This window comes from Mustela nivalis (genome assembly GCF_964662115.1).
Source record: "Mustela nivalis genome assembly, chromosome: 16".
In the NCBI taxonomy this organism is placed as follows: Eukaryota; Metazoa; Chordata; class Mammalia; order Carnivora; family Mustelidae; genus Mustela; species Mustela nivalis.
The window spans coordinates 40,516,234-40,660,412 of NC_139035.1; the positions used below are offsets into that span (position 1 = coordinate 40,516,234).

Genomic DNA, 144,179 nt, shown 5'->3' on the forward strand with positions numbered 1-144,179 from the left:
CGTCTTAACCTACATCCACGGAGCAGAGACAATGGAAAGGGATAAGGAAAATTCCTTCCAGAAACATAATCAGGAAAGTCCTGGCTTTGAAGGGGCCGCCTACAGGGAGAGTTCTTCAGGGGAAAGAGCTCATGGTATGAATTTTCCTCGGGGCTGCACAATACCCCGTCATCTAGATTAGTGGCAGGGGGAAAGGTGAATCCGGAAGCAAGTCCCTGGACCAAAATTAGAGTAAACCTACCTGGAATATGACAACTAATAACGGTTGCCACCCTGGGAGCCCTGACTATGTGTCTGGCCCGTGAGACACCTTTGCTATATTCTGGCTCCTTACTGGTCCACAGGCCAGCAGCACTGCCTACCCTTGGGAGCTTGGCTTGAGACCAGCGGCTTCAGAATCTGATTTTAAGCAGACCCTCAGGGCATTCGTGTGCAGTCTGAGAAGCACCAACTTTCAGATCTCATAAAACCGCCTCCAGAACCCTTTTGCAACCTCGTCTCGGATGATCCTGACAACGAAGCTCGAGGTTTCCATAACCAGGAGGACAGACGATCCTGGCCAAGATCACACAGAAAGATACACAACTGGAACCAGAGCTGGGGGTTACTGACTTTCCTTTTTACAGCAGTCCTGGACTCGTGTTGTCCTGACCTGCCTTTCCCTTTGCCCCAGCCATAGGCAACTAGAGCACAGAGGGCTGAGAGTCACTCTGCCTCTCCCGACGGGAGCAATGTAGCAAGTACACACTCCCTCAGTAGAACTTTCCAGCTTGAACTGCTTGACAACTTATCCACAGCAACCTATCCACAGCATGGTGGCTTCCAGATCCCTTGAGGAAGGACAACAGATGTGTAGGGCTCAGAAAAGCTTCTGAAAGCTTGCTGACTGAAGGAGGGTCCTACTGCAGGAGCCCTGGAGGGTACGGCTGGGGGGGGGGGGTGCAGGCAACAGTTGCCTCTGAGAAGCAAACGTTTGGTAAGGGAAGGAGAGGGAAGGAATAGAGCAAAACTGAAAAAAGCTTGGACTCTGGCATCTGCTTATTTACCCTTTAATTCTGGACATAACCTGACGATTGGAAAGCTCTTGGAGTCTATAAAACAAAATCAAATCAAATGAAATCCCACCCCGACTGCATGAGTCTGTCTCTTCACTTTGTGCGGAACCGAATTTTTGACCTGAGAGCCTGACCAATCTGGAAATGAGGAGGGGCTGTCACTCAGAGAGGGATCTGGGGAGCAGGGAGAACTTCTCAATCCCCCGGCAGTCATAGCACAGGGGAATACATCCTCTCTCTAGAAGCCTGCACTGGGCTGCCACAGGACACATCCAGCCAAGAAGCTGGTCATCTTGAGCTTGGGAAGCTGGAGGTGAGAATTCTTGAAGAACAACTTCAGGAGCGAGGAAGTGACAGCAGGAGGGACAAGAGGACCTTTGACGGGGCAAAGGCTGGCAGAACATTCCAGACCTTCACCGGGAACAGTGCTGGTTGTCTAAAAGGTGTGCCTCATTCATGGAGCCCTGCCTTTTCTCTACACAAATCTATTCTGAAGTTAGTGTGTTAGATGAAAAGGGAAAGGGAAGCCTCTGGAGTTCTCGGGTTCCCATTGTGTGCTCCTTTAACTAAAGGGCTTTTCTATATACTGCCAAGAATCCCTGCAAACATCACTTCCCTAGACTTCTTCCCCAGATGCTTTTTAAATATGGTGTGTTTATTGCTCGAGGGACATCCAGGAGCCAAGTCTCTTTGCATAAATCACTAGCAACTTGAAAGGAGACCATTCTTGCTTTGAGGATTTAGATAATACCTAGCAAGGGAAGAATCTATTACGTCACCGTGTGTGCCCGTTCCAACAACGATTAGCAGGATTACTTTGGGGGGCTGGCAGATTGAAAAGTGTCACCGCCAATACTTCCAACTTCTCCTAAAGAATAGGGCAAGAAAACCCATCACTGAGAAGCCAGCATCCCACCTGCTGAGTCAACCACCTTCATGTTATTGTGCTTATACTAAATCCTTCTGTGATGCAATGCAGAGCAAAAAAAAAAAAAAAAAAGAAAGAAAGAAAGAAAGAAAAAAACACAGAACCACGAACTGTTACCGTTCTAGAAACCAGTGAACTTTCTGATAATTATCAGAAATGTATACTTCAGAGGCAAACAGGATAAACTAGAAAATTCTAAGCATCTGTAAAAAAAGGGTATGAACCTTTGGGAGGGGCTTACGTGTATAGGACTCTCCCCATGGACTGATCACCTGACCAAAAAGGTCCAAATTCATCTAGGTGTCACTACAAATACGGTAGCTTTGCCCACCAACCGCGTCGCTTGGAAATTTAGCTTTAATTAAACTTGACATTTTGTAGATCTCCCAGCAGCGTTTTCTGAATACTGTGCCACGGGTGTGAAGCCTGAAACTCCAGTTGTTTCTCGATGCCGACGGGGCAGTGCCTTTGCAAGAGTCAGCTAATCAGTCAGACCTGCATTAAGGGCGTTCCTAGAAATATCAGACATCTCCTTTTAATGCTCTAAAGCAAATCACTGGAAAAGTGTTGCTCTCGACAATGGGCTGCAGAAGGCTTGGTCCCATTGTAGGGCGACGATGAAGAACTAAGGCACACATTGCACACCTGCAGCAGATGCCAAGGCTGGGAACTGAAGACGTGTTTTGCAACGGAAGGAGCCATGGAAATTCCTCTGTCCACCCGAGAGCCCGAGAGGCTGGGCTGTGCTTGTTCCGACTGGCCCGCTCCCCATCAGTGGGCCACCTGCTGGCAACGGGCAGAAGTGGTGCAAGTGTGAATCAGCCTGGGGGTCTCAGGGAGGTTCCCTACCCCTGCAGCTCTGACCACCCTGCCTCTAGTCCAGTCTGGAAGCCCGGCCTGGAGAGGTCAAGGGACTGAGGTAGCACTAGAGGTTAGGAGGGCCCTCACCTTGCCCCCCACCACCCCCAGACTGCTCCCTCGCCTAATACCTTTCCTTAGACAAGATGCCAGTAGACTTGTGCCCCGTTCTGTTCCCACACTGGCTGCCATGTTTGTTTCCTGGACCAGCTGAAGACACTTGCCCCAGTTCATCAGCCTTTCCTTTGTGGGATGATTGGCTCAGGGAACAAGTGGCAGAGTTGAGAGAAGAGACCCCCAGCCTGCCAGAGCGCCGTACTGGGGGCCTCTGGAGCCTGGCTGTGGGCAGCAGTGCCATGCCACCCAGGTACCGGGCAGGACAGACTCTGTTCTGCCATGGAACACTGAGGACCATACGTACCAGGTCGAGCGCCTTCAGCAACCTAACCCTCCCTCAGCCCCATTCGTTAGAGCTCTTTTGGTTATTAGGAATAGAAACCTAATTGCCTCAAGTAACTGAAAATGCCCAGAACAGCAAATCCTATCTTCCAACACAGCTGGATCCAAGAGGCCTTCTGTCTTTCCCCCACCCCAACCCTGTCTCTCCTTGGTCAGGCCTAGGTCACATGCCCATCTTTAGGCCCAAAAAGGGAACACTACCATGGGCCACCTCACTAGAATCACTTGACTTAAAATAGGGACAAAGCAGCTCACCAAACACATCAGGGACGCTGGGTGGACAGGAAAAAAAAAATAACAGATCCCCCTACAAGACGGAGGATTTTAATCATTTAGCCACTGTGACCATCCATCACGAATCTCTGTGAGAGGATGTCCTCCACAGAGTGTCAGACTGTATGCAGACGCTGACACACCAAACGGGCCCCACCAGGGGCCAGCCATATATGACGAGGCCGCCGTCCTCAGGAGCAAGTGTTTTATTCGGCACTTTCCCCAGTTCCTGCAGAAGGCATTTCCACAATTTCTCAGGCCACTTCTTAGAGACACAACAGTTACAGCCAAATCCTGAGAGAATGCTACTGTGCCAGGTTTGGCCTCCAAATGGCTGTGTCACTGACTAAGAGTCCTTTAAGATAAAGGGGCAGAGGGCACCTGGGTGGCTCAGTCAAGCATCTGCTTTCAGTTTAGGTCATGATCCTGGGGTCCTAGGATCAAGCCCTGTGTTGGGCTACCTGCCCAGTGGGAAGCCTCCTTCTCCCTCTCTCATTCCCCCTGCTTGTGTTCCTGCTCTCTCTCTGTCAAATAAATAAAATATTAAAAAAAAAAAATGGCCCTCCAGGTAGCTGTACCAAAACTGGGTTTAGGATGCAAATCGCAGGCATCATGGCTCTTCCCATATCAGACTGAGTGCCTGGGTCCCGAGGCTGGTGGTTACCTCAGGACAGGACGGCCCTGTGCTCTGTCCTTGGCCTTGGGAACTACAGAGCACCATTCAAACCAAACAGACCAAGCCTAGAGCAGAAGACCAATGGCCTCACAGTTCCCACTCCACCTCAAGCTCAAAAGAAGAAAAGTGCAAAGCCCCTTTAAGACCAGGCAGGAAGGGTCCCCAGAAAATCAGGTTTTAAGAAACAAACTTCCTGACATAACGTGAAGCCGTGAAGCCACACAGTGACTCCCTGGGTAGCTCTCTAGTTAACACAAAACCCTGAAGAGCCAGCAGGAGGAGGGATGGACCACGGATGAAATTAGGGATGAAATTAGGGCAGCTAAGGCAAAGCAGACCAGGTTCACGGGTGTTTTTGTGTTTGTCCTAAAAGATCAGAAGAGTGAGGTGGCCTAATTTCCTGATTAATTATACAGTGGGGAGGAAGCTTTAAAGACATTAAAATTGGGGTTGCTGGAGGGGAGGGAGGTGGGGTGGTGGGGTATTATATAAGACTGATGAGTCACTGACCTCCACCTCTGAAACCAGTAACACATCATGTGTTAATTCAATTTAAATGTTAAAAACTGATAAGATTTAAAAAAGGAATTTACTGATAGGCTCCCCTTAGGAGAACAACCTTACAAAAATACACCTTTGTGGGTACCTGGGTGCCTTCAGTTCGGGTCATGATTTCAGGATCCTGGGATCGAGTCCCACATAGGGATCCCTGCTCTGTGGGGAGTCTGCTTCTCTCCCTGTCTTTCTCATGAATAAATAAATTTAAAAAAATACACTTTTGGGGGCACCTGAGTGGCTCAGTGGGTTAAAGCCTCTGCCTTCAGCTCAGGTCACGATCCCAGAGTCCTGGGATCAAGCCCCACATGGGGCTCTCTGCTCAGCAGGGAGCCTGCTTCCTCCTCTCTCTCTCTCTCTCTCTGCCTGCCTCTCTGCCTGCTTGTGATCTCTGTCAAATAAATAAATAAAATATTTTTTTAAAAAAATACACTTTTGTTTTTGTGGACAGCACGGCGGGCTCCCGCGCTCTGGGTCACTTCTCTCTCCTAGATCCGCTGACCTGAGGTCCTTGGCTATTTCAGCAGGCAATTCAGGCTTCTTGACGTGAGAGGGAGGAAAAACCAACAGGGACTGAAGGCTTACCCTATAAACCCAACCCCGTTAAGTGACTGCAAACCGTACAGAAACAAGTTAACATGTCAGTGTTGGTTTATGGGTGACGTAAGGGGTGTTCTCTAAGCTGTCAGCAAGCCGTATTTAATTTGGGTAAAGACCCTGCCACCGAGGACCTCCGCAGGCCGTCGCAGCCGCAGTGCAGCTGTGACCCACACTTGGGGCTCTCCGCTCGTTTTTTCCAGCTAGCCCGAAGCATCTGGGCCACATTCCCAGCCCATTTCCCTGCCATGTGCACTTGGCAATGGCCGGGAATAGCATCCCTGCTGCCTACAGTGCTCGGGAACCAGAAGAGGGAGCTAACTTTTCTACACCTTAGCCACAGTCACTCTCCCTTCTGCCCGGGAGAGTCCGAGCCCCCAGGGCAGGGAGGCCCCTGCAGATGTCACAGTCCGGACCCGAGCTGCACCACGCAGGGAGACCAAGAGCCCACAGACAGGACCATCAATACAGACCCCAGGCATGGGGGAGCAGAAAGACACAGAGAAGAGAGAGCTCTGCTTGCTTCTGGCCCTCAACTCCCCACCCTAAGCTCCGGTCAGCTGTGCTCAGGCCCCATTTCAGAGGAGGGCAGGGAAAGCAAAGCGATCGGGGGAGGGAGAAACAGATACAAGCAGGGAAGGGGTAAGAATGCGGCTCCTCCAAGGTGTTGCTCCCCTTGCAGAGTGTCTGTAAGATGAAAACTCACCCACATAACTCCGCAGCCCCCCACGCCGGACCCTCGGGTCTCTGGTTTCAGACCTGTCGGAGACCCCTGGGACTGAGATGGCGTCTAGAAATCCACAGATCAAACACCTCCCACAGATCTTGTGCCTAATTTGTAAATCGCACCCCTCTGCCCCGGAGTGACAAAGGGCCCATTCTGGGAGCAGATAGTCCACTACTCGGGCAAGAACCGGCTTCAAGCCTCTTAGAGGGTCTTACACACGACCTCGGGATAGTGGCTGAGCCCAGCCTCCTGCGTCAGCCAGCTCCAGCCCCTGGCGGGTGGGAAGCTTTTAGCCCCAAGGAGGGTGAGAGGGGCAGGAAGGGAGGGCCGGGGGTGATTCTCTTTGTTAGAGTTTGGTGTTTTGTTCTGTTCTGTTTTGTTTCTCTTTGATTCTCCCTCAGAAACGTCAAAAGTGAATCCTATTCGGGAATCAGCCTCAATTCTACATTCAAGGTCTCTTCCTCTGTGGACATGACTTTGACTTTGTTTTGAAAAAGATTTTATTTATTTGAGAGAGAGTGGAGAGGGGGGCAGAGAGACGGGGAGAGAATCTCAAGTAGACCCCCCCCCCGCTGATCGGGGAGCCGCCTGCTGGGCTCCGCCCGGGACCCTGAGATCATAACCAGAGCCGAAATCAAGAATGGGATGTTTAACCAACTGAGCCACCCAGGAGCCTCTGACTTTGACTCTTTTACGCTAAAAGAGTATTTATTCCCTTTTCCACCTCGTGTTTCTTACAAAGCCTGATTCTGTTGAGACGGGAGGCCTCCTGCCCAGCCCCCATTCCTAGTTCTTGAATTCGCCATCTGATGGGAAAGGGAGATCCAAAGAAGGAGGAGGAGAGAAAGGGCGTTTCCTTCACGCTGTCAACCACCGCACAAGGCATTTGCCTTTCCGGTTCTAAGCTAAATTCTCCTCCACTCTGCACCATGCTAGGGAAGCAGACCGCCCCTGAAGACCCCAGAAGGTTATGTACCCAGCCTGGGACGGGTGGCTGGATTTCTGACCAAAGGGGCTCCTGTGGGGTAGTCCTCTCCACACAATCTCATTACTTTGAAAAAATATCTAAGGTATAATCAATTCTTCAATTTTTCTTACATGCATTTATCTTACTCAAAACTTTTTTTAAGGTAGTAGTGAGACATTTGTATTGATCTGAGGCTCCAGAATCCGCTCAGGTACCCCATGTTGATTTTCATATTGACACTAACATAGATTATTGTTCTTGGCTTCACAAACCAAGATTAATGGTCCCGGACACTGTGGATCCTGAGCTGCTCCTGGCTTGGTCCTGGTACTGTTTTCTAATACAGCATGGTTGCATAACAAGCTCAGACTGGGTAGAGCTCCAAGGGAAGATTTCCTGACCCCATAACTCTCGATAAACTACTTCAAATGCTGGGATAGAATCTCGGCCAACACGTTCACTTTTACTCAGTCTGTGAGTTCCTGTCTGATTGGAATACAGTCTGATCAAGTTTGTAAAAGGACAACACATGATGCCCACCATCCTCTCTTTCCTGGATCATGTCCATGGTCTCCTCATGGTCTTTGTATGTCCAGCCTTATCCCCCTACAGTCCCCAAACAGCAGAAAGAGTGAACTTTTCAAAATTTAAATCAGATCATGTCATATCCTCTACTTAAAACCCTCCAGTGGTTCTCTACTCAGTGTGAAATCCATAGTCATTACAAATGTCTATGAGGCCCTACCTGCTCTGCCTTCTCCTCCTCCCGCATGCTCCTCTTCTTGTAGGTCTCTGCTCCCATGTCACTGTATCACCAGACATAGAATAGCAACCCTCCCTTTAGTATCCTAGCACTCTCTATCCCCTTCCTTTAATCCATTGATTTTCCTCATAGCACTTGTCATTTTCTGGTAAAACATAAATATAATGTAAAAACATAAAATATAAAATATAATATATAATATATAAATATATATTGCATACATAATATATAAAATATAATAGGATATAATTGAATAAATCTATAATATTCCATATGAAATTAAGGCTTTTAGATTTATCAATTATATATATTTTTAAAAATCCACCAGCTTTTTTTTAAAAGATTTTATTTATTTATTTGACAGAGAGACAGCGAGAGAGGGAACACAAACAGGGGGAGTTGGAGAGGGAGAAGCAAGCTTCCCAATGAGCAGGCAGCCTGATGTGGGACTCAGTCCCAGGACCCTGGGATCACGACTTGAGCCACAGGCAGACACTTAACAACTGAGCCACACAGGTACCCCTAACTAATTATATTTTTAGAAGTTTTTCAGTTTCAGTTTTCAAAATTATACATATGAATTTTGTAGTCCCATTCATCATGTAAGCGTGAATGAGGCCAAAAGCTTTAGGCTAAAATCAAGTGTTATTCAAACAATCTACGCTCTGTGCTAGCATTGACAAGGTTAATGGTAAGTTTCAGATGATTTCACATGCTTATACTACATTAGAAACATTAACATATTGTTCAAAAGATTATAAGAGACTAATTGGACTACCTAGAAGAAGTGGATAAATTTCTAGAAACAATGTTCCAAGACTGAGTCAGGAAGAGATAGAAAACCTGAACAGACCAATTACTAGAAATAAAATTGCATCAGTAATCAAAAAACTTCAGACAAATGAAAGTTCAGGACCAGATGGCTTTGCAATTGAACGTTACAAAAAATTTAAAGAAGCATTTCTAGCTATCCTTCTCAAACTATTCCAAAAAACTGAAGAGGAAGGAATGTTTCCAAATTCATTCTACAAGACCAGCATTACTCTGATGCCAAAACCAGACAAAGACAATACAAAAAAAGAAAATTACAGGCCAGTATCCTGTTGAGTATATTTGCAAAAGTCTTCAGCAAACCAAATTAAAAAATACATCAAAAGGATCATTCACCTTGAGCAAGTGGGATTTATTGCAGGGATGCAAGGATGGTTCAATACGTACAAACCAATCAACAAGATACACAACATTAACCAAATAAAAAGCAAAATCATATCATCATCTCAACAGATGCAGAAAAAGCAAAAGCATCTGACAATATTCGACATCCATTAATGATAAAAACTTTGAACAATATGAGGATAGAGGGAACACACCTCAACATAATAAAGGCCATATATGAAAAAGCCACAACTAACATACTTACTGGTGACAAGACAAGGGTGCCTATCCTTGCCACTTTATTAACATAGTATTGGAAGTCCTAGCCACAGCGACCAGACAAAAAATAAAATAAAAGGCATCCAAATTTTAAGAAATAAGTAAAATTGTCACTGTTTGTAGATGACAGGATAATATATATATATATACATATATATATAAAGACACCATTAAAAAGAACTATTGGAACTAATGAAGACAGTAAACCTTCGGATATAAAATTAATATACAAAAATCTGTTCTATCTCTCTATACACTAGTAACAAACTGGCAGAAAAGAAATTAAAGGAAAAAACCCTATTTACAATTGCATCAAAAAGAATATAATATAATAAAATAAAGAAGATGTGGTACTTACATATAATGGAATATTACTCGGCCATAAAAAAGAATGAGGCCTTCCCATTTGCAACAACATGAATGAACCTAAAAGATATTATGCTGAGTGAAATGAGTCAGACAGCGAAAGACAAATCCCATATGATTTTACTTACATGTGACATCTAAAAAACAAACCAAATGAACAAATGAAACAAAACAGAAACAGACTTAAATACAGAGAACGAAATGGTGGTTCCCCGAAGGGAGGCTGGTGGGGCAAATGGGTGAATGAGGTGAAAGAGATGAAGAGGTACAAACTTCCAGTTATAAAATATATAAACCACGGGGATGTAAAGTATGGCATAGTGAATACAGCCAATAACACTATAATAAATTGTGTAATGACGGATGGTAGCTACACTTACCATGTTAAGCATTTCATAATGTATAGAATTGTTGAATCAGTATGTCATACACCTGAGAACAATATAATATTGTATGTCAACTATCCTTCAGTTAAAAATATATTTGAATGAAGGTAAAATGTAGATACACATTATTCAAAAATTTTTGCAATATTGTGAATTTGTGTCTGTGTGCTGCCTTCATTAAATAGAAAACCCTTTTTTAGGGTTTTTAGGAAGAAAGGAAGAAAGACTGTTTCCTAATTTTCACTGCAAAGGCCAAATGGATGTGCTAATGTGCTTGTCTTGTGCCATTTTCCATTTGGCCTGCAGTGCCGATGCCAGCCCTCGGCCAGTGAGGATGAGAACAGAGACAGCATTAAGAGCCCCTGCACAGGGCCTGGCAGGCACACCAGAGGGAGGGAGCCCCCACACAAACAGCCCACGATGCTGTCTCAGCTGCGTGAAAGGACAGAACACAGGCTCTGTTTGCCGTGACCGGAATCAAGTATGAAAGGCATCTCAGTTGGAACAAAATGCTCATTGCCTTTGAGATAAGGAGCAGTTTAAAAAATCTTCCTATGCCGATTCACAGACCTATACCCCTGGGGCTAATAATACATTATATGTTAATAAAAAACTAAAAAATCTTTCTAAAAATTGATGCTGGGTGTAAAAGTCAAACTTTTCTACTTTAAAAAGGGGCTGGGCTTGTGAGTTGTAGAAGGCACTGTGTGGTAGGCGGCTCGCTGACATCTTCACAGAGACAATACGCGCCCTTCGGCAAGAAACTCTGCACTTGTCTTCTTTGCCTGAAGGTGTCGTCATTGAGCCAATGAGCAGCCCACTCCTCGGGTGGCCCCTGGAGCCCAAGACTTTCTAAAGGCTTTGCTCCTCTGCTGCTAATTGGAAAGTGACTTCTGCGGCTTTTTGGTGCAGTTGCATTAAAACATCATAATGAAAATAAGTACCATTTCTTGAAAGGGACTGAGTTAGTGATTCTCATCTTTGCCTACACAAGAGAAAATATTAAGAAAGCATTAAAATATATTTATGGACCAATTCGCCTCATACCAATTAAAACAAAATCTGGGAGCCAGGGGTCAGGTATTGATTTTTTTAAAGCCGTCGCCAGGTGATGCTTAATGTGCAGCCAGGTTTGAGGTTCTCTTCTCCTGAGGGTCAAGAGCAAAATGTCGAGACCCAGATACTTGTATTCATCCCACCTTCAGCATTTACCAGCTGTGGGACCTTGGGCAAGTCACTCGACCTTCCTGTGGTTCACTTTTCTCAACTTTAAATAGAGATAATAAGGGCGACTGGGTGGCTCAGTCGGTTAAGCATCTACCTTCCGCTCGGGTCATGATCCCAGGCCGTAGGATCGAGCCTGGCATCGGGATCCCTGCTCAGCAGGGAGTCTGCTTCTCCTTCTACCCCTACCCCTTGCTCCTGATATCTCTTCCTCTCTCAAATAAATAAATAAAATCTTAAAAAGAGAGAGAGAGACAGATAACAATAGTACCTATCTCATAAGGTTGTTGTGAGTATTAAGTGAAATAATAGATAAGTATCAAATAAGGATTGCCTATCCTTGTTTTTATATTTAATAAAGTAGTAGACAAGTCTTGAGAGTCACCAGAAAATTTTTTCCATGTCTAGTCAGAAGCTGTCAGGTATGTCCATGGGACAGAACAATGCCTTTTATTTCCTGAACAACAAAGATAGGTATGTGTTCCCTGATTTGGGTCCTAATTGATTTGAACCCCGTATTGGTATCTGGTCATCCTACCTGTTGTACCCCTACTCCTCTGCCTAATCACTATAGTTTTTCTTATCACCAAAGTCCTGCAGTTGTTGTTAACAACATATGCATTGCAACCTCTGCTTCGTTATCTAAACATCGGGTCAAGGGCAAGACCTCTGAGAATCCAGCTTCAACCAACAAAAACAGATGGCGACTGAACCTTGCAGCGGCCACACTCACCTCATATTTATTTACCTGGCAGGCAGCAGAACGAGCCTGTTTTGCTTTATGTGCAAAACTTTCCTCCCAGGCCAATTTCCTCGTGCCCCTGATGACATATCGCAAAATGAAATAATAGTATCAAGAACAGTAATTTATTCCCAAAATAGATCTTCTAAGAGCTACAGATATCTACCATGTCGACCTCTCTTAGCCTGGACCTCAGCTGTCACCCACATTAAATTACTTTCTAAATCAAAGGTAAAGTTTATATCATAAAATACCATTCATAGCCACATCAATCCAACCTGAAATCTGCATTAGTCTCCTGACCTGAACTTCCAGGTACCCACAATTCACAGATCGACCAGCTTGGCTCTATCAATATGCCTCACCCCGATGCTGGATTACACTAATAGATTCCCGGAGCTGTGGCTCACTGTGCTGATGGATACGAGCAATCCGTTAAGAAGTCCCCCGCTCACTTGGATGATGTATCGTTGAAACAGTTGTCCAGGGGAAGTGTTCTGGTGATGGATGGTCCCGACAAGGGCACCAACTGGGAAAGAACAAGTTCAAAGTGGGTTTGGTTTAGCTTGTGGAGGCATAGAGGAGCGCCGTTTGGATGCCACCGGGCCATGTTCCTGCTGGCCCTACAAGGACTCCCATTTGTAGGAAGGTAAGGGCCTGCACGCCCAGCTAAAGAGCCAGTGCTTGGCTATCTTGGTCTCAGAACTATTTGTTTGTTTGCCATTAATACTAATCTCTCTAGAGGCTTGAAGGAACACAAGGGCATATAGGTGTTACTTTTCCTTTGGGGGTAGATACTTGGTAATATAATGGTTAAAGGAAATTGCATGAGGACCTTCCTTCTGTGAATTTTTTAAAAACATTTGAGCCATCTGGGAAACAGTAGATGTGTGCCCCTAAAACACATTTTCAAGAATGCTCATGTCAATTTCACTGTAGTAACAGAAAACAGAATAAAGCAAAGGTACATCAACTAGACACGGCCTGATGTGGTAGAAGAGAGTGTCGCTTGACCATGGACACAATCTCCCCAGCAGACAGCAGCTGCATTTTCTTAGCTCATGACTCTAAGGCGGCTGATCCAGGCTGGGCTCTGAGAGACAGGAGGGGAGGCATCCTTCACGTGTCCCTAGTTCTCCTCCTAGGGCCAGCCTGCACGTGCGGGTCCTATGGCAATAGCAGAGATACAAGAGCTAACAAGCCCAGTCTTCAAAGCATTTTTTCAAGACAGTTTGCATCACTTCTGCTAAGATCTTCTTAGGCAAAGCGAGTCATGGGGCCAAAGCCACGGCGGGGACTTATGCCTGGCTCACCGACAAGTGTAAAAGTCTCTGGCAAACAACATGACTGACGTATATGGTTACAGGGAGGGTGTGCAATATGCAAATTGTCCACAGGTGGATAAACAAATTGCAATATAGTAATTACTATACAAGGAAATACTATGTAGCAATGGTGAATGACCTACACTACATCATGAATCTTGTAAAGAGAACACTGAGCAAAAGAAGTTAGACCCAAAAGAATTCCCAGGTACAATCCTACTTACACAAAAGCTCAAAAACAGGCACAGCTAATCATGCTGTTAGAAGTTCGCGTGGAGGTCACCTGTTGGGGGCCAATGACCAGGAGCAGGCGTGAGGAGGGCTTCTGAGCATTGGTCCCCTTGTTTCCTTATCTCTGTAGCAGCTATCTTGATGCATTCACTTGGTGAAAATTCTTGCACCACACAGGATTTGTGCATTTTAAGTATTTGTTTCACGTCACTTGAAAAGCTCATTTAAAGAAAACTGAGCATGCTAGGTAGTACGGCGTGCCTAGGGCAGATTAAAAAAAAAAATAAAGACATTAAGGAATAAGAAGACATTTAAAACATGAATGCCTTCTAGTTCGTAATTTCATGATGGCTCGCAGAATGATAAGACAGCTATTCAGAGAAGCAAAGCAAGAGAGGGACTTTCCATAGGGAGCTGGTGTGCTCCTGCCCATGTACAGTCTTAAAAACTGCTTGCTGACTAATTATGGACTCAGGTGAAACCAGGGAGGTTCTGAGTCTGGGAGCAGCATTTGCATTTGTACAGTAGTGCGCTAATGAGCAGAGGCTCAAAGTCTCAAACAGAGTGGGGTTCTAATATGGACTCCACCCACCCATTTCCTAACCCTAGAGCCCTAGGGTTAGCCCCAAGCTGGCAAGATTGTCAGCTCAAGCCCCCCACTGGGCACAGAACCTACCTAATTTAAAAAAATTTTTTTTAATTTTAAAAGAAAGAAAGGGGCAGATGAGACACTTTGTTGAGAAAGAGTTAATAGAAAGGTATCGAGTTGGATGATGGGAGACACGGGAAGACAGAGTGAAGACTAAGATTCAGGAACCGTGAGACAGTGATACGCAGAAGGTCAGGTGCAAAAGAAGTTTGTGGAAGAAAATAATGTGTTTGAGGAGACAGGTAGGGATGAAAAGTTGGAACGTGGGAGCCTGTTGGGTTGAGACATATGGAAAACCCACACAGGAAAGTGCTTGAGATCCAGAAGGAAAGGTGTAGAGGCAGGAGAGAGAGAGAGAGAGAGAAGCCAAGCCCTGAGCTTTGGGGACCACAAGAGAAAGAGTGACAGAGTCCACATGGGGCAGAAGCAGGAAGGGACTGGAACAATGTTCAGGGAATGGAAACCACCAGGGCCTTCTGGATGGATGGCAGGGGATACTGGAAGTATTTAATGCCGAAGGAAGATCAAGGAGCATCAGAAGGCCCAGAGCTTATTCGCTTTTCTTGAAAAGACCTTACTAAAAGCACCACCCCATGAACAACTGAAACTGCTCACAGATTTGCATGTGGGTTATTCAGAGCTTGGGTTGCTCTGCTGTAAATTTCCCTTGGTGTCTAGTACATTTCGTTTTACTTCAGGCGGAATTTCCCGAAATCTAAGCTGTGTGGATGGGACCCAAGTGCTTAAGCTCTTGACAATTTTCGTGTCCCATATTCCAGACCTAAGCAAACTTGGTGACGAGGATGCGTTCTTTCCACTTCTCCATCCCCTAGCCTGATGCTAACTGGGGATGTGATGTCCTACGTGGTTAGGGAGGATACAGAAACCGAGGGAAATGAAGAAACAGAGATCTCTACCTATGCAAAAACTTCAAACTAGCACTCAACTCTCATGTTGTTTTGGGATGCTGCAGAAGTATACCCTGCCCTGGAAAATGTAACTGGCATAGGAGTGATGGAGCAGGGGTCAGACCTGGACAGGAGCTCGAATTGTCCTCCGCAGCAGCAGCCATGTCTCTGCTCACCAAGTTTAGACGGCAAGTTTACAGAAGGTGTTAGCTCTGATTCTGTTTGTCCAGATCCGATCGATGGCCAGAAGGTCCACGTCTAACATGCTGGTCCAGGAACTTTGAAGAAGAGGAAACAGTGACCGTTGCACACTGCAGACAAAGCCAGACGATCTGTCGCTGTGAGGAGGCGAGAGCCATGAGCCCAACAGTCCATCCCCGTCCTGGCGGTGGGGATTGGGTAGATAACACATCATCTTTAAAGATTTTATTTATTTATTTATTTCAGAGAGAGAAAGAGAGACAGAGGGGAGGGCAGAGGCAGAGGGACAGAGAATCCCAAGCAGACTCCCTGCTCAGTGTGGAGCCCGATGTGACATCACGACCCTGAGATCATGATCTGAGTCGAAATCAGGAGACAGACGCTTAACCTACTGAGTCCCCCTGCTCGCTGAAACCCGCGTGCCCATCAAGGCACACAGTCTAGCAATTCAACGGAACTCACAGCGGCCCCCCCAAGGGTGTGGATTATCTGGGGGGTTGCTGAGAAAGCCCAGGCATAGGGAGGCTGTGACTGGCCCGGAGTCACACCACCAAGGGCAGGGCAGGAACTCGAGCCCAGGTCTGGCAAGCCTGAAGTTCCCTGTGCTCGCTGCTTGGAGCTCTCTCCCCAGCCCCGTTCCCGGGGGTTTTACGACTGGGGTTTTTGTTTTTACCCTTCGCCTCTTTTCTGGGTTTCCTCTCAGCTGTTTGTTTGGGCAGCTGGAGCCCTAGCACTGTGTTCTGCTCCAACTTCTTGTGGGTTTTTTTTTTTTTTTTTTAAGCTTCTCCCCAAACTTGTATATTCACCTTTTAAAGAATGAAGACAGGGACTGCTGGGGGGCCCAGTCACTTAAGCATCTGATTTCTGCTCAGGTCATGATCTCCGGGTCATGAAATCGAGCCCTGCAATAGGCTCTGCCCTCAGTGCAGGGTCTGCTTGTCCCCCTCCCTCTGCTCCTCACCCTTCTCTCTCTCAAATAAATAAAATATTTTAAAAAATAAAGAGTGAAGACAAGGAAGTACTTGAAAAAATTGTTAAATGCTTAAATCTATGAAAAGTGACTTATGTTAAGTTCAAATTTACCTAAATTTGACTCAGTCACCCAGACTCCTGTCAGAATGGCATAGCAACATCTCGTGTTGATTATAAGCTCATGCCAGAGTTTGATTTCAGAGTCGCTGCCTGGGCACCTGGGTGGCTCCGTCCTTAAGCGTCTGCTTTGGGCTCAGGTCATGATCCCAGAGCCCTGGGATCGAGTCTCACATTGGCATGGTGGGGGGTAGGGGAAGAGGTCCCTGCTCAGCAGGGAGTCTACATCTCCCTTACTCCCTGCTTGTGATCTCTCTCTCTCTCTCTCAAATAAAATCTTAAAAAGAAAAAAAAAAAAAAAACCACCTCAAAGTTGTTGCCAGGAAAGAGGCCTTTGTGTGCAAGTCAGTTCCAAGAGACCTTTTTGGTGAAGAGATTTTATAGGAAGAGAATAAAGAATCACTGGATTAAAAAAAAAAAAGAAAGTCTAGTTTAAAAGTATTTGGTTAGTTAGTCAGCTGAGTGAGTAACCCTGGCTTCCCAGAAGCTTTTATCTCATTTTGTTCTAGCAGAACATTCCTTAAGCATTTTATCAGGAATGCTAATTCCTTCCCAGAAAGAGGTTGTGAATTACATCATAGAAAAAAGCCCTGCCCTGGACAGGGTTTGAGATAGTTTTCTTCTTCCATCCTACAGTGACTTTATTGTGCATGTCCACCAACGTGTGTCCTCGATGATGTGCTGGGGAGGAGGCTTGGTTTCAGAGAAGTAGGGAAAAAATAGGAACTCAAGTCTAGGAGCTCGCAGAAGTCTTTCTTCCTTTTCTGTTCTTGAGTAGTAAATAGGTGAGGTTTCTCTAAGAGCCCTAAGGGTTTGCTGGCTGGGGAGGTGGCCTGGAAGTTCCAGAAGGTATGCTCTGGATGCTCACGGGAGCAGTGGGTTCTGGGCAGCCAGCCAGGGGGCCTAGGAGTGGCAGAGAACGAAGGGGATATGTGCAGGAAGGAGTAGAAGACATCCCAGGGCTCCTGGGGAGCCTGGATCCTGCTGACCCAGGAGGCCTAATGGAGACATTGACAGAAATGACTTAAAATCTGGAAGGGAAAAAATGCAAGAAGAGCCCCTCCCAATCCTAAAAGTAGAGCTTGAGCAAAGTCCCACACTGAAATATAAATATAGTCCCACACTGAAAAAAACATGGGATCCATGTGGGCAAATGATCACACTGGAAAGAGGTCCCGTGTCCAGCAACAGGTGAGGGGCTCAACCCTTCGGGGTGAGGACATGGAATGCTCGCTGCTCTGAGCAGTAGCAAGGGCCGCAGTGCTGACTCACATACTGGTCGCGAGGACCCGCAAAACGTTGAGTGAAAGAAACCAAACACATGCTAATACTCTGTATGATTCGGTTTATATGAAGTCTAAGGACTGGGAAAACGAATCCGTTGGGATAGAAATCAGCTTCTCCTTTCTCAAATGATAATAACGGTACCTACCTGATAGAGTCATGGCTGCGGGGGTGAATGGGCAACACAGCTACAGCCCTTAGCCTGGAAAACCTGGTGTATGAGGACTCAAGGAAAGTTAGCCATGATTACCCATCGATTTCACCCACCTGAGCAGTTTTAACCACCAGGCATGAGCGGATGCTCCCAGATTGACATTTCCTTCTCCTGAGCACGCTCTCTCTCTCTCTCTCTCTCATTTTTTTTAAAAGATTTTATTTATTTATTTGAGAGAGAGGAAGAGAGAGCATGAGCAGGGGGAGAGAAACAGAGGGAGAGGGAGAGACAGACTCCCCTGCTGAGCAGGGAGCTCAACGTGGGACTCAATTGCAGAATCCCGGCATCGCAACCCGAGCCCAAAGCAGACGCTTGACCGACTGAGCTACCCAGGCGCCCCTCTCTTGAACACTCTTATATTCAGCTTGTGTACCTGGTGGTACTGTAGCCACCTTAAATTGAAACGTATCTAAAAATTTACCTCATTCCCCACACCCCTTAAATCTAGCTCTTCCTGTGTTCATCATCATTGTTGAAGACGTCACCATCCACTAAGTCACGTACCATGAAGATCTTAAGCTTATGTGTACCTTCTACTTCTGGTAAGGAAGCTGCCCGGACAGGGGGGAGTGATTGGCAGAGCCTCTAGAACCTGCATCTTCAACAGCTACACTATTCAGCTGTCCTTAGGGAGAGCAAGGAGACTTCAGAGAGAGGGCTCACTGGGCACAGAATCAAAGGAACACTAGTATTTAAAAGAATAGGTAGAGGATGAGAAACACATGGAGTTGAAAAAAATGAAAAACCAATCAGGGAGGTAGAAGAAGCCAGGATTTTCTGTTATGGGGGACACGGGAGGAAAGAATTTATTTATTTATTTATTTATTTATTTAAGATGTTTATTTATTTGGAGGAGAGGGACAAAGGGAGAGAGAGAATCTCAAGCAGACTCCATTCTAACCATGGAGCCTGAGGCAAGAGAGGATCTCCCAACCCAGAGATCATGACCTGAGCAGAAGCCAGGGGTCCAACACTTAACTGACTGAGCCATCCAGCCCCCTACCCCCACCCCAGGGAGGAAAAAATTTCTAAAGAGAGGAAGCAATCAAAGAAGAAGACTGAAAAATTGCTTTGGATTTTGCAGCTGGAAAATTGCCAACAACCTTAGTGAGAGCAGTTTCAGGAGAGTCATAGGGCAGGGGGTGTGGGGGCGGGCACAGCCAGCGATGGAGCTCCTGGAAGAGAAGGAAAGTCAACAGAGACTTCACAGTACAGCATCCGAAACGGGATGGGGTGGAGGCCTTGAAAGCCAGAAGAGGAGAAGGGCTGTAAGAAGTGATACCCGTTTCCCAAATGTCAGAGATTCCCCATCTTTGTAGCGGATAGCTCAATCTGTTCATCTTAGAAATGAGGGCCCTTGAAGGGTAGATGCTTGATGATGTAAACAAATTCAGATGTTTACACCGAAATGAGTCAGAGAAACAAAAGCATGATGCCTTCTTAGAAAAGACTGGGAATGTCCTCTTAAACTCTTAAAAATCTATGAGCATCTGAACTCCTGGCCATTTGGCGATGGGAAATGGGAAGAGCCATGTGCTTAATCAACATGGTGTCCTCCTCAATTCTGTCTTGAGTCAATCAGTGATGCTCTGGCGGTTCTCATGGGGTTCAACTCCAAGGTGGTCAGAGGTCTTCTGCACTGAGAAGGTACAGTGTTATGAACAACTGGGGAGCCAACAAATTGGGTCTTTCACAAGTCCAGGATTTGAGGCAATCTAAGCTTTTTTTTTTTTCCCCATGTTTCTAGGTCATTGCACTAGAAGTAGGTCTGGCATTAAATAAATAATTATTGGAATAAGAAGAATGAACCTAGCTATCAGATGTTATTCAGCTAAATGCCCATATTCCACATCTAAAAAGCTCATAAGCCAATAATGGTTAAATAAGAAAGATGAAAAAATTCAGTCTTGATTATATCATGCTGTGACTGTAACTTGCTAAATCCAGAGCACAAGCTTCCCTGATGAATCATGCACAAGAAGCTGAACAGATCAACCTTCTTTTAACCCCACCAAACTGACACCTTCCCCCCTCCTCTGTGATAAATGAACTTTTACTTTCCATATTTAGATAAAACCTCAAAATCGTTACTGGCAAATAGTTAGGCACTGCAAATTTAGAAATGCTAATGAGTTAACTAAATAATATTTTGCCAAAAATCTCAGAGGGACCTCATGAAGGACACTCCTACATCACACTGAACCTTCCTTAAGACCAGTGGGATACTGTTTACTTCCTTTTATTATCATGAAACCTGAGGGTAGCAGATATATTTTCAAGTATGCCATGTTTGCAGGGTTGCAATACAACTTGTCTCTTGGCAGAATGACATTCACAGCACAGGCTTGAACCACGGGTGACCCTGTACATATGACGACAAGGATTTAGTTGCCAGTAATGGGAAAAGACAGACACTAACATTTACTAACAATGCACTACTTGGCCAGGACCTAGTCCTACATTTTCCCCATTTAATGCCCAGAAAGTCCATGAGGTGGGTATTACTTTTCTTTCTGCACATGAGGAGATGGGGAGGAAGACAGCAAGCAAGTTGTCTACGGCCACTCTTTCCACTACAGCACGTGCAGATAAAGCTATCCCAGAAAACTAGTTGCAAAGAGGCAGAGCAATGTTGAATGAAAAAAATCTAAGTAGTTGCCATAATAATAAGTAGTTGCCATAATAATATTATTATTGTTTAGTATTACCTAATGATTTGTTTGGTTTGCAATACCAATATAACTGTTATTATAGTTTTATATATCTATATATAAAACACATTATAGTTATATGTAAGTATGATGAACACATCATAGTTATGTGTAACTATGACATAACCAGTATAACTATTATCAAAGCAGAGCTATTATGGCAATTTGAGTCAGAAATAAAATAATGAAGAAAATCAATAAAACAGGGGCGCCTGGGTGGCTCAGTGAGTTAAGCCTCTGCCTTCGGCTCAGGTCATGATCTCAAGGTCCTCCGACAGAGTCCCGCATTGGGCTCTCTGCTCAGTGGGGAGCCTGCTTCCCCCTTCTCTCTCTGTCTGCCTCTCTGCCTATTTGTGATCTCTGTCAAATAAATAAATAAAAGCTTTTAATAAAAAAAAAAAAAAGAAAGAAATCAATAAAACAAAAAAACCCTGAGACCAAGAGAGAATTCTGAAGCCAGTAACATTTATTAAAGGCATTCTGTTTATAACATTTCTTATCAGTGCACATGATTCTAAGAGCAAATATATTTTCATCATTTGTTTGAATACTGTATAACAATTTACTTAAAAATATAAATATATATGTATATACAAAAATTACAAAGACATTAATAATAGGTTTTTGACCAATGTCATGAATTTCGAAAGCAGGAAGTAAAGACTAAGTACCAAACATTAACATGTTTAAACTCTTTAAACTACTTTAAACTACTGTATTGATACTTTGGAAAGTTCCTCAAAGAAGTACAATCTGCAGGCAAAGTTCTATGTACATTGACACTTCATGAAACTTGATAGCAAAAGTGCCACTTGGCAGAGCGTTGACTATTAAAAATACTTTTAGAACTTCAGAAAGAATACAAGCTCAAATGCCAGAAAGAAGAGAAAAAAAAAAAAAAGAAAATTAAAGCAAATTTGCTGCACTGCACCATTTTAAAGCACCTGGCAATACTGCACATGGTTTATTAACATTGTTCTGGCTACAGTAACCAGTAGTAGTTACAATCTCTTCCCAAAAAGGAAATTACTGAACTTATTCTTGGTACTAATATACAATTTTCACTTCTCAGGCAAAAGTGATATTTGCAAGTGAAAAGGGCACATGAAAGGATCAGTTTATTTAAAAGAATCATTCTCCAGGAACTGCTCAATATCACTCAAACAGAATCACTAAGTATCTTTCCAGATTCCACATATGCCTGTGGTCAAAATGTCAAACTATTTCCTTAATGAAAGGTCCCAAAAGGAGAATATTGTCTTTATTACCTGATTGCAAATCAACTGTGAGATATAATAAGGATCTTTAACCTTTACCAAATCACGTACAAACTCTTTCATTACACCTTAACAAAACAAGCATTATCAAGAAAAGGTCCAGCCTCTGATTTCTTAACCCCATTCAAAAGATGATTCTGGCACTATTTTATTGGTTTTAAACTATATTCATACAGCTCCCATTATGGAACATAGATAATATAGTCAACTATTATACCAGCAAGCCATTTTATTAATATATATTCAAGTAACTATTTCTATTTGGAAAGAAAAGGAAACTGCCCTTGAACACACTGTTTAAAAAGACAACCAGTTAACCTTTCAAGAAAACAGTTTTAGATCTAACAATGTAAGTTAAGCTGCCTTAGTAACACCTACAATTGGCAATTTCACCATAAACCTCATTGTAGCTATTTGCAGAGGAGAGAAGGCACAGGCATAAAGGTAACTGATTATTCGTGTGTTTCCACTCATGAGAAAATAACTTAATAGTAACTATAGTAACCATTTACAAACAAGCTGAAGAACCAACCAGAGATAGTATATCAATGTGAAAAATAAACATTTAAAATAGTATATCAATGTGAAAAATAAACATTTAAAATTAAAGTCAATGAGAAACTGGAGAAATGACCATTCACTTGTTTTCGAACTCCTAATTTCATTATCTTGCCACCATGTTCCAATACAGTGAATGCCTATTTAAAATTATCTGCCAAGAAACTCGTAAATGCACATTCTGAAATCAGAATTCCATAATGCTTATACTCTCCATTCCCAATGGAAGGCCATCAAACAGATGTGGACTTCTTTGAAACATTTATGCTGACTTCCGGCTTTTTATATTCTCCTACATAAGGAAAATTGCCTACCCAGTGTTCTCTCTCTTTCATGGATGGTCATAAAGTGCCTACATATCAGAATTCACACCCACTGAATCCTACTGGGCATGCTGTCCTCTGAGGTCACTGCTGGGGACGAGCCATGGAGTTCAAAGACACGCTTTGGTACACCTTTATTCCTAATGGAGTCGGTCCTGCTTGATTTAGATTGCTGTCCTTCTTCTCTGGTATTTTGATTACAAGTTTCCCAGGGATTCAACAAATCAGCTCTTTCCTCTGATTCAAAACATAAGAGGAGTGACTTGGCTAGAGATTCTAGTCCCCCATGGCCAACTCGAGGTAGTCTCTTCTCACAGCTATCAAGAGAAGTAGAGCACATGCTCAAATCATCATGAAAATCCTTGGCCAAGTTGCAAAGACTTTCAACACAATTCTTGAGAATATTTTTGTCCGTGTGGCATCCTATGCAAGAAGAAGGAAAAGTTAATTAACGTTTTAATTTTTCATGAGGTATTTATTACTCTTATATGACTCTACATATCTTTCAGGTCAAAGTAACCCTGTCAAGATAAATCTAAATGACTTAAGATTACTCAGCTTATCTGCTAATTAAACACCTGGGTTTTTAGGATCTAATTATTTAGGCAAAGTACTTAGATATATTAAGTAAGAATATGACCATACAAGTTTCTATAATTAGTGTCAAAGAAGTAGCATTAATTAGACTTTAGTTAATGAATTAGACTAGAAATGAAAAGATATCTGAGAGTTCTTAAACTATTAAATTTTGATTAATTAAAAATCCATCTGGAGTATATACCTCTCAGTGCAGAAATAATAATTTGAATAGTTTGCTCCAAGCAATGTTTTAACTTCAGGAATTCCTGTGCAAGATTAATCGTCTTCTTCAAATCTTGGTATACAGGACCTTCTTGTTGTAGTTCAGTTCTAAAACTTTTCTGTAAATAAAGTTAATATTTTTAAAGATACATAATAGGCTACATGACAGTAAGGCTTAGTCAATATAATTTTAATCACCAGAGTCTTATCTTCAGGAAAGAAAATGAGTTTACTTTCCTCACCAGTGCTTAGTTCTGTTTCCACAAGTAAGACCAACATACAATATTCTACAAGCAAGACAACATACAATAATACAATTAAAAACAGTAATTACTGTTTTTAAAAGAAATAAGAATTTTAAATTAATTTTATTTTTTAAATTAAAAGAATTTTTTAAAACTAAGCTTTATGCCCAATATGGGCTTGAACTCACAACCCTGAGTTCAAGAGTTGCATGCCCTTCTAACTGAGCCAGCCAGGTGCCCCAAGAATTTTAAATTAATTTTAAATCAAAGTACAATCATCATATTACATGGGAATGAAATAAAACAACAGTACCCTTTATTATCCAATATCATAAAAGATAAATTTAATTTTTTAGAGTTCAACATTATATATCTCCCATTTATTTTTATTTAAATAAAAATTTTCGAGCCATAGCTATTTCTCTCCTATTTGACACATTGATTATACACTTAATTTATATTTTGTTATTTACTTGTGATTTGAAAATAATTTGTCTAATTCACCTATATTTTAAAATCTTCAAGCATATTGATTATTAAACACAATTTTTTAGCCAGTAACTATCCCAGGAAAAGCTGATAGTTACTAAACTAGTAGCAGAAAGAAATAGATAAAACACTATTAATCAATTTCTATACATTATCTTATCTCTTTCTTAAAAAATTAGTTATGATGTCCAAGAGGAAGTAGCTAGAAAACTATGACACATGCTGCAACTAACCAGGCACAAAGGAATTATCTGGCTAAGGATGAAAACTGAAATAAACATATCATAATACTTCAGTTGAACGAAATGCTAAAATACACCAAACCAAAGTAAACATTAAAGCTTCTCTTACTGTTTTCCACTCAGCAAACATGTTTTCAAGACATCCAATCAATCCCATGGCTTTACCTTTCATCTGTTTGGTAACCTATATAGAATATGAACATATTTTACTATATAAATAATTATTTAGAGGTTTAAAAATCCTAGAACTCTATGGGACGAGACAAGCAAGAATTTTAGTCTAAGAAGTCAAAAGACTTGAGTTCTATTATTGGGACTGCAATTAAACAGCCAGCGTACCTAAATATGTAGGCAGAATTTCTTTCAAAATAAATTGCATGTTGATTCTATTTTAACTATAGATACACTCTGATGTTTGTGATAAGAACAGCATTTTGTTTTACATTTAAATATTTATAGGGATGAACTTTCTAAGCCTTCCCTTGAAGAGGGTGAGGTAACTAATTTATCAAGCAGATATTATGCTCAAAGAACTACATATACATTTTCACAGCAATATAGTTGACATATAATGCTGTATTAGTTTAAAACTGTACAACATAATGATTCGATATGCTGCAAAACCACCGCCACAAGAAGTTTAGTTAACATCCATTACCTCACAGTTACAATTTTTTTTCTTGCAATGAGAACTTTTAAGTTCTACTCTCTTAGCAACTTCCAAATATATAACATAGTAGGTATCATTAACTACTGTCAGTACTTGCCTTCCTATATCTGAGTGATTTCCCTTACATGTTTTATTATATGCTTCTCAATTATAATTCTATGCTGCATATGCAACTGTCTTCATTTTTATAAATATGAAAACAGATTCCAAGCTCCTAAGACTCAGAACCAAGGTGGGAATCCCAGTCTCGGTTTAAAGCCTTTGCTTTTGTACTGCTCAATGCTGCCCCCATGAGGTACCTTTTCACTTAATTTCTGCCGGGGATGGTGTGAGAAGAATTTAATTGGCTTCACCCACACAGCTCTTCCCAAAGTCTAACTTAAAGTTTCTCTATGTGGTTTAAAAAAAAAAAAAAAAAGGCACACACAAATTCTTTTTTCCCCTGGCTCCAGCTTTACAGTTATAAATCCAATGCCTTATGTTTGAACCCATTTTCGAGTTCTTTGGATTCTTTGTTTTCCTTCCACAGGTTCTTGAGTTTTAACTTAAGAGAATATGACGAGCTAAAATCCCACCATGACTATACAGCGGGGGCATACAGACTATGAGAGAAAGTAATTAAGAGAAAGGGAAGGAGGGGTGCCTGGTTTGTTCCGTGGGTTAAAGCCTCTGCCTTTGGTTCAGGTCATGATCTCAGGGTCCTGGGATCGAGTTGGCTTTCTGTTTAGCGGGGAGCCTGATTCCCCCTCTCTCTCTCTCTGTCTGCCTCTCTGCCTACGTTTGATCTCTGTCTGTCAAATAAATAAATAAAATCTTCAAAAAACAAAAAAAAAAGAGGAAGGGAGGGAGAAGTTTGCCTGAAAATGCCAATAATACGAATTGTATGCAAAATGGGCCTGACCGTTTTGCTATGCATTTCCTGCAAACTGCAGCCAAGCTGACGTCTGCGCCCCGTCCTACTACTCGAAGCACATTCGGGTGAGCTTACTTCTCATCTACTTTTCATTAATTGACTCCAGGCCCCTTGCACTTACGCCAGTGGATACTATACTTTGCAAACAAGGACAGAGAAAGTGTTTTGGGGACAAACGGTGCTATAGCTGAGCACAACCAAGCTGAAGATGTGGGCAGTGGGCGGTACGAGTCCACTGCCTTCATTCGAAGTTGCGTTACAGAACTGAAACCAGCCTCATGTCTCCTAGGACTAGGCCCATGTATTTTGATTTAGTGACAAAATGAGCTCCTTTTGAATGTGTTTGTATTTTAAAAGCAAAATAACACAAAATGGGAAAGGCAAACATACAGCGAGAGCAAGCGCGAGCAAAGTGAGGCAGGTAAGACCTGCGGGGTAACTGTGTTTAGCATTTCTGTCCACTGTTCTTCATGGCACAAAATCCTCAGAACAATCTTAGGGCATTCGTATGCTCATCCTCACTTTTTAAATGCAACACGTGAGGGGCCCAGGTGAGCAGCTCAAGGCTACACAGGAAACAGGAGAGCAATTTAATGTTCAATGTTTCTTCCAGTTCTGAGCCAGTTTGGGCAGAGATGATAGCCCTTTAGAACCCATGTAGCCTTTTAGTCTGAGGAGGGTTGGAGAGCTCCTCTAGCTTACATGGACAATTTCTCTCCTGATAAGGAAGCTAGACATGCATTAATGAAAAGGTTTTTCTAAAAGGAAAGAAAAAAAACTAACTTACTTGATGCCTTCCTGGAAATGGGCCACAGGGGTGGACGCTAAGGGTCCTCTACCTAATTGTCTTTCCTAGATCAAAGAGTATGTATGTAAATGAGTACCTTTCTCCTGGGGGTGAGCTCAGCAAACACAACATCCCCAGGCAGCTCCATCCCAGCTGACTGACTCCAGAAAAAGAAAGGAAATGGACAGAGATGGTTTTAACAAGAAATTGTTACAAGATTCTAGAACTGACAGAGCTCCGAGATTTCACTGCTGTAAAGATTAGAACTTATCTCCTGAGTCCCCACTTCACTAATAATAACTCCCAATAATGAAAATTAACGTGCGTGAACAACGATTTACAAACCTTAGTTTTGTAGCCTGTGGAGTTTAGGTGGCCCATAGGTAGAATATAAAACCCTGGCTCGGACGACTGGACGAGGTCCTCCAGCTCCGTAAAACCCAAGTAATTCCACCCTTGCAAAGTGGGGAGGTTCACCCCTATTCTAAGGAGAGCACCTAGTCCCATACTTGCACTGGGAAATAATTTAGTAAATAAATGACTCACAATCTAGGACATAAGTATTATTACAGTCAACAGGTGAAGGAAGAGTCAGAGCATGGACTTGATAAATGATTGCTAAAAACTGAGACTGGTTTTAAACAGTGCCACCTCTAAGACAGCTACTGGGTTCATGTTTAACGTCAGTTAGCTAAAGAAGGTGCTGGGGAAGCATATTTTTGGAAGTCACTCAAATCTTCATTGATTTTGTATCTTGATATGAAATAACAGATATGAATGCTTTTGGCAAAATATTTAGTTTAAAATATGGCATCAGTAAGTGGTAGTTTCTATTCTTAGGTGGAAAAGCAGAGACCTAAACAAGGATCAGGAAGAAAGAGACCAGCAGAAAGTGAACACTAGATGTCACTGCCAGACTCCATTCTGCTCTGGAGTTAATACACAGTGGGTTCACTGACAATAACTGACATAATGATCACATCAGCCTTTTCAATAAAAATTAAAAAAAAAGTTCAACACTAATTAAAACACATAAATTTATAAGAATCCAATTTAGTTGAATTAAACTATTTTCTAAAAATCAACTTTATAGGCCATCTGGTACTATATAGAATGTACTTTTGTTCCTCTTACCTCATTTTGGGTACACTGACTTAAGAGTTCATGCTGAAGTTCTTTTGCTTTTTCTAGTCCAGAATCTAATAGAATCTTCATTCCTAAGCCTACACCATCACGAAGAGCATCCATGAAGTCCTCCTAGAAAAAGTTTTTAAGCATTAAATAGAAAATTCGGTGTTTTGTTTTTAAATTATAAAATAATTATTATATTTTCTGCTTATTTTAGGACTACAGTAAGTTCCTAGTTTATTAAATTCAACTAAAGCTGGAATAAAAACGGTCTGTAAGAAAATCTATCATTTACTATTCCACATATAACATGTAATAAATTTAGCAAATCTATAATTTAACATTCCACATATAACAGTTAATAAGGAATATTTGTCTGAGGAGGTGGGTAGAGGATGGGTTAGATGGGTGATGGGTATTAAGTGATGAACCACTGAGTTCTACTCCAGAAACCAATATTGCACTCTATGTTAACTAAGGAAAATTTAAGTTAAAAATAAAGTCATCTTAGAACGCTGTGTTGCTATAACACAGTAACATTCTAATATAATACTGCTCTTAATGGCATGAATACTTAGAGCAAGCAAATACAAATTTTCTAGAATTATGGAGTTCTGTATGTGTTGACTGGCTGTGCAAACCCTCCAGAGTAGGTATGCATCATCAAAGCAAAGATCCAAAAAGCAAAGTGAAGATTCCAGAATTATCCAGTACATTTAACTAATTTAGATTGAGACAGTTTTAAATATTGCCAAACTATTAAAAGTATGAACTATTTTAAAAGAAAAACAACTTATCCTGTTTAGTTGATACTATTATCAGAAGACTACTGTTCCTCAGATGAAGTCTTCCAAAACTAATATTACCAAATTACCTGAACACCGGCAGCCTTATTGCTACTATTTTCCAGAAAATGCAGCTTGCTCCCTTTAAGAACTGCTAACTGTCCCACATACTTTACAGCTTGTTGTACAATTCGGATTATTTTCGTTTGAGCCTCTTTTACCATTGATGAGATATCTGAACAACATCCCTATAAAACAAAAATGGATCAGTATATCAGATACATGAGATTATAAACAGAGGTAAAGAAAAGAGAAGAAAAGCAATTTGAAGAAAATAAATTCTGCGTTCATTCATATCGTGACTATGCTTCATAAAAGTCTCACTCAGAATCAAAAAACATGCAACCCTGTAGCTACTAGCAATGATAAAATCACTTGGATACAGCCTCTATGCCCAAAGACCCTACATGCTAATAGGAGACATAAGACAAGTATGCAGTGAACTAAATAGAAGACAGAAGGAATGAGTGAATGCCCCCCACACCAGAAAAGGGAACAAAATGTGGCTCTTTTTTGCCTTTGAATTTTTCCTGTCCCATTAGCCATCTGACAGATGGTTAATAAAGATACTTTCTCTTATCACGGGAGAAGGAAGAGGAAAGGGAAGTGAAAGGGGGAAAACAACCCTTCAAACAAAAGGCTTCTACACCAGAGTACACATGCCCAAGAAGAATGAAGCGTGCCTCCCCTCTGCACCGAGATCTTCTCTTTCTTTCTTTCTTTCCTTTTTTAAAGATTCTATTTATTTTCTTCATAGAGAGAGACACAGCAAGAGAGGGCACACAAGTAGGGGGAGTGGGAGAGGGAGAAGCTGGATTCCCACTGAGCAGGGAATCGATCCCAGGATCCTGGGATCATGACCTGTGCAGTAGGCAGTTGATTAACAGCCGAGGCACCCAGGCGCCCCCAAGATTTTCTTTCTTTTACCTGCCAACTGCAGTGATTCTTCAGCATACTCCTCTTGGCTTGCTTTCTAGGCCATGCTTATAATACTGCTACAAGGTAAGAATTCTCAAACCACGCTTAGGTAGGAAGTATAGTCACTAAATTCAGTTTTGCCAATTTAACATAAGTCTTTCCTGAGCTTGGTCTAATCTCCCCTTTGAGTCACCTGTTCTCTCCATCCTTGATTCTTTACATAAAACCTTTCCCATAGGGCTATAGGTCACAACTCCTAAGTTAAGTTCAAAGTGTTCTTCCTAGAGAATGAGAAGAAGGAAAGAAACTACACACCAGTTACTCTCACAGGCACTTTCTTGTCCATCCATCTGATCCTCATAGCAACCGTGTCAGATAGGCGCTGTTATTTTTGTTTTCCCAAAGAGAAAATGGGGACCTTAAAAATTTAAGCAATTTGCCAAAGGACATAGAACTAATTTAGCATGGGTTCAAACACTGGGTTTCCAAATGCCAATAATGGGTTTGGGGTTTTTTTCTTGTTCCTGAACTGCATCTAAAATCCAAGCGCCAACCAAGTATATCTCACACTCTCTTCCCACCACAACCCTTCGACTAGCTTCCTTCTCCAGGCTCAAGCATAAGTCGGACTCTCAGGCTTTGGCTCCCCAGCTTTTTGAGAAAAAGACACGTAAGTCGCTCTAACTGCCCAAAGCTAACTGCCCATGGAAGTGTGTGGGCTTATAAAGATGTTATATTAAAAGGCAAAACAGGGGCGCCTGAGTGGCTCAGTGGGTTAAAGCCTCTGCCTTCGGCTCAGGTCATGATCCCAGGGTCCTGGGATCGAGCCCCGCATCAGGTTCTCTGCTCAGCAAGGAGCCTGCTTCTTCCTCTTTCTCTCTCTGCCTGCCTCTCTGCCTGCTTGTGATCTCTGTCTGTCAAATAAATAAATAAAATCTTTAAAAAAAAACATAAAAAAATAAAGGTTTATTGAGATTACTTAACAAACATTTCCAAATCCTATCAAGTAAATAGCCCCTCAGGAAGTATTTGATACAACTAACTTCTACCACAATAATAGAATGTAGAAAGTCTCTTGGTGGGCATAATAACGTAAGTTTTGTTCAACATTTTAGAACATTTTGTTATGAATCTAAGTCACCCATTTAAAAAACTGAAACCTATCCCTTTTGATATTTTTATATCTGTTCCCCTCATATATTCAAAGAATTCTTTTTTATTTTTTAAGATTTTATTTATTTAGAGAGAAAGAGCACATGCATATATGCACAAGCAGGGGGAGGGCAGAGGGAGAGAGAGAGAGAGAGAGAGAGAATCCTAAGCAGACTCTACAATAAACACAGAGCCTGACACAAGGCTTGATCCAATGACCCTGAGATCATAAAACAAGCTGAAATTGAGAGTTGGGTGCTTAACTGGCTCAGCCACCCAGGCACCCCTACTCAAAGAATTCTTACAGAGGAGTTCACTGAAATGGTGGGTGACTAGGTATTATCCAATATCAAATTCCCCACTTCTTTTGTAGTAATAGAATTCTTGACTTTTCCACTAGGTACATATCTGTCCAGAATAAAAAGTACATTTCCCAATAATACTTGTAGCTAGATATGGTCATGTAATGAAGTTCTGACCAAAGATACATAAAGAGAAATGTCATAGGGAAATTTCTAGAAACTTCCCTTAAAGGAAGTTTGGCCTTTCTCTTCTTTGTCACTTCTTCCATCCCACTGCACTGAACTCAGACAGAGCTCCACCACTCTGGTGGACCATGAAATAAAGGGCCATGATTTGGCTTGGTAGAAAGGTATGTTGGAAGGAGCTTGGATCTCAAGGAGTGGAGTAGAGCCACCATGCCTACCCCCAGATTTTATATGACAGAGAGTAAGCTTTTAGCTTACTACTTCTTCAGAGCCAAGTCTAATCTCACTTGATATAAGGTAAACAGAAAAAAAATTATTTTCCTTGCCTGTGCATCGCCGGGCTTGTGACTAATCTAACAAACAACCAGAGCAAGACTTTGCCTTTTTCCCCATAGCCATTACTAAGGGTTAGCACAGTAGAATATGCATAGTAAAGAGCATGAACTCTGGGCCCAAGCCTGCCCGGGTTCAGATCCTAATTCCATCACTTACCGGCTACGCCTATAACACTGGATAAGCTACATACCCTGTACCTCCATTGCTTCATTTATAAAATGGTGATTAATAACAGTGCCCACTTCTGAAGTTGTTAAGAGATTTAAATGATTTTGTAAATCACTGAGAACTCTCAGTGCCTGGCACAGAAGCCATAATTAATAGACAATCATACATAACCACAGTTTCAGAATTATAAAGCAGAAATCACTTCTGAACATTCTACAGATCTAATTTTGGGGAAGATGCAGACAGTAGGTCAATAAATACTTGCTGAATAAATGAATTCTTCAAATGATAATCAGCAAAGCAATTTACCTGTAAAAATAACTGTATGTAGCCTCCTAGTTTTTTGATCTCTTGTCTCAATTCATCTTCAAGCCTTGCTGTGCTGATACAAGGCAGAATTTCATTCAGCCAGTGTTTGATTAGCACCACGAGCTGCTCAAAAGCACAGGTGACCTGGATTGTAAGTGACTGGGTTGTTCGATCAGAAGAGAACACTTTGAAAAAAGAAGGAGAATTACTGGAAGAAATAATCTCCAGATAAAAGAACTCATATATGATCACCATTAAGGTCAGAAAATGCATGCAAAATGTGACAAAATGCATGCAAAATATTCCTTCAAAAGAATATGTAATGTGCAGAAAATAATCATTCATGTAAGTTAATAAAGTTAATAAAAGCTGTAAGTTTGCTTACAGTTTTCTTGACTTTCTTCATCTTGTTCTTCATGAGCTTTGGAAATGGCAAATAGTCCGTGATAAATTTTAAGAAAATTATCCATCAGACTGTCAGCCATGGTTTTTTCTTCATCATAACTCTGTCCAAGAAAACTTAAGGATGACCCAATCAATTCTTTGCAAATTCCAGGAAGAAAAGATTCTGCTGAACTTGAGTAAATAGGGCTCGATTTCTCCAGTAATCCTGTATCGGTAGAAAATAGCCACCTTAAGCCTACTTTTCAGGCACAATACTTTCAAATAAATGTATTAACACAAGCATATTATAGACTCATTTGTCAGTAAATTCAAAGTAGGCTGTTCTTATTTCAATGCATTTTTACTTCAATAAGCCTAATTGAAAACACAATTTTATAAAGGAGTCAATTCATCTCTCAGTGTAGTCAATCCATAGGTTATTAGTTCCTCAACCACAACACAAATAATAGACAATGCAAATCAACTAAGCAACCACTGGTTTACTCTCCTTCCTTATTGACTTTTGGGGAACACCTAAGAAACTCTGAAATTAGTGAAAACAATGGTAGTTACACAAAAAATAATATAAATAGAATAAATATAAATATCATAATATAAATTAATTAAATTAATTCGTGAGCTGAAAGTGTAGGCAATACTAAAACAAACTATTAAAAGGAATGTCTCATTAGCTCTACTTTATATCAGTTCCTTATCTAGGCATACTATAATTAAAATAGGCTAAAGCCAATTATTATGTACAGTTAATATATCACATCTCTGGGAGACAGGCTTTCAGACTAATTTTCTAAGCACTGTCCAAACCAGAAGTAAATGGAAACAGCTTAAAGAGCTAATTTGGAACCTCTGGTAATAACTTTATACTGGAATGCTAACTCATGAGTATAATGATTCTCATTTAATAAACAAGGTTATTTTCAGGTTCATAGATGATGAAACACCAAACTAAAAGGAAGGTAGAATAAGGACAAAGGGTGGGGACTATTAAGAGTCTAGGAGAGGGGAACATAGCTGGCTTAGTCATTAGGGCACGTGACTCTTGATCTTGGGGTCCTGAGTTCGAGCCCCATGTTTGGGGTATTAAAAAACAAAACAAAATAAAAAGCATTTTTAAAAAAGAGAGTAGGCCTAAGATAAGAATTTGATTTGGGAAGAGAAAAAAGAAAAGCTACAAAATGCAAAGCTCTACCACTTTTTACCATTATTACCAGGATAATAGTGATTATATTCTAGTCATCATGAATAGTTAACAATATATTCTTTGTTCAGTAAGATGATGATATTAATGCATTCTAAAATCCAACATCAACACTTTACAAAGCATTGCAAAACTCTGGTTTAAAAATACGGCACTTAAGGTGAGAAGTTAGGACACTTGCTCAACTTCCCAGAGCTGCACACTGCACTGTGCCCAGCCCCATGGCTGCCTGGGCAGGTCCATACTAAAGGCACACATGGTTTGTTTGCCTCTTTGAAAACTGCAAATGAGCAAAGAGCTCTTCATTTTCTTTAATTTTTAAATATGGCCCTTAAAAAGACAGCTTTCATTTACCTGGAAAAATTACTTTTTTTATTTTAAGATTTTATTTATTTATCTGTCAGAGAGACTGCACAAACAGGTAAAGTAATAGGCAGAGGCAGAGAGAGAAGCAGGCTCCCTGTTGAGCAAGGTGCCCGACGTGGGACTCGATCCCAGGACCCTAGGATCATGACCTGAGCTGAAGGTAGCTGCCTAATCAACTGAGCCACCCAGGCATCCTGAAAATTACTTTTGTAAAACATCTTACTCTCAAATAATACTGAATAAACAAGTTGATACACAGATATATAACATTTTATTGTGCTGGTAGACAATAATCCTTGATACTTTTCTCAGTATACAAGAAAATGTGATGAAAAAATACCTGATGAATGGGAAGAATGCAAATCCTGAATTGGGTGGGCTTGTATGTCATGTAAACAACCAGAAATTCTTCTATTCTTCATCAAGCTCCTGCTCCTAAAAAAAGATAAACCATAAGATCAGTGGTTATATACTACATGGAATAACAATATTAAGAATATTCTTGGAGCGGGGCGCCTGGGTGGCTCAGTGGGTTAAGCCGCTGCCTTCGGCTCAGGTCATGATCTCAGGGTCCTGGGATCGAGTCCCACATCGGGCTCTCTGCTCAGCAGGGGGCCTGCTTCCCTCTCTCTCTCTCTGCCTGCCTCTCTATCTACTTGTGATTTCTCTCTGTCAAATAAATAAATAAAATCTTTAAAAAAAAAAAAAAAAAAAGAATATTCTTGGAGCACCTGGCTCAATCAGTTAAGTGCCTGCCTTCAGCTCAGGTCATGATCCCAGGGTCCTAGGATGGAGCCCCAAACAGGGCTCCTTGCTCAGTGAAGAGTCTGTTTCTTCTTCTCCTTCTGCCCCTCTCCCAACTCACGTGTATGCTCTCTCCCTTTCTCTCAAATAAATAAATAAATAAATAAATCTTAAAAAAAATATTCTTGGGGCACCTGGGTGGCTCAGTCGGTTAAGCTTCTGCCTTCAGCTCAGGTCATCATCCCAGTGTCCTGGATTCGAGTCCTGCAATGCATTCCCTGCTCAGCAGGGAGCCTGCTTCTCTTTCTCCCTTTGCCCTGCCCCCTGACTTGTGCTCTCTCTCTCTCCTGCTCTCTCTTAAATTAATAAATAAAATCTCAAACAAAATATTCTTAATTCTCTAAAGAAAATGGGTATGCAGGCGTGTGTTTTCTGTGGAAACATTTTCATCAATAAATAGTTAAATTCATTTGGTTTATGAAGCAAGAACTTTACTATTTATAGGTATCATTCTAAGCATATAATTAAGTAAATGGAACACATATTTATAGAGTAACAGGTTCTAAATACTGTGTTTAAACACAGGAAACATGGTTTTTGGGCTCATGAACTTAAGGTCCATAGGAAAAGAGAGAAATTAGGCAAATAATTACAGTACAGTGATGTGCCATGAAAGCAGAGCATGCTCTGCTGGAGAAGAACTTGACCTGGCCCAAGGAGTCAGTGGGGAGTGGGGAGGGGCTCCTGGGACCATGACCTTGAAGGACACACAGGAGTTAGCCCAACAGGGAGGCAGGCTTGGGAAGGAGGGAACGTACAGTGGTTCAGACACAGGCACCAGGATGTGGGAAGCCCCGGTGATCAAAGAATGCACCTTGAATGGTGCATTCAAGGACAGAGTGAGATTCTGAAGGACTGCAGTAGGACAGTGGAGAGGAGCAAGGGAGACGCTAGGGGGTGCGAAGATGCCAGCCTGAGGCTGACCGTAATGCCAATCAAGGAAGCTTGGATTTTATGCTGAGATTAGCGAGGATTCTAAACAAAGAGATGATCTACATAAAAAAAACATTCAAGTAAGCACTTGCTACACAGTGTGAAAAGCAGAATGCCTGTGAAGTGCAGCAGTAACACAAACGGAGGGAATGACTCTATCTTCACTCTCTCTTTCCGCTGCCTCTTTCCCCTCAGCCTATAAACCCACTCTGATCTCTGCCTGGATTATGACTGGCTGTCTGGCTGTTACTCATTTTTCTTAACTGCTACTGGAAAAAGCAGCCTACTTCCACATTGCCATTCATCTGCCCATTTTTTAAACCACATTGTCAACTCCAGCCCTCATTGTATCAGTGAATCCTCGAGCTGTGACCTGGATCTAAATCTAGGGGATCCTTTGAAGTCTTTTTCCTAACAGAACTCTCTACCACTGCCGGCCAGAGAAAAATACTATTTGTTGAAAAGATCATTAAACAAAAACATATACCATCTGGAGTCATCTAAATGTTTCAAATATATTTTTCCCCATGAATTCCTACAAGAAAAACACAGAAATACAACTCATAACGGGGAAAGGAAATATCAAACCTCAATATGACTGATAATAGGAATAAGAAATACCTCAAAGGTAACAGTTTTTGGTATTTAGGGATAAAAGGGAAGGGTACATTACAGTAAGTCTAAACCAGGGAAATTTATTCTTCTAACACTATCATAGTTAAACAATGTTTAAACTCAAACAAAATGCCTGTCACATTCCTTTCAAAGAATTTTTACTTAACCTCAGTTTTACTTTTGACTGTCCACAGAACGAATCACAATTTATAGGCATCCAAACCAGTCTATTTCATCGCAGAGCGGCTATGGCGTATCGCTGCCAGGTAACAGTTCCATAATTAAGAATCTGTCAGTGTTTCCATTACCCGCAGGCATTCTCAGAGTTTGCAATTCTGTCATAAACATTCTTACAAGGCTGAAACTTCATATACAAGGTCTCTGACCAAGAGCAATTCATTTTTTAAGAAAAATATGATAGTTTTAAATATTAGAAGTTCTCAAGAAAACATCTCTACCACATGAAAACACCTAATTTCAAAATATCAAAAGAAGTTTTAATTTCCTGGTAATAATTTAAACTTTTGTTGCTTCCCTAGTTATTAACCTAGAGGTTAGCAGAAAATAAGATATAGATCACCAACTTTCAATAAGCTAAAATTTTATGTTCATTATATATTTTTAATTAATTTAAAAAATTCAAGTATAATTAACATGTAGTGTGTTATATTAGTTTCAAGTGTACAATATAGTTAAATACAGTGATTCAACAATTCTATATATTCCTCAGTGGTCATCACAATAAATGTACCCTTAATTCTCTTCACCTTTTTCACTCATCTCGTTGCTCATTAATTATACTGTGATCCATAATTCTAAGTACACCAAGTTTGTATCTGTTTATAATAAAATACAGTAAGAAACCAATATTATAAAATCTAAATTCATCTCTGATGAATTTGTAGTTCTGGTCTGAATTTGGGGGAGGCTTATGTTACTTTAGGTTAGCTCACATACCCTAAGGCCTTCTGCCCAATTTGCTCCACAGGCCATCTTTAGCTCATTTTGGATAACCCAACACTGTTCTAAAATCCTCAAGATAAATCACCTGAAGATACCACTTAAAGATATCACTGGTATTAAATCAGAAATAAGATCATCGGGGCGCCTGGGTGGCTCAGTGGGTTAAAGCCTCTGCCTTCAGCTTGGGCCATGGTCCCGGGGTCCTGGATAGAGCCCTGCATCTGGCTCTCTGCTCAGCGGGGAGCCTGCTGCTTCCTCTCTCTCTCTGCCTGCCTCTCTGCCTACTTGTGATCTCTCTCTCTGTCAAATAAATAAAATCTTAAAAAAAAAAAAAAAAGAAAGAATATCATCTCTGTATTCCAAGATTTAATCTTATTTAGCACATATAAACGTCCAATATTAAGAACTGCCATTTATTCAACACCTATCCACTGTGGTGGAAGTTCTACATACTTTATCTCGAATCCTTACAACTACTTCACGACATCATCAGTCCCACGGTGGTCATTGCAGAAGAAACAATTGTTTCTTATATATGACCTCACTTAAACTTAGCAATAGGTGCTGTAGAAATGCATTACTGTCTCCATCTTAGAGATGAGGAAACTGAAGGCTAAAGATGTAATGTCACTTGCCCCTGGGTACACTCAGCATAAATCACTCTATTACACACCTGAAACTAATATGATACTATATGCTAATGCAATATATTATATTATATTATATTATATATATAATATATTATATATATTATATATATATAGTTATGCAATATGCTAACTATATTGGAATTGAAATTAAAAACTTAATGAAAAAAGTTAGAACCCAGGACACTGACATGAGCCTGTGACTTTTTCATTATAGTACATTATAAGGGATACAGATATATATCCTGTGCTCAAGAAACTCAGAATCTGTTTAAAGGACGTGCTTTGATTTCTTTCAGCTTGAAATACACAGCTGGTATGTATGTAACACATAAGATAAGATGTATCGATTCTTGTTTCTTGGCTATTTCCAACTGTAGCTTAGCAGTTACCATATAGCAAATAGAAGAGAAGTAACAGGAGGAAGAAATCTTTCTAAAGTAGTTCCATCTCTTTGAAATTTTTTAAATGAGTTTAAAATAATCATAGTCAAAAACAAGAAAGGCCTGAAAAGGCCTGGAAACCCAAATGGATTCTGAGCTGCAGCTGAAGGTGATGAAGTGGGCGGGGTGGGGGAAAAAAGAAATTAACCAGAAAGAGTCTGCTCTTTCATATGCAACAGAGAGGCAATGTGGCACAGTGGTCAAGAAAAATCAGGATCTTCAGAGTCACTCAAACGTGGATTTGAGGGCTGGCTCTTCCTTTATCAGCTCTGTGAGTTTGGACAACTTATAACCTCTTTAAATCTTCAGCCTCTTCATCTGTAAAAGGTGGGTAATGACAGCACTGATCTCATAGTTTTGTGTAAGAACCATCTGAGATAATACTCAGCAAGCACTAAGTAAATGTTCTTGACAATGATGATGCTTCTGTTGGATGGAGAATGCCATGGACTCTAACATCCTGAAAATTCTTAAATCCTTCCTTCCGTGTTCTAGATCTGAATGTATACACTTGGATGCTCCCTGGGAATCTCAAACTCATTGTGTTCAAAAATAAGTTAATCTGGGACGCCTGGGTGGCTGAGTTGGTTAAGCGGCTGCCTTCGGCTCAGGTCATGATCCCAGCATCCTGGGATCGAGTCCCGCATCAGGCTTCCTGCTCAGCAGGGAGCCTGCTTCTCCCTCTGTCTCTGCCTGCCACTCTGTCTGCCTGTGCTCACTCACTCTGACAAATAAATAAATAAAATCTTAAAAAAAAAAATAAGTTAATCTGACCCTCCATGTCTGGGAACACCACCTTCCTTTAGCCAGTTACCCCTGTGAGACTAGGATTCATCCTTGAGCCCTTTATCACCCTCAACCCCACAGCTAGCCAAATCCTTATTCAATCTTCCTCTTGAATATGTATAAAACCATACTTTCCTCTCCAGTTCTTCTGCCTGACCTGATTCTGGGTCTTTATCAACTGTTCTTCTAGTCTCTTCAATTCCTGTTCTTTGAGGACAAGAGAGTATTTTTTTATTCATCTTTGTATCCTCAAGACATAGCAGACAGTAGTCTTGTTTAAAAACCAAATGAAGAAGTATTTGTTTAAAAAGAAGTCTTTGTTTAAAAACCAAACTAAGCAGCTAAATTGGTTCCAAGACCACGACCATTCTATTATACCATTTTGCTCCTCTGTAATCTAAGCATCTGAGGTCTAAACAGAACTAGTCTTTCCTTGAAAAACATCTATTCACTGTGGAAGTCTTTTATGGTTTTAGTTAATAAGCAGAATTTGTCACACATATAAGTTCTCTATCACCATATTTATTCTTCTGTGGTGCTCATACTAACTTGACAGCATTTAAAGTTCTATAACTTACAATAAAATATCATAGAATATGCCAAGTTCTTGAAAAAGGGTAATTTAAAAGTAATAAACACTATTCGTTTTTTATAGGAAATTAGATTTATTCTATTCTCAGTCACTCTTAAGACTTACATGGTGAGATGCTGACCATTTTTTTCCCATTCTTAGTGACCGATAAACAATTTAATGCCCCAAGTGCTGTAATTTGATCCCTAACATACTATTTTTCTTATATTACTCGGTCTCTCACAGACATATCCATTATGACAATAGATAGTTCCTTTAAAATAAGGAAATGTCTTTCTTTCTTTCTTTCTTTATTTCTTTCTTTCTTTCTTTCTATCTATCTATCTATCTATCTATCTATCTATCTATCTACAAATATATACCCAAAACAACAACAATAACAAAAAACAGTAACAAAATGTCTTTACCTCCTTCTAGAAAAGGAAGAAACCGGTGCATTTGTAATGTCAGGTTCCCATTCATCTTCAGGATCACAAAAGACATCATCACTCTTGTTATTATTATTACTCTAAGAAAAATAAAATACATGGTTTCTATTAGTTTACGTTAAAAAATATTTAGCAACTAGGACATCTGGGTGGCTCATGGGGTTAAGCATCTGCCTTCAGCTCAGGTCATGATCCCAGGATCCTGGGATCAAGCCTTACATTGGGCTCCCTGCTCAGCGGAGAGTCTGCTTTCCCTTTCCCTCTCTGTCCCTTCACCTGCTCATGTTCTCTCTCTCTAATACATAAATAAAATCTTTTAAAACATGTTCAGCAACTAAAAGAAAACAAAAATTTAAATTTGTTATATTTTTAAATTGAAAATTACAAAATTACAGGTTATCTGACAGAAGTCTAAAAATAACACATTCCTGGAGCCCCTGGGTGGCTCAGACAGTTAAGCATCCAACTCTTCATTTCAGCTCAGGTAATGATCTCAGTGGCCTGGGACTGAACGCCACACTGGGCTTTGTGTTCAGCAGGAAGTCTGCTTGAGGATTCTTTCACTCCCTCTCCCTGAGTCCCTCTCCCACTCACACTCTCTCAAATAAATAAAGTCTTAAAAATATCACATTCTTAACAAAACAAAAAATCAAGCACATGATGCTAGAAATTATATTGAAAGAGTGCTATCACAGAAAAAGCACAGAAATCATTAAATGATTCAAAAACATAAACTTGGGAGTTAGAAGACAGTAAAAACAAAAAAGATAAATCCTCAGTAGAAAAATAAAAGAATACTCTGACAACATTAAGATTCAATCACTCCCTGGTTGAATATATGAATCATGATAATAACCTGAATTTTAAGTATTTAGAGTAATACTAATTAAAGTTCAAGCAAAATACTATACATATAGAACTTGATTCAAAAATAGTATAGTTATATAGAAAAATAGTTGAAGAATATTTCAACAGTTGAAAGTAGGATCTAGAATAGTAACGGAGGTAACTCATCTACCATATTTTAATGTATATGACAAGGCAAGAATGATCAAATGACTTCAGTACAGTGCTTTTGTAAGATATTAAAAACCAATATGTGCAGGGATATTTTTAGTCCTATTAAAATAGAAAACAACTGATAATACCAAAAAGCACAGCAATAGGAAAATATAATTATGTAAAAATACACATTATAGGCATTAAAGATAATGACAAATGATGCAAAGTGCTTTATGTCTATCAAATTTTTTCTTCTCTTAAGCTTAAATGCAAAATTTTGAAAACACACAAGTGTAACTGTGGACAGATTCAGCACTAAATTTCTCTATTACAGGTATACCTATATTAAAATGAATTATATAAAACCCCATCTATTATAGGCAAAAATAAAGTAAACATACATAATTGTTACTATTGGTTGGTTTGGGTAATGTAAATTGCCTTTTCCTTTATTTGCCAAAGTTTCTTTACTAAGAACACATCACTTGTATATTTTTTTATTTCAAAAACTTTACAAAGGTTTTAATAATATTCCAAACCTCATAAAGTTCTTTCATTGCTGCAAGCTTAGATTCAAACTTTTCCAGACTCCAGAAAGTTGAGATCCCTAGTTGTAGGTTACGAACCCGAACATAAGTGTCAGAGTTACTTCCTTTATCTGATACATCATGTCTGAAAGAAAGATCAAAGAAAAATGCTTATCCTAAAACATACATACCCATTTATAAGAGTTTTCTGAATTAAAACAACTTCCATAAAAATTCAGTCCACTGATAAATCTTCCATTGTTAAGCATTTTTATTATAGTAAAAAAATCATGACTAATATATACTATATAAAAATAACTTATTACATAGGAATTTTAAAAATCATATTCTAATTAGGTATATTTCTTTCCAAACATGTAATATTAGTAAGTTTGCAACTCAAAAGAAAATCAGTAAAGTCCTAAAACACCTAAAATTATTGTTTATAAAATATACTTATATTAACAAATAAGTATTTTATAAACATACTTAGTGTATTTAGTATGGTATGCTAATCATTGAAAGTCTTTTACTCCCGAGTGAGCTCTGAAAGGGGAGTCCAAATGTGTCACTGGGAATTCTGATACTGATCTCTCCTAGAAAGATCATATGGATACTATGTCTTTGCAGAAACTAAATTTAGAAAGCAATACTATGAAGGTCAGTTAGTTTAAAACAAAGAACTACTTTATAATTAGGCTAAGAAATTGCTCACCTGCTAAAAACATAACATTTTTTAAATTTGTGGCTGATGGCATTGGCTTCCTGAATCATCATTGAGAGTTTCATGGAGCTCCAATTTGTCTGAACTAGTAGAAAACACACAGAGATGATCAAAAAACACATATGAGCCCTGATTTATATCACTAGGCAGAACTCCTGAAAAAAAAAATTGATTTTAAATAAATAGTTTTAACTATTACAGAAAGTAAGGGCAATGTTTGAGTAACTTTTCCTCAAGCCTGAACTAAAGTATTCTTCATAGCAAATAATGTCTTTCACCTCTGCAGACACAGAAAAAAACTGAAAGTGATATAGAAAGTTGATACAGAAAAGATTTCATAAGAAAGGAAATGCCAAAGACAATGCTTTGTCTTCTAATATCTTTAAAGATTTTTTTTCTGATTTATTTATTTATTTTTTTTAAAGGAGTCATCCATCATCCAACCCAATGTGTACATTAAGATACTGGTTCTCATTTTTTTTTTTTTTTTAAAGATTATTTATTTATTTATTTCACAAAGAGTGAGATCACAAGCAGGCAGAGAGAGAGATAGGGAAGCAGACTCCCTGCTGAGCAGATAGCCTAATGCGGGGGTTGATCCCAGAACCCTAAGATCATGACCTGAGCCAAAGGCAGAGGCTTAACCCACTGAGCCACACAAGCACCCCTCTGATTTTTTTTTTTTAATTTATAATTTGTTTAAAGTATTGGGTAAAGCATACTACAGCCTTACTTACATAAAACCACAATCTTTCTTTATTTTGCCTGAAAATTTAAACATATATTTCAGGATATCAGAACAAAAAAGGGAAATAGTGTAGGCCACAATTCCATTTTCCTAATTTAAAATTAAGATTTTATCATATTTTCTTTATCACCCAAACTTATCACCAATCTTCCATTAGAACACTTTTTTGAAAGGATAAAATTCATTATACGCATGGTAAAAAAGTCAGATATTCATTGCAAGTTCTTATTTTTAGGCTCTAAGAAGAATAAAAAGATGTATTAGTCAACGTATTTATTTACTTCTCCCAACAGATATAACAAGCATTAATAGTTTCAAATGTATTTCAAAATAGAAGCTAGAAAATATACAACACAACTACCAGGTAATTCTTGCTAAAAAATTGAATCTGAATCTGATAGGCCTGAAGAAATAGCCACCATTGTGTAGGGAATATAGGGGCAGAGGAACCTGTTAAGCAACACCATAGAGATACAAGAGCAAGATCCAGAATGTAGGACACTATAGGACAAATAAACTGATTTTTTCAAAAAGCAAATTACAAGGAGAAAGAGACAAGAAAAGCAAATTTATGGGTTAAGAGATTTAAAAAGGGGCACCTGGGTGGCTCAGTCCATTAAGCATCCCACTCTCGGTTTTGGCTCAGGCCATGATCTCATGGGTCATGGATCTGTCGCTTTGGGCTCTGCACTCAGCAGGGAGTCTGCTTGGGCATTCTGTCCCTCTGTCCCTCCCACTACTCACATGTGCTCTTGCTCTCTCTTTAAAATAAATAAATAAATAAATAAATAAATAAATAAATCTATCTTTTTTTAAATGGGGGTGCCTCACTGGCTCAGCAGGTAGAGCATGTGACTCTTGATCTCAGGGTTGTGAGTTTAAGCCCCACTTTGGACGTGGAGACTACTTAATAAAAATGAAAAATAAATGTAAATAAAAGAGACCTGGGGCACGAGGGTGACTTAGGCGGTTAAGCATGTCTGACTCTTGATTTTGGCTCGGGTTGTGATCTCAGAGGCCTGAGATTGAGCCATGAGTCAAGCTCTGGTTTAGCTCAGAGTCTACTTGAGATTCTCTCTCTCCCTCTGCTCCATCCCCCACACCAGCTCACGCATTCTCCCTCTCTAAAAAAAAAATAAATAAATCTTAAAAAATAAAAAAAATAGAATAAGACAAGGCATATCTACCAAACACAATGTGTGAGGATCATGTTTGTATCTTGATTCAAACCAACAAGATATTAAAAAAAAATTATGACACAATCCAGGAAATTTGAATGTAGACTAGAAATCTAATGAGTAGAAGAAATTATTATTAATATTTTTAGGTTTGCTAACAATATCATGGTTATGCTTAAAGAATGACAAAGAAAGAGAGAAGAAAGTCCTTATCTAATGCAGAGATATATAGTATTTACAAATTTATATATAGTATTTACAAATCAAATGGAATGATGTCTTGGAGTTGCTTCACAACAGTCCAGGGAGGCAGGCGGGCTAAGTACAACCAGAACAAGACCAAACATGTGTTAGAAATTGCTGAAGTTGGATGATAAATATATGAGTCTGTTGTAGCAATCTCTCTACTTTTATAAATTGTTCAAAATTTTCCATAATTTCCATAATGAGAAAAAGTCATTGAAAACATGCCATGTTCCATACAGCAATGTAGAAGTATACACAAAAAATAAGATTCAAGTGAAAAAGAAGAGGAAGTACCCAATGCCCAGTCTAGATGTAAGACCTAAAAAATTAGAATAAGAGACTGCATTTTTAGGGGCACCTGGGTGGCTCAGTCATTAAGCATCTGCCTTTGGCTCAGGTTATGATCCCTGGGTCTTGAGATCGAGCCCCACATTGGGCTCTCTGCTCAGCGCAAAGCCTGCTTCTCCCTCTCCCACTCCCTCTGCTTATGTTCCCTCTCTCACTGTCTCTCTGTCAAATAAATAAAATCTTAAAAAAAAATTTTTTTTTTTAAAAAGAGATTGCACTTTTAAAAACACGTTACACATTAAAATATCACTTGAAATTTTATTTACTATTTGCTTATGTAACTAAATATTCTAAAAACTAAAAATTCTGCAAATTTATTTAGATCCAAAAAAGCAACATCCAAAATAAATCATTTTTAATATACAAAGACAACCAACTCTAACATTTTAGCAATTACATCATATGAAATAACACACATAAAACTTTAGAAAATGCCCACTAAAATCATCATATACTCACTTAAAAAAGTTTTATCTCTATTACTTTGATTTTGCTGCAGTATTTGTACTTCTTTAGCTATTTTTTGCTTCTCAGTTTCTAAAGCTTCCAGAATTCTTGCATGGCGGATGCTATGATCTTCTAAAGCCTAATTGATAGTCATTCACATAGACCCATACATGAAAATACACAAAGAGAGAAATTATAATTGATAACATAACACAGCATAATTGAATTTCATTTTACAGTATGTTTTATTAAGTATATATGTTTTATAGGTTTTATTAAGCATAAAAGGCCTTTAAAAAGTGATTTATAAAATATCTGTATAAAATTTGACTCCATAACAAAATCATTAGAATTTTTTATGACATAAATTAATCTTATTCTTCCCATTGATAGGAAGTAAAAAAACCTTTTGGGGAAAAAAAAAAAGAAAAAACTGCTCAGAAGAGCCCACATTCAAGAACATTTGATGACCAAATAAAGTTAAATTTAAAAGATACCACAAAAACCTCATTTGCCACAAATACTTTATAGCAGCCCATTAATAATTACTGTTTTCAAGATTTAAACAGTTTTTTTTGTTGTTGTTTTTTTTTTTTTTTTTTTTTTTTCTAAAATTCTCAGGTGGTTCACTAGCTACTTTGTGTCCTAGAATTGACTAGTCACACGTTATCACTGTATTATAGTACCAGAACTTTTGGGTTACTAGAGGTGTTTTCTTCTACCAACACTCTCATTATATAACTTGGAAAAAAAGAAAAAGAAAATTGCTCCTTCAAGGACAAATTTTGAGGTTAAGATGTAAGGAATCAAAGCAGAGACGGAAAACCATGCTGCTCAAACTTTAGTATTTGTCAAAATTCCACGCAAAACTTGTTAGAATAGATCTGGGCCTCACCTCTAGAGTTTCTAATTTTAGGAGTTCTGGGGTCTACGACACATTTCTAACAGTAATGCTGATGTTGCTGGACTAAAGACCGTATTTTAACAACCACTAACATAAGGAGAAAGAATACTCCAAATGGTTGATAAAAAGGGTACTCAAGATATTAAAATACTGACAATCTGGTTTTATACCGCAATCCTCAGAACTTGATTAATATGAGTCAGCCCTGAAGATGTCTCTGCCCTCACTCAGATGATAAAAGCTTCAGGGCCTGAGCTCATATGACTGGGGTTATGAACGCCCTCCTGTGAGTTCTCTTAGGAGTCACTCAGGCGAGTAGACTGCTGGTCACACTTTCCATGGATGAATAATGCTTCATTCTGACATGAGGATACAATCCAGTGTAAGAGCTGTGCCTTTCTTCCTTCTACACATTGAACCCTAGCACTATTTCATTCATTTACATTATTTGGGCTGATGGATCACAGGACAATTGTGGAGGCATAAAAAGGGAAAGCTGTATGGAACCAGCTCAAAATAAGAGCTCTGTGTCTTTCAAAATGTTTGTGTGATGATGTGTGAGCAGAGCTGTGAGCATTACCAGGTTGTAAGCTTTCAGGCAAGAAGAGCCCTTTTCATTAAAAAAAAAAAAGAAGAAGAAGCGGGGCTCCGTAGCTCAGAGATTAGAGCACTGGTCTTGTAAAAAAAAAAAAAAAGAAAATCAAACAAAATGATCTCAACCCCCCCACCCCCCGAAAAGAGAAAAAAAAAAAAAAGAAGAAAAAGTAGAGCCCTTTTCATCAGGAGACCCAGATTCAGCCATCTCCTCTTAGGTACCGTGAGTTCATTTAAAAAAAAAAAAAAAAATTTCCAGCTGTTGCTCAGAACACAGCCAACTACTTACAAAATGAAATTACCTGTTTTGCAGCCAAAGTCTCCATTTCTAATCGCTTTTTGTTGACATAGATTTCCTGCTCAAGTTGCTGTTTTGCCTTTTCTAATTCCTCAATTTTGTCATTAGCCTTCTGGTTATTTATTTCCTGCATTTTCTTCCTTTGAGCCTCTTCCTTCTTTAAAGAACAATAAAAAAAAGTAATGGGCAAAAACACATAATTTTTTTTAAAAAACAATATAAAAAATGTACAAGAGTCCATTTCTTTAATCAATGTATAAGAAATTGACTCATCAATAGAAAAGTTGCCCTGTAGTTTTTCTATCTCATTCAGCTTTATTAATCTAACCTAAAATAAGTATCACCAGTCAAAACTTCTAGAGCACTCTCCTCTAAAATGGGCTGTGGGAATGCAAGATGACCAAGAAACCAGAGAGAGAGCCATGGGCTCAAGTAGGTAGAAGATAGAAGCTTCTCTATTTTTCTTCTTCCAACAGCTATTTGTCTACTACTAACTTGCTTCCTGAAGTAAAATTAAAGAAGGCTGAGACTCACTTGGCTTTGACTCTCTAGTCTTTGATATTCCTTCAGTTTCCTTCTAGGGATATACTCAATTTTATAGGCAATATATCAGTTAGGGTGCACAAGCAGAGAAAGAAAAAAACAGTTCTGCCATTTACCAGTTCTGCTTCCAATGCTTTTATTTTGCTTTCATATGCAGCTTTTTGAGAAGAAAGCTCTTGTTGAGCCATTTTTTTTGCAATTTGGATTCCTTGCATCATTTCTTCCTTTGCTCTCAATTGTGCCTCTTTTATTTCTGCTTCAAGTCTACAAAGTAGCAAAAGAGTCACAGGACACATAGTCAAGAATCCTTTATATACCATAGTAGTTATATAAAAATATGATGCCATAGTGAACGTTGAAGTAAACATTATAGTTGACATTAGTAAACATATAGTTGACATTGTAGTAAACAATATAGTTGACATTATAGAAAACACAAAAAAAGGTTTTTTGTTTTGTTTTGTTAGGTTTTTGAGAGAGAGCGAGAGAACACACGCACGCATGCGCAGTGTGGTAGCGGCTGAGGGAGAGAGAGAGAGAAAATGTCAAGCAGACTCCGACTGAGCCAGAGCCCAACACGGGGCTCAGTCTCATAACCCTGAGGTCATAACCTGAGCTAAAATCAAGAGTTGGATACTTAACCAATTAAGCCACCCAGATGCCCCCCAAATAAGGGTATTTTATGATTAACAATAATTAGAGCAAAAATTATATTTCATATATCAATAACTTTTAATTCACATTTAGGTCACAGGTTAGGGAAAACATTGAAATAATTCTAAAAATGTTATGAGAGCTAATAAAATAGGTTGTATATTTTCAACCATCTATAATAATTCGACATTTGGTAAGTTAAAACATTAAATTAGCTTTGTCATCTTTCAATATACAAGGGAAAAGCATCAAGGAGTATAAAAAACTGAAAGCTGCTTTCTTCTCAATAAAATCAATGCTCTAGAGGCACCTGAGTGGCTCAGTCAGTTAAGCATCACTTTGGCTCAGATCATGATCCCAGGGTCCTGGAATGGAACCCCACGCCAGGCTCCTCGCTCAGTGGGGAGCCTGCTTCTCCTTCTTGCTTGTTTTCTCTCTTGCTGTCTCTGTCTCTCTCTCTCTCAAATAAATTTTAAAAATCCTTAAAAAAAATAAAATCAATGCTTTAGCAACTACATTGTATAGAAATTTCCATTCTCAATTTCACTGAAAAAAGAATTATCAAAAGAAGGAAGGCTAACGGTAACCAGGGCCTGCCGGGTAGGATAACAAGACCAGGGATTATGGGGAGTCACAGCTGAATGGCAACCGAGTTTCAGTTTGGGAAGATAAAAAAGTTCTGGAGTTGAATAGTTTGATGGTTGTACACACTGTCAATATACTTAACATCCTTGAGATGTATATTTTAAAGTGGTTAAAATATTGAATTTTATGTTACAGATATTGTACCATAATTTAAAAAAAAAAAACACCAGAAGCAAGTTCAGAATTTTTAAAAGATAAAATAGGATTAGCCCAGTCCATACTAGTTATTCTGATTCCTCATCCCTTCATACTCTTTGGTCGTCAAGTGTGGTTGGTTCTTTCTCCGTAATACTCTCTCCGACCTAACCACGCTGTGCTTCCACTTCAACAATCTCTGACTGGCATTTGCAAGCTATACTTGCTCCACCTCTCTTCTGTTCTCCGGACTTGGGTCATGGTGAGCTCAAAAACTGTGATTTTGTCAGGTCTCTCTCTTGTCTGCCTAAAATTTTTAATGATTCTGTATCCTTTAAGATAAAGTCCTAACTCTTTACATATACTTTACCAATTAATTGGTAATGATATTGCTTAAATCAGAAATCCTACAATATTGCATGAGCTAAAAATGGGGCAAAGAAAACAAAAAGTATTCACACCCCTGTTCTGCTGGCTAACTGCTAACAGCTTCTTGGGACTCCATTCCAGGGGATGTCTTCTTGTCCCTTAGAAAACTTTGCTGATTCCTGGTCGGGCCTATGGGTCACCCCTCACTCCATAAACAGTACATACTGCAGGACTCTGTCATGGCATTCTGGTACAACCGCGTGTCAGCCCCACGAGATGATAAATTCCTCCAGTATAGTAGCTAAATTTCAGTTATTCTTTGTATTCCTAGTATAGTAACAGATACATAATATCAGCTCAATTAATGTCTGCTGAATGAATGAATGTACCAAGAGAAAAGATCACATCACTAGACACTAGCACCCAAAGAATTAACTGGCGGAGACTAGCACGATATGGTTAACTCTTTCTTGTAGACCTCTCTCATATTCTTACTATTTCATATCAACAAGAATACTTACTGTGATCTCTGTGCAATGAGCAACTCATTTTTTGCAAATTCAAAGTCTTTTGGACCCTCGCTTATAAGAGTATCTCTACCGGATGGTCTTTTTCCTTTCTGGACTTCTACTGGATGATTAAATCTAAAATAATGATCTCCACCAAGAATCACCCGATCACCCTAAAGCACACAAAAAATGTACTACTTGAGGTGAGTCTGAATCAAAAACTTTCATGGGACAAATAATTAAGCTCAGTAATTCAATACAGTCTAATATCAGTAAAAATAAACATTAAAAATCATAGAAACTAACATTTATTAAATATTTTCTATATGCCAATCACTGTGTTAAACACTATATATATATACGTGATCTCATTTATATCTCACAACAACCCAGTGAGATAAGACTATTATCTAGATTTTAGGAATGAGGAAGTTAAAGAGCACAGAGCTTGATAATAAAAATAGGCATTCACTGAGCATACAATTTGCAGACATTGTGTTAAGAACTATAGACAGATTATTTTATTTAATCCTCCCCTGCCCCGAAAGGTAGGATATGTATGAAGTGACCAACAGTCTTGGTTTGCCTATAACAGACTCATTTTTGCCTGTTCTCCCAATGTAATTTTTTTTAAGTTTTATTTATTTATGTAATCTCTACACCCAGCATGGGGCTCAAACTCAAGACCCCAAGATCAAGAGTTACATGTTTTTCCAACTGAGCCAGCCAGGTGCCCTTCTCCCAATATAATTATTACAAATGCTCTCAACAGTATCCTGACTTCAGTGATATACAATCACCCTAATTAAATAACTTTTTTCAAAAGTCACATAGCAAATAACGAGAATGCTTTTCGAGCTCTTTACTGGACACACAATGGTGCTGTCAGTGGTCAGCTCTTCAGGTACTAGTTTACAGTGATATAACTTTTGTCTTTGCATGAATGAAGGTAATTAATGAATTAATAGAAAAGAGAATTTTACAACTGTATAGTCTTTAATCTAGTTCACTACCTTATCTTACAGAGGAGAAAATTGAGACTCACATAAATTAAACAACTTGCCCAAAGTCAAACAATTTGTTAGATTTTAGCACTGGCTAACTTACATGATGTAATACTGTGGATTCCAAAATGTGTTTTCCATTTATATATGTCTTTGCATCTCCAACTGGGATGATACTCACTATTCCATCAAAATTTTTTATAGTACTGTTAAGATAAGAAGTACATTGTTATAATTACAGCATAGATGAAAAAGAAAAAGGCAATACAAGATAATCCTGCTGGGATTATTCCCTTGCTGTTAAGATTCATATCAATTTGTGACAAAAATAACTTAAAATTCTTTTATTTTCCTCCAACTACATTTTGAAGTTTTGGCAAAAAAAGCCTGAGCAATTCCATCCTATCAGTGGTGGGAAGGATTTTCATTGTATGTAATTTAACTATAACTACTTAAAAAAAAAAAAAGAAAAGCCAACCTTCTCCTCAAAAATAAAGTAAAATGAAATGAATTCAAGGAAAAAACATTAGAATATTGACAATGGTTACCTATGAATGAAACACTTTTAAGTGTTTTATTTTTTAATTTCTGGTTTTATGTATGAGTTTTAAAGATGAAGAGAAAAACAAACATTTTCCTCTCATGAAAAGTAGGGTTATACAGAAGAAGGAAAAGCATGGAGATTAAAAACACACTCCTTAGTCGTCTAATTAGCTAGATCCTGACACTATGAAAATCAGCTATAAATGCTACATATTCCTTAAAGTCTTTTTATTTCAAGAATAGGAAAGACACTCCAAAGTCCAATTCATCTTTAGATTAACTTAACAGAGAGAGAAAAAGCTACAGAAAAAGCTGAGTCCCAACCCAAAATCTCTAGCTGTTGATTAGGCTCCAAGATCTATAATTAAAGAGTAACGGTTCAGTTGTAGCACCTAGAGAAAACAATCTGGAAAGAATAGCTCACCCCTTGCCAGTATGTCCCTCCCACCAGTGTTTTAACCAGGTAAAGGTTTCAACAGGATCTACTTGTTCCGATTCCTTCTCTCTCCTAGCTCTATCAAAACTCCTTGGCCTGGCATTCTGAAACCTCCACAATCTGGCTTTACCACCAACATTCTTTATCCATGACTATTTCCTTGTGAGAACAACATCTTACTCTTAATTCAGTACCTTGAATTTGCCTTGACATCAGCTTCTCTCTTTTGAGCCTTTTCTCCAACATAGGAAGAATGTTATCTCTCTTATCCTTCAATGCCCAACTTAAATGCTGGAAGCTTATCTTTTTGGCTCAAGCTAGAGGTGAGTTTTACTTCTAAGCATTAAGAATGCAAGTCCTGTGGCTCTGGGTGGCTCAGTAGTTAAGTGTCTGCCTTTTGCTCAGGTCATGATCCCAGCGTCCTGGGATCGAGCCCCAAGTCAGGCTCCCTGCTCAGCCTGCTCTTCCCCTCTGCCTCTGCTTCCCCTACTTGTGCTCTCTCTTTCTGTCAAATAAATAAATAAAATCTTAAAAAAAAAATGAATAAAATCTTTAAAAAATAGAATGCCAAGTCCCACGTAACATTAATATACATTGATAGGTACTGAAGTTCTTTTCTTCATTAAGCCCCCATGTGCCAGATAGGTCCCGGCAACGAAGACAGACATGAAACCAAGGCTCACAAAGTTCATGGTGTAGTGAGTAAGACAATAGTGATGAGTGTACTAAAAGGGGAAATACAGAGAGCCAGGCAAGTAGGGGACTTCCTACTCCCCTACTGGACTCCTAACACTTTGGGATTATGTCACGTATCTTTGACACTGGTGTAAATAGTACTACAAATTTGTTATAGAAAACTGTTAACTAATAGAACAAAAGGACCTGAAGAAGAAAGAGATATACATACCAGACATAAAGACATTATAAATCTCAAATAATTAAGACTACAGAGTACTAGTGAGAAGAAAAAGACTCTTTTGGGAAATTTTTTGTATGAACAATTCAGATCACAAAAGAAGCTATTTAATATATGATACTAGCAGAATTACTTATTCACATGAGAAATAAATGAATTCAGACCCCTATTTCACACCAAACAAAAAATTCCAGACTACTTAAAAGCTCAAATATGAAAACAAAACTTTAAAACATCTAGAAGAAAAGTTAAAAGAACATCTCTATGACCTCAGTGCGGAAAGGATTTCTTAAAAAAGACCACAACTGTTGTAATGGAAAAGGACTCATGCTACGTACTACAATAAAACAAAGAGCTTCGATACATCATAAGGCACTAAAAGAGAGTGAAAAGAAGCCACACATTGGAAAAAAGATTCTTACAATACATAAAACAAAGAGCTGGCAATCAGAATATATAGAGATCTCTTATACATTACTAAGAAAAGCCAAGTAATCCAACTGAAACATGGATAAAATACATGAACAGTCAAGTCCTAGAAGAGCAAACTAAAATAACCAATAAATACATGAAGAGATTATTCATCAAAGAAATGCAAAATGAATCTGCAATGAGATTACCATATCATGTTCTCTAGACTGGCATAAATTAAAGTCTGCCAGTACCAAGTTTTGACAAGGATATGGAGTAATAGATACTCTCAATGCCAGTGGAAGTAAAAATTCATAATCATTTTGGAAAACAATGTGAAATTACCAAGTAAAGTTGAATAAGAACATATCCTACAATCTAATATCTCAGGTAGTTTTAGATATAATTTAAGAGTGTTTCCTAGGGGCACCTGGGTGGCTCAGTGGGTTAAGCCTCTGCCTTCGGCTCAGGTCATGATCTCAGGGTCCTGGGATTGAGCCCCACATGGGGCTCTCTGCTCAGCAGGGAGCCTGCTTCCTCCTCTCTCTCTGCCTGCCTCTCTGCCTACTTATGTTCTCTGTCAACTAAATAAACAAAATCTTTTTTTAAAAAAAGTGTTTCCCAAGCTTTAAAAAGTATTATTGTTTATATATTGTTAATAATAAATACACTGTTATAGCATAATTAGAAAATCATAATATTTATATAGCAGATTGGGATAAATAGAAAGGCTGTGTCTTTCTAGTCTGGTAGGTTAGGCCTCCTAAGTTCTTATGGCTAAAATTTAAGGACTCATATCTGAGTTTATCATCTGGGAAACTCACTCCAGACAAAGTCTTCACATTTGTACCAAGAGATATGTGTAAGAATATGCATAGCAATATTATGATACCAAAAAATTAAAAACAACCCATATATCTATCAACAAAAGAGAAAGATAGTAATAGTATAAAAGGTAGATAAATGTACACAATAAGATACTTCACAGCAGGGGTGCCTGGGTGGCTCAGTGGGTTAAGCCTCTGCCTTCAGCTCAGGTCATGATCCCAGGGGCTTAGGATCAAGCCCTGCATCAGGTCTCTGCTTAGCAGGGAGCCTGCTTCCTCCTCTCTCTCTATCTCTTTCTGCCTGCTTCTCTACCTACTTGTGATCTCTGTCAAATAAATAAGTAAAATCTTTAAAAAAAAAAATTCTAGAGTATTTGCCAAAAAAGTTGTGACATTTAAAAAATAAAATAATGATCCCTCAACCAACAGATCAGATACACCAAAACAGAAATACCATTACACTAATCCTCATATTGATAGTAATTAACCTATCTTCCTTACAAGACACTCAGAATGTCTGCTTTTCCTGGCTACAAGATGCATTTGAAAGATTACACCAAAGAATCAGTACAAATGAATGCCTCATGTGAAGGAAACCATACACATCAAGATATGGAAGCCTACTAAAAAAATGAACAGGAGCCTTTTTTTTCTAGAAGAATAACATACCAATGATCATCAGCAATCAGTACCCCAGATAATTGAATGTCATGGCTTGAGTTTGGTTTATACTTTCCCACTGTTGTCGTTCCTTCTTTTATCATATATAAAAGCATCTCTGATAATTGAGGATCTTCATTGAGATTGACGAGGTTTGGCAAATGGTTGTCCATTTGAAATGTAATTCCTGCTTTCTAGTGGAAGTCAGAAAATAAATTAACATTAACAAAAGGCAGCAAATTACTAAATCCACCTAAAATAAGTGGTCTATGTTAAACATTAATATTGCTGTACGTGAAGTCTCACTAAAGGTTTCTTAGAATCTCTCTTTCATGGTTCCCCCGTGACTGTTACCATCACACATCTTAAACTTTCAGAGTTATGTTGGCCTTTTTTTGACCTTCACCATGCTGAGCCCTCTCATGCATCAATCTGTCACCCTCAAATGTACCTTTTCTTACTGACTGATTGTCTTTAGAATGGATCAGTTCCTTTTGTTGCATCTTTGCTGTCCTCACCTTAGTTCAGATCCTTATTACCTCATACTTGAACTACTGCAGCAGCTGCCTGATTGCCCTGTCAACATTATTTCTCTTGTTTTCAGTTCATCTTACATCCTATGCTAAATCAATTCTCCTGAAAGGGTATTCTCAAAATGTCAACACCCCAGTCAAACATTCTCAATCACTTCCCACTTCCTACAAGATAAAAGTCAAATTACTTAGCCTGAAAATCAATAAACTAACCATAACATATCCTTCCCATTTTATCTCCTTATGACCACATACAAACTGCTGCTCCAATAAAACTGATCCACACACCTTCTTCTGAGCATACCTTCAACTTTTGTACCTTTACTCTCATACAATTTTCCTTTCCTAGAATGCACTCTTCCTTTTTTCTACCTAACAAAATCTTACCCAAGCTTCAAAGCCAAGTTTTCAAAACTCAAATCAATCCTCGTCTATGAAGCTGGACTCACCTTCCCAAGGAATATTCTCCCCTTCCTCCCAATTCTTACAGTTCTTTGCCTATAGTCATTTGAAATATTTTCTTTACGGCCAATACCTTTGCCCTTGACCCATACTCTCCAATCTCTTTTAGAACCTCATTCCATTAAGGAGTTTTGATTCCTATAAAAAAGTTCAAGTGTCTTCCCTCCTTTAAAGAAACAAAACCAAAATGAACAAACAAAACTTCTCCAGGGTCTCACAGCCCCTTTCTCTGACTTCTCACTCAAGGTTTTCAGTGTTTACCTGTATGGCCTTATCTCCTTAGTCACTCCTCAACCCATTGTCATCTGGCTTCTTTCACCACTACAGTGACTTCATGATTTTACAGTGCAATGCACCCATCTCAGAAACCTGGGCATCATTCTTGACTTTTCCATTTTTTCAGCATACACACACATCCAAAACACACTCTGAGTCTATGAATTGTACCTCCTTTCTATCTTTTGAACCCAACTCCTCCACTAGCCATTCCCGCTGCCACTGCCTTACTGGAGCTCTCACCACTTCTTACCTTCACCATGGTAACAGACTCCTAGATGAATAACCTTCCCAGCCAGCATGAGTCTTTCCTCCCTCAAATCCACCATTACCAGAAGACCCTATTTAAAACAGAAGTCTGCTCATGTCACTTCCTTTCCATTCAAACACTTCACTGGCTCCCAGTCATCTGAATTCAATGTCATGATCTGAATCTTGCATTACTCTCCAGTCCAATCTCTGCCACCAGCATTAATATACAAGTTCTGAATTCTGTGGACATCCAAGCTATGTTGTCCTTCCATGCTTCTGAACATGGGATTTCTTGCTTAGAAATCTTGACTTTGCGGGGCACCTGGGTGGCTCAGTGGGTTAAGCCTCTGCCTTCGGCTCAGGTCATGGTCTCAGGGTCCTGGGATCAAGGCCTGCATCAGGCTCTCTGCTCAGCGGGGAGCCTGCTTCCCCTTCTCTCTCTGCCTGCTGCTATGCCTACTTCTGATCTCTTTGTCAAATAAATAAGATCTTTAAAAACATAAAAAATAGGGGCACCTGAGTGGCTCAGTGGGTTAAAGCCTCTGCCTTCGGCTCAGGTCATGATCCCAGGGTCCTGGGATCGAGTCCCGCATCGGGCTGTCTGCTCAGAGGGGAGCCTGCTTCTCCCTCTCTCTCTGCCTGCCTCTCTGCCTACTTGTGATCTCTCTCTCTGTCAAATAAATAAATAAAATCTTTTAAAAAATAAATAAATAAATAAATAAATAATTTTAAAAAAAGAAATCTTGACTTTGGTAGCCTAACAAAATCTTGCTTAGTTGTCCTTTTCTCTTTGAAGTCCTCCTTAACAACCACCCTCATCCAAGTTAATTACTCCCTCCTGTCTCCTGCTTCTCTTCCTTTTACATGCTTTTCATTGCCTTAGGTTGAACCGTATGACTCTGCCGGTGTTCATTTCTTACCTAAAAAATGGCAGTATCATATGGTTCAACCTAGTCAGATCACACTGCCTTTCAGTCACCTATTTACATTGTAAATATTCCTTTAAATTACATGCTCTTTGAGGGCCAAAACTACATTTTATTCACCTTGGCCTCCCCCAGGCCTGGCACAGAAAAAAAACATTTAATATTTGTTGAACCGAAGTGAACAGAATTAGATGGTTTGTTTATATTTTAATTTTCCAACATAATTATGGGCTCTAAGTATATCAGAGTCTTGATCTCAGCACTTTCTTATACTATTTCTCTTTATGGTATTGCTTGCCATATAGAGTCAGTATGCAATGAATATTTGAGAAATTCCATTTCCATATTTACTGTCATCTTCATTTAATTTTCAAATCAGTTTAGAAAGTTGAAATGATACCTGTAATGCCTTTGTTTCTTGAAGTTTTCTTCTTTCAGCTTGTTCAAATTTTTCTTTCCATGCTCTTTCCAAAGACAAACAGAATAATACAGTTAAAAATATCCAGATGCATAAGATTGAGAATTAAAGATAATAAATAAAGATTAGGAAACTACTTAGGAATACTTAAAATATGATGGTCTGGGGATGGACTCCTCTATTCATACAGAAAGTATGAAAACAGAGCCACAGATCCTTCCTAAAGTCCTCCCTCTCCACCAATCCCAGCACCACCCATCCAATGATTTCAGGTAACACACAGACATCTAAAATATTGGCTATATTCCACCTTTGCATTTCTGCTATGTCTCTCTCCTGTTGGTGCAGTTTCATTCTTAAGGATGTTATTTCTTGCCGGCATAGCCTATATCGTTCAGGGTCAATATTTCGACTGTTCCTTTGAGCAGCTTTTAGCTTTTCAATTTCTGCTTTCAATTCTAAATATGTAAAAAGGTGCATGATTAATAACATTTGATATATAATCATTACCACAGTAGCTTTAATCCTCCAATTTTCTTATTTCAAGTTTTAAATATTACTAAATAAAATAGAATATTTATGGAAATCAATTTTATTTTACTTACATTACGTATACATTTCTACTTAGCCTTAACCTGAAAAAGTGCTCCCATCTTAATGAATTTCCCCCCTTATAAGTAGTATGGCCATATCATGTATGGTTCAAAGAGGGACACTTTTGAGAAGCACATTGTTAATCACACTAATGCAAGAGACATGAACCAGGATTGTCCCAAGGCAAACCTTACTCATAAAGACATGATGGATAAAAATCAAAGATTTTTCAAGCTGGAGTTCAGAATACTTATTTTTAATGAATGTAGCCCTATTTGTGAAAGAGGGAATCCAAAAGGGAAACAATGGACCATGGTAACAGTAAATTCATTCTTCTCTGGTCTGCTCCTCTGAAGTAACCATTCATCCTCTGCAGCTCAAAAGGGCCAGAGGACAAAGGACTATGAAAAGTTGGTAGCTTCACATAAGCAAAGAGAAAACTGCACAAACCAAGGTTCCGTGCAGGTACTCAAGTTCATCCTAAACAGGATTCCCAGGGGATACAGAAAAAGTAGCACTGAGCATAAATGAAATTAGGCCTATGCTAGAAACTCAAGCCTTTAGATCACTATCCTTTAGATCAATGAACTAAGCAAGAGTAGAGCTGATAAACAGAATGACAATGGAGGAAAGGTTGTAGGAGGAAAAGTAATAAATCACGGTATTATTCTGCTGCACACACCTATGACTCAGTCTGTAAGATTATTTTTCTATGTTCGCTCTTTCCCCTTTACCCACTCTTTGTTTTCTTTTTCTGTTTGTTTTCCCCTTCCTAATTCTATTTCCCATCGTCCTTCCACCTCTCTTCCACCATCATTGTAGAATGAGGTCTTGTGTCTATTATAAGTAGGTATGAAAGAAAAATCTTTAGTTTTCTTAAATTGCATATTTTCATGACTGAAACAATATTTGAGATTTAGCTGTTATAAAGTAATTAAATGTTTAGAGAAATCTTCACCTCTAATTAACTTAGCATTCAGATCTTCATTTACTTTGGCAATATTGACTATCATACGGGCTTGGCTGGCATATCTCAGTGTGCTTAAAGTTTCTTCAATGTTGTTGGCAGCGGGACTGACAGTAGCAATCATTGCAGTTTTTGAATTTCCACCCAAACTTTCTTTTAACAGCCTTCAAGGAAAATAAGTCATAATTAGACTTTGTTTCTACAACCTAATAGCAGTACTTATGTAGAAAGAACAAAACAAACTAATAGCATATATAATACAGTATTATATTTTTCACTCCTATACCATTCAGGACTTTTATTTGTTTATTTTTAAAGTAACCTCTACACCCAGTGTGGGGCTTGAACTCACGATCCTGAGATCAGGAGTCACATGCTCTATGGACTGAGCCCACAATGAGCACCACCATTCAGAACTTTTGTGATATTTGTAGTTATTTTTAGATCTCATGAACATTGTTTTCTCTTATACTTTTTATATTGTTTCATGAAACAGTAACTGGGGAAAAGATTTAAATTACGGTTAACCATCAAATATTTAGTGAGATACCACTTCCCACTTCCCAGACTAGACTGTGAGCTATACTTCAGGAAAGAAAGTATGTGTGTTGGCCATCTCTGTATTTCCAATGCTGCCACAACCTTTAGGAACAAGTGTTCAATAAATACTGAAAATGATGAATGGGCATATAAACAAAATTGTTTTCTACTATATGCAAAAGCCTTCTTTTAGAGGAAAAAAGATAGTATGAGACTAAATCACTTTTCTTTATTAATGCAGAATGAATTTCACTATTCTTGGTTTCCAAAAGGCACCAAAAAAAAAAAAAAATCAGATTTTCCCTTAAATGTTTTCAGGTGACAACTACATTCCTATAAACCAATTATAAAGACACACAGCGGTCTGGGAGCCTGGGTGACTCAGTCGGTTAACCATCGACTCTTGATTTGGCTCTGGTCATGATCTCAGGGTGCCGAGATCAAGCCCTGCATCGGGGCTGTCAAGTAAAGAGGCAGCCCTTATCAGAGTTATATATCCATGCTTATCACAATTGGATATTAAATCTATACAGATCCAATTTGAATGTAATGTATCTCATTAATGAAAACATACTCATTAACAAAATGTTTATTGAACACTTAAATGCTAGTCAGTGGGTACCACACAAAATGGTTTCACTTTTTACACACAGCAATATGTTTGGTGGTATCATATATGCTCAAACATGAAGCACTAAAAACAGTGAGGGTAGTACCAGCTGCTTATACTAATACAGCACATACTACGTGTTAACAGTTTTGTAGTAATTATTTAATCTTCACTATAACCTTACAAGGGAGATATTGTTATTATACTCATTTTACAGGTGGAGAAACAGACTAGAACATTAAATGATTTGCCTGAAGTCGCAGAGCTTATAGGATGCAGAACCAAGATTCAATCCGCATAGTTTGGTCTTGGGAGTCACACGGCTAACCACTTCTCGGTCCCAAGGCTACATGAAGTCAGTCTATCATTCTTTTCCCCAGAGTGTTCACTATGTTTTATACAATTCTTTGTATTTCCAAAGATACTTGCCATGTAAGAACAGATTCACGATAAGGAATAAATACTCTCTTTCGGTTTGCTTGTTCAGAAAGAGCTGATATGACCTTTCCCAGCACCAGCAAAGACTTATTAATACTCCCACCTTCCTGTGTACGAGAAAAAACATCTAATTTAAAATAACTGCTCAGCAATCCATTCATTTCACAAAATACATTCCTTCCCTCATATAATTACCAAGTCAATATTTTCTTCCATAAACTACCAACTTCCTTACAACTCAAAATTTACTAATTTTCTTTGAAAAGCAAACACGACCACAAAAGTAAAGATCTCTCTTTAAACCACAGCAGTGTCCTCTATAAACTGCAGATAGACAGTTTTTGGTTTTGTTTGTTGTTGTTAAGTATATTTAGTTTGCAAACTCCTACAAATAATGCCTTGGGGAATTAAAAGTTAAGTAAGTTTCATTAAAATAAGAAAAGCCTCTTATATATTTTTTAAAGATTATATTTATTCGAGTAATCTCTACACCCAGCGTCAGTTTGAGCTCACAACCTCGAGAACAAGAGTCACATGCTCCACTGACTGAGCCAGCCAGGTGTCCCAGAAAAGCCTCATATTTACCTTCAGTCGATCTCCGCTAGTTTGAGCTGTGGAGCAGCGCTCACTGCCCGCCAGATCTATCAGGTTTATCCGACTCGTTATTCTGTGATCATGTTCTTCCCCTTCCACAGATTCCGTCTGTAGCAAAAAGACATTAAAATAATAGGTCATAAGTTCTTCCATGACTTGCTATCAGTGTAAGTCTTGAAATGGAAGGTTAGACAAGATTACAAACCACTCATTTATTTTTGAAACTGTCCTCTCCCAAAAGTGTGATCATTAATAATTTATAATAAACATTCAAGAATACATGGAGCAATGCTTGCATTATGCCAAAATAAATGACTTTAAAGAGATAAAAACTCACAACTACCCAATTATATTGACAAAACAACCATAAATAGAGCAAAAGCTTAATGTACAAAGATGTTATTTATCACAGCATGAAAAAAAGCAAGGTGTTTATTTATTTATTTAAGTAATCTCTCCACTCAACCCGGGACTTGAACTCATGACCCCAAGATCAAGAATCACATGCTCTTCTGACTGAGCCAGCCAGGCATCCCAAAGGAGCAAAGCACTTAAAAGCAACATAAATGTCCAAGAGCAGAGAAACTGGAATCGTTTGTGTAATATTATACAGCTATGAAAAATGATAGTTGATAAAGAATTTTAATGGCATAAAATTATTGAAGATTTTGTAAATCTGTTTAAGAGTGATTGTAAAACAACTAAAATATTATATATTAAAATATTGAGAGGGGCTTTATTTGAATAGTGGAACCTATGGCTGAATTTTTAAAAATCTCTGACTTTCTGATACATTTTTCCAAATACTGTACAAATACCATGTATTATAAACATATTATCATACATTAATATTCTTATCATATTAATATCAATATCATAAATTAATAATCATACATTATTGATTTTTCAAACAGTAAAATAAAAATACTGCCATCTCTACAAAAGTCATTCTGTTATTGTGTATACTAAAATCCAATTATGTTATATATTTATATTACCATACTCTTACTTTTGATTTAAAGAATAAAATAATCAATAAAAAGAATACCTTGGTCTGGGTCATTACCAGGGTGAAAACCGAATGCGATCGGGAGCTTTTATCATTCATACCAGTAGCAGCAGTTGCCCTTTGTTTATTTCCCAACTCTAGCCAACTCTTACAAGAAAGAAGAGAGGGAGGTCAGAACAGCAAACTAAAATTTATTGGAACAAATTAAGAAACAACAAAATTAAGTAGGTGCATTTGGCAACATATACACACTTTATAAACTGTTTATAAAATGAAACTAATAAATTTTTGTAATTTAATCATTTGTATTCCCATTTTCAACTCTGCCTCCATCACAAATACTTGAATCAGGAAATTACACCTTTAAAAGACTACTTCAATAACGCTAAGCTGCTATGGTAGTCAATTTTTATTTTTACTTCAGAAGAGTAATTCCTCTGATTGAAGTTTAACAAACAAAATCAGCTCATAATGAATTAACAAGATTTACTTATGCAAGTAGCAGTTAAGGAGAAATATTCTTATGAATACTTATGATTATGATCTTTCTATGTAGTGGAAAGAAGATAAAATACAATCAGTCTTACCTGGATATCAGAGTAAGAACTGACAACATTCCTATTTTTAAAAAGGAAAAAGACAAAATTGTTTTTACTGATAATTACCTTCTTATTCTCATAAAATAATAATAATGTTTAAATTACGTAATTACTTTCTGAAGACCACAATTGAATAATTCATAGATATTATTATACTGGCTCTCACACAATCTTTCACTGTCTCCATTCTTAAAGGATAGCAAATGTTTTAATTTTACCAAAAAGTATGGCTTTTATTAATGAAGCAGTTTAGCTCTTAATATTATAATATTCAAGTCTAAATCGTGAGACCAAAACCTATACTTGGCATACGTGGGGGTGGGTATGCTAGTATGTATAGGTCGCGACATAATCCCAGAATTATTGAATGGAGCCAAATCCATACCTATGCAATTTCCCTTTTCTTTAAGAAGGCATCTGGGGTGTTGAAAGATAAAGTAAATGACTCTTAGCATGTCTCACACTCTCAACACTAAACTCATCTTAGCACCTTCTCCCCTCTTCAGCTTAAAGTAATAGAAAAAGCAGCTAGAAAGGGAAGGCTTAACTTAATGGGGAAAGGGGATAAGGAGAAAAATCAAATATCTCACACACAGTATAACTAACACTCCATGCCAGGCACTTTACAGGTGCTGCAAAAGATATAAACAAACACAAAAACAAGCAGCTAATGCTGTAGTTGGAAAGAGAGGAAAAATTAAAGGAATAATATTAAGGGTGAATGTTAAATAGTTATCCAGTGTTTCAAAGTCGGGAAGGCAAATGAGAACAACATTTGTTCTATTCATTACTTGTCTCCTCCTTGTTTTCACTGAACCAAACACTTACATTGACAGAGCTTCGACATACGGCCCAGAGACAGGATGCTCCCTTACTCTCAGCTAATAGAAGCAAACATTAGTATTATTAAGGACATAGCAAATATTTCATATAAAACACAATTTTAAATGGTCTTTTCTTGTGTATGTGGAGTTTAAGGCAAAGAGATTTGCCTTTACTTGACCCAGAGATAAATATAAAGGTTCTCACAAACACAAAACTGTAAGGCATTAAGATACTGCTTCAGTATCACAAACTATTTACAAGATGCCACAGTTCACTGTAGCATCAAATATCTTACTAGTTCTTTATTCTTAAGACCTGCAGTAGCTACTATCTCTATGCTCTTAAATATCTCTTTAAAATAAAATACGTTCAGCAAATTTCAGTTAATTTTTTTCCAGGTTGTTTTAAACTTTGTAACCAGAAATTTAAAATACATTTAAGTCAAAGAAGAAAAGCCAAGTTTAAGATTCTTGATGTTACCAACAGCATAGCCACAATGACTTTGAATGACTTGACTTTGAAAGTCAAGTGACCTCTTTTGATTTTACTTTCTTGCTCTCCAAGGTCCTTATCAAAATTAAAAATTTTTACATTCTTTTAAAGAAAGGACTTTATTTATTTATTTGAGAGAAAGAACATGCGCAAGATAGGGGGTGAGGTGCAAAGGCTGAGAGAGTCTCCAGCAGACTCTGCTCTGCAGAGCTCAGAGCCCAATGAAGGGCTCAATCCCAAGAGATCCATTGAGATCATGACCGGAATCAAAATCAAGAGTTGGATGCTTAATCAACTGAGCCATCCAGGTACTCCTCAAATTTTATATTTTGATAGCAGTTTTTTAAAAAAAATTATGTATTTGTGCAACTTATTATTTCACAGAAAATATAATGTATAAGATACCAATTTACTAAATAACCCAATAAGATACATATTCTATAATAACAAAACAATTTTTAAACTTCTACTGCTTTTTGGCTTTAGGGATTTAGTGTTTGATTTAAGTGGTCTAATGAAATCTTAAAACACATATTTTATCTTAAATTTTGATACAGTATTTGTTTTAAAAGAGGCTAAATTTAATAATGAATTTAATTCCCATTAGCAATAATGTTTAGTTTATTTACTATTTATTTACTCATTTAGACTGTAGATCCCAAGCATTTGCTACCATATAATAGCAATTTTAGTAAAAATGCAAGCCATATAGATCATGTTGAGTACTAGCATAACCATACGCATCTATAAAAGCAAATTAAAAACAGGTCATAAATTGTTTTAATCTTACTGGTTGCTTTCTCTGCCCGTTTTCTCCTTTACAAACCAGAAGGTCATGAATTTTTTCATTATACACTTCAAAAAAGCTCATTTCAAGGTGGTAGCTGACCTAGTAGGACAAACAGAAACACAACACGCAACTTATTTTAAAAATCCTTGCATTTTTTGCAAATTATATAACAGATAAGGTTCTAGGATCCAGAATATATAAAGGACTCTTACAACCCAACAGCAAAAAGACAAACAACCCAATTTAAAAACAGGCAAAGGACTTGAATTGACATTTCTCCAAAAAAATAAGCTCTAGGGGGCACCTGGGTGGCTCAGTGGGTTAAAGCCTCTGCCTTCGTCTCAGGTCATGATCCCAGGATCCTGGGATCGAGTCCCACATCCGGCTCTCAGCTCAGCAGGGAGCCTGCTTCCTCCTCTCTCTCTGCCTGACTCTGCCTACTTGTGATCTCTGTCAAATAAATAAATAAAATCTTAAAAAAAAAAAAAAAGAAAAGAAAAGAAGCTCTACTTACTAAGATCTCTCAAATGTTCAATCCTACAGTCACTACTTGAATCTAGCCCCTGTCATGCCTTCCTTAGAGTTTACAAGTCCCACAACTGATCTCTTTGCATCCAGTTTTACTTCTTTTCAATCCATTTTCAACACTGCAGCCAGAGCTATCTTTTTTTTTTTTTTTTTTTAAGAGCAAAGGTGATCATTTGATTTCCCTGCTTAAAATCCTTCCATAGCTTTCTAAATTCCTAGATGCAGGGGTCATAAAGTCATTCACAAGCTGAGTTTTGCCTGCCTCTCTGGTTTCATCTCTTATCACCCTCCACTCTCAAATTCCATGCTTAAAGCAAAGTAAACAATTTATAGATTCCCAAAGGCTCCCTACTTTCTTGCTTTCAAAGCTTTGCACGTGCTGCTCCCACTGCCTGGAATGTCCTTCCGCCTCTTCACCAAGCTAATAACTGCTCTGTTTCCTTCAAAAATAAGCTCAGTTGTCCCTCATTTAAGAACACGTGGCTTCCTCTAGTCTTAAATATTCTCAAAGCACACTGTTCTTACACTATTATAGTATTTGCTTTCATTTATTTAGCATTAAGTTGATTGTGCTTGGCTATTTACTGACTCATTTTTCCGTTATACTCTCTTAAATACAGAAACTGGGACTTTTAACTACATATTCCCAAATCTTGCACAGCATTTCTCCAATTTCCCTTATCATAAGAATCACTAGGTATAGTGTAGTAAGAAAACTATAAATTCTCAGCTGTAGCCCAGATCAACTAAATCAGAATCTCCTGAAGAGATTTTTTTAGCAAGTGTATACACACACACACACACACATACACACACACACACACATACACACACACACACACACACAATCACACATGATCAAACACACAAGTGAAAATCTGCCCCTGACACATTCCTGGTAATTCTTATGATGAAGCAAATTTGGGGGAAAATGATCTAATGGAATGCTCGGCAAACAGCCGATATCCAGTAAATACTGGCTCCATGTATGAATGAATAAGAAAAAAGGGAAGCTAGTACCAATTTTCAGGTGTAGGGCAGTGTAAAGAGCATGGTATTTGAAGCTGAATCTGGGTTTAAACTCCAGCTTCACTACTCTCTGCTTCATGTTGTTCTGAAGTTTCTACCTACTGTCCTTAGTTGAGTCTGTGTATCTGCCTGACTACAAACATGTAATGGTACATAACTGCCACATTATAAGCCACTACACATACATAAAAGTAATATAGCTGAAAAAGCTAGAGAAGACAGAAGAGATGATCCTTCTATCACTGCCCATCGAGGGGAATTCATTCCAAAGTTTTGAATCTCCAACCTCTCTTCCATACCACTGTTTCAAAAGAGAATGAGTTAGAACTTAAAATTGCATCTTCCATTATTTCCTTAGAGGTGATGACTCTGATTTTAATTTGATTTGACTGTTTCCTAGTCTAACATGAAGGCTTACAAAAGAGAACGCACCTCCTGAGTTTGTTTTTTGGCTACTTGAGCAAAAAGGTCTTCACAAAACCTTGGAATTATTCCTGGTTCTTCACTAAGTCCCATCATCCTGGAAAATACATAATAAATGGCAGAGGTGAATAGGGATAAAACTAATTAGTGGTTTTTAAAAATTCTTCTGGGGAAATGGGTTGGGGGATGAATGGGAAACAAGCTAATTAAACCACATTATAAATATCTAATAACCTAGTCTCTGAAGTCAGATCTTCCTGAGTTCAAATCTTGATCTCACCACTTATTAGCTCTGTGACCTTAAACAAGGTACTTAACCCCAGAAAACCTCAATTTCCTCTTCTATAAAATGGAAATAAATAAGAGGTATCTAATTCAGAGAGTTGTGAGAAAGTACAAGCAGAGCCTTTAATATACATATACCATTTATTAGTTGACTACTTTTAATTCTCACAATCATATTTATAAAATAACCTCTCCAGATTTGGGTTTACACAAGACATATGTACAGTAAAATGGGCCAATGACACTTACAAAGTAAATAGCATCTCCCGCATAAGCTGAAGCTCAGAGGTTACATACGTGCCTAAGTTTGCAGAACCAGTATATAAAATGGATGAGATTTGAGCCCAGACCTGTGTAGTTTCAAAACTACATTCTTTCTAACACCACACTGTTTCTCACCAAAGAGTTTGACATTTTCAATAACTGTACTTGGAAAAATACTTACGTATATGATTTTCCTGAGCCAGTCTGACCATAAGCGAACAGACAGGTATTATAGCCTTCAAAGGCGCGTTCTAGGAGGGGTACAGCTAGCATCTCATAAACAGTTGTCTGGCTAGCATAGTTGGGATGACATTCATCGAAAGACCAGAATGTAAGATCATAAATAAAATTATAAACTTGTTTCATGTCAGGATGTTCCACAACTATTTCTTCCCCATTCATGAAGACCACCTGGGATGCCTTTTCAACCTTCTCTCTTTATGAAGAAGCACAAAGAAAAATATTAAGTTACTGTGATTATTTTGAGTATTATCCCATAGAATATAACAAGAACCTCAAAACAAGTTAAACACAACATACCTCCAGAGCAAGATAATTCTTTAGTTTTATGTGGAAAATGTAGACCAGCTAACATGTATTTCCAAATACATATTCCCTACAGCTCCAGGGTCACTCCTTAGAGGGAAAATGGAGTCCCAGATCTGTTGTCTGAAAAATCACCCTACTTTTACAGGATTTTCCATCTTTTTCCTTTTCCTCTTGAGCTCTCCCTTCACCCATCCCACCATTATAATCTATCTATACTCTTCAGTCCAAATCTAGGAACTTTTTAATATATTATAGAGAAGTTTCAGAGATGCAGATCTACATAAAGCTGGCGTGAAATGCAAACAGAATTTCAACAAACTCAGTTAAGTCTCAATCATAAATCTCTTTGGGCTACTGCCTATTGTTACTGTTAATACAAAGCTCTCCCCTCTGTTAGATGATCTCCCTTAAAATCATGGATTTTCATGTGCATGCTTCTTCTATCAGACTTAAGTGGAAATCTTTCACTTACTCTGCATCTGCAGAAAAACATTAACAGTCCTTGCCTGGCCCCAGATGTCCCTTTTTGCCCCTAACTCTGCTTTAGATCAGAATTTATCCTGGAATCAACCTGCTTCTTCAATGTGACAAGTGTTCCACCACCCCTGCCATCAGCCCAGTTTACATGGCTTGTCTGATGAGTCTGGACTCAGGCACTTGGCCCCTTACTAAGTTCTCTTCAGAACTTAGTCGTCATCCATCGTGGGTAGTCGTCTGTCGTGGAGTTTACTCTTACCACCTCTGTTCCTTCTGTTGCCTCTCGTCCTATCATGAACCTTGAGGCCTGTCTTTGAGGTTTCCCCATTCTCTCCGGCCAACTCACTCTCAGTTTTCTCACTTATCACAAACCCCGCATCTTCACTAACAGGCTTTAAAGCACCCTATAACTTGCTTTTAATTACTGACCCTTTAGGTTCGAACTAGGGGTTCCTTCCCCCACAGCAGGGGTCACCATATCCTGTCACATCTTGCTTAGATATACAACAGAGTTAACAACTAACTTTGAAGGTTTTTTGCAGTCACCTCACAAAATATCCAAAAATAATTAAATGCCACATTCACATTTTGTCATGTTCATTTTTCTCATCCCTACCTGTAATATGGGACTATCTCACCCACAACCACTTTGGAGAGAGATTTTTTACTATCAACCTCAAATCTAATACATCACTGCATTTATTAGATATCTATAGCTGATATATAACTATCTATAACATTTATTAGATATATATATATATATCTGATATATAACTACTATCTATCAGAGAAGACGATGGGAATGATAATATGCTGGACAGGATTTTGGAAGGACCTCTTTGTGGAATAAGTGACCTAATAAGTGCTCTTTTTAAGGGAAACACAGAAGAGCCCACCATACATCGCAGATGTGAAAGCAGACTGCATTAGACACTTAAGTCATTCCAACGTTTTCAAAGCAGCAGATCTAAAGAAATTTACATTTACAAAAGATGGTGATTTCCATGTTTTAATTTTATATGCAATCATCAAAAATAATGAGGGTTACACAACTAAACCAAAAGTTCTCTCTACATAGAAATGCCAGTGCCAAGCTTGAAGATGCATGAATGCACTCACTTTCCAAAGGCAGAGAGGAATGAGACACATTACATGTCAGAAGTTTGGCCTTAGATTTTAAAAGGTGTAACATACCTTTTGCTGAAAGGCCTCACACGTATTGCCACTGTCACTTGACTGTTCTCTACTTTTAGGGAGTCTGCTTCTATAGAAGTGTTCCGACCTGCCATTTCCTCTTCAAGAGGGAGTGTATTTTCTTGTGACCTTTCCCTTTCATTTGCTAGAAGAGAACCTCTTGGCTTTTGTTGAACTTGGAGGCCAGGCACCCTATTTTTCGGTGTCGATGCTGCTGGGCTCATAAGCTGTGGCGTGCCACACTTTGGTGTCCATTTGTGTCCTATGATGTATTTCGTAGGTGTTCTTTTTTCTAAGCTTTCAAATTTATTTGAATTTTTTGCCATATCCTTCCCAGTACTTCGCTGATGTAAGTTTCCTGTTCCTGACACTTTGATACTCAACTTGCTCTGAAGAGGCTTTGTTGCCAAGTGTCTGGATGGAACAACTTTAGTCTGACTCTGGGTATCAGTGGGTGCTCTATTACTTAAGTATTGAAGTGCAACATGTTCATTTGCCCCAAGAAGGGCAGAAGACGTTTCTTTGTGTTTTTCATCATTCATCATTTCAACGTCTTTTGGGCCTTCTGCTAAAGGTACAAAAGGTGCAACAGAAGAGTCTTTATCATTATTTACAACTGTTACCTTTCTCCTCACTTCCCGGGAAGCACAATCGTTTTCTGTTGGGCTTCCCACATTCTGTGTTGTTTTCCACTTTTTTACACAATCTGTTTGAGCTGTTTTCCCCTTTTCCACAGAATCCGTTTGAGTTGTTCTCCACTTTCCCACAGATTCTGTTTTAGCACGACGCTGTAATGTAAGACGTGTCTCTGCAGTTTTTTCGGTTGAGTCTCCCAACTCACTGCCATGTGAAGATGATTCTTTGTTCCTTGTAACTCTTCTCTGAAGTGTCAATCTACCTACAGGGTCAGGGGTAAGAGGAACCTCTCCTGTTTTTTTACAGGCTGAAATCACATAAGTACAATTTATGTCTCTGATTTTACTTGCAGATCTCAATAACGGATCATCATTTTCACATTCTGACATATCCGAATTCAAATGCAGCTTACGTCTGCTACTATGGGTGAGGACATTCAGTGATGAACTCTTTTGGGAAGAAGGTATACCAAGGATATCCCTGTTATTTCTACTATGTGTGGTGTATACTGACATTGTGGCAGCAAGTTGTTTTAAAAAAGTGTTGATGAAGAAGCGAAGCTCTTCTTTAGATGTTCATTTGACTTCCAGCCATATCTTATGTGTAAGTTTCCAATTATCTGCTAAACTGTTAAAAAAAAAATTAGATTGTAAGACTATAAACAGACATTAAAAAATACGAGAACTCTCCACTGTGAAAATAATTTCCCAAAGGAATATGTTAGAATAAATCACAGTCTCCTCCTCAGATACTGCTCCTAAGCAACTTCACACAAATCTCTGCCTTCAAAGAGCTTATAATCATTATGTAACAAATATTTACTGAGTCCCTATTACATGCCAGGCCCTCTGATAGATACTATTGACAAGACCCTGTTCCCATTTCCTTAGTCTAGAAGAAATACACAGTTTTCCATGATATCAGGATAAAGATACTAAGTGACTTAAAAGATGTAAACAGTACATATCAAAGAAGATATTTAAATAGCCAATAAGCACATAAGAAGATGTTCAACATCACTAATCATTAGGGAAAAGCAAATCAAAACTACAATGAGATACCACATCACACCCATTAGGCTGGCTACTAACAAAAAAAAAACAAGTATTGGTGAGGATGTGGAGAAATTGGTACCCTTGTATGCTACTGGCAGAAACGTGAAAGCGCAGCCACTGTGGAAAACAGCATGGAAGTTCCTAAAAAAACTAAAAATAGAATTACAATATGACCTAGAGATTCTACTTCTGGATATCTAATCAAAAGAACTAAAATCAGGGTCTTGAAGAGACATCTGTACACCCATGTTCATAGCAGTATTATTTGCTGTACCTAAAATATGGAAGCAACCCAAGTGTCCATGGACGGATGAAGGGCTCACCAAAATGTGGTATTTACAGACACCGAAATATTATGCAGCCTTAAAAAGAAATTCTGCAATATGCTATAACATGGATGAACCTTAAAGACATAAAGCTAAATGAGATAAGTCACAAAAAGCCAAATACTGGAGGATTCCACTCACAGGAGGGACTTGGAGTAGTTAAAAATCATAAAGACAGAAAGTATAATGGTGGTTGCCAGGGGCTGGAGCCAGGGGAAAATGAAGGGTTGTTGTTTAATAAGTACAGAGTTTCAGATTTACAGTATGACAAAGGATTAGGGAATGGATGTTAGTGACAGCTGAACAACACGAATGTATTTAAGGATATACACTTTAAAATGTATACGTAAAAGAAGGTAAGAGGATACATGTTACGTGTCTTTTAACACAGTAAGATGGGGGGGGAGGAACCTGCATGTCACAAAGATTTTTAGTTGAGTACTCCCTGTTTGCAGATTAGGAGAGGGACTAACAGAAACCCTGGCACCTAAATCCAAGACTGGATAAAGCATTTCCATAACACCTGTTGAATGTATGTTAATTACAGGGATGCCTCGTGGAGATTAGTTTGAGAGGGGTCGCAAAACAGAGTATTCCCAAATAAATAACTACAACAAGTAAATTAATTGCTTCTGTTGAGAAAAATTATGCAAGATTAGGTAAATAGACAGCTTGCCCTCTAGCAATTAGACAACAAAGCAGACAGGTGTGTCGGTAAATATGTCAACAATATGCAGCACTAATGGTTTAAAAGAAAAAGAACTGCTGTGACAGCCAAAAGGCCTGGCTTCTCGACAACTCTGCACCGAACTGTGTACTACTGATGTAAACAAGTCTTTAACTTTGCACGCTTGGTTCTCACTTGTAAAATGACACTTGCTCAAACTATTCCATAGATACGGCTATGCAGGGATAAAATAATAGAAGTTAACTTTTAAGTAAGTCTTTTAAAGTTTTACATAAGTAATAATCATTACCACCGCCGCCGCCGCCCCCCAAAAAGAGAAAACAAAAACAAAACCGCCAGGATATAAGCATCTTCCTTCCACATTTTAACTAAAAGTACAGAACGTTCCTTTTATGGAAGTAAATTTAAAGGCAAGACAAGATTCTGGAAATTCTACCGCAGCTAAAAACTATTTGCTACTTACGCAAACAGGTGGGGCTTTTTGTTTGGGACGTTTTGCCACCGGAGTTTAAAGAGGAGTGGAACGAACAGAAAGAAGGACATTAAGTCACGACCACAAGCGAAAGATCCCCGTGGAAGGTTCTCCCCGCTAGCCACTCCGAGGGCTGCGACAGCGAGTGTACCTCTTAATGCCAACCGACTGGGCGAGACTTCAGTGGGTGAGGCCCGGGCCGAGGGGTCCTGACGTCCGGCTTCCGGGTCCCCACAGAGGAGCCGCCCGCGCGCGTCCTTCGGGGACCCCCTGGCCGCCGACCGGGATTCGGGGGCCGGTGGGAGACCCCGCGCTATAAGGCCTCCGCTCGCACCTCAGCGGTCACCGGTACGGAAGGCGCCCGCACGCCCCTACAGCATGGATACTTCGCCCCTCTGAAGGGTTCCCCACTCGCGAAGACCTCCCCAACGACGTCCACACCACTCACAACCCGCACCGCCGGCTCCCTCTGCGGCCGCAATTTGAATGGGCGCCCTGCTTTCTGATTGGCTGCTGGACGTCGCGTCGGGCGCCGCGCCCTCGCCTCCTCCCGCCTCCAGGAAGTGCCCGTCTACTGGTAGCAAAGATTCTGAACTCCAGACCCGTCCCCCATCTCCTAGGCAACGGGGCCGGCCCCTCCCCGGGCTGCGCTGAGGCTTGGAGCTTGGGCACCTTTAAGAGTGACAGTGACGGGGCGCCTGGGTGTCTCAGTGGGTTAAGCCGCTGCCTTCGGCTCAGGTCATGATCTCAGGGTCCTGGGATTGAGTGACAGTGACGCTTTCGTCGATGCTCAGTATAGAAAAATCGTGGTCTTTCCACCTTACAGTGAAGTTGTAAAAATGGCTATTTGTCCTCAAGCTAAGCATAATAATTAATACGATTCTAGCATTTCCTATGCAAAGCGTGGAGATAGAAAGTGTGCTAAATGACTTTACGTGGAATTTTTCCATTTAATTTTAAAAAAATTTAACGAGGCAGATATTCATATTATCCCCAAGCTTAGAGTTAAACTGGTGAACAAGCAACCAGCAAGTGGTATAACTAGAATTCTGAAGTCGCGTCATAAGATTAATCAGTTTCAATATATATTCCAGTAAGATTTTGAAACACAGAAAAAGTAGCAAAAATACATTCTGAAATATAACGAGATCAATGAGAGACTCTAGTCAAACATGTTATAAGGCAACAGTATTTTTATTTTTATTTCTGTTTAATTTTTTTATTTTTTAAATTATTTTGAGCAACAGTGTTTTTTAAAGGGCAAAAGTGCAGGTAATGGAAATGTGTTCAATGGTATACGAAAGGAAACCAGAAGTGGCTCCAACTGTATAGAAAAACTGAATGGATGATAGAGTACTTATTCTAAAACTCACTCTGAAATTCATTCTAAAATTAATGATGGTTAAATGATGCAAAAGATATGGCAAAGGGAAAGACTGACAATCTCAAATACATAAAAATTTTAAACATGTGTAGTTGGAAGTAATAATGAAATGATAAGGGTGCCTGGGTGGCTCAGTGGGTTAAGCCGCTGCCTTCGGCTCAGGTCATGATCTCAGGGTCCTGGGATCGAGTCCCACATCGGCTCTCTGCTCAGCGGGGAGCCTGCTTCCCTCTCTCTCTCTGCCTGCCTCTCTGCCTACTTGTGATCTCTGTCTGTCAATAAATAAATAAAATCTTTAAAAAAAAATGAAATGATAAAATATAAGCTAACAAGAAAAATATATTAAATATGACAGATGAAAACATTTCTTTCAATTTTACAAGGAAAATAAGTTTATAAGTAGAATAAGAAAATAAACAGAATTTTAAAATGGACAATGATATTTCACATAAAAAAGAATCAACCTACAGACAAAAATAATTTATATAAAAATAGAACATAAACACCCAATCATTAAATGCAAGTGTAAAAAGAAAAATAGGTATAAATTTTTAAAATGTTATTTTACACTTAGGTCCTGGTGATTTGACATCAAAATTAAATGTATAAGGGCATCTGGCTGGCCTAGTTTATAGAGCATGCAACTCCTGATCTTGGGGTCATGAGTGTGAGCTCCGCTTTGGGAAGTTGGGTATAGAGATGACATTAAAAAATAATAAAATCTAAAGGCGCCTGGATTGCTTAGTCAGTTAAGCGTCTGCCTTTGGCTCAAGTAATGATCCCAGGGTCCTGGGATGGAGCCCCGGGTCAGGCTCCCTGCTCAGCAGGGAGTCTTCTCCTTCTGCCCCTCCCCCTGCTTGTGCTTTCTCCTCTCTCTCAAATAAATGAAATCTTAAAAAATAATAATAAATTTTTTTTTAAACTTTTGACTGGTGGAGAGAGGTAGATGGAGAGAGAGAATGTTTAGCAGCCTCCATACCCAGCCAGAGCCCTACTCAGGGCTCCATCTCACAACCCTGAGATCGTGACCTCAGCCAAAATTATGAGTCAAGTGTTTAACCAACAGAGCCACAGAGGCACCCCAGAGATAAAATCTTTAAAAAAAATTTAGAAGTATATATTTTTAGTGACAGAAATTGTTACACTTCTTGAAGGCAGGGACCATATTCGTTCACAGTATATCTCTAGTGTTTAATATAAAGCTCGATATATTGTAGATGCTTAATAAATATGTTGTGCAAATCACAAATCGTTCTAGAAAGCAACATGATAATGTGTTGAAAGAACCATAAAGATATTCATACTCTTTGATCTAGGAACTGTTCTGCAAAAATTTATTCTAAGAAAATGTTTCAGGGGCGCTTGGATGGCTCTGTTGTTAAGCACCTGCCTTTGGTTTGGGTCATGATTCCAGGTTCCTGGGATCGAGCCCCTCATCAGGCTCCCTGCTCAGAGGGAAGCCTGCTTCTCCCTCTCCCACTCCCCCTGCTTGTGTTCCCTCTCTCGCTGTGTCTCTCTCTGTCAAATAAATAAATAAAATCTTTTTAAAAAATATTTCAGTAGATACCAAAAAGTGTGCAGGAAAATTGTGTATCCATATTGGCCCCAAACTGGAAAAATTCTCAATGCCCAACTCTGAGAGATGCTTTAAGTGGTTAAAGATGAGAAATAAATAAATCTTATTAACACTATTAAGTGCCAGGGAGCCTGGGTAGCTCAGTCAGTTAAGCATCCGATGCTTGATTTCACCTTATGATTTCAGGGATGTGGGATGATTTCAGGGATGTGAGATGGAGCCCCATCAGGCTCCATGCTCAGCACGGCATCTGCTTCTCTCCCTCCCTCGCCTTTTGCCCCTCCCCCCACTCATGCTCGTGTTCTCTCTCTAAAATAAATAAATAAATCTTAAAAAAAAAAAAAACACACACACACAGCTAAGTGTCCATTAAGGTTATAGTTATGAGTCCAATAAGACCAGACAATGCTTGGCCTATATAATAATCTGCCCAAGACTGTGAGCTCAAAATGGAGCAGGACCTTGTCTGTCTCACTTTTGCCTCCCCAAGTGCTCTGCCCGAACTGTCAGAAGACCTTCTTCTAACACTAAACTAACCATATTTCCCTCTTCTTTCTGCCTTTAGAAGCTCCCAGTTTATTTCCAACCATACGAATAACACTCCACAGGACCAAGGGCTACCTGTGAGCCATCTCCAGGTTACCCAAGAGGAATTTTGATCTTTTATTTATTACACTGAGATATACTTCTCCAAATCCTGTCCACAACTGACCAGAAGAGAAAGTCATTTAAACTCTGATTGCCTCAGCTCCCTCATATGGAAATTGCAGATGATAATGCCACCTTCCCTAAAACGTCCTAATGAGGATTAAATGAGATAATGTATGCAAAGTGCTTAGCTCAGAGCCTGTTGGAGGATTAATGCTCAATAAACGTAAGCTACTAAAATGCATAGCTGAATATAACTCTCCAAAACACGGAAAAGCCCTATTCAAGGCTAGTGATGAGAAACTGGGATCATGCATTTTAGAAGCTCTCTGTTACAGTAATGACACAACTTATTTTATAAAGGATGAGGATTATGATTTAATCCCTAGAAATAACTACAAGAGGAAATAGTGAGTCTCGTTTTGTAAAGGACTCCCTATACTCTTAGAAATCAAAAGAGCAATGAAAACCTAGCTCCAAGAGGGAGCAGTGGCAATCTCAATTTTGCTCCAATTTGATTACTTTTTTTTTTTTTTTAGAACTTCAGATTTTGTAGGCGTTTTGAAAGAAGATAAGAAAAGGGAATTCAGGAGCTCCTGGCTGGCTCAGTTCCTGGAGTGTTTGAAGCTTGGTCTCCCAGTTGTGAGTTTGAGCCCCATGTTGTATGTAGAGATTATTTATAGATAAAACCTTAAAAAAGGTGGGCACCTGGGTTGCTCAGAGCGTTAGGCCTCTGCCTTCAGCTCAGGTCATGGTCCTGGGGTCCTGGGTTCGAGCCCTGAGGCAGGCTCTTTACTCAGCGGGGAGCCTGTTTCCTCCTCTCTCTGCCTGCCTCTCTGCCTACTTGTGATCTCTCTCATTCTCTGTCAAATAAATAAATAAAATCCCTTAAAAAAAAAAAAAGGAGAGAGAGAAAGAGAGGAAGGAAGAAAGAAAAAAAGGGGAAAGAAGGAAAGAAAAGGGAATCTAGAAAAGGCAGACTTGGCCAAAATAAGGTTCATAGGGTGAACAAGTTGAATGAACCTCATTCCATTTCAAGACTCCGTTTTCAGGGGCACCTGAGTGGCTCAGTGGGTTAAAGCCTCTGCCTTCGGCTTGGCTCAGGTCATGGTCCCAGGGTCCCGGGATCCAACCCACACTGGGCTCTCTGCTCTGTGGGGAGCCTGCTTTCCCCTCCTCTCTCTGCCTGCCTCTCTGCCTGCTTGTGATCGCTCTCTGTCAAATAAATACATAAAATCTTTATAAAGACTCAGTTTTCTGAGTCAGTGGCTAGCATCTGCCTGATTTAGGGCATAAGGCCCTCTCCAACATCCAAACGCATCTGCCCGTGTCAGAGCCCTGTTCTCTATTTCAGGCAGAATGCTTTGTTACTGCCAAAACAGCAGCCCTTAAAAATGCCTTATATTTTCAAATTTGACTCACTAAAATAATAGTTCTTTTGGGAGATTAAGGTCATAAAACCTGCTGTCACTCAAATTATTTTACCTCCCTTTGAACCTTGGCTTCTTTAACTGTAAAATGAGGAGACAATGTATCAATGGTCGCTAGAAGAATCAAATTAGATAATACACGTGAAATGATTTGATAAATGTGACACATTACCGTATATAAATTTAAATCGATGTTTCAACTATATGCAGTTAATCGTCAGGTATTCAGGAGAATTAAAATGGACCATGCATATGAAAATTGCAAGCACATTACATGGAACCTGAGTTCTGAGCTCAGTTGGAACTAATTACATCTTCAGTCATCTAAGACAACCCTACTGATATTTTTTCTAAGTTTCCGATCGTATTTGTCACCAACTGCAAACTTATCCTTCCTTTGAGCCCTCGTTTAGCTCTGGTTTCAGAGAAACTGGTGTCCTTCCTGGATCCTGGATTCATTTTCTCCACCACTAGGGGCCTCCCTACATCAGTTATCCTGTCTTCCATCTTCACATTTCTCTCATCCCAAAGAGAAGAGAAAATAAAAGAGAAGAGAAGAATGTTCTACCCCCACACCCCTTCTTGTCCTCTGGCTCCTTTTCTACCTTTCCATCCCTCCTCATGTCAGTGCTCCCTTAGGAAGGGGCATAGCAGATGTAGAGGTGTATGAGGCATGTCGAATTCATGCGGAAGAGGCTGCTTTCAGCCAGGGCTGTTGGACAGGGCAGCTACAAGGGGTAGAAGCCAGAAAGAGAACACAAGATGGCATCCAAAAGAAAATACTGAGAAATTAAGACTCATTAAAATCAAGAAACAATACAGAAGAAATCCCCATGAAGACTTTGAACATGAAGACTTGTGTATGTTTCTGTATTACCCATGACGGCGGAATTCTAACATATTCTATGTGACGGAGTCCTTCCCGCACCACACACCTGTCCCCTACACACACGGAAGGGGTTTTCTTCAGGGGCACATAGGATTTGCTGCTTTGGGTTCACAGTTGGAAAGGGGGTGATTCCTCAGGGCACTTGGCGCCTCACAGGAGCTCCCGCGCAGCCACGGGGAGGGCAGGCTGCAGCTCTGCTCACTTCTGCACTTGCACAACGTGGAAGTGATTTCAGTGGCAGATTTATATATCATTCTGTGGCCTTTTCAGACTTGTTTGAGATGTCTTGAAGGTATGTGTTAAATATTTCTGCTACCTGGATTTTCCTGGGTAATTTAATGGAATATTTGAAGTTTAAGTAAATTAGAACAATAAATAAATTTTCTCTCAGATAAAAAAAAAAAAATCAAGAAAGAAGCAGGGCCGTTAAGGCCCCAAATAATCAGGTTTCCAGGAATAGTGCTAAAGGTTAAGAACCAAGGTCCAAATAGAGTAAGAGAGTCTGGGACTTTTCCATGGACACAACTGAGATGTCCACAACTCATCCATCCTTCCTTCCTTTCTTCCTCTCTCTCTCTCTCTTTCTTTCTTTCTTTCTTCTTTTTGGGGTGGGGGAAAGAGCACGAGTGAGCAGAAGACTGAGCAGAAGGGAAGGGAAGACAGGGCTGAGAGAGAGAATCTAAAGTAGGTTCCAGGTTCAGCGGTCGGGGGTGGGGGAGGTGTAGAGGGCAAACGCTAGGCTTGATCTAAAATCATGACCTGAGCCAAAATCAAGAGTCAGAGCCACCCAAGCACTCCTCCACAACTCTTTCTGATTCGAAGTTAACCTCACAGTATGAGGTTGGATCAACCATGACAGGGATAAGCGCAGGATACTCCTCTCTTCATATGAATTTCTTGAAGGCCAACACTCCCTTTCTCTATTCCTTTACTGCTCCCTTCACTTCTCATTTCAACTAACTTCTACCCCCACTATCCCACCATTATGATAATAATGAGAGGCAATTCTAGCCCATGAACTTCAACACTGAACAGGGCTCTGCTCTAGGAAAAATGTGTAGACACACCTCTCCCAAGCTCACCAGTCGCCTTACTGTCAGCTCTCATAAAAAGCTGACCCTCCAGGGGTGCCTGGGAGCCTCAGTCAGTCTGCCTTCAAGTCTGCCTTCTGCTCGGCTTGTGATCCCCGTCAGGTTCCCTGCTCAGAGAAGTGCCTGCTTCTCCCTCTTCCTCTGCTTCTCCCCACAAGCCTCCTCCGCCCCCGTGCTCGTGTTCTCTCTCAAATAAATAAATAAAATATTTAAAGAAAAATAAAATCCTTCATTAAAAAAAAAAAAAATCCTGACCTTCAGACTTGTATGTCTTAACTCTCTACAGCATTTAGCATGATTAGTCACACTACATTTTGTTTTATTTTATTTTATTTCAGTAATATCTACACCGATATAAGGCTGGAACTCACGACACAGTGATCAAGAGTCACATGCTCCATGCTCCACCAACCAAACCAGCTAGCCTCCCCTCACCACTCCATTTTAAAACACTCTTCTCTTGTTTGCTGAACTCTCTCTCAGCTCAAGTCTCCTACATCTCCTTCTCAGTCTCATTTTATTGTTCTTTCTTCTAGTGAGAGAGGGAGCTAGAGAACCAAAGGAAAGCACTAGTTTGGGGGTAGAAATCAGTTAATTTATTTTCTGGGAAAATTGAGTCTGAAGTGCAAATATAGATGGCCAATTAGATAAATGTATACAATAGCTGGAGCTCTGGCAACCATTTTGGACCATGAGGAGAAAAGCCACACGCTGTGGTTGGAGGAGGTAGAATTAGAAAGAACCTGGATCTCTATTGATGGGGAGCTCCATACCAAACTACCTACTTCCTGATTTGTTTTATATAGACAGAATTTCACTTTCGTTTTCTAAAAGCTACTTATTTGAATTTTTGTTTTTTGCAGCCTAATCCTAATCAATACAACTCTCATTACTTAAAAACTAAATTGAAACATAACTTTAAGAAACCCTGTGATTTGGTCCTGTTTACTCTTCCACTCCATCCTTACCACAGTCTTTCCTTCCGAATTGCTTGTGCTTTTTCCTCAGCCATTTCAAACAACTTGCCACTTCTCTGAACACGCTTTTGTGTCTTTGCATGTGCTACTTAGAGCTTGTGTAGGTGGCAGAAAGCAAACGCCCTTGGACTCTTTCTACCCCCTTTGAATTAGAGTCTCTGCAGACTCCCACCCAGGCAACACAGTATTCTAGGAGTTTCACAACATGAACCAGGCTGACAATAGTGAACTCTCTTAACTTGTCAAAACCTATCCCAAACAATCCATAGTCACTGAAAATAAAAGCAAGTATTTTTTTAAGATCCACTAGAGGGAGACAAACTGAAAGAAAACGTAAAAAGAATTCAGAAGTAAAGCAAGCATATTTGAAGCCTTCTAGATTAAGATTTCAGGAAGAATCTCTTACTAATGTACAGTCTCTTAGAATTCAAACCTGTTACAATTTAGTCAATTTCATAACTTTTTAATCATTAAAATTCAAGTTGTATTTTCCTGTTTTGTAGGTGTTTGCATTTAGTTCCATTTGGGATCCATAACAAAAAAGGGCAATAAAACTATAAAAATGAGTAATTTTAAAGTCCAGAGGACAAAGTGGATGCTGAGGACAGTGCTAAGAGCACAGCCCTTGGATTCCAGCTGTGGCTTCACCACAACCATGATAGGACCAGACCAGTTTCTTCGCTGCAGTTCTCTAGCCTGAGAAACAGGTGAGTTCAATGACTGCATTAAATAATCATAACTACCAATTATTGAGTCCCTTCTTTGGGCAAGATACATACATTATCTCATTTAATCTCCACAACCCTATAAGCTCAGTAACATTACTGTGACTATCACTATTCTATAGATAAGGGGAAACAGTTTCCAGGAGGTTCAATAACTTGCCTGATATCATATACTTATTTAGTCACAGAGCCAAGTTCAGGACTCCGGAAATTGGGCGCCATTGCCTGTGTTCCACACCACTGCTCTGTACTGCTGTTTCTACAATGATGCTTTCTGGTGCTCAAGTTTCTATGACTTTTTGATAAGCCTAGAGTTAAACAAATATAGATAGTTAAAAATCTGTCATATTTTGTATTTTCCTTCTAAATTCTAATACATGTTAGACCAAGAGCCTCAGAAGTATGTATTATATAATATGCTTGTACTTTTTAATACGTCCTGTTGATGAAATCTGTATGAATTCAGTTGCGATCACTCAGTGACACATTCTGAATAAATTTAGCATTACTACCAGTAATCTAAAAAGAAACAATTACATTAAGCTAGTAATCCTTTTTTAATATAAAAAGAAAAGAACTCAGGGATTAGCAAACGTTCCAGCCTCTCTTTGCTCTTTGAATCATGCTGGTTTCATTCCAGAGAAGATTAGTAAGATTTAAAAACCATTGTCAGCCCCAAAGCCTGCCGGGTAACCAATTTTTATATAAAGAAAGCTCTAGGGTTTGCTTAGGAAGAAAATTTTTTTTAAAAAAAGGCCAATTTGGGGGCACCTGGGTGAATCAGTCTGTTAAGCGGCTGCCTTTGGCTCAGGTCCTGGTCCCAGGGTCCTAGAACAGAGCCCTGCGTTGGGCTCCCTGCTCTGCGGGGAGTCTGCTTCTCCTCCTCCCTCTGCTGCTTCCCCTTGCTTGTGCTCTCTTTCTCTTTCTGTAGAATAAATAAGTAAAAATCTTCAGAAAAAAATAAAAAAAAATTAAAATGCTAATTTTGACCTTTTGTCAGGAGTCTTCTTCCGATGGTGCTTTGCCAACACGGCCCAAGGTCATTGTTTATACTGTGTTGAAAATGTTGCTGACTATTCCAAGTAGAATTTGAAGGAGTTCAGGACAAGCAGAATGTCCCACTTTGGCATGCGCATTTTTTGTTAAGATTTATGTATTTATTTGAGCGGGGAGGGGCAGAGGGAGAAGGAGAGGAGAGAGACTCTCACGCAGAGTCCCCGCTGGGGGATGGGGAGAAGATTGATCTCAAGACCCAGAGATCATGACCTGAGTGGACATTAAGAGTCAGATGCTTAACCTACTGATCCACCCAGGTGCCCCTACACATGGATTATTTTGAGCTAAAGGCAATCAAGACCTTGCTGGTTCAATAGAAACTTTTGTCTCTCTCTTAACTACACAGAAAAATCTAAAGGCGGGGTTGGGGGGGCAGGTCTTTCCAGAATAAGGGTTATTACCAGAGATAAATCTTGTCTGAGTAACCATCATATGGCAGGGCAAACATCTAATTACCAAACCTCTCCTCTTCTCCTGATTACCCTGTAAATTGCATTCTTTTCTTTCTCTCCTTTTTTTCTTCCTTTCCTCCTCCCTCTCTTTCCTTCTCTCTTTCTTTCTTTCTCCTTTCTTTTTCTTTCTTTCTTCTGTTTTTAAGATTTTATTTATTTTTTTTTTTTTGAGAGATGGAGAGAACACAGGGAGAGAGTGAGAGGGAGAAGCAGACTCCCTACTGAGAAGCTAGCCCTATATGATGCGGGCTGGATCCCAGGACCCTGAGATCATAATCTGAGCCAAACACAGCCACTTAACCAACTGAGCCACCCAGTTGTCCCGCATTCCTTTCTTTGAAACAACAGACCCTTAGCCCCTTTTCCTTGGTACAAGATAACAGATACACTTCATTTAGCCTGATTGTCCTTGGAATTTTCATGTCTATGTACATTCTTCGTTTATGTAGATTCTCCATATATATGCTCTTCAATTTGATTATCTCCTGTTCATCTGTCTCATATCAATTTGGTTCTTAGTCCAGCTAAAAAGACCTTTAAAGAAACTCCCCAAACAGGGGACAAGACATTCTTGCTCCCCAGAACTGTAGATGCTTTCCCAAAAGGAATGAAAAATAAGACTAACTTATCTTTCAACCAGTATAAAAAGTGATTAGGAGGTCTCACTAAGGATATTAAATGTGTATAAATCACTCAGCTGTCCATATTAACCCCAAAATAGTTTAAAATCCCATTTCTTTTATTGGTTCAATTGCAATGGTAGTACTGTCCAGAATGCTGAGAATGGTCTAGAATGACATAATCACTCTTCAGTTCGTGTGGTCTCATAAATCAGTTTTCCCATTTAAAAAACAGCATAAAAAGGATTGTGCCAAGTGATTGCTTCTCAGGGTTGCAGTTTTAAAAGACCAGCTGCCAAGTAAGCAGGCCACCTGGATTAAGAGAATCATCTACATCCTCAGTCTTTCCAGAGGGGAGAAGAGGGAGTGTCTCTCCAGTTTTGTAGCTTCATGAATAATTCCACACCCATCCACATGCCCTTACCCGTATGCATAAGGCTTATTTTTTAAATTTTTTCTTTTTCTTTTTTTTTTTAGTTTAGACCACAGTCTGTTCTCTGACTCACTCAGGAAAAAAAGAAATCCACCAACAGAAAGAGTTCTACAAGGGTTTTTTTTTTTTTTTTTTTTTTCCAGATGCAATGATCTGGGGCACAACAGAGAGTTTAGTGTTCTATTTGGATTAACATTTTCTCAGTTTCCTCTAGTGTACAAAGATGAGTAAAGGATGGCATTTTGCTGTCTTCTGTGAAGAACAGTGTTTCACAAGCCATGGTGAAGGTTTAGATGGACTTTATGAGTTTAATTCACATGGAATTATGCCCAAATAGTCTTGTTCACTGTGCCCTTTATTTCTGCCCAGCTGCATTTCTTAAATATTATTAATTAAATTTCTGTACCACGAGGCTTTCATTGGCCCCAAACATCTACTCTAACTGACAACAGTTCGGCCTGAGCACTTTGAGATTATATTCCTGAGAAAAGAAAATGAAATCAGACTCCTCGTTCGTTTATCAGCTTGCTCCCCCCTCTCCAGAAATCTAACAAGGGGAATGCAAACTGCTACCCTAGATGTCTGTTTCACTACTTGAAAATCTAAAGCAGGCTGTCCCATATAGTATAAACTACATGCGAATTTTAAATTCTTTAATAGCCATTAATTCATTTTAATGAATGATTAATGAGTAATTCATTTTAATAATACATTTTATTTAACCCCACATATCAGACTTATCACTCAAATACACAATCCACATAAAAATTATTTTTTTGAAGGTTTAAATGTTTATTTTATACATAAAAATTATTAAAGTAATTGTGCTAGCTTCGGCAGCACATATACTAAAAAGCTATTAATGAAATTATGTCCTTTTCTGACATCCAGTGTGTATTTCCCACTTATGGGAGCCACATTGGAGTGCCCAACAGCCAGCATACAGGACAGGGCAAGTCTAAGGAATTTCTCTTTCTCTCATTGCATATAGGAATGAGAGAGCAGGCCTTTAAAACGTGGGTTCAGATTTTATTTATTCAATCATAAGACAATTGCACTCTAACCGGATGAAAAGGGACAGAATTCTATGGCTCCCCATCTCTCTGGTCACATCTGCATGGCCTCTCTCTTCCTTTCCCTGGGAATTCGTTGGTCCCTGCTGGTGATAGGTCTGTGCTTAGAGGCTGTTTCTGGTTTCACAAAGTTGTAGCTCACTCTGCACTCATGTGTTCTTGACTGTGCTCAAATAATGCTAACTTCAAAATTATTCCATTTCCTTTTTCTCTGCTCAAAACCCCTCCTCTCTCCCTGCAATAAATTTAGAATCCTTATCTCAAAAATACACAACAAAGTACCAAGTCAGCGAAAGAGTGAGGACAAAGCATGAAAAGAATTGTGGGGATGCCTGTCCAAAACTCCAGACATCTGAACCAAAGTTTATTTATTTTTATTTTTATTCTTTTATTGAGTAAACTCTATGCCCAACATAGAGCTTGAGCTCACAACCTGAGGTCAAGAGTCACATGTTCCACCAAATGCCCAGCCAGACACCCTCTAAGCCCTGAACCAAAGTTTAAAGATTCTTCCTGCACTCAGCTCAGGAAAGGAGTGAAACAGTCCTTTTAAAATTATTATGGCACATTCCTGAGCTCCAGATCAACCTTTCCCATTGTTTCCCTCCCCCTGAAACCCCCACCCCGCTGGCCTTTTTTTTTTAACACAGTGTTCATTTTGGCATAGCTACAAGCTCAGGATTGCACCCAGGATTCTAAATGAGATATAAGAGACTCATTTACGTAAACGAACCATTGCTTCCTCTGCTCTGTGAGGAAATCCCCTGTTTGTAACTAGACTCTTGATGATTTTTTATCTAGCCCTGGGATCCTTTCCTCATTATTGCCAGCAATTCTACCTATTAAGGCTTCATTTAAATATATTACGGATTCTACTTTAATGCATGATCTTCCAGCTTTGCGAGAATGAATTTCATTAGCCTCGTTTCTGCCCATTTCCCTAAACTGTTTGAATCTTCAGTAATCTGGCCCATTCCTGGAATGTAGCAACTGATACTCCTTCATCACAGGTTCATCTGTAAATTAACCTTCTAGCCTGAGCACACAATGCACTCAGTTCTCCCATTGTGTTAAAAGGCACCTAGCACGGGGTAATGAGAATGCCACACAGGGGCCCTGATTTTTGGGGAGGTGGTGTGTGTGTATGGTCTGAATGTGGGGTACCTGGTCCGGGCCCTCCGAGCTGTGCTGCCTACCTCTCCCCACTCTGCACCTGGGAGTTGTAAACGGGGAGGGGGGCCCCGCTTTTCACACTGGCAAGTTCTCCCTTAATTCCAATCTCTCCGCCCTGCTATAACCCTCAGCGCTGGCCACACTTTCATTTCTGCTTCCATTTCTAGGAAGGGAAGAGGTTTTCATTGAGAAATTAAACAGAGGCAGTGGGTGTGGGGATTCCCTCTCTCTTGGCTGTCCCTCCCAGCCCCTCCCTGGCCCTCCCACTTCCCCCCACCCCTAAATGTACTCAGAGGGAGGGCAGAAATGCCAGCTTTAATGATGGCTGCTTATGCCTCTGGGGATGGAGTTTGAGGTTGGTTGGCCCGGGTGCTCTGGGCTGATGCTTTGTCTGCCTCAGTCCCCAGGGCTGAGCTTTAAACCAGGGTGCTGGTCTCACCATCCTCCTCCCCCATTTTGTGTTGAACCACAATGGCTGAGTCTGTTTGGTGACAGAATAGTAAAACCGAAATTCAAATCCAGGCCTTTGGGCTGCAGGCTTGTGCTGAGATCAGACCCAGGCTTTGAAGAAGATGAGCAGACAAGCGTGTAATTGTGAGCTGTGGGCAAGAGCCCGGGGTTGGCGGGGGTGGCCGAGGCAGGCGTGCCACGGAAGGTCACTGTGTCCGTTCAGTTGGGAGGTAATGATGAGCCTGGTTGACAGCGGGGGTGGGAACCAAGCCAGCGGTAGATGAGACATCCTGAGGTTGAGGATCAATAGGATTTGGGAACAGGTTATATGAAAAGAAGTAGGAAAGATGGGGTGAACAGCTGACACTTTAAGATCACTGGACAGATCGTCTCGGGAAATGCCAGGAGGCCCAACCAAATCCATTAAACCTGTTCTATTCTGTTTCATCAGTTGTAAACTGATGGGGTTAGACAAACTATCTCTCAGTTACTTTCTAAAGCTAGAGCTCTTTGGCTTGAATAGATGTCTGTACGCCTGGGCTCTCCTCAACAAACATTAAGCATGAAGCAGTGTCCATCTTGAAAGCTTTTTTTTTTTTTTTTTTTAAGATTTTTATTTATTTGTCAAAGAGAGACAGAGAGAGGATGCCCAAGCCGGGAGAGCAGCCAGCAGAGGGAGAAGAAGGAGAAGAAGGATCCCTGCTGAGTGAGGAGCCCTGGTGGGACTCCCAGGACCTTGTGGTTATGACCCGAGCTGAAGGCAGATGCTTAACTAACTGAGCCATCCAGGCATCCTGTCATCACATAAGCTTTGTTCTCAAGAAACCGGCCAGTCTTCAAGAAGATGTAAGCCTCATCTAAGTGATATGGTCTGTGGGCTTCCAGGAAGCGCTCACACAAGAGGTATCCCCTGCCCCTTCCTTCCTTCCTCCCTACCTTTCTTCCTTCCTTCCTTTCTTTGGTTAAAGATTTCTTTATTTATTTGAGAGAGAGAGAGAGAGAACACATACGAGTGGGTGAAGAGGCGGAAGAAGAGAGTATCTCAAGCAGACTCCCTGCTGAGCACAGAGCTCTACTGTTGGCTCAATCCCAGGATCCTGAGATCATGACCTGAGCCCAAACCAAGAGTCAGACGCTTAACCAACTGAGTCACCCAGGCGCCCCTTGCCTCTCTCCCAGTAGATGTTAGGAGTGAAGCTCAAAAGCTACTTAGATCTGGGCACCATAATTAACTCCAATGTGCCTCAGTTTTCATCATCTGTAAAATGGACGTGATAATAATAGGGACTCCCATAGTGGGCTGTTATAAGGATCAAATGAATAAATATGTTTGCCCGGCACACAGTGTTCCATACATTTAGTTATTGTCATTTCATGTTTCTCAGTCCCTGAGATCCCATGATTTACAGTCTATCCAGATATGTTGAACTGTTCCTTCAAGGTAGGGGGGGGGGGGACAGGAAAAAAACAACAACATAAGCCGTTTTCCTGAAATCACAGCATGCATTAACTCATTAGAGTCCTTCTGATGGGAGCTAGAGCAAATCTTGATGGCAGGGAAGCCGGAACGATGGATGTGGGGCACTGGTGTTGCTCGGGCAACAGCAGGAGAGCAGCAGCCTCCGAGGAGAGGGGGAGGTCGGAAGTAGCACTACAAGGAGAGAGAGGGTACAAAGGGACCTTTGCTTCTCACACACCAGCCAGGGTGTAAGAAGGTGTGTGGAGAAACGGTCGCAGCTCTTAGAAAGCCGGGGTCCCTGCGGCCTGGCCGCCCCTCCTTCTGTTACTCTGGCTGCTGGAGGACTGGCTAGTGGGGAATGTAACGGGGCCTCTTCTCTCAGTGGCTGTAAAGAGAATGAGAAGGGGCAGTAGGGATAGCAAAGGGAAAAATAAGAGAAAGGGCCCACGTGGCCAACGTCTCTGATAAGCTATGGCCTCCACCTGCCTTCCCCCGCTCCACCCAAAATAAACAGGAATAGATTGAGGGACAACACAGTAACCACACACAGCCCACTTCCGGGCTTCCCCATGAAACTGCTCATCTTTTGAGGGCAGGAAATAGATGTCACAGACTTTGTCAACCACAGCATCCAGAGGCGTCATTGCTGGAACAGGATCTGGCCCAAGATCTCTCCGGATGAATAAAAAAAAATAACTTTCAAGACAATTATATACAGTTCGTCACAATCATTACAGAATAGAATAAACCTTTAGCGTCGCGTTTCTAGAAACTTGGAAACAATCCTTCCAGATGTTTAATTTTTAATTACATCCATTAACAAATACCTCATCTTCTCAGATGTAGCTGCTGGTGTCTAAATTCTAGCTCATTCCGCTGTCATGAGCCATTTTTAAAATTCTCGTTTTGAGCTTGCAATTTTAAAAACCACGTAAGAACATGTGAGGCAGTAGAGAACAAAAGGCACAGGTTTCATAACCATCCAGAGCGGGGCTTCAGTCCATGCCGTAATATACCAGCTGTGTGATCTTGGAGAAGTTCCTTAACCTCTCTCTGCTCCGTTCCTCACCTACAAAATGGGATAATAATAGTTCCCACCACATGGAGCTGTTGTAAGAATTGCCTGGTCAGTCAGGGTGCCTGGCTGGTGCTCTCCATTAAGCGTGTGACGTTTGGTTTCAGCTCAGGTCCTGATCTCAAGTATTGGGCATCCAGGGCTGTGTCCGACTCCCTGCTCAGCTCAGAGCGTGCTTGGGGTTCTCTATCCTTCTCCCTCTGCCCCTTCCACTTGCTCGTGCTCTCTCTCTTTTTTTCCTCTCTCTCAAATAAATAAATAAATCTTAAAAAAAAAAAAAAAAAACATAATCGCATGGGGCACCTGGGTTGCTCAGTTGGTTAAGCAACTCCCTTTGGCTCAGGTCATGATCTCAGGATCCTGGGATCAAGCCCTGCATTGGGCTCCCTGCTCAGCAGGTAGCCTGCTTCCCCCCTCCCTCTGCCACTCCCCCTGCTTCTGTGCTTTTCCTCTCTCTCTGTCAAATAAATAAATAAAATCTTTAAACAAAAATAGTCACATGGTCAGTGAAACCATTGGCACATCTTAGGTCGTTAGTAAATGTGATCTCCTTTTTCAACCACCGTACAGGTTCCCACAGATCTCAGGGTTCTATGGCAATAATGTGGTATAACAAACACCTCTAAATTTCAGTGGCTTGAAACAAAAACTCTTCCTTTTCTTGCTCACAGATCTGTAAGTTGTTGAGGTGGCTCTCTCTACCTCAGGCTGCTGGTGAGAATCAGGTCTGGTCTTTGTGCCTCTCTTTCCAGGAATAGGTTGAAGGGATAGTGGCCAGCTCGGGTGCCTCTCACGCTCAATGGCAAGGTCATAAGAGGGCGAGCCAAAAACCAGCAAGCTCATTTAAAACCTCTGCTCTCGTCAAGTCTGCTCTTGTTCCATTGGCCTAAGCAAGCCACAGAGCCAAGCCCAGAGCAAGCAGGGCAGAAAAGTATATGCCCCACCCCATGAGACAGAGGGGCAGAGAAATGGCTATTTGCTGAATAGCAACCTAATCTACCCAAACTGAGCATTTAATTTTCATAAATTTCTGAATTATATACCAACAAGTGAAGAGAGCGAAAGAACCCAGATCAAGTTTCCACTTCTATTCTTTCCCTGATATTTTAGGAGAAAAAAGCCAACCCAGAATTACATTAAAGTATAATATGGACACCTGGTTGGCTCAATCAATTAAGCATCTGACTCTTAATTTCAGCTCAGGTCATGATTTCAGGGTTGTGAGATTGAGCCCCAAGTTGGCTCTGTACTGAGCGTGAAGCCTGCTTAAGAGTCTCTCTTTTCTTCTTCCTCTGCCCCTCATCCATCCCTCTCTCCCTAAAAAAAAAAAAAAATAATAAAATTAATTAATTAATTAATATATATACAAAAATTTATTTATCTATATACACACATATATAAAAAATACAATTTGTTTATAAGTATTAAAATATAAGGAAGAGTTTTGGAACTATAAAGCACAGTCTATATATCAAAAGATTATTTTTCTATTTTATTTCATGATAGTTATTCACTTTTATGGATGTTCTCTATAAATTGCCAAATATTATAGCTAGAATTCAGCTTTCAACGATCGTTCCATAATTTTAAAAAAGGAATAGAAATACTTTGTTATTTACAGTGTTTTTATTGAGTTATTTTATGTTTTAATAATATATTAATAGATTTTATGTTTTATTTTAAGTCATAGGCTATGTACATACTTGTCTAGGCATTCACTGAGAATATAGTACAGCATTGTTCTGGGGGCTCTGGGGACTAATAAAATCTGCAAAATGAAGTCATGGAAGAAATCAAAAGGCTTGGACTCTGGTCCTAACCCTCCAACAGCCCGTGCATATGCACACTTTCCCTCTCTGTGGGACGTGGGTGTGAAACAAGAAGCTGTCAACAAGGTGTGGTCTCTCTGGCTTTAAATGTCTCGTTTCTAGAGGATATATGGTCCTTGCTTTGAGAAGAACTGGGACTACCGGGGCAGAGAGGAAGGAACTTGCCTGTCATTCTCTCTACCAAAACTCAGCACAGGGATGTTGGTTCTGCACAGAAATGCTAGATCCTGGCTGTCTGGGCTTGAGTCTTGGCTCTGCCACTTACCTTGGGCATTTTAGGTAACCCCTCTGAACATTTGTAAAATGTTCGTTAAAAAAAATAGTACCAGGGCACCTGGGTGGTTCGGTCACTTGAGTATCCAACTCTTGATCTAAGCTCAGGTCTTGATCTTAGGGTCGTGAGTTTAAGCCCCGCACCGGACTCCACGCTGGGCATGGAGCCTATTTATGAAAAAAAAAAAAAGAGAGAAAGAAAGAAAAGCAAAGAAAAGTACCTATCTTTTAGGGCACTTGCAAGGATTAAATGAGTTAATCATCAAAAGTAGTTAAACACTGCCTGATACCCGGGAAATGCTAGAATAGCATTAGTTATTCATTGTCTCCACTAAACAGTTTAGAAGTTTGTATGGTTATTTTGTTCCTTAAAGAATCACTAAGAATTTTAATCTACAATAGTTCCATTTCATTCCTCAGAGAAACAGGGTCTATTATCTAGGAATTCTATTATTTTAGAAGTAATTTAATCATTAGCACCTCCAGTAGCTTCACATAGTGGATGAGAACCAGAGTATTCAAGAGAGTAATATCACCTCAACATCCTGCCGTCCATCACGGCCCCATCTAGGTCTCTATGTTTGTTTTTCCCTCCCTACTAGTGTTAGTTAGAAAAACCAATCAGAAAGAATATCAGTAATTCTTTTTTTAATTTATTTCTTCCTGTTCTTGACCTTTGATTATGTCTTCACTCACCTCTGCTCCCACTGACTAGTGCTTTCAAAAAGTAATTGTATCCTTGGTTTCATTTTGCATTTTTTAAAAGCTTAGAAACTGGCCACCTAAATACTTATTGATGATATTGACCATTGTTAACAATTTTATTAAATCCACAGATCCATTTTCGTAATTACCCTTTTTCTTTTTAGCACTTTAAAAAAAATTATTTTAGAAGACATATTTATTTATTTATTTATTTGAGAGAAAGAGCACACACGTGAGGAGGGGGGTGTGAAAGAATCCCAAGCAGACTCCGCACTGAGTGCAGAGCCCCAAGTGGAGCTCAACCGCACAGCCCTGAGATCACCACCCAAGCTGAAATCAAGAGTCAGATGCTCAATGGACTGAGCCACCCAGGCTCAGTTTATTTTAAATGCAATAGGGTAATGAAATTGTGTTTCTCCATCACAGCAGAAAATTTGTCAGTAGTTGGCTCCTATCTTGCTCTTTCAACCAAGTAAGACACTGTCTTCATGTTTACATTTAGGGATTCTGTTCTCTCTGATGACAAAGAAACATCATGAGCACAAAGCCGAGCCTTGATGCTCATAAAATTATGACAAACTTGTTCTCCTTTGTTGTCGAATAATGTCTGCCCTTCCATACACACCCATACCCACCGCCAACCACAGGGAATCACCAGTGTTCTGTGCTGCGTTCAGCGTGCTGGGATGCACTGTGAATACTAAATGGTAAGCCTATACAGCACTGTAACCAAGGAGCTCAGCGAAGCCATGACAGGGGAAATCACAGCCGCCCTAGCTTGTGGCCAGGGCACTGCTACCCAATATGCCAAAGCATGTGAAGGGTTAACTGCTCAATCAGCATTCACTTCACCGGTTGTCGGTAAATACTCTAAAACTCCCAGCGACTTTCTTGCACAACTCAAGTAGTTATGCTGCCCAGCAGCCTTATGAATTTGTTTTTATTTTCCCATTCTGGTTGGCTTTTGTAAAGACTTAAAAAAAAAAAAAAAAGGAATTCTATCCACTAAAATCCTCCAGTTACCAGCATTTTCTCAAGATCAGAAAAACAGGGGCACCTGGGTGGTTCAGTGGGTTAAGCCTCTGCCTACGGCTCAGGTCATGATCTTAAAGTCCTGGGATGGAGCCCAACAGTGGGCTCTCTGCTCAGTGGGAAGCCTGCTTCCCCTTCTCTCTCTGTCTGCCTCTCTGCCTACTTGTGATCTCTCTCTCTGTCAAATAAATACATAAAATCTTAAAAAAAAAATCAGAAAAACAGGTAATGAGACTCATGCAGATCTCAGAGACATGGTCTTTCCTTTTAAAGCTCTTGGTCTGAAGCTTTCAGAACTTTCAAGAAGCTTGACTTTTTGTCAAAGACGTGAGCACATGTTAATCCTGGGCATTAAGGATCATAAGATCTAGAATATCATGAAATGTCACCATCATAGTCTATCCACATGGTGCTCGGCAGCAATAATATGGTCTGAATTTCTGGCAATTTGATAAATGTGTAAGTAATATGATTGATTTTAAACCTGTGCAAGACTGACAATATAAATGCATTTATACATTAGGAAAAAACAATCTTCTAAAAGACTGGGTCCGTATTTTAGTATTGGAAAAATTTGTTATCAGAATCAGGTATCTGATTTTGTGTTCGCATTTTTTAAAAAATATAAATTGATTGAGTTCATTAGTCTCACAAAGGCTACCTAGGCTTTTAGTTTCTTAATAAAACTGGAAAAAGCAGTTTTGCAAAACAAAAAGAAGATTAATAACTTACTTGAGAATAAATACTATGTATACAAGATGAAACCACACCCAAAAACTAATTAAGAAAAGCTACAGAAGCTTCAATCACACATAAAAAAAATTGAAATCCTGAGAATCCCATTCTATAGATTTTTTTTTCAAGTAAGTATACAAAGCAATCAGAGCCCACTATCATCCCTAGTATGCATTGAATGCAAGAGGAAATGGCAGAAAAAGTCAAGTATCTGTCCTTTACCTTGGGGCTTGGATGGACTCCTCAGTTCCTGGACTGATATGCCCAGGATACTTTTAGTCTGGTTTGTTTCTTTAAAGCCCATACAAAATTTTCCTTGAATCGTTTACAATGATGTCTTATCTTTAAAAAAAATTCCAAAATGCATCCCCACCCAATAATACCTCTCCAACAGCATTAAGCTAATTATTTAATTTGCTAGCAGTTTGAAATGAATTTTAATTTTATGTGTAATATTTCATATCTGTTAGTAAGAGTTCAAGTATATAAACGAATTTCTTAAACACAACGCTATCTTTCCCAATAAACTGAAATTGAAATATATTTCTTTTTTTTTTAAAAAAGATTATTCATTTATTTATTTATTTGACAGACAGAAATCACAAGGAACAGGAGAGAGGGGAGAGGCAGGCTCCCTGCCGAGCAGAGAGCCCAATGTGGGGCTCCATCCCAGGACCCTGGGATCATGACCTGAGCCAAAGGCAGAGGCTTTAACCCACTGAGCCACCCAAGCGCCCCCGAAATGTATTTCTTACAAAACACACACACACATAATCCACACTTCCCTACCACCCCCAAATCCAAAAGAATTTTAAGGAAATTGAACAGTCACTTACCTATAAATAAATATGGAAACTGCCCTCTATTTTAGAAAGATACAGTTCCAGCACTCTCCTCCTCGCGGGCTCTCGCATCTGCTTTCCTAATATTGTTCCAAAGATACTTCCTAAGTGCATGCATACATTTTATGTAAAATGCTATTTTTGATTAGGAATTTTCAGTCTATTTTTGCATTCATAGAAGTCATAAACTGTTCTGCGTGAAATGCCTTAAAAATCATAATAAGTGTTTTAAAATGTTGGGGCGTCTGGGAGGTTCAGTTGGTTAAGCAACTGACTCTTGATTACAGCTCATGATCTTGGGGTTTTGGGAAGGAGCCCCATGTAGAGCTCACTCACAGTCAGCAGGAAGTCTACCTGCTGAGGATTCCCTCTTCCCCTCCACCCCGCCCCCCATCGCACGTGCTCTCTTTCTCTCTCTCTCTCTTAAATAAATATGTACATCTTTCAAAATAAATAAGTCCTAATTTCCTTTCTCTAAAGCATGACATTAAGGAAATGCACACAGTCATCTAACTCCTAAAGATTTTATTTATTTACTTGACAGACAGATCACAAGTAGGCAGAGAGGCAGGCAGAGAGAGAGGAGGAAGCAGGCTCCCCGCCGAGCAGAGAGCCCGATGCGGGGCTCAATCCCAGGACACTGGGATCATGACCTGAGCCGAAGGCAGAGGCTTTAACCCACTGAGCCACCCAGGTGCCCCCATCTAACTCCTATATCAAAGCAACTCATGTCAGTTCTAAAACGCTGCCTTAAGGATGTCTGGGTGGCTCAGTCAGTTAAGCATCTGCCTTCAGCTCAGGTCATAATCCCAAGATCCTGGGATCCAGTCCCTTATAGGGCTCTCTGCTCAGCGGGGAGCCTGCTTCTCCCTCTGCCTACTGCTCCCTCTGCTTGTGTGTTCTCTCTCTCTGACAAATAGATAAAAACTTTTAAAAAATAAAAACAGGGATGTCTGGGTGGCTCAGTCCGATAAGTGTCTGCCTTTGGCTCTGATCATGATTCTAAGGTCCTGGGATCAAGTCCCACATTGGGCTCCCTGCTCAGCAGGGAGTCTGCTTCTCCCTCTGCCTCACGCCCCACTTGTGCTCTCTCTCTCTGCTCTCTCTCTCTCTCAAATAAATAAATAGAAATAAAAACATAAAATGCTGCCCTAATTTTACAGTCCACTTTACTATTATTAACTGATTCCAAACACCTAAAAGTTCTCTGGAATTCCAAAGAAAATATTATCAGGATTCAAAATAGAGAAAACATGCTACAAACATTCCCACCCTAATTAAAAGTGTCCCTCCACAAGCAGATGCTTCGCTTTTCTTGAGCTGTGTTGGGTGATTGAGAGCTCAGCCAGTGACATAACGTTCAGGTTGCCAGCAGCTAATTACCGGTACTGTGAATGTGTCCGCGGAAGCTCTGAGGAACTGCTTAATCTTCCAGCAGAGGTGTTCAGTGCTGTTCTAGTGGGCAGAGAAAGCCATAGCAGATGGTTCGGGCTTGGGAACAGTGGGAAGAAAGCTGCGAGTGGACTCAGATGAAGGAGGGACTCGGACCCCAGCCAGAAGAGCGCAGATTTGACGTTGCTGTCAACAGGAAACTGCTGAAGGTTTCTGAAATTCTACTCTAAAAATATGTTCCTGCTCTGGATTGGAGGAACACCAAGTGCCAGGGGCTTGCAATTAGAATGGCCAATTCAGAGGTGCAAGTAAAATTTAGATTTGGGGTGATGGAGCCCTGGTCTTTTGTGGCAGCACAAAAATGGGGGCATCTTGGGGCACCTGGGTGGCTCAGTCAGTTAAGAGTCTGCCTTCGGCTCAGGTCATGATTCCAGGGTCCTGGGATCAAGCCCACATCGGGCTTTCTGCTCAGCAGGGAGCCTGCTTCTCCCTCTCCCACACCCCCTGCTTATGTTCCCTCTCTGACTGTGTCTGTCTGTCAAATAAATAAAATCTTAAAAACAAAAATGGGGGCATTTTGAAAGAAAAACAGGTAGGACTTGGTGAGTAAGCAGATACGGAGACTAGGGAGAGAGGTGAGTCAGTGATGACACCGCAGTTCGGAGCATGACTTGGACATGGTAGCATCATAGGGAGTGGGGAAGTCAGGAGGGAATTTTATTTTTGTCAGGAAGCTGATGACTTTGGCTCTAGAGAGGCAGAATTTCAGCCAAGGTTGGGGGGAAAGTTGAAGATCTGTAACTAGGGCACAAGTCAAAGGATAGGATTGGAAAGTTTATATAAATACAAAATCTGTATATGTGTGTGTGTATGTTTTAATTATGGAATATTTCAAACACATCAAACCTAGGCCGAATAGTAATGAACCCCCATGTACCCATCATCACCTGGCTTCAGTCATGACGGGCTCTTCGCCAACTTTGTTTCATCCAGACTCCCGCCCTGCATTATTCTGAAGCATATTCCAGACATGGAAACTATGAAGTACAAAGGCACCTGCTGGCTCAGTCAGTGAAACATGTGACTCTTGATTTTGGGGTGTGGGTTCAAGCCCGTCGGGTATAGAGATTATTTAATAAAAAAGAGAAGTTAGGATGCGGGGGTGGCTCAGTCAGCTAAGCGTCTGCCTTTGACTTGGGTCGTGATCCTGGGGTCCCGGGATCGAGTCCCACATTGGGCTCCTTGCTCGGCTGGGATCCTGCTTCTTCCTCTACCTCTGCCCACTGCTCCCCTGCTTGTGCTCTATCTCTTTCTCTCTCTCTCTCTCTCTGACAAATAAATAAATAAAATATCTTCAAAAAATTACTTTTTGTAAACATTTTATGAATTACTATTTGTAAACACCTTTAAAAAGTAAACATTTGTCTTATAATCCCTTTATGTGCAATTTTGTCAATTAACACCACAGACACCATACATTATAAAATAGAACAGTAACACTGGTCCTCACACTAACCTCGCAGAACAAGAGAATTGTGTTTACTTAATTATCAGTGGTTGGTTTTCATACTGTGGCCCTACAGCCTCTGGGGTCACTCTAAGTGTGCCTGGGAGACAACAAAGGCGTCCTATCTGTCTGGAGTCAGTTTACTTTTGGCTGCCAGGAAAGTCACCTCGAATGACACGTCACCTCTCGTGGCAGGCCTGCCTACATTTGTGGTGCAAACTCTGTGTGGACTGTGGTGAGCAGAAAATGCAACAAGGCAATAAGAGGTGCGTTGATATTAATCTCATAAAAGGGCGCAAGCCGAGTAACACTGACTGCCAAAAAAAAGTACAGTTTTAGCAGAAAATAGGACACTTCATGGATCCAACTTAGATTTATAAAAGTGTTTTTAATAAAAAAATTATTTTTAAATTTAAATATAATTTAATATTTAATATAATTTAAAATATTTAATATAATAAATATTTTTAAAAATTTATAAAAGTTTTATAAAGATGAATCAGTGTGAGAATTGAAATACCTGGCAATGTTCTTTGTGAAGATGTGAGGAAACAAAAAAAAGAACTTCAAAAAAAAAAAATTCTGATTTGATCCTGTAAGCCTGGGGCTCTTGCCCCCACCATTGCTTCATTCACCTGCTGCCTTAAGGGAAGGGCGAGTTCCGAAGAGGGTGGTCAATAATGCCCAAGGCAATAGGACAGCTCAAAATGAGAGCAGGCGGGACGTCAGGTTGTAAGAAGAAAAATGAAGGACAGGAGTGGTGGTGGGAGCAGAAGCCGGCCAGCCAGCACATTAAGCTGACCAGTGAGGTTATGTAATAGCCCAATACTACTGATTTTTTAAAAATATGGTCTTCTAGGGGCGCCTGGCTGGATCATCTGTAGAGCACACAACTCTTGATCTTGGGGTTGTGAGGACAAGCTCCACATTTGGCACAGAGGTTAGTTAAAAAAAAAATGTTAGTGCCCATTGGTGATGGTTTAACAAGTTTGGTAAAGGGACACCTGAGTGGCTTAGTCAGTTAAGTGTCTGCCTTCAGCTCAGGTCATGATCTCAGGGTCCTAGGATTGAAACCCCATGTCTGGCTCCCTGCTCGGTGGGGAGCCTGCTTCTCCCTCTACCTGCTGCTCCCCCTGCTTGTGTTCTCTTTCTCTCTCTGACAAATAAAATCAATCTTTTAAAAAATACAGTCTTCTAAATAGGTTGACTTGCAAAGCTCTCTTATAATTATACTGCTTTTATTTATAGGCAAGTTTGAGCCTAGTGAAAAAGGGCCCTTTCTCTAGTATTACCAGCACTTTTAAGCCCCCCCCCCCTTTTTTTTTGGACAGAGAAAGATCACCAGTAGGCAGAGAGGCAGACAGAGAAAGAGGGGGAAGCAGGCTCCCTGCTGAGCAGAGAGCACAATGCTGGGCTCGATCCCAGAACCCTGGGATCATGACCTGAGCTGAAGACAGAGGCCTTAACCCACTGAGCCACCCAGGTGCCCCTTAAGGCCTCTTTTATACGTTGAGCACTGTGCTGAGGCTTTGAGTTCAGGCTCTAAATGCACCTCTGCTAGCTATAACACTCTGGGACCTTAATGGTTGCCTTATCCTTGAAATCAAACATGCTTATCACTTGACAGCAAACTCAGAAACAGGGTAAAGAGAGCCAGAGTCTTGAGGGTATGAACCCTCAAGACTCCTGACCCCCTGATTTCCTTTGGGTGGAGACAACATTAAGAAACTATCTACATGTAGACTCTAGTTAGTTATATAAATCTCTGCTACAGGGTGCCTGGGTGGCTCAGTGGGTTAAGCTTCTGCCTTTGGCGCAGGTTGTGGTCTTGGGGTCCTGGGATCAAGCCCCGCATCGGGCTCTGCTCAGCAGGAAGCCTACTTCCCCCTCTCTGCCTGCCTCTCTGCCTACTTGCGATCTCTGTCAAATAAATAAAAAACAAATCTGCCACACCCCTTTGGGGAGGATGTTTAGGATATCCTAATGTTAAGTGTCCTAAATGTTAAATGTCAACATTTATGTAACATACTATTTAAATCCTGCAAGTGAACTGACACCAGCAGTTTACAAAGAAATGAAAGTAGTGATGCATCAAGTACTTATCCTTTCTTCTAGCATTTAATATTAGTTAATTAGCAAACCAAAATTAACCTAAAACTGTAAGTAGCAACATGAACATGACGTGACATTATTTTGATAAGCTCATATTAAATATAACATAAACTTTTATTTACCAAACTGAAGGGAAAACTAAGAATAGGATAGATATTTCATATTTATCTTTTAAAAGCAGCACTGACCATTTCTTCCAGTTTCTATCATTTACTTTCTTCCTAACATTCGTTTTTTGAACAATGATCCAAGCACTGATAGGCTTGCAGCACACGGGGGGACACTAAACAAAAGCATCACCATTCTGAGTCTGACTCCTCATTGTTCAGGTTCCTGGTTCTGACAGCAGCTCCAAAAATATTTATTAAGGAAAAACTGAGGCTTTGTCTAGACAGAAAAAATTTTACTTTATTTAGCAATTCATTTTCTGATTTTTTAATTTATGAGAATTAAAAGGGAAATAAATATAATACTGCAGTATAAATTTGAGATTCAATTTAAAAAATTTAAATTATGTTAAATGTTTTTGTTTCATGTACATGTCTCATTTACTCAAACCATACAATTATACAGAAATTTCACTGGTAATACACAATAAAAAATTGTTCAGTGGTATCACAAGTCATTTTTGAGAATTACTTTTATCATGTTTTCTAATGATGTCCATAAGATTAGCTCCTGTAACCAGATCATTCTGTGTCTGTTTATCTTTCTGTTGTTCCTTTCTTTTTTGGTCATGAAGGTAGGGGGAATTTAACAACTGTGGGGGAAGAATGGATCCTGTGGGTTTCACTCTTTTTGCAATATCCCAGAAGAGTCTTTTTGAATTGTTATTGATGAAAGTAATCGCTGTTCCATGTTGGCCTAATCTTCCCACTCTTCCAACCTGAAATGAAATGCAAAGAACATTTCACATAAAACCTCAATGTCGCCTGAAAGAAAATGAAGATTAGTATTTAAAGAGGCTTTACTAAGATTAACATTCATTCGCGTAGCATGTTTTTGAATTGCACATCTCAATGTAGTTTGTGAAACCAATTTAGTGGACTGCCACCTGCATATTTTTTAATGAAATAGCTTGAACAGAAAATAACAAAGCACCCACACATAATACCAGTAAGTACTGCTTGTTAAATGTTTGTTTCAGTTACGTATCCTGTGTGTGCATGTGCGTGTGTGTATGTGTGTAGGGTGGTAATGACACGAAGATGGTTCTTATCATCAGAAGGTTAGGGTAAAAGCTTTTTGAAAGCTACTGTTTTTAGAACAAGAAGACTATTTGCTTTAGAGTACTTCAGTGCCTCTGAAATGTGAGATTTAAGCAAATTCATTTTTTGCATCATTATTTCTGATTTTGATAAAATTCAATGGATACAAATTGGTGATGGAAACACACAAGAAACAAAATTTGCTCATTTCCAAATATACTGAGAAATTCTTCAGAAGGAGAGGGTAAATACACAGTCATGGGCAATTATGGCTCCTTAATTTAAATGTAGAACTTAAAATCTATTTTCAGAGTTATTTAAATGAATAGTTGCTGCCAATATACAGGACATTTTAAGGCTTAAAACAAAACAAAACAAAACATGGCCCTCTAGGGAATGAGACTGGGAACAAGTAAGGGAAGGAATGCTATTTTATTTAATTATGTTACTGAATTTATCCAATAAGGCTAAAAATTAATATAAAATATAGCTGTACTCACATACTGGAAGAAAATATTTGCAAATCATGTATCTGGTAAAGGTTTTCTAATATATAAGTAACTTTTACAACTCAGTAACAAAAGGACAACCCGATTTAAAAAGGGGCAAATAATTTAAACAGACATTTCTCCAAAAAAGATATACGAATGGCCAGTATGTACATGAAATCATGTCCATTTGTCGTTGGGGAAATTCAGATCAAAACATAAAAGAGAAGGGGGCCTGGGCGGCTCAGTTGGTCAAGCACTGAAGTCCTTTTTCAGGCTCAGCACCCAGCACAGAGTGCCGCACTCACTCTCTCTTTAAAATAAATAAAAATAAATAAAAATAAAATCTTAAAAGAACACAAGACAAGGAGGTATCACTTCACACCCTAGCACGGCTATAGTTAATAAGATAATAAGTGCTGTAAAGATTTTGAGAAATTGGAACCCTCATACATCACCGGTGAGGATGTAAAATCATGAAGCCGTGTTGGAAAAGGGTCTATCAGTTCCTCAAAATGATACACACAGAATTACTGTATGATCCAGCAATTCCATTCCCAGGTGTATGCCCAAAAGACATGAAAATGAAGAAATGTTGGCGAGGATAAGCAGAAAAAGGAAACCTGTGCTCTGTTAACTGGAATGTAATCTGGTATAGCCTCTGTGGAAAGCAGTAAGGAATTTCCTCAAAAAATTAAAAATAGAATTACCACATGATCTAGTAATTCCACTACTGGGTATTTACTCAAAAGAACAGGAAAACACTAATTTGAAAAGATAGATGCACTCCTATGTTTACTGCAGTATTATTTACAATAGCTGAATTACGGAAGCAGCCGTGCCACTTCTATGGAAGTGTCCATCCACGGGTGAATGAATAAAGAAGACATGATCTATATATGCCAGAGAGTACTACTTGGCCTTAGAAAGAATGGAATCTTGCCATTTGTAACAACATGGATGAATTTAGACAGTATAATGCTAAATGAAGCCAGTCAGTCAGAGAGAAAGAAATACTGTATGATTCCACTCACGTGGAATTAAGGAAACAAAACAAATGAACAAATTAAAAACGACAAAAACCAAAAAAGAGACTTAACCTTAGAGAACAAACTGACAGTTATGGGGGTGGGGAGATGGGTGAAATAAGTGAAGAGAATTAAGAGTGCATTTGTCCTAATAAGCACTGAGTAATGCACTGAATTGCTGAATCACTATATTGCACACCTGAAACTAATAAAATACTGTATTTTAACTGTACTGGAATTAAAACAAAAGAAATGAAAACCTACGTCCACATAAAAACTTGTATATGAATGCTTACAGCAGCATTATTCACAGTAAAAAAAAAAGTAGAAACATGCTAAATGTCCAGCAACTCTTGAACAAAGGTGGTATATCCTTACAATGCAATATTATGTAGCAATAAAAAATGTACTGATATATGTAGATGGGTAAAACTTGAAAACATCATGTTCAGTGAAAAAAGCCAGAGAAGACCACATACCATATGATTCCATTTATACGAAATTTCTAGAAGAGATAAATCTATAAAGACAGAAAGTAGAGTAGTAGTTGCTTAAGGGATGGGTGTGTGTGTGTGTCTGTGTACACGCATGTGCGCATGTGTGAGAGATGAAGGATGAGGAGTGATTGCTGATGGGTTGGGTATGGGGTTTTCTCTTGGGGATGATAAAAATGTTCTAAAATTGTAGTAATGGTTGCACAACTATATGAACATACTAAAACCACTGAACTGTACACTTTCAAGTGGTGAATTATATCAACTGAGACATAATTTATTCTAAGATATTTTATACTGAGATATAAGCTTTTTAAAAAAATAACTGCAATAGTCTACAAACTCTAAAAAACTTAACAAATTTAAAATTATTTTCCCAGAAGCTCTCTGCCCCTAAATTAGAAGCAGACATGCAGGGGCACCTGGGTAGCTCAATTGGTTAAGAGTCCGACTCCTCGGGGCACCTGGGTGGCTCAGTTGGTTAAGCAACCGCCTTTGGCTCATGTCATGGTCCCGGAGTCCCGGGATCGAGTCCCGCATCAGGCTCCCAGCTCCATGGGGAGTCTGCTTCTCCCTCTGACCTTCTCGCCTCTCATGCTCTCTCTCACTGTCTCTCAAATAAATAAATAAAAATATTAAAAAAAAAAAAAAAAGAGTCCGACTCCTGGTTTCACAACTCAGGACACGATCTCAGGGTTGAGACTGAGTCCCGCATCATCGAGCTCCATGCTCTGATTCTGTCCTTCTCCTTTTGCCTCTCCCCCCAGCTCATGCATGGCTGTCTCTCTCAAATAAATAAATCTTTAAAAGCAGGCACACAGGAATACCTACTATAATTTAAAATACATATATCCTCGGGGTGCCTGGGAGACCAAGTCAGGTGAGCATCTGACTCTTGGTTTTGGCTCAGATCATGATTATGGGTCCTGAGAGTGAGCCCCAAGTAGGGCTCTGCCCTCAGCGGGGAGTCTGCTTGTCCCTCTCCCTCTGCTCCTTCTCCCACTCATGCTCTCTTTTTCTCTCAAATAAACAAAATCTAAAACCAATCAATCAATCTCATAAAAGTCCATGTATCCTAAAAAAAACAAATATAAATAAAATGGAATTAAATAAAATACACATATCCTTTGACCGGGCAGGTCTCCTACGCATTTACCTTACAAATACACTGCATGAGAGGCATAACTATGCAGGTGGATGTTCAGTGCAGCGTTATTATTATTATTTTTCTAAATAGGCTCCATGCCCGATACGGAGCCCAACACAGGGCTTGAACTCATGGCCCTGAGAACTCAAGACCTGACCTGAGATCAAGAATCAGATGCTTAACTGACTGAGCCACCCAGATGTCCTGTGCAGCATTATTTAATAACAGAATATTAGAAACATGTGATTTCCATCAAATTCAAAGGGATTCATCAATTAAATTAAGATAATCCATACAATAGGTTACCATGCAGCCATGAAAAGAGATCAAGCCCTATTAAACAAATAAAACCATTTAAAGAGTTTAGAACAGGGCCTCCTCGTCATATGGGAAGCATTTCATACACATTAATATTTTTAAAATGATACCTATTATGTATGCTAATAAGGAAAGATGCCTAACACATATTTAATAAAGAAGGCAAGGCATAGACAGTTGGTGTAATATGGTCCCATTTATGTAGTAAGTGTAACTAGGTATGCATATACACGTATATTTGTGTATAAATAGGCATTTATATTTTCTGCACTGTTAACTGCAATATCTACTAAAAGGTAGGAGGGCTACCTTACAAAGACCTATTTTTTTATCTTGGGGTCCTTGGGTGGCTCAGTCAGTTGGACATCTGACTAGATTTTGGCTCGGGTCACGATCTCAGGGTCGTGAGATTGAGCCCCACATAGGGCTCCATGCTGGGGAGGGAATCTGTTGTGGAGTCTCTCTCTCTCCCTCCACCACTCCCCCTGCATGCACACGTGCACGTTCTCTCCCTAGAATACACAAACCTTAAAAAAACAAAAAACAAAAAAGGGTGCCTGGGTGGTTCAGTGGCTTAAAACCTCTGCCTTCAGCTCAGGTCATGATCCCAGGGTCCTGGGATCCAGCCCTGCATCGGGCTCTCTGCTCCACGGAAAGCCTGCTTCCTCCTCTCTCTCTGCCTGCTTGTGATCTCTGTCAAATAAATAAATAAAATCTTTAAAAAAAAGAAAAAGAGAAAGAAAGAGACTTATTTTTCATTTTATATCTTTTGTTGCTTGCATTATTTCTTATTGTGCATCTTCATACTTCACTTACTGAAGCAAGTGAACAAACAATACACTGATACAGAACCAGAAAAGCGGGAGGATATGGGGCCATTCTGAGCAGATGTTAGAAACTCTACAAAAATCAAGACCCCCTGAGGCCATAGCTCAGGGTACATGGTGAGTAACTGAGAGCCACAGGACTGACCTTGGGATGGCAAGAAAGAGTTAAATAATTATAATCAGCATATTCTACTTAAGAAGCAAAGGAGTTTCTTAAACATGTTAATATTTTAGAAAGATTACACCCCAAATCACTAAAAGTTTGGAAGAAAATAAGCTTCAGTGATCTGAGCAATCAATTCCTGTGTGCGAGTCAGTTCCGTGATGCACAGGTAACTGAGGCAGCACAGACAGACAGAGGCTCTGCTATATTATTACTAAGTAAAGACACAAGCAACAATGCCTTCAAGGCACTGAAAGCATTTCAGTGGGTGATCCCAGCAAATGCGGCATTCAGAGGTAATTCTACGAACATGACAGAAAGGCTTTACTTGAAGAGTCTGTAAGTGATGCCGGAGAAGGAAGACAGGTAGCAGTCAGGGAGATAAGGCGATGCTAACAGAAAGCTCTATTTCTGCTCGAAAGAAGAGCTGCTGTTATCTCTGGCAGCAAAATAAAGAAAAAAAACTTTAATAGGTGAAAGTCTAGAACAAATAAGGATATGAAGAAGAGATGAAGACAAGATTTCTAAAAAAAAAAACAAATACTTTTAATGGATCAGTTTTATTTTGGCCAGATATATTAACTTAAAACAAAGCCTTTTTTCCCCTTGGTTATAAAAGCCACTTAATATGCTTACTGAATAAGAAATACAAAGGAAGGAAAAATAACCCAAAAACTAGCTACTTAAAATTTTTTTACACTAACATTTTAGGTTATTATTTCTAATAATTTTAACCCATTTTAGGTATACATATAGTTTTTTAAAACAAAATTTAGTTTATATCCATATATACCTATTTTTAAATATTTTATTTTAAAGTAATCTCTACTCCCAACAGGGGGGTCGAACTCATAACCCTGAAATCAAGAGTCACATGCTCCACCAACTGAGCCAGACAGGCACCCCCATACATATACGTTTTATTTTTTTATTTTTTAAAAGATTTTATTTATTTATTTGACAGAGATCACAAGTAGGCAGAGGCAAGCAGAGAGAGAAGGGAAAGCAGGCTCCCTGATAAGCAGAGAGCCTGATGCGGGGCTCGATCCCAGGACCCTGAGATCATGACCTGAGCCGAAGGCAGAGGCTTAAACACACTGAACCACCCAGGCATCCCTACATATACATTTTAAAAACAAAATGATGTGAGAGTTTTTTTATGTCTATGATAAAACTTTTTTATCTCTTTAGTTACCATTCTACTGACAATGCCTCACCCAAGAAAACTCACGGTGGAAACATATAAAAATCTCTTTACCTGATGCACGTACTCGTCCATACTTGAAGGCATATCGAAATTGACAACCAGCTTGACACTGATCAAGTCTAGGCCTCGTCCCAGGACTCCTGTGCTCACCACAACTTCATAGTCTCCTTCAAGTAATCCCTTCCCGACAAAGCAACACAATTCATTATTCAGAATTTATCTTACCTGCTTTGATACAATTCAGACATCTTTTCTTTTTTCAAAGCTTTCTTCATCAATATTGTTGTTGCCAAATCTTTTCAATAAGTTAAGGTCTTAATATAACTGAGGAACATGTGTAGTTTAATTCTTCCCAAACCCTCCCCATTCCTGGTATCAATTTTTTTTCTACTAATGTATTCTGGCAAACATTTCCAAGAGTGAATTTATTGCTCTCCCCCAGTCTAAACTGACTTGATTCCAGAAATGGTGGATTCTGAATTAGTAATCTATGTAGTAATCTACAATGTTCCCCCATAGGGAACAGGCTTATTGCTCCCAAAACACAGAAGCCTGAGCAAGAGGAACAATTAGCTCACAGTCCTGCCTGCCTGAAATTCTTGCAGTCATTAAAAAACTCTGCTTTAAAAACCTGCTGGTAATATGGGGTCCCTTAAGAAGAGAATGCTGAGTGTCAAACCTTCAATATGTTTTTCCTTTCTGTTTGTGATTTTTCCGAATGTATAGATACGCTTTTTAAACCTGTGATTTTCTGCACTGCCTCGCTTAAGAGATCTGCTCCCAGCTTGCAGTCCACAAATACTAACACTGGAGGCTTGAAGAGCTTCTTATCCTGAAAAATGAAAAACATGTTTTTAAAATTATTCATAGAACATAAATCAAAATGGGAAGTTTTTCTGAAAGCATTAGTATAAGCTAGTTATCAAAAGGTTTATAGAGGAAAAATGAGTGTTAAAATGAGTGTTTTCTTTAAAACATGCACAAACCAAATCACAAAACTCTACTGCCCTTCATGTTTCCTCCATTATTTCATTAATATTGCAAAAACAATTTTAAAATTTTGAGTGTAATTTAAAATTATAAATACTGTTTATAAGTAAATACAAACTGTATTTAACTTACTACTTTATTTCTTTAATTAATTTTTTTTTTAGAAAGAGAGTGCCCAAGCAAGCTGGGGAAGAGAGAGAGGGAGAGAGGAAATTTTAAGCAGGTTCCACGATGAGCAAGGAGCCCAACATGGGGTTCAACCTCAAAACCCTGAGATCATGACCTGATCTGAAACTGAACCCAATGCTTAAGTGACTGAACCACCCAGGCACCCCCTTTCTACTTTAAGTAACTGTGCTTACACATTACGACCCACTTAATAAATTTCTGTTTAAACAAGTTACTGCTGGGACAACCTGCGTGGCTCAGTCAGTTAAGCATCTGCCTTCAGCTCAGGTCATGATCTCGGGGTCCTGGAATCAAGTCCCGCATGAGGATCCCTGCTCAGCAGGGGAGCCTGCTTCTCCCTCTGCCTACTGTTCCTTCTCCTTGTGATCTCTCTTTCTGACAAATAAATAAATTAAATATTTTTTAAAAATGAGCAAGTTACTGCTAAAAAAAATTATATTTCTCAAGGACAGAATGGCCAAGAAAGAACTTGTCTTTATCTAATATATAAAACTACTAAAAATTTTTGAAATAAAAATATTATTTAGGAATAATCTTGATATTTATGTCCTTCTATAATACAGAAAATGAAAAACAACCCTGCATCCATACAGTATTTATTTGATCCCCACAGAATTCCAAAGTAAAGCAATTTATTATTAAATATCTAGACAAATTACCCAAAAGCTGTATCTAAAAATCGTTATCTTAAGAATTGTAAAAGATGCAAACACTGTCTACAAAACAGTGTTGCGTGGTTCACTACTCACATTTAAGATTTCAAATAATTTCTTCTTTTTGGCTGGTTCTTCCACCCACAAAATAATCTGGCGCACACTGGAACAGGGCAGGTTCTTTTCCCCAGTGATAATTCTCACAGGATTCTGCAGAAGCTGGCTTGCTAGTTGTTCTATGCTAGCTGGAATTGTAGCTGAAACCAAAATGGTCTGACAATCATTAGGAACGTTTTCCAAAATGTCAAGCACTTGCTGTTGAAAGCCCATCTTTAACATGGTATCGGCCTAAAATGAAATCATTTTAAAGTTAGTCCTACTTGACATTAAAACCCTGAGCCACCCAAGGAAAAAAAAGATATGATTAAGAACATGAAAAATTAAAAACTTCTGTACAGAATATACTACAATGTCAAAATATAAAGAATTGGGAAAATATATATTTATATAAACTTATACATTGTATAATTACATGTTTTTAGTGATATACAAAGATTTTTATGGCATTATTAATACTGGCAACAAATGTATAAACCCTAAATATCCATCAATAGGGGATCTGGGAAATAAAATATGGTAGAGCCATATACTACAACACTGTGCTATCATTAATTATGAGAAGAAAGTCCTTTATTAAATGATACTCACTGCTAGGAGGAAAAAAGCAAAGTGCAGAACACTATGTATAACGTGGTACCATTTGCATATAAACCCAAGAAACTCAATTGCTAACTCTGGGGAAAGGGCCTGCAGGCTGTGGAAGGGAAGGCAATAAAATTTTTCATTTTATAGCTTTTAGCAAAGTTTGGGTTTTTGTTTTTTTGTTTTACCATGGACATATATTTATAATAAAATATTAAATAAATTTATTAATATTAAATAAATTAATATTAAATATTAAATAAATTAAAAAATTTAATGTTGAGGGCTTTTGCTTCTGTATATATTTCTGCATTGCTAGTTTTCTTTTCTTTTTCTTTTTCTTTTTTTTTAAAAAGATTTTATTTATTTACTTGACAGAGAGAGAGATCACAAGTAGGCGGAGAGTCAGGCAGAGAGAGAGAGAGAGAAGCGGGCTCCCGCTGAGCAAAGAGCCCAATGTGGGGCTCGATCCCAGGACACTGAGATCATGACCTGAGCCGAAGGCAGCGGCTTAATCCACTGAGCCACCCAGGCGCCCCGTGCATTGCTAGTTTTCAAAAACGATTTATGTATTACTAAGCAAACAAGAAAAAATTTTGTTAGTGCTGCTTTAAAATAATGAAAGATAAAGGCTATCTTGATTTTTTAAATACAATCCAGGTGTCTATAATTTTGAAAATTAAGATATTCAACTATTTCAGTGTATTTAGACTAAAGCATTGTATTTTTGTTGTTATTTCTTTGTTTTGTTTTTTATTTTTTAAGTAGGCTCCATGCCCAGTGTGGGGCTCAAACTCATGTCTCTCAGATCCGAAGTCTGATGCTCTACTGACTGAGCCAGCCAGGCATCCCTAAAGTACTGTATTTTTAAGTGTCCATTAATGTGGAAGTTTAAACACTCACTTTAATATTATTCATTCTATGATATTTAAAAAATCTAAAATAAACATGATGGTCTAGGTTTGATCCTGGCTCTACCTAGGACCTTAAATTAAGCATGTTAATGAATGGCTATACGCCCTAGTTTTTCCTTTTATAAATGGGAGTGATAATGGTTACCACCCCATGGGGCTGTTATGAGGATTCATGAGATAAAATACTTAAGACCCTTGAGACCACACTCACAGCATGGTCTCTATGTTTCAATTTACCATGAGACACAGAGCATGTGCATATGCACATGGCAGTATGTCTTGCAAACATCCCCTGCTTTTCCTCAATAATCCCACTAAGCCCCTCTCATCTTAGGAGATGGCCTCGCTTCTCCCAGTTCAGAAAAGAGAGAAGCCATCAGAAATAAGTTCGCCCCGTTTCTTTCACCCAAGCTTCCCCACATCTAACCTGTTCACACTAACATGCCCCAAATCCAGCTGTTTCTCTCCAGCTCACAGTTGTAAGACCCCCCCTCATCCTGTCACCCCCACAACGGAAGCCATCCACCTCAAGCACCCAGCTTGAACATAAACCGTATCTTCTAGTACATAAATCATATCTGCTACTCCTCTGCTGAAACCCTCCAGTAATTTCCCATCACATATAGACTAAAACCCAACAGCCAAAAGTCCTACAGTTTCCATCTTCATCCACTTCTCCGACTTCATCCCCTACCATTCCTCCATGTCACACCCCACGACCCTATCACACCAGCCTTCTTTCTGTGCTCAGCTACCTAATGCTCGCTCCCACGTTAGCTCCTGCACACTGGCTGTTTTGTTTGAAGCAGTCTTTCCTCCAGATGGATCTCTGCGTGGCTGGCTCCTTCTCATTCCGGTTTCAGCAGAAATGGTGTTCAGGGAACCCTCCTCTGATACTAACCTGTGTACCAACATTTGTCATGGCTTATCTCGCCTTCCACTGTATCCTCAAAACCAAGGATAGTGTCTATCATGTAAAAATCCCTAAAAAGGCATCTGATGAACAAATAAACACTCATTAAATCTGAGCACTGAAAAAGCATTGTCAGGCAGCATGCTAGTCAGTGTGTCCCAAATCTCCCTGAAGACAAGAATCACCCAGAAAGAGTTTTTACATATTCCTGGACTCCCAACTCAGGCCTACTGAATCAGTATACCCAAGGAAGAGGTGTGGACTTCTATTACATTCACTGAACACACTGGATGATTCTTAACCATTAGAGAAACTTGGACCAACACGGTGCTTGATTGCAGGGATATAGCAAGGAACATAACACAAGAGAAATGATAACAGTCTATATCCAGGTCAACAGAGCCTAGAGGAAAGAAGGCCGGAAGTCTATCAGGAGAACTGATAGAAGGTTTCAGAGCCATGGACACATAAAGAAGGAAGAGGGGACAGGAGAGAATTCTAGGCTAAAGGACAGATATGTGGAAGACACAGAAGAGTAATAGAGCAGATTTTTCTAATTCTAAAGGAATTCTCTTAGTCTCCATGCCTGACCATTTCTGTATCTTCACCCTCCTCTTGAAACAGTGGCTTCTCTCTTCAGGGATATTACTCATTCCCAGTTCCTGCTTGGTCTCTCAGACTACTTCTCTGTTTACTACGGACTCATCTTCAAACTTCACAAGCAGACACTTAGCCCCAGACCTTGTCCCTCCCTCTCATCTTTCTCCCTTGGAGAAACCAGTGTGGCTCACATGGGTGCTGATGCCACACGGTATTTCCCCTTCATGCACCATTCATAAGAAATTCAACATCTCTAAAACCAACTCAAATATTGTTAAGCCCAACCCATACCCACTTGTCCTTTACTTAAAATTAAAGGCACAACCAGAATTTATAGAGTCTCCTCAACCACCTTCTCCATCTTCTCTCATATTCAGTCATCAGAAGATTCATGAATGATTGATTTACAGTGATTGTCAAATGTACTCATGCCTCCCACTGCCTCCGCCCTGTCCCTGACCCTGCTCACCTCTTGTCTGGGTTGCTAGCCATTCTGTCCCACAGATTCTTTCTTCTTTAATTTCTCTTTCATGGAGCAGCAGAATAACCTTGCTAAACCACCACTTTCCACATGTGACACCCCAACTCAATAATTTAGAAAGCCTCATTGTTTCCCACATCAAATCCAAAATCCTCTGCTTCTCTTTCAAGGCCCTCTATAATTTGGCCCCACCCTAACTACCCAACTTTACTTCCTATTATTTCTCAGGATGAACGCATCAAGCTGGCTGGTCCCTCCGTGCTTTGTGCTTGGCCTTTCTGGCTCTGCTCATGTTAGCCTTTTCACCTGGAATACTCGATATGTTCCCTAATTTTCTAAATCCTATTCCATCTGTGGATGACCAGGTAACACCCCATGACATCGGAGAAGCCATTTTTACGGTGCCAATCCACACATTCTCTCATTTCGCCTTTTCACCTTAATTGTCTTGAACAATTAGCATATCATACACAGTGCCATTATTTTACTAACACTTCGTATCAGGAGTCAGCAAACTAAGGTTCTTGAGACAAACACAGGCCTTTATGTGTTTTTGTAAATAGAGCTTCAGGAGAAAGCAGTCACACCCGATTATTTACCTACTGTCTCTGGTTGTACTGAGCCGTAGCAGCAGAGACCACGTGGCCCCCAATGCCTACAGTATTTCCTGTCTGGTCCTTTACGGAAAGAGTCTGCCATTCCCTGGCCTGCACTACACCTTTTAGCAGCACTTCTGGGTGTCAGTGTAGGTGATAATGCTCTTGCCTTTACTTCAAGTGGTTGTGTATTTTTCTCTAGTAGGTCTTCAGCACTTTGGAGGTCATAATAATATTTAAAATTTCTTTGTGATGCCATCCGAACTGATCCAGAGTTGGTCAGTCTGTACCTAAATAGCACTGCTGGGCCAAAGTCAGTCTCAGTACATGATCAGTTATGTAGCTTACCAGTTCATTTCCTGCAATGCTGGAACAGAGGCTGCACAGGACAAGCACTTGGCACAGGTTTGCTGAATGAATACTCCTTTTGTATTCTGAGCACAGCACTGAGGTGCCCTGTGGTGGCTCATTCATTGGCAAAAGTGAAAATGTCGTGGGGAGAAGCAAGCAGAAATGGGATCTAACTTTAAAATCTGAGGATCATTTCTCCGGCTCATAGCATGGTGAGGACGTCAGAACACATGGACTGAGCAACAGCGGAAAGCCCACCCGTACTTGACGATAACCGGATGCAGTAAGTCAGCTGACACTAAAGACACACCAGGCAAGTGCTGACTTAGCAGTACTTTTTAAAGGACTAAATAACAGTTCACAATAGCCAAGGTAGAGAAACAACCCAAGTGTCCATCAGCGAATGAACAGATAAAGAAAATGAGTTGTATATATACACAATGGAGTATTATTCAGACTTAAAATTCTTTCCTTTTTTTGTAACGTGGATGGACCTGAAGGACACTATACTCAGTGAAGTGAAGTAAGCTAGACAGAAAAAGACAAATATTATACAGTAACACTTACATGTGGGATGTAAAAAAGTTAAAAATAAGAAAATAAAAGTCAAATTCATAGAAATTAGGAGAAGAATGATTGCCAGAGGCTGGAAGGTGGGTGAAACAGGAAGAGATCTAGGGCTAAAGGGTAAAAACTTACAGTTATAAAACAGATAAGGTCTGAAATCATAACAGTTACCATAGTTGGTATCACTGTATTGTATAATTGTAATTTGCTAAGGGAGTAGAATTTAAATGCTCTCTCTCACATACACAAAAATAAATATGTAAGAAAAAAACACAAAAAACTAATAAAGGACTGAATAACATTACATTTACACAAGACTTTTCAGATCTATGAGACATGTTCACAATCATTACTTCATCCTTGCCACAACTCTGGGAGATTAAATGACTTGCCCAGCATCCCATAGTGGCTGGAGAAAAGGCTCAAATCCTCATCTCGCGGATCTTACTTACGTGTTCTCTCCATATCCTCTGGTACCCTACTGCTACCTCCTGGGACCCACAGTAGGGGGACCACGTTACCATCACTGGTCAGCCCCTGGACCCCACATTTCTGATCACTGCTGGAACCCTGCTCTGTGACTGCTGTTGGGACATGTGTGAAAGTGGGCATGTGATACACTGCAGGCCAAACCAGCCCTTGCCCAGGCTGGGCGGACACATGGCTTTCTGTCCTCATGCCGGTTCACGTGCTGGAATATCATCAGCTAAAAACATATTTATTTCACCTTACTAAGCAAACCAAAACAATAAAAACACCTATATGCTCTATGTCACACTGAAAATCACAACAGACACCTATGTCCACACAGAAAAAATGCAAAAGGTCATCCAACTAAGCATGATGAGTTACTTCCAAACTCCCTCTTGATAGTTATTGGCCATGGACATGTTTATTTTTATAGGCAAATGACAACCAGTGTCAAATGTTTAAAAAACTTATCACTGAGGGATGCCTGGGGGGCTCAGTTGTTAAGTGTCTACCTTTGGCTCAAGTCATTATCCTGGGATCGAGCCCTGCTTCGGGCTCCCTGCTCAGCCAGAGGCCAGCTTCTCCCTCTCCCTCTGCTGTGTTCCCTCTCTTGCTATGTCTCTCTCTGTCAAATAAATGATAAAGTATTTTAAAATAAATAAATAAATAACTTATCACTGAGAGTATAGTAGATGTTGGATTTGTGTTTTCTGTCAATTAGGAAAAAAACAGCTGGTTGTATTTGTTAACGTGGTTTAATTTGGGTGCACTACAGGTTAGGGGCAGTGCCACACAGGAGCCAGCTTAAAACTGACTACTGTGACTGAAAATGCCTGAACACACGGTGAGTTTATAGAATATAATATACTTTTCATAAATTAAACTATATGACTATGTTCTAAACAACAATTACTTACTTCATCTACTACTACAATTTTTATACCACGGAGTTCTACAGAGCTCTGTTTTATTATATCCAGAAGTCGCCCAGGAGTTGCTATGATAACCTGAAGAACAGAGAAAAAGAAAAAAAAAGTTAGATAATACTCCTTCCTTTCTTCCTTCCTTCCTTCTCTCTGTCCTTACTGAGTGGCTACTATGTGCCAGCCGCTGGGCTAAGTACTCAGAATTCAATGATGATTAAGTCACACATAGTCTCTGCTCTCATGAATCTCACAACATAAAGGAACAGAAAAAACAAACAAATACCCATGAGGTCAGTAGACTAATAAATGGAGGCATCTATCCAGCCCTAGCTAACATGTAAGTTAAAACTTAAAGGAATAGTGGAAGCCAGTGAGGAGAAGGCAGAGGGAAAACATTCAAGAACCTTCTGAAGCTGGAAAACCACTGAGGTTTCCACTGGGTAAAAAAGGGGGAGAAGACCTGGGTGAGGCTTGAAAGGAGGCAGAGGCCAGACCAGAAAAGGTCTAGCAGGCAGGCTGACTGCTATCTGGTCTGTAAACAAAAGCAAATCCCTGAATCCTTCTGGGCCTGCTATTCTGTTTTTAAATTAAAAGGTTGGACAAAAGGATTTCTAAAGTTGCTTAAGGCTCTTAACACTTAGAACATAATAGTTGAAGCAGTGGTAAAAAGTAGGGCCTGTTTGGTCAAACTTCAGTAGAGATCTTAGCTCTAGCAATTGATAATGGTGTGAGTCTCTGTTCTCACGTTCATAAAATGGAAATGATAGTAATTACTGTGAGGATTAAATGAGACCGTGCCTGGTGTAAAGTATAGTAGTTACAAATGATCTCATAAATTTAATTGTATTCCACTTTTCAAGGACACACCGACACAATGGTGAGACAGATCATGGAGAATGATAAAATTTCAGGGCTGTAGTAAGGATCTATATCTATAGAACTATAGAGTTCCGCTTAGTTTCTTCGGAAATACCATAAACATTTAAATCTGTTGTAGTTATTTTGACCTGAGCTCATCCCTTCTATTTCTATTTATTCCCCCCCCCCTGCTTTTTTTTTTAATAAACCTTTCTTTAATGAACTCCCCCCCCATTCTTTTAGTGTGGGAATTTTAATAAATTTATAATAAACTTAATAAAGTCTAAAGTAAATCGATACATTTAGCTTTTTCTTGAGCAACCAAGGGCAAACGATTTAACACCAATCACAACTTTCCTGCACTTACATGCTACAGTCGGCCAGTATTTTACTTCTATTTTTTTTTTAAACCCACAGATTGTTCATTATTACTTTTTATTTAGTCAATGTTTGTTCACATTTACCCACATTCTTAGGCTTTTCTTTGCTTGCCATTCTTTCTTTGATCCCACATCTTCCTTTCCAGAATCATCTTCTTTAATGCAGAATATCTTAGTTTCTGTTCTTTTAAATAAGTCTACTAGTAATAAACTCCCTCTCAGTTTTCTATATCTGAAAAGGTCTCTATCTTGCCCTGGCTTTTGAAAGATCACTTTGTTGAACAGACAAGACTTTTTCTTTTTTTTTTTCCCAGGGGGGTATATGTGAAGGACACAGCCTGGCATGGGGAGTGGGCAAGGCACAGGGTGATGAGGGGCCTCTGGAGAAAGGTGACCCTGCACGGGGTGTTGCGGTCTAAGGGGGTGAAGAGGATGCAGGGTGGAGTCTAGGAAGGAAGGCATCACTGGGGGGCAGGGGACAGAAATGAGGATGGGCGAATGGTTACATATAAGATGGCTGGTCAAGTAAATAAACATATAAAAGATAACAGGTAGCAGGTTTCTCACTGCCAGAATGATAAATATGGAAACAGGAAGCACCAAAATGAGTCTTGCTGTGTTGAATTAGAGTTGGAAGTATCAACATGAATTCATGGTCTATAATAAATGTAGATCAGAAACACACACTTATGGAACATTCTTTCCTTCCATTCACTGACAGGTCCTAGAAGCAATGGTACCTTAACAGCAAAGAGCAATAGCAATGAGCCCAACCAAGAGCCCAGCTCTTGATTTCTAGCTACTATCCTCTACCAAAAGGACTCAGGGCAGCTTGGGGAAAGGCAGGATTCCAGGGCTGAGTCAAGGGAAGAACAATTTAAGCATGAACATCTTCTTCAGATAGAAAGAAAAAAAGTGCTCAAAGAATGATTGGGATATAACAAAGGCCACAGAAACCAACTTCACAGTGCTTCCACCGCTCAAATTGGGGACAACTGGAGAACCAAAGCAAATCATGGTAATAACGCATTATAATCCTTTAAATATAGTAGGTAATTCTGAGTCATCCTGGAAATTTGGTAAAGCACAAGAAAAATATAATATCAAAGTACTCAAAATACTTAACTAAATACAAAGGCAAAAAATAAACTTTACTTTTACTTTCCAGAAAATATCACCAGTAGAAGGACAGACTGAAATGGTGTATCACCTAAAAGGATGTAATGAAAAGAACAAAGCATCTCTTCTTCCATGATATTCCTTTCAAAGATGCATAACTTGAATCTAATCAATTGAGGGACGTTCTTCAAAGCAAGCAGTTTATAATCCTTAAAAGTGTCAAGATCATGGAAAAAAAGGAAAGAATAAAGAACTGTTCTAAACTGAAGGAGATGAAAGAGATATGGCAACGGAAGGCAAAATGTGATTCTGAACTGCGTTCTTGTGCTACTGAAAAGAAAAGTTGACAGAATGATTAGTAAAACATGAATGGGCTTTGAGGAGTAAATGATAGCAATGTTTACTCCTGAAGCATTCCAGTGTATCCATGTTAATTTCCGGATTCTGTAACTGTACTGTGGTTACGTGGGATAATGCCCTCGTTTGTAGAAATCACACTCTAAAAGTGTATCAGCTATAGATCCTTAAATAAATGCCATCTTTCTGAGATTTAACTTCTGAACCATAAGACGATATGCCCACAGACCTTCAAGAGCAAATGTGAGGGGCACTTGGGTGGCTCAGTGGGTTAAGCCTCTGCCTTCCGCTCAGGTCATGATCTCAGGGTCCTGGGATCGAGCCCCACATCTGGCTCTCTGCTCAGCGGGGAGCCTGCTTCCTCCTCTCTCTCTCTGCCTGCCTCTCTGCCTACTTGTGGTCTCTGTCTGTCAAATAAATAAATAAAATCTTAAAAAAAAAAAAAAGAGCAAATGTGATTAAATGAGGTAGTGCACAGGAGAACATCCAATAGCATTTGACATATGACAGCTACTCAATAAATTGTGTTCCTTTCCTATAGAAAACAACCTTAAAAATAAAATTAAGGCTTACGTGGTAAGAATGTAAAGGTTAACCTACAAAAACAAAAATAAAAATAAACAAAGGGTAACCTAAAAATCACACTTACAAGTTCCTCAAGGGCAAAAACAAAACGACACCAAAGAACCCTAGCTCCCACATTGCTTATAATACTTTTCAAAGGCATTGTATCAAACTGGTGCTTACCTTCACATGTTGTCGCAAACGATAAAGCTGTGGGGGTAAGGGTAAGCCCCCTACCAGAAGCACGGTTTTCATGCGTGGCAGACCACTCATCAGTTCTTTAGCTTGGCTCTCTATCTGAATGGCTAGCTCTCTTGTTGGTGTAAGAATGAGAGCAGATGGAGTTTTGCTCTGCAAAGATGTGAAAAACAAGTCTAAAAACGCCGGCAATTAATTCCTGTTGATGTGGACTAAATGTTCAAAGTGATTCTGGGGATGTTCCCATCAGCCCAACTAGTTATGAACCTTGCCTTTTGCTCCCTGCAAATTTTCTCTCCAAAAACCACCGTAAATGGAACCCTTCCTTATATAACAGATGTACAGTGAAAAGGTCAAAACTGGGGCCAGGGAGAAACACCCACAATAACCAGGGTGGGAAAACTGAAGGCCAGTTGGACCCTGAAATCTCGAGCCAATCTCTTCAGAAGAGAAAACCAGGAAGATCTGGTTTTCCATCAGTGAGTTTCACTTGTATTTTGAACATCTGGTGTTTTCTTTTATTTTTTTCCCCCTCACATGATCTTCTACAATTCTTTAGTTTTCCAAATTTTCCTCCTGTACCTCTCCTCTCTTTGCCTGTGTTTTATAGTGGTTTCCCTTCCTATCCTACCTCAGACCTCATAAACTCACTAGTCCTTGGCAAATATGTCAGCGAAATTAATTACGCGTAGGAGTGCTTTGCACACTATAAACTAATAAGTAAAGTAAGGTAGCATTATTTTAAGATGAACCACGAATCGCATTGAAGGATGTATTTTGAACTCTATAATAACTTTCCAACTTTGGTATAAATCATTTTTTTCAAAACACAAAATCCAAGGAGGCTAAATGGACACAAAAATTGCAGGTCATTCAGTCGGCAGGATTTTTTTTTTCCCCAAAGCAAAAGTATATTTCTTGAAAAGAAAATTTGTTGAAAGAAAATATATTTTAAGGAAGGCGATTTTTAAGACCTTCAATGAAAAGATCTTTGGTTCAATCTGATAAAAGAAAAATTCCCTAAAATTGTGTTTTTCATAGAAACTATCAGAAGCAAAATCACCAGGAGCAATAATGACTGAAGTTATAGTTTCAGCTTGCAGTTTTAATATAGTTAAGGATGAAACTTTGTCTATACCCGACTTGCTTCTGAGAATAACACCTGAGAATTCTTACCTCACATAAAGCTCGGGTGATAACAGGAAGAAGAAAAGCAGCTGTTTTTCCTGAGCCAGTATCAGCACTGGCCAGAATGTCCCTTCCCAGAAGTCCCACAGGAATCATCTGCATTTGGATGGGGGTTGGAACTTCATAGCCTGATTTCTTCAAGTTGAGATTCAAGGCCTCAGGGAAACCGCAGTGCTCAAAGTCAATAATGGGTCTGGTGACATCTTGCCCTTGAGCTACAATTCCTAGCTGCCTTTTAAGATTTTCAATTTGGTCTTCCTGAAGGTTCGAAATAAAGGGGTGCTCTCTATAGACATAAAAAGCATTAAGTGGAGACTCTGGCCCAGAATCCACTTTGTGTGGATCACTGAGCTTTAATCTTTCTTCCTTTTCTTTTACTTGCAAAAGATGTTTTGCTTTACACTCCAAACTACACACATCCTCATCTGTCTTATCACAGATGTACTCTCCATAACGACCACAAACAACACAGACAGGTTCCCCAGGTTCCGGCCACCTCTGCGTTTTGGAAAATGACTTAACAGGCTCTTCAGAAAGATCGCTATCCTTCGCATCCTGCTGGGGTCCAACCAAACCAACCTCGGCCAACTGACCAGTTGTACTGGGGAAAGGGCATGGTTCCACGCTACGCCCTTCGGCTTCTTTTGTAACTAACGCATCAGCTCTATCACCTCTGCCTTCAGCCAGCCGCAGGTCTTCTGCATCTGGTTTAATTTTCTTAGCTGTACAACTTTTGCCATCATCATTAGCACTCCTCTTGATTTTGAGAGATCTTGGAACAAACATCCTCCAGTATTCTGTTGAGAAAATCACATAATGAGATGTATTTTACCCTCAAAAAAGTCCACATGTAAAGTACCATATGGCTATCCTGCAGTCAGCCTACGGTCCTAGGGCTTTGCCTGCAAGGAATCAAAGAAGGCATCATGACACTACTTAATAGCAAGCTTTCTTTCCATTCACAAATTTCCTCTAGTGGAAAAAAAAAGAATCCTTTTTCCTTATACATGGGAATGGTGAACCTTTGCACTCTGCTTAATACAGCCTTGTGCATGCAGGCTGCTTCTGCTGACTACTTGCACTTTGAAATACCAAATATTATAGAAATTCTGGAGTAAATCCTTCTATTACATTTTTCACAAAACAGAAGGGATACTTCACAACTGGGATCTTTAAAATCAAAACCAGAAAGCATAGAGAAAAATGCTATTTTAGTAACACGTAGGTATTGCTACGTTCCAAGCACAGTGCTTAGTGCTTCACAAGGGAACCCTCACAAGCCCGTAAAAGGGGCTTCGCACCATCCCCGCACAGATACGCGCTCGCACACTATGCTGTATTATGTACTGTAATTTTTCACAGGAGGAACGTTGGCCATTTAGAGATTAAGCGGCTTGTCCAAGCTCACACCCTTACTAAATGTCAGAACCCGAGCACGGTGGGCTCCAGAACGCAAGCTCTCAAGCACTGCCATGCCTGTTTCCACCAAGAATGTTTTTGCAAAATGACGTGGATTGTGAAAGGCCTTTAACCTAATTTGGGGACTACTACATATACTAATAACCATTTCTCGCAAAAAAAAAAAAAAAAAAAAAATTCTTAAGCTAAATTACCAGATTCAGTTCTTCCAGAAAAATTCCAACAAAAAGTGCAACTGAAGATGTAGAATTACTGCCCTAAGTCTCCGGGAACGTCAAGGAGGTTGGGGGAGGGACGGCTCTGTATCAGCAGGAAGCGCTTGGGACTGAGGTCCTCGAATGGCGAAACGGAGCAGGCTCCAGCGGGGCGGGCGGCTAGGCCTCCGAGTCCCCCGCGGCCCCCGACCCCTCCCGTCCCAGGCTCCCGGATCCTCCCCTCGGGCGTTGCCCTTCACCGCGGCCCCGCGGCCCCCCACCCAGAGGCGCGTGCACGTCACGGCGCTGCTAGGAGACGGGGCAGGCGGGGCACCGCGTTCCGGCGGGAGGCCCGGGACGAGGCGACAGCAAGGGTGGGAGGGGAACTGCTCACGGGGCGGGGGGAGGGGGTGTATCCTACCGCCGCGGCCTAGCGCCCCGCGTCCCAGAGGAGAGGGAGCCCGACGGGAAGGAGGTCGGAGCTGCCGGGGCCCGCGGCCCGCTCACTGGCGCAGACTTGGGGCCGCGTCCTCTCCCGCTCGGGGCCGGTTTCCTCCTCCCAGCCCTGGGCCAGCCTTCCCTCCGGCAAGCCTGGACTCGCTCGGCCACACTACGGTTCCGAGGGAACGTGCGGAGCGCAGAATCCACTTCTCCGGGTTTTGGGAAAAGACCGCGGCGCGCGTTAGCGCGCGGGGAAGGCGGGGCTACCGTGGGAGGCGGAGCTTGGCTGGGAGCTGGCGGGGGCGGGGAGCGCGAGGGAGGGGCGGGGCCTGGGAAGTTCCGAGCCTTTCGGTGCCCTCTTCCCCGCTCCAGGGCGCTGGTAAGTTTCGGATCCTGGCTGGAGCTGGCCAGGTTCTGCAGGGCGGGGCGGATTTGGGGAGCCTCTTGGAAGAATTTACGTAATCGAGTGGGCCGGGACTGCTGAAAAACAGTTTGACCGCCCAGAAAGACTGAAGCTGGTGGCGCGGGAGCCTGGTACCCTTAGAAATTGGGAAGTCTGAGTGTAAAAGGGAGGGGCAGAGACTCCAAAGGCCTGTAATCCCAATCTGCTTTTAGTTGGCAGAATAACTCTGAAATGAAATGGAGTAAGTTTGATGCGGTGCATGTGACATACTGGATCATATTTCCATACTACCACACCCCACCCAACACCCAAAAGAAAATAACACAAGTCACGGCTCTTTGTGCCTGTGGATTGCCTTTTCTGTTTTGCTAGACTCTGGAGCCACGTGCCCCAAGCAGCTGGTGGTTAAGAAGGGCTGGGGATGGGGAGAAAGCAGGGAGAGAGGGAAGAGGAAAGCAGAGGTTGATGACTTAAATATTTTAGATTTTAACTACTTAAAAATATTTTCAGTCTAGTATTTGATGCATGAAAATAATATTTTGAACAAATACGTTAAATTTTAAAGCATACTGATAATGTGAAAGTCTGTGACTCCACCACATTAATATAAGCACATATTCTTCATTTCTTGGATTCTTCCCTTCAGTGACCACAATCCTGAATTTTTCCCTCTCCCTGACATTTTTTTTTTTAATTTTTAAAAAAGATGTTATTTATTTACTTAACACAGAGATCACAAGTAGGCAGAGATGCAGGCAGAGAGAGGGGGGAAAGCAGGTTCCCTGCTGAGCAGAAAGCCCAATGCTGGACTCCATCCTGGGGACCTTGAGATCACCACCTGAGCTGAAGGCAGAGGCTTCACCCACTGAGCCACCCAGATGCCCCTCCCTGCCATTTTTAGTAGTTTCATCATAGTGTCAACTTTGGGATCCCATAAAATAGTCCATAAGTAGCTCATAATACTATGATCCCATAGTATCAACTATGGGATCCTAATAAAAATTATATTATAAAAATAATATATATCTAGCCTTCTGGGATCCTCTTTTTTACCATTCAGCATGTTTCTTTGATTCCTCAAAGTTAAGTGTAAACAAGCAGTAGAACATTTATTTTTACTGCTATAATATTGTATGTCCGTAAAGCTATTTTTGTGTAGTTATTTATCCATTTTCATGTGGACACTTGAGTTGTCTCCAATATTTTGTGCATGTTAGAGGCAAATTTGCCATGAAGCTAATGACATTTGAGCTTCGGAGCCCTACAGTCCCTTGTATCCCATCCATATCCGTAAAAGAGGACTCTTGTCAATGTGTTCACGTTGTTATATGTTTTTGTAAAATCTTCAAAAGAAGGATATTTAAACCACAATGGATTAGACCACTTTTTCTTTACACTCCAGCTTCCACTCCTTCAACACTTCTCAAGTTGGATGGTGATAGATAGCAGCAGGCATTTGGGGATTGAGCCAAAGTGGGTTGAGTTGCAGATACATTTTCTTGAGTTCAGTGGGATGTATTTTATGGGTTTGCAGTCTGTTAATATTAGACTATTGCTTTCCATCCCATGGTAGGAAGGTGTAGGGACAAATATCACATCAGGATCTGAATGTGTCCTACAGCATCCAATGCCAGAATTATACACATGTTGAGGAAGAAATATAGTTTGAAATGTCAGGAGCTAGAACCTGGTCTGTAAAAATGTGTTAGATCTGTAAAACTGAGTAGAGGATCGAGTTCGGACCAATACATAGTCAAATGGAAGTTCTCCCATTAGGAATGTATCCATGATTATATGATTATAAATGTATTTTACATTTTTTCTTTATTGATGGGAATCATACAAAGTAAAATTTATCAGAATCCCTGAATTTGTAGATCACAGACCTAGAACAGATATACAGTGATTCTGTCCAGACTTTTTTTAATATCCCAAAGGTTAATAATTTTAAGAAGCTAAATAAACCATGCTAAAAGAAAGACTTTGCCTTTTTATTCTCGCTATGTAAACAGTATATTGTCATAAGAAGAGGGGAACAAAGAATATGCAGCAAAAAAAGAAAAAAGTATAGAAGTGCATAAAATATAAAACATGGCATGGTACTTTCCTGGGTTTTGTCACTTTTCCAACTTGTTCTGATTTTTCTCCAACTATATAATGTCATGCCTTACAAAACCCAAATCTGCCCCTGGCAATTACTAACAAGGCTGGTAGGAGCTTTCTCGGCACACTTCCTGTGGATGTATCCCAGTCTCATCTAAACTCAGAACACTGCTAGGTGGGGGAGTATGGGGTGTTCAGCTTTAAAAGATAACACTGGGGCCAGCTAGGTGGCTCAGTCTGTTAAGCATCTGACTCTGGATTTGGCTCAAGTTGTGATCTGGGGGGATCATGGGATCAAGCCCCATATCAGACTCCGTGCTCAGTGCAGAGTCTGCTTGAGATTCTCTCCCTCACTCTTTCTCCCTCTGCCCCTCCCTGCCATGCTCACTTGTGCTCTTTCTTTCTTTCAAATAAACAAATCTTTTAAAAACCTTGAAAAAAAAAAAAGATAATGCTGTAATGTTTTCAAAGTGGTGGTACCAGTCTATACCGCCAGCAGCACCCATAAGCCCTTTCCTGTTACTCCACATTCCTGCCAAACCTTGTTCTTGTCAGACTTCTTAATTTTCCTCGTCTACTGATAATAAATCACAGTATCCTCAGTTTGAGCCTTTTTGCATATGCTGGTTGTCCGTTCATGTTTCTCTTCTACTTCTAAGAGTTTTTCTTAGAAATATTTTATTGATACTAATATTTTATTAATTGTACGTGTTGCAAGTATTTTTTCCCTGTTTATAGCATGTGTTTTTTCAAGTATTAACAATATTTTTTACTCTATTTTGGAAAAAAAAATCAAACTGACAGAAGAGCTTCAGGACTAATACAACAAACTCCTGTATACAATACCCTTCAGTTCACAGTTTGCTCTATTTGTGTATAAAATAGACAATCTAGGGGCACCTGGGTGGCTCAGTGGATTAAAGCCTCTGCCTTCGGCTCAGGTCATGATCCCAGGGTCTTGGGATCAAGCCCCGCACCAGGTTCTCTGCTCGGCGCTGGCCTGCTTCCCTTCCTCTCTCTTTCTACCTGCCTCTCTGACTACTTGTGCTTTCTGTCTATCAAATATATTAATAAAATCTTAAAAAAATAGATAATCTGTACATTATATTGTTCATCTATTTGAGAATAAGTTGCAGCATGTATCCCTGAAAACAAAAATATTCTTTTAGATATCAATTTTCAAATTTAGGTAGTTTAACATTGATATAAGACTAGTATGTTACATGTAGTCCCTATTGAAATTTGACCAGTTGTTCCAATAACATACTTTTTTTTAAAAGATTTTGTTTATTTATTTGTCAGAGAGGAAGAGAGAGAGAGCACACAAGCAGGCAGAGAGGCAGGCAGAGGCTGAGAGAGAAGCAGGCTCCCTGCCGAGCAAGGAGCCTGATGTGGGACTCAATCCCAGGATACTGGGATCATGACCTGAGCCAAGGGCAGAGGCTTAACCCACTGAGCCACCCAGGCGTCCCTCCAATAACATTCTTTAGAGCAATTTTTCCCCCAAGCTGGGATCCAGTCCCAGATCTTTTCACTTTTTATGGAGACTTTCATGAATAAAAGTTAAGTTTTATATAGTCGAATGTGTCAATTCTTTCTTCTGTATTTTGCAACTTTCTTCTGTATTTTGCATCTAAAAAAATCCTTGCCCTGCCAGGGGTTGAGGGGATTGGGGTAGGGATAACTATGTGAAACACAGGTGAGTATTCAGTCAGTGAAAGCATTTTGTATCATACTATAATGGTGGATACGTGTCGCTAAACATTTGTCCAAACCCACAGAATGTACAACACCAGGAGTGAATCCTAAATAACCATGGACTTAGGGTGAAAATGATGTACCAGTGGAGATCCATCAGTAGTAGCAAGCATACCACTCTGGTGGGGGATGTGGATAACAGGAAAGGCCTTACATGAATGGGCAAGTCGGTTTATGGAAAATCTCTGTAGTGGCCTCTCAATTTTGCCGTGAACCTCAAATTGCCCTTAAGGGGGGGAAAAAGGCTTAGAAAAAAATCTTTGCCCACCCTAAAGTCAGAAAGGCACTTCCTTGAATTTGGGGGGAAACTTTAGAAGTTTTGGCTTTCACATTTAAACCATTAGTCCGTACAGAGTTCGTTTTTGTTTGGTATGAAATGGAAATCTATTTCTTTGTTTTCCAAATGGCCAGCCAATGTTCCAAATACCATTTATTGAAGAATACTTTCTCCAATGATCTGCAATGTCATGTTTGGTCATACATCAAGGTTCCATGACATACAAGTCTGTTTCCAGACTCACTATTCTCTCTCAAACTGTCTATCCCTGTGCTAATACCATGCTGTCTTAATTACTTTACCTTCATAAGTTTTGCTATCCATTTGAGCAAGTTTTTTTCAGGAGTGTGTTGCCTAAGGATTATCTCCCTCCCTCTCTCTTTGCCCCTGCCCCTACTCCCATGTTCTCTCTCTATCTAAAATGAATAAATAAAATCTTAAAAAGAAACATGTTTTTGAATTGTTCATTGGTTTATAAAATGAAATTTACATATTTTTAATATATTTATATAATTTCATTTTTACAAATTTTATAAGTCACCTTGCTAAATGCTCTTCACATTCTAATAATTTTTAGTTTTCATTTTCTAAAAATAACTAATCTTAAGTAATGATAGTTTTGTTTTTCTTTTCCTTTACTTTCTCTTACCTTACTATTCTGGCTGGAACTTGATTATGGTGTTGAATAAGTGTAATGTTAGTGGACATTTGTGTCTAGTTCCTGATATCAAAAGCCAGTAAGTTAAAAACAAATAAAATAAATAAATAAATGCCTTTATTTATTATTATTATTTTTTATTTTTTATAAACATATAATATATTTTTATCCCCAGGGGTACAGGTCTGTGAATCACCAGGTTTACACACTCCACAGCACTCACCAAAGCACATACCCTCCCCAATGTCCATAACCCCACCCTCCTTCTCCCAACCCCCTCCCCCCAGCAACCCTCAGTTTGTTTTGTGAGATTAAGAGTCACTTATGGTTTGTCTCCCTCCCAATCCCATCTTGTTTCATTTATTCTTCTCCTACCCCCTTAAGCCCCCATGTTGCATCACCACTTCCTCATATCAGGGAGATCGTATGATAGTTGCCTTTCTCCGCTTGCCTCATTTCGCTAAGCTTGATACGCTCTAGTTCCATCCACGTTGTCACAAATGGCAAGATTTCATTTCTTTTGATGGCTGCATAGTATTCTATTGTGTATATATACCACATCTTCTTTATCTACTCATCCTTTGATGGACATCTAGGTTCTTTCCATAGTTTGGCTATAGTTTGGACATTGCTGCTATAAACATTCGGGTGCATGTGCCCCTTCCTATCACTACATTTGTATCTTTAGGGTAAATACCCAGTAGGGCAAAACAACATGGAAGTTCCTCAAAAAGTTGAAAATAGAACTACCCTATGACCCAGTAAATAAATGCCTTTAATTCACGATTCCTCATTAAGAGTAATGTGTATTGAAGGTATCTCAAAAACACTTTTTTAAAAAAAGATTTTATTTATTTATTTGATAGACACAGTGAGAGAGACAGCACAAGCAGGGGAAGTGGGAGAGAGAGAAGCTGGCCTTCTGCCCAGAAGGGAGCCCAATGAGGGGCTCCATCCCAGGATTCTAGGACCATGACCCCAGCTAAAGGCAGACATTCAACAACTGAGACACCCAGGCACCCCTCAAAAACACTTTAAGAAATTTTTTTCTTCCCTGATCTATCAGTATTAAAAATTATAGGTTTTTCAAATTTTAACATCTTTGCACTCCTGAAATAAACCTTATTTGGCCATGATTCAGTATCTTTTATATACCTGACATTTTACATTTAACATTTTATTTAGAATAAATTGATGCTTATCAGTGAGATTGACCTGTATTTTTCCTTTGTCACACTTTACATGGATATACAATCATCAAACACTCAGTTGCAGAATATTTCCTGCAATCATTTATATAAGACCGAAATAATTCGGGAATGTCTGGCTGGCTTTGTCAGTAGAACAGCTGACTCTTGGTCTCTGGGTCATGAGTTGGAGCCTCATGTTTGGTAATGAGGTTACTTTAAAAAAAATTTTTTTTTGTTTTTTTTTTTTTAAGATTGAAATCATCTGCTGGAAGTTCGACACACTCCCTATAAATTATCTGGGTCTGGAGTTTATTTTGTGTATATGGAAAGATTTTTCCCTTTAGATTTATTGTCTTTAGTATCATAGGACCAGATAGCCTTTCTCAGGGAATTCTTGAATTGTTTTGTTAAGTTATATTTTTTAATGTCCTTTTTAACTGTTTTTATATTTACTTTCTCAAAGTTACTCATTTTATCTTTTTTTCTTTTAAAGATTTTATTTATTTATTTGACAGAGATCACAAGTAGGCAGAGAGGCAGGCAGAGAGAGAGAGAGGGAAGCAGGCTCCCTGCTGAGCAGAGAGCCTGATGTGGGGCTCAATCCCAGTACCCTGGGATCATGACCTGAGCTAAAGGCAGAGGTTTTAACCCACTGAGCCACCCAGGCGCCCCTCATTTTATCTTTTAAAAATATGTTTAATATATAATTATGCCTCTCTTTCATTCCTTTGACCTTTCATTATTTTCTTTTTAAAGATTTTTATTTATTTACTTGAGAGAGAGAAAAAGAGAGAACACAGAGAGAGAGGGAGAAGCAGACTCCCCGCTGAGCAAGGAACGTGACGTCAGACTCTATCCCAGCACCCCAAGATCATGACCTGAGCCAAAGACAGACGCTTAACTAACTGAGCCACACAGGCGCCCGTCTCTCATTTTTTTTTTCTTACTCAATTTCACCAGAAAGATCATCTTGTTGTATAGTGTTTTGGGGTTTTTTTTAAATATTTTATTATTTATTTGATAGACAGAGATCTCAAGTAGGCAGAGAGGCAGGCAGAGAGAGAGGGAGAAGCAGGCCCTCCACTGAGCGGCCCAATGTGGGGCTCGATCCCAGGATTCTGGGATCGTGACTTGAGCCAAAGGCAGAGGCTTTAAACCACTGAGCCACCCAGGCACCCCAAAGAATCAACTTTTGACTTTGTTGGTCATCCTCTCTATTGTATGTTTGTTTTTTGTTTCACTGATTTCTGTTCTTTTCTCCCACCTCCCACCTCCCTCTCTTTTCTACCCTCTTCAGATTATTCTGTTGTTCTTTTTTAATCTCTCTCAATTAATGAGTATATTTTCAACCTCCCTATTTTTGTAATATAGAAATTAAGGCTATAAGTTTTCCTCAAATTACAATTTTTCTACATCCCACAGTTTTGATCTATAGTATTTTTATTTAGTTCTGGTATTCTAAATTTTACGTTATTATTTCTTCTTTAAAATGTAAGTTAAAATATTTTTAATTCAACATATATTTATATGTATATTTTTTACATATACATTTATTGCATTATGGCCAGAGAATAAATATGACATCAGTTCTTCAAAGTATCTTGAGACTTGCTATGTGCTATGTGTCCCTGGTCAATGTTTACAAATGTCCTAAGCCAGAGAAGAATGTTTATTTCTTCTAAATAGATAGGTACAATGATGTATATCAAATAAATCAAAATGAGTAGTTCAGATTTTCTACATCTTTACTAATAATGTTCATGTTGGTCCATCAGGGGGCCTTTCATCCATGAACATATAAAAGAGATCAGTCAGTCTCTCCTTACACTGGTGGATTTGTCTACTTTCCCCTGTAGTTTCTGCAATTTTAGCTGTGTGTATTTTGGGGCTGTTTTATTTTAGAATCAATATTTGTAAAACCATTTAACCACTAACATGTCACAGAATCTTAGATTCGAAAATGTTCACCAGAGTGCAGTCATGACCCCTGACACTCTCCTTGCCCAGACAGGAGGAATGGCTTTATAGCACCCTGCTACACGACCAGCTGACTTATTGAAGACCTTTATTTATTTTTTAAAGATGTATTGATTTATTTGAGAAAGAGAGAGGGAGAGAGCACATGGCAGAGAGGGGCAGAGGGAGAGGGAGACTGTCTTAGGCAGACCCCGTGCTCAGCGCAGAGTGCAAAAGAGCGGTCCATCTCATAACCCCAAGATTACAACCTGAGCCCAAACCCAAAGTCGGTCACTTAACCCCTTACTGAGCACTTTTAGAAGCAGTAGGCTTCCTACCGATGGGCAGCCCAGTTTTTCATTGGAGATCTGTGCTTGATCATAGTTACCATTTAATTAGATTTCAAGAACCAGGTATTACATAAAGCACTTTACAAACATTATCATGTTTAATTCTCAGTACAATCTTAAAAAGTAGGTACTTTATTCAGATTGTACTCGTGAGGAAATAGAGGAATTAAGCAACTTGGTCAAGGTCACACCAGCAGTGGTTGAGCTGCAGGAATTTAACTCTAGGTCTGTCAACTAAATTCCTAGACTACACTTCCAATCTTGTTCTTTTTTTAAAGTAATCTCTACCCGCTACGTGGGACTCAAAGTCAAGACCCTGAGACCAAGAGTTGCATGCTTTACTGGATGAGCCAGTCAGGTGCCCTCACACTCCTAAGTTTGCTTGTTTGTTTTGTTTTTTAGGGGGGCAGGGCAGAAGGAGAAGGAAAATCTCAAGCAGACTCCCAACTGACTGTAGAGCCCTGCACCGGTCTGAGATCATGATCTGAGCTAAAAACAAGATCCAAGCACTTAACTGACTAAGCCACCCAGGTGCCCCTACATTCCCAAGTTTTTAATGTTAGGTCTACAATCACGTCACTCTAACCACCATTTTTAATGTTCCCAGCACTTTCCAATTCCTTGGAAATAACTCCAGCTAATATGCATTCTATAACCCTACCCATCTTTCTTCAGTTTTCTCATAGAACCTTTGGCCCTTTGCCATATGCCTTTGTGTATTTTTATTGCTACTTTCAGAAACCAGTCCATCTTTATACGTGGAATGCTTCATTCTTCACGCACAGTCTAGTGAGTTACAACTCATTTCTGCATGTGAGTTAGGCCTGCTGGATGAAGTCTAGTATTTAATATCGAGTCCTTTATCTTTCAGGGTTTATAAGTCAAACCTCAGAACCACACAGGTCTCACATGTCTATCCTTTAATAAAGAGCCCTGATTCAGATTTCTTCTTACGTCTCCCAGCGCATGGTCTAATTAGCTTAAGCTGCTGGTTCTCTTTTCTTCACCAAAAGTCTTCGCTGACATGGTTGTATGATGGCCTTTTCATTGTGGGACCCCAGAAAACCTTCCCTATAGTAGCTCACATGGAAGTCCCAGATGGCATTACTAACACATTCCTGTTTTGCATTATGCTTTACGGCAGGGAGGGACAGGAAAATATCCAGGGTGACTCAATCAGACAAGAGTCGTGGAATGTATACATCCTGCACAACCATTCTGAGAGTTTGCCTGAAGCTGTGTCTTAGAACAGGAAATGCCGCAAAAATGTGAGCTGACCTGTATGTTATTCTCCGGTGCTGTTGAGACATGTATAGGAATAATAATGCCTACCATTCTTTCATCCCAGGAATCGTTAGTCTCACACCTATTCGTTTATAACTACTCCTTACTCTTTATATGTGAGGCTTGGAAAACCTGTCTGAGTATAGGTCAAGGTGAGGAGACTCAAGCACAGGGCCACACATCTGGCTGCCATTGATCTTTTTTTCACTTGTAGCATCATCATGGATCAGACCACAGCCCTGACCCTACCACTTTCTGCCTTTGGTATCTGTTTCCGATAAGTCATGTGACAACACCTTCAAATTCTAAAAATTGGATTATTTAATCATTCGACATATTTGTGGCATCTACCATGGGGCAGACCTGGGGATATCATGATGAACAAGAAAGTCATAGTCTGTTCTCACTCAAGCTTACAGTGGAGGTGGGGAGACAGTTACAAGGGTAGTAAGGGCTCTGACAGGGGAAGTACAGGATGTCCTAGGAAGGTATAGTGTGGACACGTAATCCAGATCTGGAGGATCAGGGAATACTTCCCAGAAGAAATACCCTCTAAAGTGAGATCTGAAGACTGAAGAGGAATTGGAACAATTAAAACAGGAAACAGAAAAGAAGGGAAAGACCCAAAGTGAGAGTGTGGCCCATCCAAAGAATGGAAAGGAGTCAGGTGTTACTCTGCTTAGGTCAGATTATGCTGCAGCAACAAATGGCCCCATCTCAGGACCATATAACAACTAAGGTTTCTTTCTCATTTGTGCTGCAATGTAGAGAAAAGATTGTAGGGGATGATGTAATATGGAGAAAAAAATGTAGGGAGGTAAAGCTGAGATAAGAAGGCTAAGGCAGTAATTCAAGCAGGAAAAGATGGTAGGTTGAACTAAGGTAGTGAGAGTGGAGATATAGGGAAGTGGATAGAATCCACAGATTTGGACAAAGTAGAGTTAATAGCTCTTCCTGACTGATTGAACATAAAGGGTGAGAGAGAAGAAGTCATAGTTGACACTTAAGTTCAATATATACTATGTAGCTTTATATTACCCACAAAACATACCCTGAAGATCAAAGCTTTTATAGATGAACTTAATACAAAGCATGATATTTTATTATCGATACTTTTAGAAATGTCTTCCTACTAATCTCAAACACATCATGACGTTTTTGACCTCAGTGATTAACACTATTCTTTTTGCCAAGCTCCTGGTACAGATAAATTCACAGAACTACAGAATTCTTGACAGTGAAACTTGTGGGATGCCAAATTGGGACTTGTCTTGCTAAGAGTAGGTCTATTTTACTCTACATTCATCTTAAAACCTAAACTCACAAAGACGTCATTGGGTGGTTAAGAAAAACATGTGTGCCAAGCTATAAAGTCTACTTTTGCAAACCTTAGCAAAAGGAAATACATACAAGTTTTACTAGATACAACATTGTAAGTCCATCGCACTCTGAAGACACCATTTGAAAGGTATGACCAGCAAAATGCTTAGAAATCTACTGCCAATATGCATTAATTTTCCAGCAGAAAAAAAAAAATGTTGTACCAGATTTTCCTTTTTGAGATTAGGCATGTTGCTAGGTCATTAAATTCTCCAAAGAGAAGGAGAAGAGCATCTTACATTTTTCCAAGACAACTCGAAATTTCTCAGCAGTGGACAAATTGAGAACACCAATTCAGATACATATATTTTTAAGTCTGGCAACAGCCTCCTTTCCTTCTGGCTTTTCTTGTCCAGCTTCTCCCACCCTGATTATTTCTCAACCACACAGTCACCGAGAGTCTGTTAATTTCTCTATTTTCTTCCAACATTTGTGCCATCTCTGTCCTCCTTTTCCATCTTATGCAATTTAGATTCTGTATCACAAGGGTTAATTTCAGCATGCCTACGATAAGCCTGAGCTATTTCACTGAGATCAGAAATGTACCAGAATTACACACACTCCTGTCAAGGCATGAATGTGCTGATTAATAGTGTTGCTTTATAACCAAGAGGCTGATAAGTTGACTCCCTGGCATCCTCCAAAGACGACCTTAAGAAGGTTGTTTTATTTTTTTAAATCTCTAGGAACTCAAACATTTTAATATATTTGACACATTTCAGTTTATGTCACTAATTTTTCTTTCTGAAGCTAAAATGTCATCTTTGAAAAGGGAACCTCTTCAAGTTGGCTTCTGGGTCCTTCAGACAGTATCAGTCCCAGTTTCTCTGCTTTCTGGTTTGACAAAGCCTAGTTCAGGATCATCTTGAATATTTTTCCCCAGACCAGGAAGTATTTCTGCCAGGAGCCTGGTTCCTGGGTTCCCTTTAATGGAAAATGGTATTTAATGGCCATGGTCTAAAGTCACCTGGGTGGCTCAGTTTTTAAAGTGCTAGACTCTTGGGGCTCCTGGGTGGCTCAATGGGTTAAGCCTCTGCCTTCGGCTCAGGTCATGATCTCAGGATCCTGGGATCGAGTCCCACATTGGGCTCTCTGCTCGGCAGGGAGCCTGCTTCCTCCTCTCTTTCTCTCTGCCTGCCTCTCTGCCTACTTGAGATCTCTGTCTGTCAAATAAATAAATAAAATCTTTTAAAAAAGAAAGTGCTAGACTCTTGATTGTGGCTCAGATCATGATCTCAGGATGGAGCCCCACCTTGGGCTCTGTGCTCAGCATGGAGTCTGCTTGTCCTTCTCCCTCTGTTTCTGCCTCCCACTCACTCTTTCTATCTTTAAAATAAATAAAATCTTTTTTTTTTTTTAAGATTTTATTTATTTATTTGAGAGAGAGACAGTGAGAGAGAACATGAGCGAGGAGAAGGTCAGAGGGAGAAGCAGACTCCCCATGGAGCTGGGAGCCCGATGTGGGACTCGATCCTGGGACTCCAGGATCATGACCTGAGCCGAAGGCAGTCGTCCAACCAACTGAGCCACCCAGGCGCCCTAAAATAAATAAAATCTTAAAAAAATAAAAATAAGTAAAGGCCACAGTCAAGGCATTAAGAATGTTAATTGCTACTAATTTGTTTTTGTCTTCTAAACCATTTTAGTGGGCAGAGCTAAGACTTTCTTTCTTTCTTTCATTTTAGGAGAATAAAATCATGAGTTCATTCAATTCAAATTTAGAATTACAAGATTTTTATTTACCTCTTTGATTTTATGCTGGTATCATTTTTATACTGAAAATCTTGGTTTCTAAGAATATTAAGGTAACTATTTATTATCTATAGAATAGTTTCAGAATAACAACCAAAATTATTACTGACATATAACTACTGAAAACAATTTAAAATGTCTTTCAAGTTTAAAAAAAATTCACATCTATTCCACTAGGTATGTATAGTCAAATTATTGTATTTTAAAGACATGTGAAATAATTCCTTTCTGTGTGGTTGAGACATGAAATCAATGGACAGGTAGGCTCATTTGTTTCACTTTGCTTTTGGTTTTTGGAAATGCTTTTCTCTTCCATTTTGATTTAATACTGTTTTGTACTTATATAAACATTTACATGGTTTGAAATCAAATCTAAATAATAGTGGATATTCTGAAAAGGTTAGCCTTTACCTTGGGGTTTTCTGCCTTATTCCTGCCTTCCTCACAGGTTATTGTTAAATTTTATTTATTTTTTTATTACAGGCTTCTTTCTTTTTTTTTAAGATTTTATTTATTTATTTGACAGAGAGAGACACGGTGAGAGAGGGAACAGAAGCAGGGGAGTGGGAGAAGCAGGCTTCCCGCTGAGCAGGGAGCCAGATGTGGGGCTTGAACCTAGGACCCTAGGATTATGACCTGAGCCGAAGGCAGATGCTTAACAACTGAGCCACCCAGACACCCCTACAGGTTACTATCAAAATAAAAACTGTCTATTTTTACAGTTTGGGAAGTATAAGCAAATATTTTATATATGTGCACAAACATATACATCTGCCCTTTAGATAAAGAGAAGCTACAATGGACACTTTTCTCTACTTTTTTTTTTTTTTTTTTTTTTTGCTCAGCAACATGTCCTGGAGATCACTTCATAGCAGTATATAGAAATATTCTTTATTCTTTTCTCTTACTCAGTTAGGTGCTTGCTCTATAGCCCTAGTTTCCTGTTGATAAATATTTGGCTTATTTCCAGTTCTCTGTTATTTTAGCAATTTTAATAGCAGAGAACTGGATGCAATAGCCTTCCAGACACTTTATGAAGCATTTACAAGTCTGATCATATTTCTCTGAATCTGGAACTCCGTTGATTGTAAGAGGCACCATTACTTTAGTAACAACAAGAAAGAAAAACATCCTGTTGATTAATCATAAACTAAGTTTCAGAGATGTAAAATGGGGAGAGAGTGTACATCTTAATACTGATAACATTGGAATCTTGTGTAACCCTTACAGCAACTTTTTTTTTTTAATATTTTACTTATTTATTTGACAGAGAGAGACACAGCGAGAGAGGGAACACAAGAAGGGGAGCAGCAGAGGGAGAAGGAGAAGCAGGCTTCCTGCTAAGCAGGGAACCCAATGCAGGAGTTTCATCCCACGACCCTGGGATCATGACCTGAGCTGAAGGCAGACAGTTAACAACTGAGCCACCCAGGTGCCCCTCCCTTACAGCAACCTTAAAGGGAGATAGAACTATCATGAGCTCCATGATTGAAGATGCTTTTTCTTGCCTTTTACTCTGTTCCTTTTTTTTTTTTTTTAAGATTTTATTTATTAATTTGACAGACAGAGATTACAAGTAGGTAGAGAGATAGGCAGAGAAAGAGGAGGAAGCAGGCTCCCTGCGAAGCAGAGAGCCCAATGTGAGGCTTGATCCCAGGACCCTGAGATCATGACCTGAGTGGAAGGCAGAGACTTTAACCCACTGAGACACCCAGGCGCCCCTACTCTATTCATAACCCCAAGAACTATGCCTGGCACATAGTCGACCATATATAGTTGTTGAATGAATGAATGAATAATGAATGAATTACCACTTTATGAGTAAGGAAACGTTGAGGTACAAAGTTGATCTAACTTGCCTGAGATCAAACAACCATTTACTGGCAGAACCTGGATGTGACCAAAGGAAGTCATGACTCATCCCAGCAGCACTCCATCCTATAAATTTATGATCACTAGCTACAACTGGGCCATCAACAATTCTATTGATTCTCCCTCTTCCACTCATAGCAAAGATTACTTTTATTTATTTTTTTCAAGGTTTTATTTTTAAGTAATCTCTACACCCAGCGGGAGGTTAGATCTACAAACCCGAGATCCAGAGTCACTCCACTGACTACGTCAGCCAGGTGTCCCAACAATTATTTTAAACCATCTCTCCCTCAAGGCCTCAAGGGTCTCCCAACTTCCGCGGTCTCACTCTCTGAATAGAGAAAGTTTTCTCCTATTTCATATATAATATGAAGCCACCACATTAAAAACTGCTTCTGATTCCTTTTTTTTAGATTTGTTTATTTATTTATTTATTTGAGAAAGAGAGAGAATGCAATGGTAGGGGTGGAGGGAGAGGGAAAGAGAATCTGAGAATTTCAAGCAAACTCCCCACCCAGGGGGAAGCCCCACACAGGGCTGGATCCCACAACCCCAAGATCACAACCTGAGCCAAAATCAAGTCTGTTGTCATGGATTTATTTAAATTTTTATTTGTCTGAATATGTAATAGTCATGTAAAAGTTAAAGGCACAATTTGGTGTACAGTAGATAGGCAATATTCCCCCACCCTTCCCTAGCTTTCTAGCTCCTCCTTTTGCAAGATTATAAATGGACTTTAAAGCCATAGGACTGGAAATGGTCACTAGGGAGCATGTGTATATAGAGAGAAGGACCCTAGGACAGAGACCTTTCGCACTCTAGCGTTAAAAACTGAGCAGAACAATAACCGGCAAAGGGTGTAAGAATAAACTTCATTGAAAAAAAGAAAATCCAGAGATTGTTTTGACCTAGAAGCCAAAAGAAGAAAGCATTTCAAGAAAAACAGAGCATGTCCATAATGCTCAGAGATTCAAGACAAGAACAGAGAAGAGACCGTTACGTCTGGCAAGATGAGAGCTATTAATGACCTGGACAAGAGGAGTGTTGAGGGGAAAAGGACTGTTGAGAAAATGTGAGGGAAAAAGGTAAGTCAGTGACTATAGTTAGTTAACTCATGAAGTTTTGTTCAGAGGAGGAGCAGAGAAACTGGACTAAGAATGAAGAGACAGATGGGGTCAAGATAATTTTTCTTTTTCTTACACAAGGTATTATGGCATATTGTTGTGTGTGGAAATAAACCATTAGAAAGGAGGAAATTGCTGATATATGTGAGAGAGAGAATGATTGCCAGAGCAAAGTCTTTGAGGATGGAAAAACTACAGGTGATCCAGAACACAAGAAGAAGGACTGGCCTTTGAAATGAACAAAGACCTTGGATCCATTGAATTAGGAGGTAACTCATGTGGTTATATATGAAGGTAGTGCTTAGAGTTGGAGTTGGAGTTGTCTGCTTTATTTTTTAAATTTTTATGACCATAATTTAGGAGATTTCAAAAGAGAGAAGGTGTGAAATAGTCCTTTGAAGAGTGGGAAAGAAAACATCCCAAGAAACATGATAGGATTGTCAACACTAAGCACCCAACTGAGATTTTGGGGCCATGAGTTTAAGGAAGTTTAGTGGATATGGCGAGTAAGACCAGCTGAGTTGTAGTCAGCTGCTCTTCTGCACACCCAAATAGGGCAGCTTGTTGGGTATAACCAGAGTTGGGGACTTTCCTAATGAGTATGACCAGGGAACTCAGAGAGAGAGTGGCAAAGATTTTAAGGATATCTTCAGGAAGTAATTATAAATGTTAACTATAGACTTTAGGCGGGGTGAAGCAGGGGATGTGAAGATATGGGTAGAAGATTATAGTTGAGAAAATGATAGAATTTATGGATGGGAGTTCTTGATGAGATCAAGTGAGTGCTGGACCAAGAGTTCTAGAGAAGGGGAGACAGAAGGATGGGTGATGGTGGTCAGAGAGTGGGATTCTTGAAGTCAGAATCCCAGAGTCAGTACAGTGATGTCATGACAAAGCCAGGAATGTGACTGTGGATGAGTGAGGTCTGGAAGAGGATTAGATTTTTGTTTATTTATTTATTTTTTTTAAAGATTTTATTTATTTGTCAGAGAGAGAGAGAGAAAGGGAGAGAGAGTGAGCACAGGCAGACAGAATGGCAGGCAGAGGCAGAGGGAGAAGCAGGCTCCCTGCCGAGCAAGGAGCCCGATGTGGGACTCGATCCCAGGACGCTGGGATCATGACCTGAGCCGAAGGCAGCTGCTTAATCAACTGAGCCACCCAGGCGTCCCAGAGGATTAGATTTTTAGAGGTCAGAACACTGAGGAACTGAGAGGTCAAGGTGTCAAATGGCCCATCCATGTGAAAATGGAAATTACTTAAAAAAGAGAGAAGAGAAAAGGAGAGCAGTGAGTGGGTGGGATGTGGACTCTTTATGCCTTAATTAGAGGCAGGCCTGGGCCTTACACTCTTTGGCTTCCTCAGGGGAAGGTATCTCTCAAAAAGAAAAGGGACAAAACAGAGTATGGAAGGAAAGAGCCAAGAGAGTTTAGTCCCAACCCAGTCTTCTAGCATGGTAGCCTGATCGTGAACTTCAAATACATTTTACTCTTAACTAAATCTGAGCGTCATTTCCATAGAAGGGCAAAAAAGAGAGGAGGAACATACAAGAAAAGAGAGAGATTTTGGCCCATAAAATTCTTCATGTCTACACATGGTCTTTCTACCTCCATCCAAACCTGCCCCCCGCTAAAAGTTTCCAAAGATTTCATGAGATTCTCAAAGTGAACATGACCCCAAAACATCAAGAGCCACCATAGTGATCAGAAAGTGTTACCAATAAGGGCACCTGGGTGGCTCAATCAAGTGCCTGGCTCTTGATTTCAGCTCAGGTCATCATCTTAGGGTTATAAGATCGAGCCCCAACCTGGGTTCTGTGCTCAGCACAGATGGAGTCTGTTTGAGATCCTCTCTCTCCCTCCTCCTCTGACCCTTCCCCCACTTACTTTCTCTAAATAAGTGAGTAAATAAATAAAATAAAATCTGTAATAACATCAACAAAAGAATATGTTACCTATAAAGGAGAGACAATAGCAAATAAGATTCTATTGCACTGTAACAATAATGATAAAATAATAATAATAGCAGTAATAACAGTGGCTGACACTTATTGAGCACTTTCTATGTGCCAGGCCTCATGCAAGGGAAAATGCCCTGAGCAAACATTGTGAGCCGTCTGGTCTGTGTCAGTGAGATGACTCACAAGACATTCATAGGTGGGAATTCTATTTTAAACACCAAGCCTTTGTTGAGTTGGTTATCACAAATCCTTTCACCAGAGACCAAACAACTCTATATATTGAGGTCAAATTTACTTTCTGGATGTATACGACCAACCTCAACTTTGATGGCCACATCAATATAAAGTAAGTGAGTGAGGCCCTACTGGGATGGCTCACTGACTTCATTTGAAATGTTTTCTTTCAATGGCAGTTTACTCTGTGAAGCAAAATAAATCAGTACTTCAAATGGGAAATAAGATAACATTAAACTTTAAGATTTTTAAGACATAAAGCAAAACTTGTTATTTGACTTTTAGTCAATGGGACTTTTAGTCCCAAATTTGTTAGTTTTAAGATTCCCTCCTATAAGTCCACAATAATATGTGAATGCAAAATTGGTCAAGATTTCAAAATGATAGTATCCATCTTTAGTAAGGGGGTAGGAAAGCTGATGCTCTTGTACATTTTCTGGTCAATTAGTACAAGGACAGTATGTGTCAAGTGCTTAAGAATAGCCATATGCTCATACTTACCCACTCCCATTCTAGGTTTTTTGTTATGAAGTAATTCCTGATACAAATATAAGTGTATGTAGGGTGTGCTTATTACATTATTTGAAAATAATATTCTTCTGGCTTCAACCCAAATATATAACAATAAAATTCATTCAACTAACTGTGGTACACGTATACAATGGAAAATAATGCAACCATTGAAAATCATGTCGAATATTTAATGATATGGGAGTATAGTAATCTCTTAAGGAAAAAGAATAGGTCAAAAACTGTTTACTTGGTATGATCTGATTGTTTTGAAAAAACAACATGTGAATAAATACATGGAGAAGAAAAAAAGATGAGGAAGGATTCATGGCAAATATTATCAGCAGTTGCATAAGAATAGACATACGGATCAGTGGAAAGGAACTGAAAGTCCAGAAAGAGATCCTTACATTTATGATCACTTGCTTTTCAAGAAGAGTGCAAAGACATTTCAACAGGGGAAAGAATAGACATTTTAACAAAGGGCGCTGAGACAACCAGATATCTACATGCAAAAGAATGAAATGGGATCCCTACTTCACACCATACACAAAAATTGACTCAAAATGGATAGACACAAATGTAGGAGTGAAAAATTTAAAACTCTTAGAAGGAAACATGAGAGAAATCTTTGTGACATTGAGTCAGGCAAACCCATCTTAGATATGACATCAAAACCACAGGAGACAAAAGAAAAAAATAGATAAATTTAAAACTTTTTGTCCTAGAAATGGTGCCACCAAGAAAGTGAAAAGACAGCCCACAGAATGGGAAAAATGGGGATGTGTGGGTGGCTCAGTCGTTAAGCGGCTGCCTTCCACTCGGGTCATGATCTCAGGGTCTTCAGATTGAGCCCCATATCAAGCCCCACATTGGGCTCCTTGCTCGGCAGGGAGTCTGCTTCTCACTCTCCCACTCCCCTAGCTTGTGTTCCCTTTCTTTCCGTGTCTCTCTCTCTCTGTCAAATAAATCAAAAATAAAATCTTAAAAAAAAAAAAAGAATGGAAGAAATGATTTGCAATCCATACACCTAATAAAAGACACTTAGATCCAGAATATATAAAAAAGTCTTAAGACTAAACAATAAAAAGAAAAACAACTTAATTCTTTAAAAGGGCAAAGGGTTTGAATAGGCATTTATCCACAGAAGGTATACCAATAGCCAATTAACACAGGAAAAGAAGCTCAGCATCATTAATTATTAGGGAAATGCAAATCAAAACTTCAATGTTCACTTCACACTAATTAGGATGGCTGTTAAGGAAAAAAACAGACAATAACAAGTGTTAGCAAGGATGTGGAGAAATTGAAACTTCACACATTGTTGATGGGATTGTAGGTGGTACACAGTCATTTTGGAAAACAGCCAGCAGTTCCTCAAAATGTTAAACATGGAGTTACTGTATGATTCAGAATTCCACTCCTAGATTCCAAGAGAACTGAAAACAGGTGTTCAACAAAAACTTGTTTGATATGATATTCATAGCGGCATTATTCATAACCGTTAGAAAGTTGGAAACAACCCAATGTCCCTTACCAATGGATAAACAAAGTATGGTACATCCAGACAACGGAATATTATTTGGAAATAAGAAATTAAGTATTGATACATACTACAATTTGGATCTTGAAAATATTAAGCTAAGACAAAAAGGTCAATCACAAAATGCAATTTCACTTATATGAAAAGTTCAGAATAGGCAAATGGAGAGAAACAGAAAAACGGATTAATGGTTGCTTAGGGCTGAGTTGGCGGGGGGGCGGGGAGGAACATGTGGTAAAGAAAATGAGAAGTGACTGCTAATGGGATTCTTTGGAGTGATGAAATGCTCTAAAATTATATTGGGATTGTTCTTTTTTTTTTTTTTAAGTAGGGTTTCCACCCAACATGGGACTTGAACTCATGACCCAGAGATTTAGAGTCACAGCTGTTCTGACTGAGCTTTGGCCAGGTGGCCCCACCTCAAATTAAATTTAGTGATGGTTGGACAACCCGGTAAATATACTAAAAGACATTGAATTGTGCACTGGAAATGGGTCAGTTGCATGATATGTGAGTGGCAATAAAGCTTTTAAAAGTTTAAACAGTATCTATTTCCGGATGGTGAGTTTATTATTTCGTTCATCTATTTCTTCTGTAGTGAACAAGTGTTTCTGGTTGTAGGAAAACAAAATTATTGGTGGAAATCTCAACATGGTAACTTCTTAGAATTAAGTATAGAGGTTCATGGGGCTAAGGCCATTCATTCTTAAGTTAAATAATTGTCCCTGGAAGAAAACTGCTCCATCCTCCCATGCCATTGTCCCCATCTTTTTACTGTTCTCTACTGTAAAATAGAGGAAGTAAAGTTTTTTCCCCCCTTCAAATAATGGAATCTGTGGGTGTTTCTATTTTTCTCACTTTGTGTGGTGATTCATTTCAGGCTGGATACCTTTCCATTTTTGACTTTTCATTGTTTGCTGCGTTGCAAGAACCTTCTGCACTTTAAAGTCTTAATTTAGATGGTAATACATTCAATGTGATTTTGCAAATTGAGTTTAATACTTTAAGCCACTTTAGCAGATTGCATTCTTATTCCTTCCTTTACCCCATGACCAGTTATCATTTGGTTATAATCCATTAACAATGAAAAATATAAACAGCAATGAATGAATGTTAAAATTTTTTTTAAGTTACAGTTTGATAATATAAAAATGTACTGTGAGAATTAAATAGATGTGTTTACATAGATTATAAATAGTCTGAGAGATTGTCTAAAAGTATTTTGAAAGAATTAGGGATTTTCTCTTTATTATAGCATATATTAATAGGTTGATTAATTACTATGTTGCAAGTGTGTGGATTAATCAGTATTTGATGATTATTGGGCTTAAAGAAAATAACTGTCAATTCATACTTGCTGAGAAGAGATCTAGTCAGTTGAAGGGCAATATCGCTTAAGCAGAAAAATCCACAAATATATTATGATACCAAATGGCTCTCAGAAATAGACCATGAAATTAGAAATGACTACATTAAAACTGGAGAGGGCATGGACCACAAATCTGAGGTAATTTGTTGAAAAACCCTTCCCAAAATCGAAAGCATTATAAAATACAAGATATTATTACT

The 144,179-nt window shown here is 39.6% G+C and overlaps 2 protein-coding genes across 6 annotated transcripts; both read right to left on the reverse strand.

Annotated features, from left to right (window-relative positions):
• Positions 1-21,070: 21,070 nt before the first annotated feature.
• On the reverse strand, positions 21,071-73,874 carry KIF14 (kinesin family member 14). Of its 2 annotated transcripts, none has more exons than XM_082701768.1 (30): positions 73,522-73,874; positions 70,194-71,456; positions 68,155-68,409; positions 67,434-67,521; positions 65,445-65,543; positions 64,166-64,218; positions 63,326-63,356; positions 62,778-62,885; positions 61,721-61,837; positions 61,127-61,242; positions 59,539-59,711; positions 58,297-58,444; positions 57,969-58,032; positions 55,129-55,313; positions 51,430-51,532; positions 50,335-50,495; positions 48,127-48,274; positions 47,472-47,624; positions 45,684-45,810; positions 42,696-42,789; positions 41,993-42,125; positions 40,431-40,531; positions 34,581-34,675; positions 32,657-32,881; positions 32,272-32,456; positions 28,930-29,088; positions 28,062-28,184; positions 24,667-24,741; positions 23,562-23,700; positions 21,071-23,203 (listed from the first exon to the last, which is right to left on the reverse strand). In XM_082701768.1, exons 2-30 carry the CDS (start codon positions 71,342-71,344, stop codon positions 22,824-22,826), a joined length of 4,989 nt encoding a protein of 1,662 aa, XP_082557894.1. In that variant the 5' UTR covers positions 71,345-71,456; positions 73,522-73,874; the 3' UTR covers positions 21,071-22,823. The 2 variants fall into 2 exon arrangements, with proteins under 2 accessions (XP_082557894.1, XP_082557893.1); XM_082701767.1 differs by having other exon boundaries at positions 73,362-73,874.
• Positions 73,875-100,696: 26,822 nt separating this feature from the next.
• On the reverse strand, positions 100,697-122,377 carry DDX59 (DEAD-box helicase 59). Of its 4 annotated transcripts, none has more exons than XM_082703863.1 (8): positions 122,240-122,377; positions 120,785-121,002; positions 119,003-119,170; positions 115,533-115,622; positions 109,117-109,368; positions 107,868-108,020; positions 107,240-107,368; positions 100,697-101,194 (listed from the first exon to the last, which is right to left on the reverse strand). In XM_082703863.1, the coding sequence occupies exons 2-8, from the start codon at positions 120,989-120,991 to the stop codon at positions 100,931-100,933; spliced, it is 1,263 nt and encodes a 420-aa protein (XP_082559989.1). In that variant the 5' UTR covers positions 120,992-121,002; positions 122,240-122,377; the 3' UTR covers positions 100,697-100,930. The 4 variants fall into 4 exon arrangements, with proteins under 4 accessions (XP_082559989.1, XP_082559987.1, XP_082559988.1 ...); XM_082703861.1 differs by having other exon boundaries at positions 120,194-121,002; XM_082703862.1 differs by lacking the exon at positions 122,240-122,377 and adding an exon at positions 121,819-121,953.
• Positions 122,378-144,179: the final 21,802 nt, after the last annotated feature.

Bases quoted from the DNA above. Each gene is read 5' to 3' on its own strand.
- DDX59 (XM_082703861.1), bottom strand. From the start codon at position 120,991: ATGTTTGTTCCAAGATCTCTCAAAATCAAGAGGAGTGCTAATGATGAT. The intron at 107,369-107,867 runs GTTTGACACTCA...TTTGTCGGGAAG, and splicing joins AAAGGAAAAACATATTGAAG to GGATTACTTGAAGGAGACTA. The intron at 101,195-107,239 runs GTAAAGAGATTT...ATTTCATTTCAG, and splicing joins TGGACGAGTACGTGCATCAG to GTTGGAAGAGTGGGAAGATT.
- KIF14 (XM_082701768.1), bottom strand. From the start codon at position 71,344: ATGTCAGTATACACCACACATAGTAGAAATAACAGGGATATCCTTGGT. The intron at 51,533-55,128 runs GTATGTTATTCT...TTATCTTAACAG, and splicing joins CTGATTGCTGATGATCATTG to TACTATAAAAAATTTTGATG. The intron at 23,701-24,666 runs GTAAGAGAAGCT...CTTTATTTACAG, and splicing joins TGTTTGCTGAGTGGAAAACA to AAAAGTTTTAGAACTGAACT.